Here is a 144,179-nt window from a genome sequence, read left to right as displayed (position 1 = left end):
AAGCTTCGGTGAACACACCTGTACAGACAGCCTTTTGAACTTGCCCAATGATTTCCTTAGGACAAATCTTGCGAATGGAACCCAGGCATCAAAGGATGTTAGGGGGCTTTCCATCCACAGCGCAACCCAGAAAGGTTGTACAATTTGTACCCCCGTCAAGAGGATGAGAGTGACCGTCTGCTCCTTTTTTCAACTCATTTTTTCTAATCTTTGCCAGCTTGGGTAAGCCAAGTGTTTCTTCTCCAGATGATTGAACAGTTTGGCCCTTGGTATTCTTCTGTAATCGACCTCTTTTTGTCCTTAACTCATTTTTCTTTTGGAAGTTCAATTTTGTTAGGCTGATTTAGAAGAAGCCCTTAAATAATAAAAATATTAACTTTATGTCAGTCATATTCGTATATATATATGTGTGTGTGTATACATACGTGTATATATATATATACACAGGCACTTCAGATGATTATTCCTGGCTTGATGGTTGTCTTTTAAATTTGTTCCATTTTTGGAATGCTGTAAAAAATCTTTACAGAACAAACTTATAAAATCTTCACGGATCCCAAGTTTGCTAACCTGCCAAAGAAAGCCTGTTGCGGACTCTTGAATGTAGAGATGGCGATTTTGCTGATAATGATACAAAAACAAATTTGTCAAAGACATGTACGAACATGGTTACGAGTGACAAACACGCGTGCCACTTACATTCTTCAAAAGCAACCATTTTTAACGCTTTTAACTTCTTTCCCTCCTATATGGTATCTCCATATCTCTCAATGTTTCTGAGACCACGTATTTCCTGTATTGATGCTGTGGTTTCTAGATCCACAGCTGATTCTGTCTCAGCTCGTTTTTGGGTTTGTGGAGCATGCCACAACCAGCGAATCCTTGCATTTCTGAAAACATCTCATTCTATCCTCAGATTTCATAGACAGTAGAGCTAGAACCAGCCGGTAAAGAATTCCAGATCAAACATAATTTCCCTTCGGAACTTGGCCCCACTCCATGCTAGCACCCAACAGTGATGCTCAGAAAGATGATGCCTCTTCCACCTCCATTTCGTCAGGTGTGCCGTTGTTCACCATGCTGGTCTGGGGGCGGGGGGGGGGGGGGGGGATGTGCATGAGTGTGTATGCGTGTATTTTATTCTCTGGATTTTGGTTTCTGGAAGCTTTTAAAACCTAGGTGCTATGAAATTATAAAGTGGCGAGGTCATGTATGTCTTATTATGTATGTATTAGTAACTCACTAAATTCCTTGTGTCGGGTATTTATACTCTCATCTTTTCTCCTCCTTCTGGTATGAGTTATAAAATCTTCTGGATTATGTCTCTAGCCCTCTTTTCTCTGAGATATTCTCTATCTTTGTATTTTGGTTAGAACCTTCAAGAAAACTTGGTCTTCCAAATTATTTACAGTTACAGAGAAATTTCCCAATATTTAAAAATGGGAATAATGGGGGGAGCCTGTGGCTCAGTCTGTTAAGCGTCCGACTTCAGCTCAGGTCATGGTCTCGTGGTTTATGAGTTCGAGCCCCGCATTGGGCTCTTTGCTGACAGCTCAGAGCCTAGAGCTTGATTCAGATTCTGTGTCTCCCTCCCTCTCTCTCTCTGTCCCTCTCCCACTTGTGCCGTCTCTCTCTCTCAAAAACAAATAAACATTTAAAAAAATGGGAATAATAGCTTCACGGGGTTGTTAATAGGGATAAATGAGTGAATATATGTATAGATGAAGGACTCTAACCGTAACCATCAGTCAGAGCTATGGAAATGCTAGAAAGGACTTTGTGCAGGAGATTTGCTTCACACATCTGGTAATTCTAGGGTACCTATTCATATTCAAGTGGAAAGCCCTAAAAAGTGTAATTTGTGAGTGCTGTGCACACAAGTAGGGCTTGTGGTCCAGCAGGATCTGTTTTTGCATGTTTGAGAAAATGGCTCTCATTTTGCTGGAGAGTTTCTAATGCAAAGGTTTGGCAGTTTTTCCCCCTGGAGCCCTGCAGTTTCCTAAAGAAAAGCTTTCAGCTATTTTCCCTAAGAGATAAATGCTTGGCCACCCATAATTTGCACATGAAGTGGAGAGAAGACAAGATAATTGGACCAGATTTCCAATTAATGCCCCTGCCTGCCGCCCCCACCTCAACACCATAACCATTTACTCTCACCTCGCCTGACCAGTGTTCTAGACTGGTTCTCTGCACTCTGCTTCCACAGTTACCTCTCACACTGGCTTTGCTCCTTCTTCCAAAAGCATAGCGAGCTCTCCCACTGATCCTCATCCAGTCTCCTCATGGATTTCACCTCCTCCCTCCAGGAACCTCCTCTGTAGTGCAGCTGGCAAGGAAGAGGAAACAGATAATGCCTTCAATCTGGTCTTTAGGCTGGAAGTCGGAGGTTCTTCCTTTATAAAACTATTTTAGAAAAAATTTCTACATAGTACAAGAAGGGAAAATGTAATTAAATGTCATGCTCAAGTTTTTCCTAATTATCCACGTAAATAGTTTGATAATCTACCATTTTCACAAATTATGACACATATTTGTACAAAAATAGCAAGAAAGTGGCACAGTGTGCCAAGCTCCATGTTTGGTGAAGAACAGGGAACACTTTGAATGAAAAGGAAGGGCAAGTGGTCAACACAGTGAGCAGAAACATAGTGTCCTGGGACAATATGGGCTTGGGATAGGATGTGTTGGGTCCAAATCTTGGAACTTCTTCCGGACTCTGTGACTTTGGACAACCTTCCCAACTTCTCTGAGTTGCAGTCCCTCATCTAGAGAAGGGACTGTAATAAACTTCGTGGGGAACTTTGAAAGAGTCAATGAGAAAAACGTATATGACCTGCTCAAGCCATTGAAATATGTAGCACAGTAAAGACAAAGAACCTCTAAACTGAAATTCACATATGCTGTGGATTCATTCCATACCCTAGAGAGTGTATTATATTTCCTCATTAAGGAAAAAAAAGCTATAGTCGCATAATTTCATAGTAAAAGGTAATTTTATAATTCTGGTTTTAAAACCAGATTTAAAAAAAAATCACTTTTCAGGATCCTAGACACTCAATTCGGTTGGCGTGTTTGGCTATCATATTAGATTTTCTAACTATACATAAGAAGTTAAAACCCAGGCTATGTCTGTATCACCTAGAATTAACTTTTCAAACACCATCAAGAATTAGAATAAGTGTAAGAAGAAAAGATAAACAGTTTTCAATTTGAAAAATTAGTCATGTGATGCCAACATCTACACAAGAAGAAAACACATTGATTAAAAGTGCCACACTCATGTTTTTCTTATGTGATGTAAGAATTATTTTAGTCTATTTTCTGAGTGAAATTATTAAATTATTACTTTGTGCAGAGATCTGGAAGGTCTTAGGTCTGAGGAAGTTGTGTCCATAAAATATTAAAATGGACATTTTAATGGCATTAATACTTTTTAATAGTATTAAAATGGCCACCCATGGACACCATATGTCAGTCAAAATAGTCCTATTAAATAACACAAGCCTCAAATGAACCTTATTGCTTGACCTGTCCTACCTACACTGTTGATTTGGGGACACCAAATTAAATGATGGGTATGATTAGTGTTTTAATACGCAGTACTAAAGTTTCTAAATCTCTTTCCATTCTATTTTTACGCTCTCTTTTCTTTTGTTTCCATTTCACCTTTAAAACAGAATGGATCGACTACGTCCTATCTAGACAGCCAGCTCCAGAACCTGTGTGAATGAAAGAACAAAGAGCTGACTCCAGTTTCTAATCTGCATTAGCTGTGTGCCCCTAAGCGAGTTCTTACCAGTGGAAATGCTAGACCCTGGGACTGGTCTGTCCTATTCAGGACTGTATTTCCAGGCCCCCAGGAAAGTTCCTGTGCATAGAGCGCGTCACAAAGACCGATTACGAGAATGAATTCGTAATACCTATATCGTTGGGACTATTGTGGTGATTTAATAAGTGAAGCGTCTGGTAAAGTTCCTGGAACATAAAATGTGCTCAGTAAGAGGCAGCTGGTGCTGATGTTCACGTATTACAATCCCCTTGCCCCGAAGAATGAAAAGAATAGAGTTGGATATCATAGATTAATTGCCTTTACTGTGCTTCCAGCTGAACTAAGCAAACCACATAGTCTCATATGTTGCTCTAAATGTTCACAGTCAAACAGACACGGACTTCTCTGTTCTATCCTGAGATTGTTTTTTAAGAGTTTTATAATTCATGGTGCATAAAATTCCCTCATTTAACGTGCATAATTCAGTCGTTTTTTTGTGTCCTCGTATAGGAGGCCTGCCATCAGTATCATCCGATTTTAGACGATCTCCCCTACACAGCACAGAGAAAAATCTCTTTGCAGGACAAGTCCTATCACCTTGCCCCTCCACTCAAAATTTCCTGGTTTCCTTTAGAATACGGGATAGGGTTTTCACAATTGTCTACAAAGCCGAGCAGGCTGACGTTTATCATCGCCTCTTCTCTGACTTCAACGATCACCGTCCTCTGGGTCATTTCAGTGCAACCACACCTGCTCCCTTATGGGTCCTCGAACGCATCGGACAAATCCCGCCTGAAGGCATTTTCGCTGACTCTTAACTCCGAATATTCTTCCTTCAGATGTTTGAATACCCAACCACCTTATCTCTCTCAAGTCTTCATCCATAGTTTACCTCATCGGTGAGGCCCCCAGGGACCACGCTTGCCAAAATCACACGCTGGCCTCCCTCCACCACGGCATCCCCCGTCTCCATACTCCTGTAGTTTCTGTTTTGTTCCGTAATTCTCATCACTTTCTAAAGTGACACGTATCAGTTATTTGGTATATTATGTTTGCTGGTTTTTGTCTTCCCCTCTGCCACTAGAATATTAGTTCCATGAGTGGTTTGTTCACTGGTATAACCACAGAAGAGTGCTTGGGGGCCTGGTAGGCACTCACTAGGTACTTGATGAAGAATGAAAAGATTGTTCTATAACTTTGATGAAACGTATGGAGGCAGCCCAAGTGTCCATCCACAGATGAATAGATAAAGAAGAGGTGAGGGGCGCCTGGGTGGTTCAGTCGGTTGAGCGTCCGACTTCAGCTCAGGTCACGATCTCGCGGTCTGCGAGTTCGAGCCCCGCGTCAGGCTCTGGGCTGATGGCTCAGAGCCTGGAGCCTGCTTCTGATTCTGTGTCTCCCTCTCTCTCTGCGCCTCCCCCGTTCATGCTCTCTCTCTGTCTCAAAAATAAATAAATGTTAAAAAAAATTTAAAAAAAAAGAGGTGATATAGATAGACTGATAGATAGATAGATATGATGGAATATTATTCAGCCATAAAAAGAATGAAATCTTGCTATTTGCAACAGCATGGATAGATACAGAGAGTATAACACTAAGCCAAATAAGCCAGTCAGAGAAAGACAAACCCCGTATGATTTCACTCATGTGTGGAATTTAAGAAATAAAACAAAGGAACAAAGGGGAAACAAGGGACACAACCCAAACAACAGACTCTTAACTATAGAGAACAAACTGGGGGTTACCAGAAGAGAGGTGAGTGGGGGGATGGGTGAAATCAGTGGAGAGGATTAAAAACACACTTATCTTGATGAGCATTGATAGAATATGGAAGGGCGGAATCACTATATTGTACACCTGAAACTAATATAACACGATACGTTAAGTCCACTGGAATTAAAATTTTTAAAAAATATGGTCAGTTGCAACACAATTCACATGTATAGATATTAATGACTTCCAGTTACTTATCAAGAAGTGGCCATTGAACTGATTCAATGTAACAAGAAACTAGACTGAACAATAAAATAGTCTTAACAGTTATGCAAAAGAGTGTAATTAATGGATCAAGGGATAGAAATCTATGACCACAAAGAGCTATAAGAGAGGGGCACCTAGGCGGTTCCGTTGGTGAAACATCAGACTCTTGATTTAGGCTCAGGTCATGATTTCGAGGTTCAGGAGTCTGAACCCTGCGTTGGGCTCCACGCTGATGGTGCGGAGCCTTCTTGGGATTCTTTCTGCCCCTCTCTCAAAAGTCAGTTAATTAAAAAAAATTTTTTTAAGAAATATTCCGTACAAGAGACATTGCTCGTAGTGATTTCAGCATATTAAAATATCCTGCTATATTCAGAGTCAACTTTTTAAAGAGAGGAACTTATTGGAAACAAAATTTATAAAATTAATTACAGCGTGCAAAGTACATGACCATTGAACCACCAAGGCTCTTGTCAGGATTAGCACATCAGTGGCATCAGGATGCTTTGGAATCTTTGTAATCTCTGGATGAAGCAAATTCTTAGTGTTGCTTAGAGACCAGAAATGGATAGGAAGCTCAAATGAGTTCTCTTAGAGGTGCACGCATGGCAACGTGAGTACGAATTCCAGTGTCACACCTGAAATCAGATCGATTCATGAGGTAAAACACCTGACTCTAAGACCCAAGACACTTGTCCAAGCAAAGGGAGTTCAGGGGCAAAGGTGAAGACCCAAGCAGCAAACAATCAAGCCGCAGAGATTAAAGAGGAATCCAATGCAAGCATTTAGAAATCAGGCATAAAATAATACGCATGTAGGGGCATTAAGTCAATTGAAAGGTTCACAAGAAAGAAGTAAGCAGTCTTGAAAAATAGGAGCAGGGAGGGGTGCCTCAGGTGTTTAAGCCTCTGACTCATTTTGGCTCAGATCATGATCTCCTGGTTTTGTGAGTTCAAGCTCTATGCTAACAGCACAGAGCCTGCTTGAAATTCCCTCTCTCTCTCTCTCCTCTCTCTCTCTCTCTCTTTCTCTGCCCCTCCCCTGCTCACGCTGTCTCTCTCTCAAAATAAATAAATTAACTTAAAAATTTAAAAAAAAAAAAAGGAAAAATAGGAGCAGGGAGTGGAAACCTCTTTTACTGGGGTCTTGGGGTCCAGAAAAGGAATTCAGTCAAAGAACCAGAGAACAATTGAAAAAAGTTTGGATTAGAAATGGCTACCTGGGTCCGATCATTCTCAAGAATGAACCAACAAAAATCTGTCTTTTTGTTTCCCGTGGAGTCCCCTGGACTAGGGGAAACATTGTTTTCACTGTGAGAGGCAGGATTAAATCCTTCAAGTGGTAATTGAGAGAGCCCAGCTGAGAAGTTAAAAACCTGCAAAATACAAACAACACAAAAAAGCATAAGGCCCAGATGGTTTCAGGGGATATCAGCCAAATCTTCAAGGATCCACTAATTCCACTGCTATTTAAACTGAAGAATATGAAAACAAGGAAGAACTTTCAAGTTATTTTTCTAAAAGTAAATGTAACTTTGACGCCTAATTTGTCGCATAGCGCAAAAAAAGGAACCCACAAAGCAATTTCACTGAAGAATATAGATTAAGGATTCCAAATGAAATATTAGCAAATAGCATTCCACAGCATATTACAAAAAAATATAGATCACGGGGAAGCCTGGGTGACTCAGTCGGTTACGCATCGGACTTCGGCTCAGGTCATGATCTCATCATTGGTGAGTTCAAGCCCCGCATCGGGTTCTGTGCTGACAGCTCGGAGCCTGGAGCCTGCTTCATTCAGATCTTGGGTCTCTCTCTCTCTGTCTGCCCCTTGCCCATTCAGACTCTGTCTCTCATTCTGTCTCAAAAACAAATAAACATTAAAAAAATTAAAAATATGTATACGGATCATGACCTGTATTCGTTTCCTGTTCCTGCTCTAACCAATTGCTACAAGTCAGGGGCTTAACACAACACAAATTTATTTTCTTACACGTTAGGATGGCGTCAGTGAGAAATGGGGTTCACTGGACTAAACTCACGTCAGCAGGCCGTGTTCCTTCTGGAGGCTGAAGGGAACAATCTGTTTCCTTGCTTTTCCAGCTCAGGATGCCTGCATTCCTCAGCCCTGGGTCCCTCCCTCTGTCATCACGGCAACACCTGGGCATCATCTCTCATCAGACCTCTGGTTCCATACTTACATCTTTTCTCTCTGCCTCCAATCTTCCAGCCTCCCTCTTATAAAGGTCCCGGCATTTCGCCGGGAAAACTTGGATAGTCCAGAATAATCTCCCCATCACAAGAGCTTTAACCTATTCATGTCTGAAAAGTCCCCGTTGCCACGGAAGGTAAGATATTCAGAGGTTCCGGAACTAAGACTGTGAACATCTTTGGAGACCATGATTCATTCTATCTCATGAACCAAATAGAGATTTTTTTTAAAGGATTTTAAGATTAAATTTTTTGTTTGTTTGTTTGTTTGCTTGTTTGTTTAAGTTAACATATACTGTAATAATGGTTTCAGGGTAGAATATAGTGATTCATCACTTAAATATACCACCCAGTGCTCATCCCAACAAGTGCCTTCCTTAATGCCCATCACCCATTTAGCCCATCCTCCCACCCAACACCCCTTCAGCAAACCCTCAGTTTGTTCTCTGTATTTAAGAGTCTTTCATGGTCTGCCTCGCTCTTTGTTTTTATTTTTCCTTCTCTTCCCCTATGTTCATCTGTTTTCTTAAATTTCACCTATGAGTGAAATCATATATTTATTTTTCTTTGACTTATTTTGCTTAGCACAATACATTCTAGTTCCATCCATGATGTTGCAAATGTCAAGGTTTCATTCTCTTCTTTTTTTTAAATGAAATTGATTGTCAAATTGGTTTCCATACAACACCCAGTGCTCATCCCAAGAGGTGCCCTCCTCAATGCCCATCACCCACTTTCCCCTCCCTCCCACCCCCCATCAACCCTCAGTTTCATTCTTTTCCATCTCCGAGTAATATTCCATTGTATATACACACCACATCTTCTTTTTCCATTCATCAGTTGATGGACATTTGGGCTCTTTCCATAATTTGGCTATTGTTGATAATGCTGTTATAAACATTGGGGTGCACGTGCCCCTTTGAATCAGCATTTTTGAATCTTTTGGATAAATGCCTAGAAGTGCAATTGCTGGGTTATAGGGTAGCCCTACTTTTAATTTTTTGAGGAACCTCCATACTGTTTTCCAGAGTGGCTGCACCAGTTTGCATTCCCACCAACAGCACAAAAGTGTTCCCGTTTCTCTGCATCCTCATCAACATCTATCGTTTCCTGAGTTGTTAATTTTAGCCATTCTGGCAGGTGTGAGGTGGTATCTCATTGTGGTTTGATTTGCATTTCCCTCCTGATGAATGATGTTGAGCATCTTTTCATGTGTCTGTTAGCCACCTGAATGTCTTCTTTGGAAAAGTACCTGTTCATGTCTTTTTCCCATTTCTTCACTGGATTACTTGTTTTTTGTGTGTGGAATTTGATAAGTTCTTTATAGATTTGGGATACTAAACCTTTTTCCGATATGTCATTTGCAAATATCTTCTCCCATTCTGTCAGTTGCCTTTTAGTTTTGTTGACTGTTTCCTTCACTGTGCAGAAGCTTTTTATCTTGATGAGGTCCCAATAGTTCATTTTTGCTTTTGTCTCCCTTGCCTCCAGAGACATGTCTAGTAAGAAGTTGCTGTGATTGAGATCAAAAAGGTTACTGCCTGTGTTCCTTTCTAGGATTTTGATGGTTTCCTGTCTTATGTTTAGGTCATCCATCCATGTTGAGTTTATTTTTGTGTATGTTGTGAGAAAGTGGTCCAGGTTCATTCTTCTGCATGTTGCTGTCCGGTTTTCCCAGCACCACTTGCTGAAGAGACTGTCTTTATTCCATTGGATATTCTTTCCTGCTTTGTCGAAGGTTATTTGGCCATACGTTTGTGGGTCCATTTCTGGGTTCTCTGTTCTGTTCTACTGATCTATGTGTCTGTTTTCGTGCCAGTACCATACTGTCTTGGTGATTCAGCTTTGCAATACAGCTTGAAGTCCGGGATTGTGATGCCTCCAGCTTTGGTCTTCTTTTTCAACCTTACTTTGGTGATTCAGAGTCTTTTCTGGTTCCATACAAGTGAGATTTATTTTAAATAGCAAAGATAGGGGCAACTAGCTGGTTCAGTACATTGACCATCCGACTCTTGATTTCAGCTCAGGTCATGATTCCAGGGTCATAGGATCAAGGCCCCATTGGGCTCTGTGCTGGGTGTGGAACCTGCTTAAAGATTCTCTCTCTTTCCCTCTTCCCCTTTCCCATTTGCTGTGTGTGTGTGTGTGTGTGTGTGTGAAATATAAAAAGAGAGAGAAGGAGATCTCTTTCTCTTAAAGAAAGTTTGCAACAACTTAATATTATAAAAACCCTTAATATTAGTTACCATATTAATAGATGTAGAAAAAAAGATCATATCACATGGTAACCTCCATAGATGCAGACAAAATCTTAAGCAGAATTGAACATCTGTTCATTTTACAATCAGTAAAATATGAATGGATACCTGCTTCCCATAATAAAATACATATACTTCAGACCAAGACCACAGTATGTGGTCCTTTGTGGCTAACTTTTTCCACTCAGCATAGCGTTTTCCATGTCCACCCATATTGTAGTATGTATTAGCATTTCATTTCTTTTCATTACTGAAAAATAATATTCAATATTATAATAATAGCAACATTCCATTGCTTGGAAATTTTGTTTATCCATTCATCAGTTGATGAACATTTGGATTGTTTCCACTTTTGGGGTATTACGAACAACGCTGCCATAATCATTCATGTACAAATCTTTGTGTGGACATATACATTTGATTCTCTCAGGTATGTAACCAGGAGCAGAGTCACTGGGACATGTGGTAATTTGACATTTAACTTTTGAAAAATTATCAAACTCATTTCCACAGGGGCTGTATACCATTTTACATTCCCACCAGTGATACGTAAGTGTTCTAACTTCTCTACATCCTCGTCAACACTTGTTGATTATAGACTCCTTGATGGCTGTTTGCTTCTAGCCGTCCTAGTGAATAGAATGTAGTATCTCATGATTTTTATCTGCATTTCCCTAACAACTAATGATGCTGGGCATCTTTTCATGTGGTTATTGGCCATTTGTATATCTCTCTTTGGGAAAATGCCTATTCATATTTTCTCCCAGTTTTTAATCGGGTTGTCAGACTTTTTATTGTTCAATTAAGCTTTTTAAAAAATTCTACTTTAAGTCCACTTTAATTTGTCTAATTCCTGCTGCTTACGATGCATATGATTATGGGAGAATGATATAAATTCATACTCTGATTGCCCACGCATAAAATGAGATATTATCAATATTACAGAATGCGTGTCAGGGTCAGACACACATGAAGCATTTATCGTGGTGACTGAACCATGCATGACAGGTATTTGGGAAGTGAGACTCAAATCTGAAAGGACTCATTGACAGTAGAAAGAAACACTGTGCAAGTAGGATGGTATTTGGGGATGAGATAGCATTACAGAAATAATTAAGCCACATCTTATCTTTACTATTTTCAGTTGATACAGGAGAGACCTGATTTGATCTGTGCTGCATTAGATCTCGTCCTTGTGAGGTACTTCAGAAGGAAGGGTGTCCGGGGCTGTGTTGTAAATGTGTAATAGTACTCGTGCTTAAAATCCTGTCAAGAAGACTTACGAAATATGTTGAATCTGGACAGCATTAAATATCCGTAGAAGACACATCAAGTCACAGTATAATTACATAAATGCAACAAAAAGTATGATACTGTGAGTGGATAGAAAGATTACAAAAGGAAAAAGATTACAGGATGCATTTATTTATTTTTTTTAATTTTTTTAACGTTTATTTATTTTTGGGACAGAGAGAGACAGAGCATAAATGGGGGAGGGGCAGAGAGAGAGGGAGACACAGAATCGGAAACAGGCTCCAGGCTCTGAGCCATCAGCCCAGAGCCCGACGCGGGGCTCGACCTCATGGACCGCGAGATCGTGACCCGAGCTGAAGTCCGGCGCTTAACCGACTGAGCCACCCAGGCGCCCCACACAGGATGCATTTAAACAGTACCAAGATACTGTTATTTGATATGCATGACTGGTTTGTATATGTTTTTGTCTTCATTTCGTATGGTTTTGTGATCAAAAAGAGTGCCTGGGGAAAATGAGTTAAATGTTTTGCTTCATCAGAATTAAACTATTTTCTGCATTAAAATATTTTTGGCAGGACGCCTGATGGCTCAGTCCATTGAGTGTCTGACTCTGAAGTTTGGCTTAGGGCATGATCCCAGGGTTGTGGGATCAAGCCACGATTGATTCTCTCTCTCTCTCTCTCTCTCTCTCTCTCTCTCTCTCTATATATATATATATATATATATATCTCAAATAAATAAAGAAATAAAGAAATTTCTTCAGACATTTTGTTTACTTCTCGGTGAAACAGGAAAGAATCTTGAAACCAAAATTTCCATCTGTGGCTCAAAGGATTAAATCAATCCCACCAATATACTCCAGTTGTGGATGTTGTAACAATGAACAAGTGTGTGTCAAATGGATCATACCCTATTTGTTGTCCATGGGATATCGATAAATTGATTGACTGATGAAAGCTCCTGTTCCAATTTTCCATTCAATGGCGAGGTTGCTAAGCGAGGCAGATTAAAGTTGCTTCATCCATTGGCATTTGCAGAAACAGTCCATAGAAACGATAAAACTACATGTGCCTTTGTAAATTTCTGTTGGACCAGGTCACATGACTTAGTGAATTAACCTATACCTAAGACATAAAAAGGACCTGAGTATACTCAATGTAGGAGCCCCCCCCCCCAAGAAAAGAGCTGATAGCAGCGTTTGTTAAAATATTATTGGGCTTCAACAAAAATTATAAGGACCAATTTATTACGAGGTCATTATATTTTAACTCTCTTAGCTTTACGTGTGAAACTCAAAGAAGCATTTTACAAGTTATAAGATTGTCCAAATACAAGGCAGGAATTAAAACTGACTTAAATTTAGAGTATGGCCATGACATAATTTTCCCTTACTCTTCTCCCCCAAAAGAATTAGAGGGCACATTTACAACGCAGCCCCGGACACCCTTCCTTCTGAAGTACCTCACAAGGACAAGATTCTAATACAGCACAGATCAAATCAGGTCTCTCCTTTATTAACTGAAAATAGTAAAGATAAGATGTGGCTTAATCAGCTCCTAGACTAGATGCAAATTATATTCTTCCTCTTCTATATCAACGTTATAAAGAGAGAATACTGTTATTCATTTAGCCTCATGTTATCTCTATCGCTGAAAGGAAGAAAACATAATTACACTCATTTTCCAGGTTAAAAAATGAGACACGAAAATAATTAACTGTCTGACCTTGTGTCATAATGTGAATCGATGTGGCAAATCTGAGATATTCTGACACTCAAGCCACAACTCTTTTCCAGACATCGTGCTCTGTTTTCTAAAATGCGGTTTCTGGAGCTAAGTTGTTTCCAACACTTGGATAGGAAAGGGAGAACGAAAAGCTTTTTGTCCTTTTCACTCGACATTTTTCTGACTTACTTCAGAAATATCAGTAGGTTAGAAATTGGACCAACTTCCCCCGGTTCTTGTTTTAGCTCTGTCTCTAACTAGCTGCGGAAGATCGCTCCGTCACATGATTGTTGGTCCTGTCCTCACCTTTCCCATTGATCACGTGATGATTGCTGTGGTGTCCTTAGCCTAACCACCTGTTGGTTCAGGAAAACAGCCGATCATGTATTCGACCATGGTTCGAAAAGTATAAAGTATTAGATCAAGTCTTGTGTGTTAATAACACAGCATCACTTACAAGTATTGTTCATAACCATGCCCTTTTCTGAATGCTCATAGCACTATCTACACCCCTCTTAGGATACTTATCACTTTTCACTTCATGTATTAAAACCATTGCTCTTTGGTATGCAGACCATAGTTTTTGATGACCAGAATCATGAGACTTTTATACCCTTATATCTCTGAAGTGTACCTCTTGCAATTAGTGAAAAGTTTGCCATAGATTGGATTATAACATAATTTGGATTATAATCCAAAAATGGATTGGACCATTTTTGCCATTGATGTAGACCGCGACATTGCCCGCGTGACTGTGATTCATCCAAATCAAGAGCGTGCCCACAGTGACCTACGTGGACAGCAAGGGGATTTAGAGGACACTTTTTCAAGGGCATAGATACAGTCTAACTCTTGTTATCCTCTGTATGGAAATGGTTGCTGCCTCTTCATCGCCCCTTAATAATCAGAGTGAGTTAATGCCAATAGCATAGGGAAAAAATAAGAATTAACTGAGGGTGAAAACTCCCGTTGAAAAGTTTGTATGAGCAGAATCAGACCCATAAACACAGAGAACAAACTGATGGCTGCTGGGGTGGGGGGGGGAGGGATGGGAAAAATGGATGAAGAGGAGTGGAAGATACAGGCTCCCAGTTATGGAATGAATGAGTCGTGGGAATAAAAGGCACAGGGCAGGGAATGCAGCCAATGATATTGTGACAGCGTTGTATGGTGGCAGATGGCCCCTACACTGTGGTCAGCACAGTATAATGTATAGACTTGTTGAATCGCTATGTTGTGCACCTGAAAGTAACACAGCACTCTGTGTCAACTGTACTCAGTTAAAAAGTAAAAACAAGCAAAAATAAGGAAAACGGCTTTTACAGAAGCAGCTTGCTTGTTTGTTAGCTTTTAGTGACTGTATGTAAGTAAATATGTGCTTGAATGGCCACAGTTATGCTTCAATATTCAAGGTGTTTTACATCCGAGGCTCTGTGTCAGCCCATAGTTTTGTATAATGATGTGTATTGCTGTGTTCTTACATTTAGTAAATGAGAATAACACTAACAACGGGTAAGTAAATAAGCCCTTTCAGTGGTCTGTTAATTGTTCTTCTTTGATGTGGGCGTGCGCGCGCGTGTGTGTGTGTGTGTGTGTGTGTGACTGTATCTGTGTGTGTACACATTGGCCTCTATGGGCACACAAAGCACTACTACCACCAGGCTGCTAGTGCTCTGAGTTGTGCTTCTAGAGACAAAGAAGATTTTGTGCCAATATATTCATTCCACTAAGCCCTTTTACAGTTGAGGGACACGCATTTCCCAGACAGCTGACGTAGGTCAGGAGGCAACTTGTCACCACTGAAAAACTGAAAAGTAATTGACCCTAGGATCAAAGTCCTTGACTTCATCTAAGGATGCCCAATCTCTGCGAGCAACGTGATTCATCCAGGAAGCAATGGACCAAGGTAAGCAACCTTGGTCTATCTCACTCTGTCTTCCACTTAATTCAGTTGTACACATTTTTAGAAGTTTAATTACCGTCCCTTTAAAAAAGGCTTGTTCACATCTGCAATCCTTCCTTTCAATTATCAGATTTGGCCTTCAAAAGGAGGGCATTCCAATTTCATGGCCAACACAGGATGCAATTTTACACTTGAAAATAATGGCGAAAGCTATCTATAATGGTACATGGAGACAGCGTTTTAGCCACAGAGGAACCATCACTTTACTGGCTGAAAAGGGACATTTGAGATGTCCTTCAGAGTTTCTAGGAAATTTTGGAACCGGATTTTGCAGATTAATATATTTTACCTAATGATATCTTTGGCCTGATAGACGTGGCAGTTTGTTCATGGATTCACCAGGAATAGATGCTGTTGGAAGGAATAATTAAAATAGCAATCAGCTTCTGTTGACCGGCCCATCACTGTTTCCCTTCCTAAAACTAATCAAGCACGCTATTTGCTTTCACAGGGCTGGTGCTATTGACGGGACAAAAGTTTTGAAGTTCAAGTGACATCCACGTGTATGTACCACCAGCATTCTTTCTTCTAGGCGTCAGTAAGAAGCTTTAACGATAAAATAAATATGAGATGCATTGAAATTGAAGTTTGTGCTTCCAAAACTGCAGTTTAAGATTTTTCAGGCTCAAGTCATTTACAAGTGATCGAATGTGGCCCTTTATTTATAAAACTGCTTCTTAGAGAGTGACTCTCCTTATGCTAAGTGGGGGAAGGTTCCCCAATAAGACCCAGAAGCCTTTGCCCCATAGTCATAAACTCTACCACAGCAGCCATGTCTCATATGTTAAAGATGTGTTGACAGTGAGATAACACCTCACACCTGTTAGAATGACTAGTATCAAAAACACAAAAAATAAATGTTGGCGAAGACATGGAGACAAGGGAAACTTTGTATGCTGTGGTGGGAATGCAAACTTGTGCAGCAAGTTTTGTATTGTATATATACATATACATATATATGTATTGTATTGTATATGCATGTATTGTATATATACATATACATGTATATGTATTGTATTGTATATGCATGTATTGTATATATACATATACATATATATGTATTGTATTGTATATGCATGTATTGTATATATACATATACATATATATGTATTGTATTGTATATGCATGTATTGTATATATACATATACATGTATATGTATTGTATTGTATATGCATGTATTGTATATATACATATACATATATATGTATTGTATTGTATATGCATGTATTGTATATATACATATACATATATATGTATACATATATGTATATGTATACATATATATGGATATATATACACATATATATGGATATATATATATGATCTAGTGATCATAGCAAGTTTTAAATACATATCTTTATGCTCATTAGGTAATGAGATGATTGACTAGAGGTTTTCACTTCCTGTTATCGGCAGAGTCCAAAATGTGTAGATTTTAAAAGGCCACAGACCACATTACGCCTGTTCATTTCCCAGCTATTACATAAACAACATAAAGCAACAAATCTAGGTCAAAAGCACCTAGAGGCACTTTGCAAAGCAGCCACATGTGCACAGAACCATGCGGAGAGCATTACAAAGCTGGTTGAAAGCCAAAACCGAAGCACGATGACCTAATCCCATCTCATCCAACTGTGTGAACAGCTTTGCCACCAATCATCGTATAAAAACAGGCTCAGATGTTAAAGAAAGGTATCTGCTAACTTTCTGGATGACATCTGGCTTTCAGGGCTCGGCTAACAGAGGTGAACCATTCCAGACGCCGACTGTGCACCTAGAATTTTCTAAATAAAGGTAGTGGCATTTACTAGCCTGAATAACTTGAAATCTGGAGGAAAGGCACCTCGATAACACAACGTGCTTTCACAAATAGATTTTGGCAACAGTTGACAACATTCACGGATGAGCCACAGATGACACGAAGACCGGAATGGACTGTCTGCTGAGCCCCAGCAGAAGAGGGATCCCGGTTCACTGTTCTGAGGCTACCTCTTGGTCAAATCTAAAACCCAAGTCAAATTCAACTGTAAAAATACATTCTAACTTATGTGAGGACATTGCTTTCTTCCTTGACAGAATCAGTAACCGATTTTCCAAGTTAAGCATCGGACGGGGAATTCTCATTTACCTGTAGACAGACTGCTCCGTTTTCCCACATATGTATAGGTCACTCACTCACAGACGTACTTATTCCTTGATTCGGTAGATACGTAGTAAGTGACTGATCGTTGCTGGACGCTATTTTTGGGCCCAGAGCCACATAAAAGAAGAGAATGGTTCCTACCCCGTGACGCTGACATTACATTCATGTGCGAAGAGACAGGGAGTACACAGGCAAACGCAGAAGAACGTAACATGTCAGGTGGTAATCAGTGGAGAAAAACGAAGGGGGAGAATATTGAGTGCTGGGTGGGGTGGGTTGCTACTTCACAGAGAGTAGCCAAGGGAGGCCTCCAAGACATGGGAGCAGAAATGGAGCAGACGAGGGCAGGAAGTGAGGGTAAGACGTGCACAGAATCCTCGAGGAAGTGGGTTCCAGGCAGCGTGAACAGCAACCGCAAGGACCCTGAGGCAGGAGCATATTTGATATGTCAGGAAAGCAGCCGAGAGGTGCCCCAGCTGCTCTGAAGTGAGGAGAGTGGGCAAGAACTGACCCGAGTGCGTATGTGGGATCTTACATTTTGTTCGGTTGAATCTTTTCCTTTCCCTTTGCTCCTTTTTCCTCGTCTCCCTCTTCTTGACTGCATCACCACCATCTGCGGGGCAACTCCTATTATTAACCCAGAAGGCATCCTTCTGAGTTTTCTCTTTGATTATGTCATTCTATTCAGACACACAGAGACTGTGTGCTTTCTCATGAAGTAAAATTCTCTACCTATCGCATTTCTCACTTAACCACATCAACCCTGTTTTCAACATGTCCACGTCAGATGATAAAGTTTTATTATTTTCAAACACCATGTAATACTCCACGAATTGAAGAGATTCTGTTTTACAAAACCCTCCTCCTATCCATGGACATGGTTTCTTTTTGGGTTTTGCTACCATAAACAGAAATCCAATAAAAACCTTGAATATGAATTCTTATATACTGATGTCTTTGTTTTGATGGAATATATTCACTAGAATTGAACTGCTGGGGTATGTACGTGTTTATTACTATATATTTGTACCTTTATAGGAGCGTTATCTACAATAGGAAATTATGGAAAGAGTGCAAGTGCCCACTGACTAATGAATGGATAAGGAAGATGCGATGTAGATACACACATAGATACATATTCTCCATGTATGTGCCATAAAAAGAATGAAATCTTGCCATTTATACTGACGTGGTCGAAGCTAGAGTATAATGCTGAGCGACATAATCCAGTCAGAGAAAGACAAATACCACATGATTTCACTCATAGGTGGAATTTAAGAAACAAAACAAACAAGCAAAGGGAGAAAAAAAGAGAAAGAGAGACAAACCAAGAGACAGACGCTTAACGGTACAGAATAAAGTGATGGCTGCCGAGGGGAGGTGAGTGGGGGGATGGGTGAAAGAGGTGATGGGGAGTAAGGAGGGCACTTGTGATGAGCACCGGGTGTCGTACAGAAGTGTTGAATCACGACATTGTACACCTGAAACCAATATTCCACTGTATGTCAACTAACTGGAATTTGCATGAAAACTTTTAAAAAATAATAACAATAAATCAAAAGAAAAAATGAAACAAGTGGTTATAATAATTCACGTTTTGCTAAGAATAGTATGAGGGAACCCTTCTCCTCATAACCTGCCAACAATAAATATTACCTTTACCAAAATGTTGCGCCTGTCTCAATACCCCTCAGGCTTTATTGATGAGTACTGTTCCTTTACGTAAATAGACCTCGATTTGCCTATCTACTAATCTATGGATAGATATCTGTTTCCAGTTTGGGAATATTATAACTAAGGCTGCTGTGAGCATTACCTCAACAAGTCTTCCTGTGCACATGAATGTGTATTGCTCTTGAGAGAATACTTGTTGGAAAAATTGCTGGGTCATAGCACCGATTATGTTTACTTTCCTACAAAAATGTCACAAACGGTTCCTTAAAGTGTTTGGGTCTTTAAAAAGACTCACCAGCAATGTCTGAGATTCCCCCCTACTCCACTGGGTCAACATCAGTCATTTGAATTCAGCCATGCTAGCTGATATGGAATTGTATCTCATCATGGTTTTAATTCACAAGTCCCGGATAACTAATTGCGTTGAGCACATTTGCGTGGGCTTGTTGGACATTCATATATTTTTGTGTGTGCACTATCTTTTCCAATCTTTTGCCTATGTTGAAAAATCGGCTTGCTAATCTTCTTTTTACTTTTAGATTTGTGGGCATTTTTATACATGCCGGACGTGAGATTCTTCTCAGACGTATCTTTTGCAAGTTACACGGTTGTTTTCTTGATGGTGCATTTTTATCAGAAAAAAATTTTGTTTGCCCAGTCTGCCGATATTTTCTTATGGCTAGTGCTTTAGGGATCATGTTTGAGAAATCTACTTACCTAAGAATATCTTCTTGTATTCCATTCCAGAAACCTTCTCTGGCCTTATGTCCAGATTTTAGATTTATTTAGATTGTATATTTGGTTCCATGATACATCCCAAATTAATATTTCCGTGTGGATGGAGCCAAAGTTCATATTTTTTCCAGAAGGATATCCAGTTTTTCTAGTATCATTTGGATTGGCTTTGATGTTTACTGGAAATCAAGGACCTTACATTAGACCTGCTTGCAGCCTTCTTATTCTGTTCCGCTGAACTATGTGCATCCCTATGCCCATATCACACACTCCTGATTATTGTAGCTTCAAGGTAAACTTTGAAATCTTGTACTGAAGGTCCTTCAACTTTTTTCTGTTTTTAGAATTATTTTGGCTGCATTCGATCCTTTGCATTTCCCTTACAAAAAAACGTAAGCATGAGCTTGTCAATTTCTTTACGAATGCCTGCGGTGATTATGTTGAGATTGATTTGAATCTATAAATCGGATGGGGAAGCATGGACATATTAATAATGTCGAACCTTCTAATCATTAATATAGTTGTATATCCATTTGTTTAAACCATTAATTTCTTTTAGCAATGATTTACAATTTTAAGAAAAAAGGTCTCATACTTCTTTAATTAGATTTATTCCTAGTATTTGGTTCTTCTGTTCTTTTGTAAAATGAATTTAAAGTACAATATGCTGGTCTATACAAATTCATTGCTAGTCTGTCTATAAAATGCAACTGCTTTTATCTTTGTGGCCTTTTCCTCTGTGAAGTTTCCAGATTCATTTTATAGTGTTTTCTACATACAAAATCATGTTGTCTTTGTCAAACTTTTGCAACATTTCTCTTACCTTATTACATTGACTAAGACTCTCAGTTGGATAAAAATGAAAAAAGCAGACATCTTGCCATGGTTCCAATCTTGGGGAGAAGTAGTTTAATGTTTCGATATTAAGTAGGAAGTTAGGTGTGAGTTTTTCACAGCTGCCTCACGTAAGATATAAGACGTTCCTTTGCAATTCTGGTTTGCTGAGAGTTTTTCCTCCTGAAGAGATGTTTGATTTTTCAAATATTTTTTCTGCGTCTATTGATATACTCACATGGATGGTAAGCGGTGAATTACATTCTTTGGTTTTCATCAATCTTTGGTTTAAATCAACCTTACATTCCTGAGCTAAATCCCGCTTCTCATAATATATTATCTTTTCTGTATATTGCTGGATTCGATTTGCTAATATTCTATCTACATTCATGAAGGAAATTGTTTTGTAAATTTTTATTGAGCATTTGTCGTGTTTGGGTATTGAGAGCATGCCTCATAAAACAAATCTGGAGGTTTTTTTTCCTTCTCCTTTCTTTTCTTTTTTTTTTTTTTAATTTTTTTTTCAACGTTTATTTATTTTTGGGACAGAGAGAGACAGAGCATGAACGGGGGAGGGGCAGAGAGAGAGGGAGACACAGAATCAGAAACAGGCTCCAGGCTCTGAGCCATCAGCCCAGAGCCTGATGCGGGGCTCGAACTCCCGGACCGCGAGATCGTGACCTGGCTGAAGTCGGACGCTTAACCGACTGCGCCACCCAGGCGCCCCTCTCCTTTATTTTCTGAAACAATGTGTGTGAGAGTAGTATTTCTTTCTCGATAGAACACACCAGTGAAGCTACCTGAGCCTGGAGTTTTCTTTGTGGATAGGGTTTCATTACAAATTTAATTTCTTGTTATATTTTTTTTTCTTTTAAACTTATTGTCAACTTAGCGAACATTCAGCGTAGTTTTGGCTTCAGGAGTAGATTCCCGTGACTCATCACTTACACACATCACCAAATGCTCATCGCAACAAGTGCCCTCCTCAATGCCCATCACCCATTTCCCCCAACCTCCCAACCCCCACCTCCATCAACCCTCAGCTCCTCAGGCTGTTTGCAGAGCAGAAACTGGCTCTCTCCGTAGTTCTCGTTCCCCAGTCCCTGGTCTGGAGAGGTTTTTCTCTTGTCCAAACACAGTATCACACTTCTCTTCCTTTTGTCTCTCCAAAGAAGGGGTCCCCTCCCCTCCGTGCCTATGCCCCTGCTCGCTGCTTTCTCTCTCCCAATTCATATACACGCACCTCTGTCTCACCAAGCTGCCTCCATCCACCTGTCGAGATTTTTCTGTCACTCTGCAGACTGTGTTTCTGGCTGTCCCCAGTGTTCTGACCTCAATGCAGCTGTGTTTGGGGAACGAGGGAAACCCTGTTCCCTCCACTTCTCCACGATCTTAATTCCTTCCCACAAATTTAATGTCTTTCACAAATTTGAACTGTTTCTATTTTCTGTCTCTTCATAAGTCTTTGGGTAAGTCATGTTTTTCAAGGAATTTATCCATTTTATCAAAGCCAATGGACTTGTTGGCAGAAAATTATTCATAACATTTTTAATGATATATTTTTTCATTATTGATATTGGTAACTTGTGTTCCCGGGTGTTTTTTTTCCCTTGTTTAGTCTTGTTAGAAGTTTACCTCTTTCGTTCATCTTTTAACTAACTTGCCTTTGTTATTCTTTTTCTAATGTTTATATTTTACTTCACCGGTTTCAGCTTTTATGTTTGTTTTTTCCTTTTTTCTACATACTTAGAGGATAATTTGTTGTCCTATTACTATAGCTTCTGAATATGGAAATGTAGAAAAGTAATTTCGGACATACCTTCTTTCCTAAAATGAACAACGAAAGCCATATATTTCCTTGAAGCAGTTCTCGACTGGCATCCTACAAGTTTTGATACATTAGAGTTTTTGTTTTGCATTTTCCAAGTTTTTTAAATTTTAATTCCAATATAGAAATATACAGTGTGATATTAGTTTCAGGTGTACAAGATAGGGATTCAACGCTTCTGTCCATCACCCTGTGCTCATCACAACCAGTGCACTCCTTACTCCCTCACCTGGGGATCTAGGTTTTCATTACCATTGCCTTGAAAATATTTCCTTGTTTCCCTTGTAATTTCCTCTTTGATACAAGGATCACTGAGCACCATGTTGTTAAATTCCCAGGTATTTCAGAATCCTCCAGATATGTTTTGGCTACCGATTTCTAACTTAATACTGTTGCGATGCTGTACCGTGTCAATCTTTTGGTATCTCTCTCTATCATGACTTGAGTTGTGGCATAGCCTATGATTTCATGTGCACTTGAAGAGAGACAATGCCTCAGAGTTGCCGGTTTTATGGTTCTATCAGTACCAACTAGGTCATGTTACCAGAATCATTTAAGTTCCCTATTTGCTTAATAATTTTTTTTGAACTTCTCTAAATGATTGAGAGAGGGGCATTAAAATTTAGAATTATGATTCTGGGTCTGTCACTTTCTTCTTCGACTTCTTCCAAATTTTGTTTCGTAGATATTAAAGATCTCTTAGTAGACGCAGGCACATTCAGGATGTTTCTGTCTTCTTAATAAATCCGTCTTTGTGACTTTATGCCATGTCTCATTTTTATTTCTAGTAGTAGCTTCTGTCTTGAAATCTGCTTTGTGTGATATAAAGATAGCTAGACCAGTGTTATTACCCTTAGGTTTTGTGTGGCTAGTGTAAAAAACTGAATTTTTATTTAGTTCCTTTTTATTTAATTAAGATGTAAATATAGGGGCACCTGGATGGCTCAGTTGGTTAAATGCCCACCTCTTGATTTCAGCTCATGAACCATGAGATCAAGCTTCCCCAACAGGCTGTGTGCTGGCAGCACGAAGATTCTCTCTCTCTCTCTCTCTTTCTGTCTCTCTCTACTCCCCCCCCCAACTTGAGCATTCACACACAAGCACTCTCTCTCTCTCATAATAAATAAATATTTAAAATGTAAATATACGGGCGCCTGGGTGGCTCTGTCTGTTGAGTGTCCGACTTTGGCTCAGGTCATGATCTCGTAGTTCACGGGTTCAAGCCCCGCGGCAAGTTCTGTGCTGACAACCCAGAGCCTGGAGCCTACTTTGGAGTCTGTGTTTTCCTCTCTCTCTGCCCCTCCCCCCACTTGCACGCAGTCTCTCTCTCAAAAATAAATAAACATTAAAAAAACTTTCTTTGTGGAAATATAAGTAGCTACATGTGGCTAGTGCCTAGTATAGTGAGCAGCATACATTTAGAGATTAGAACATGCATCTTTACATTACCATACTTAGCTTTGTAAATAACATTACATTACTTCGTGAGGAATGTAAGAAATTTACAAACATATAATTTCATTTATCCCCCTCTTGCCTATAATGCTCTTATTGGACCATATCTTTCTTTTATAAATGCTATAAAACACAGTATATGTTGTCATTATTTCTGCTTTAAGCTGTCAGTAGTCTTTTTCTGATCCCAGCGTGGTTTTGGAAGAATTCTCTTAGTTCTCTTGCCCTGCTCTCTGGCTACAACACCTGAAAGGCTGTGGCGCCTCAACTAGGCACTGCTTCTGGCTTTCCGAGGGTGCTGTGTGGGCAGGGGGAATGCCCCCTGTGCCCCAGGAAAGATGAGTCTCAGCTCTCCTGCCTCATCCCCAGTCCCTTGTTGTGTGACCACAGGCAGCCTGGGAAGACCCAGGGGCAAACTGGCCAGCGGAGGCCGACTCACACTGGGGCAGCAGTTTCTAAAAATTCTAAACTCTCATGCCAGCCTATAGGAAACTATCCAGAGCTTATTAAAAGCTGGCTGTCTCTCTAATTTAAAAAATATTTTAGGGGCGCCTGGGTGGCTCAGTCGGTCGAGCGTCTGACTTTGGCTCAGGTCACGATCTCGCGGTCTGTGAGTTCGAGCCCCGCATCGGGCTCTGTGCTGATGGCTCAGAGCCTGGAGCCTGCTTTGGATTCTGTGTCTCCCTCTCTCTCTGCCCCTCCCCTGCTCATGCTCTGTCTCTCTCTCTCTCTCTCTCTGTCAAAAATAAATAAACAATAAAAAAATTTTTTTAATAAAAAATAAATAAATAAATAAAAATATTTTAAAAATTTGACTTTGGAGCTTCTCCGATCTGTTTTGATTATTGAGATATGAAAGGCATTCTCACACAACTTTCTACATTCTGACCAGTGGCAGAAGCCCCTCCATAGATTTTTGCAATAACTTTATTTTCATGGTTTCTAGTGTAATTACTTTGGTTCTAGGGTTATCCAGAAGTTTCTTCATTAAGTTCTAAGTATTCAAATTCTTTTGTTTTTATTATTTATTCTGAATGTCATGGGCTTGTGATTAGAGAAAGTAACGTATAAAGTGTTTACTTTTTGAATGTTTTTGTAAAGTCCTTTCTGGCATCAAATACATAAATGCTTTTTGGAAGTGTTCCATAGACATACCAAAAAAAAAAAAAAAAAAAGAAGCCCAAGGTGTTTAAATTGCGTTCGTTATTTCTTCAATAGCCTTATTTCCTTGTGCTATAGGATCTGTTCAATTCTGGAAAAGATATATGGAAATATTTTCTGTAGTTGTATTTTTAGCAAGTTCTTATATTTCCATTCTGTTGCCTTGTATGTTTCACCGCTCTGTGCTTTAGCAGATGCAGTTACAATGGTCCTCACTTCTTTACACGCTGCAGCCTTTATCGTATAGCTGCCTTTGCAAGCAAAATAAGACGTGGCTTAAACTCTTAGTCCACTTAGTACTTTTAATCTGAAATTCCGTCTTCTCTGATGATGTGCGCTTTTTGCTGTCATTTACCGATATCTCTTTGCTTCTTTTTTTAAATTTTTTTAAAAGAAATCTGTTTTATCCCCCTGTTCCTTGATGGACCTATGTCTGGGAGTCTAAACGAGTTTAGTAAATACCCGCAGGTGTGTGCACACACACCTGCGTGCACACACATGGGTTTGCTTATGCTTGCGTACGTGTGACCATGCATGGAGGCACACGCATGTGTATTTTTCTTTTCAGGCCTCTCCATCCTCACAATGGAAGCTGTGGACGGATGCCCTTCTTACACACGTTTCTGCCTCTTCCAGCCTTTACGAGTTTGTTGAATAAAGTACGCCGTCCTCTACAACATGCCGGGCTGGAAGGCCATCTGATCCGGAGTATCGACGACTCCCCATCTTCTGCATCACTATGAGTGGGGACATAATTTCAGTGGACAGATGCTGGCCACATGCACGTGACACTTTTTTTCATTTGCAACTTTATCTACATTACCTCGTTTTTACATTCTAAAAGAAACTCTGAAGATGATAGAGTTGACTATTATACTCATCGTATAAATTTAATTCAACGGGTATTTACTGAATGCATATGTGTGCCAGGGACTTTCTAGGCTGGAATGGCCCGCCTTCGTCTCCCCACCGGAGAGTGCTGTGCTGGAAGTTAGAGCCCGATCTTTGCCTTTTGTGAGAAGATCCAAAGCTGGCCAATTGGGAGCTTAAAATAGACACTGAATAAATACTTTCAGTTACCTGTAAGCACAGATTTGTAAAGGGTAAGAGCCCAGTTATGTCCGTGTAAAGACTTGTGGCCATTCAAAAACAAATAACTTTCTGGATAACATTCGTGCCCTTCTGTTATCTCATAACCCTTTGTATAAACTTATATTTAAGTTGTATTTGCTGTCCAACGATTTATCTCCTGCCCTAGTCTCTGAGCTCCAGAGTTCAGGGATCCTGCATACGTAGTCGTCTTTGTACTGTTCTCCATTCTTCCCTCGCCTACCCTCACCATCTGGAAAGAGCAGAGCAGAGACATTAAGAGGTCTGGGCCTGGATAGACTGCCTGGGTTCAAAGCTCTGCTCTGGCACTTACTTTGTGACACCGGAAAAGTTATTTAATCATCCAGCCCTCCTCCTGCTCATCTGCAAGACAGTGATCAAAACGCACCCCCGTAGGTTTGTGGTGCAGGTGACGTGAAATAATATTTGCAAAATGTTTATCACAGAAGAAATTCAAATCAGGATTAGTGTCATTTTCTGACACACAGAGGGCACCCACCAGTTGAGGTATGGTTAATAAGCCAGTTGAAGAGTGTGAAAACACGGGGTGCCTGAAATTTCCCTGGGTGGCCGAGAAGGACCCTTATCACTCCCAATAAGACTGCTCAGTGGACCTTGCTTACCACCATAGGTCATGGCTCAGCAGAGATGTCCTGTAGCTGCTCTCCCCAAGGGACAGCCACTACCCAGGGCTGTTACCACGCAGGAAGGCAGGAGACAGCCCTGTACAGCCATGACCTCCCCGGGATCTCTGATGCCCTGTGTGGTGACAGCTCCACTGAACACATAGGTGAGCACTGAGATGTGGGTCAGGCTGGACTCCAGCGAGAAGGAGGCAGAACCTGATGAGACAGGGAGCTTGCGGAATAAGAAACCATTTCTCCTGTTAGTGAAGAAACCCATGTTCCGCCACAGGAAGAACCAAGAATTCCAGGCTGCAGTGAAAAATGGAGAAGACGAGTTCGCAGAAATCCAAATTGCCAACCCCTCACACCTTAACCCTAACCCTAACCCCTCTCGTGTTTCCCAGACTGCCGTGTTCTAACTAGTGTGGAGTAGACAGAAGCTACAGAGAATTCATAGTCTTAACGTGGTCAATAACAGCTGAAATGACAGTTTCCTGGTAAAGATTGCTCAAATGACAGAGCACAAGCCTGAAGCTTCCAATCTCTTCCCCCTTTGAGTCTTGTGCCCCCTCGGCTGCAGGGCAGGGGTGTGACCACTGAGAAAGAACAGGAAGCCCCCTTGGGAGGTGGTGGCTGGGGCAGGAACAACTCAGCACGGGACCAGGAGCCTGCAGGAGAGGCCAGCTTCACGGTGCCCAGAGGCGTGCACACACTCAAGAAGAAGCCAGTGAAAGAGAGCAGCCTATGATGGCTTTTCCACATACCACCTACACACACACACACACACACACACACACACACCTAACCAACAGCAGGTTCTTTGCAGTGTCGGTTTATCCATCCTTCTCCCTGAAGGGGCAAATAAGTGGGTAATTCAGGACAGCAACAAAATACGTTGACTCTAAAGTCGCCCACTGCACTCCGACACTCACACCCAGGGCAGGAATGAAAGCTTCCTTCTAGGTGGAAATGTGCAGAAAGAGGTGAAGAAGTTCACCCCTAAACACACTGTGCACAAGACCGACATGTGAAGCCCATGAGCAAGTGTCCAAAGGGACCCTTTGGCCAGTGTGCCAGTGCCTGTGCCTGTGCCGGGGGCTGTGTGACGGTGGAGGTCCTTGTTCCCACTGCCAGAGAACCCTTCACACGCCCTGTGCTGCAGCATCCCCCACGGTGGCTAACATCCCACATGGTGGCTACTGCGGTTCAATAATCCCTTTGGACAGAATCTATAACATAAGGAAGGTGTCAAAGAGGTTTTTAGAAAGGCTTTCCACCCTTGTAGGAAAGTAAGGAATAATATAAAATGGACAAGGAGAGATTGCCTCCTGCGGAGCGTCCCAGGGGTCCCATCCAACTTCCTCCTGATACCCTAAGAATCAAAGAGAAGGGTAAGTCCCACTCAGCATGGCGATTTGCTGAACAATTTGGAAGCTGAACAACATGAGAGGAAGAGAGCAGGATTCAAGTTCAAACCATTGCGTGTGGGCGGGGTCCTGAATCTGACTTTGACTTACACCTGTGTAACCTTCTTCCTTATTTTCATGGAGACTCTTTCCCTCCTTCACAGATCTGGATTTATATTCCAGTCAAGTGGGGAAATGTTTCTGAAAGCACATTTTCCCTACAGGTAGTCACATGGGTCTGTGATATGAATGAATGAAAGGCATCAATAGACACAGTGAGGGGATATAAATGTGGAGACTCAGAAAGGTAGGGAGGAGGGTAAACAGAGCAGGAGGGAGTGAGTCATGTGAGCCATGGAGGTTCACATCCCCAGGAACCTCAGAATTCCCTGGAGAGGTAAAGCTATGGATGGTCATGCCCTTGTAGTCCGGGGATCGCACAAAAGGTGAGAAGCTCGCCCGCTTACCTTTGCCCTTTTTGTAGGGGCAGGATAATATACCCATCCACCTCACTTTATTTCCTCTCCCAGCCCGACTGCTCTAGAGACTCTGACAGTCCATGATCTGAAAATAACTTGAATATGTCTGAGTATTTACTGGGAGTCTAGGTGAATTGAAGTTCAATTTTCAGGCTTATCTTCTTCAGTAGGCCTGAATCTTGGGCTATCTGAGACCTATCTCGGTAGTAATGAAGAAGAAATGGAGGAGTATTGATTATCAATCCACAGATCCAGGCTGAATCTTGTTTCTGAGCCCATCTGTCAGTCCTTCAACTCGGTCATTTTCTCTACAACTACCTGCTGAGCCTGGCCCACGTGTAGTCACTGCATTGAGTACTGGTAACCCATGTGGTAGCCACTGGTACTTACTGGTGAGGGAGGGAGAGTCGGCATCTGTAATACATTAGCCCTTTCTGCTAGAAAACTGGACATTGTACAGTGGAGATTCAACTTTGCTCAGAATGTTCAAATGATCTTGCATATACTTGTTGATTTTCATGAAGAATACTTAATTTTTAATATTGAGGAGCCTGGAGAAGAAAGTTTAAAGGCCGGGCCCTGACCAAACTATGAATACATCCCTAGTACTTCTGGATAAAAGTTGAGAAGTCCCAAATTCACATATTGCCAGGACATAATTATCTCATGTCTGCTCTATGCCTGACATGCTTTCTATCTATTGGGAATGCACGGCGTGTACCAAGGGCATAGTACGCAAGAATGCTTGGCACGTGACAGAACAGAGATGCTATGGGTTATTAACACTATTTTGAACCTATTGTGTGCCAAATAAATATTGCACTGCTCAACATTTGAAAGAGCTCAGTTCCCAGCACCAAGAATAACCACCAGCTTCTCTCTCCCGGATGATATTCCAAGATGGGCTGCCGGTCCCACAACGCAAGTTATTAGTCATTCCTATGGAACCCTGAGAGGTCTTCCGCTGATTTCCCCCCAGTGTGAAGCTCCAAGTTTTGATCATAATGCATTACAGTCGCTGAAGCCCAGTTTTTTCAGATGGCAAGAACTGATCTCAACGATAAACAGGGGCCCCTAAATGCTGATGAAAGAACACATGAGGCGAGCACATCCAGAATAGAACTCCTACAATTCGAACCGCAGTCAAATCAATATAAGTCAGCCTAGGACAGATGTTGGAACTTATTAGGAAGCTGTTCTACCCCCTCCAACATAGGGGACATCTGTTGTTCCTTGGCCACCCAGCTTCCATTCGCCCTGCTTCAGGGAAGAGCATCTTTATTTTCCTTCTGGGAGGGCGACCAGCAGTGTTTGTTTGACGCTGGGGGCTTCCTAGAACTCAGATCTGTACAGTGCTAACACCAGGATGGTCCCCTACAAAGCAGGAGGCTTGGTCACCCTAGTCTTGATGCAACACTATTTCCATGCCCTGATTTATACGGGCCAACAGATTTGGCTCTGCTCCTGGTTCAGGAACCTCTAGGACATTTTTCAGCTATCAGGTAATTAAAATATTTTGCCCTACTGGCTTTCATCTGAACAGATGTCGGGTCTGGAGCTGCTGAGGCCATCTTGCTGTGACACGTGGGAAATTTAGAAATGGAGCCAAACCAGAGGAAGCAGAGCCAAAAAATGAAGACACAGAAGCTAAAGACTGGTGATGTAATTTGAACACTCGAATCAATCTGTGCTTAAAACAAGACTACCTCACAGTTATATTGCCCTGCAAGTTTACTCCCGTATAAATCAACATGGTCAATAGGAAATTTCTAGATTTACTCATAGATATTTATTTTTAGTGTCTGGTAAGCATAAGGAAACTGCAAGATATACCCCCAACTCTCAAGGGGTTCACATTTATTTATTCATAAGACAGAAAATAAAATAAGTAGAAACTTAAGGTGGCATATGCTGAGTGGTGCCGTCAGTAAGTACCCCTAGGTTCTGGGAAATCGATTTGATCTGAGAGGATCGGGGAAGATTATTGAACTTTAAGCCCACATGGGCTTTTCTACAGGCAGAAACAGAAAAAGGGACTTCAAATGGAGGTACCTGTCCCTTATCACTGCAGGTAATCATGTGTGCCCTGCTGGATTGTAAGCCCCCGGAGGCAGTAGATGTGCCCATCCCCATCCCCAGAAGAGTGCAGGGGACATCCAAGGTACCTCATGCCTGCTCTTGTCAATAATGACAAGTGAGTGACAACATGCTTTCATGGTGCCTTCTAAGGATACAGAGTGGATAGATGAACATCAGGTCAATCCCTGGAAATATTAATCTAGCATTGGCATATTACATATTACATATTGGCAAGATGCAATGGCAGAGAGTAAGTCCAGACTAAGGAGAGCAAAGCATGCTGGTCTATACACTCTAGGGAGAATGTCCCGTCCCCTATAAAGCCGCTACACCCTGCATAAAACAAGTGTTGTATTGCATTGCTGGGTATATAGGAAGTAAAACAACAACAACAACAACAAATGCTAGGTCAGTCAATGAATTTCATAGATTTGGTCCCCAAAACAGAGGTTGAGGCAATGATTAAAACATAGGTAGCTTATCAGGAAGCACCAACTGTATACCGCTCACCATTCTGCACCAGAGGATCCACAGTTACGAATTCCTGATTCCTCCAGTGGTTACGTCCTCACCCCAATGAAAGCAGAAACAAACTGCAGCAAAGCGAAGAAGAACTTTATTGGTTAGTACAACCAAAGTTGGAAGTGCAACAGTTTTTGGAATGCCAACCCAGGCAAAAGAGGAAACATCAATTTTTCTGAAGACCTTATAGAACACTAAAGCTCGGTCTCAGTAAAGCTCAGCTCACACTGCTTTTATACAGAGCCTTGCTCTCTTAGCAGAAGGTGGCTTGAAGTTCCAGTGTCTCATGTCAACGCCTTCCGATTTCACTTGTAGCACCCTGTAGTCCTACTGAGCATACTGTGGAAATATTACTTGTTTTCTGTGAACTTTCTAATACATCTGTAGAGACTTTTGAAAAACTGAAAACAGCCAGAAGATACGAGGAAAGATTCCCTGTTTGTTTTCATAGCTGATGTTTGGGTGGGCCAAGTAACAGTATGAGAAAAACTTCACAGAGTCTTTTCTGATTATTCACCAGCCCCTCCAACCTGCTTTATCTTTGGTGATAATTTATCATCAGCACCACACAGAAAAAATTAAGTTGAATCTTTGAAAGCAGTCATTTGGGGTTTGGCCACAGCATCAGAGTTTCTGATCCAGAGTATCATGGATTCGATTCCATCTGACGAAGGCCACCACTGGGTAAAACGTCACTGATGAATTTTTGCTAAGTGCAGTGTAATGAACCTTGCAGAATTCGGTATTGTACATAAGAAATCATTGTCTCTTGTGAAAACTTGGTGAAATAAAATGTGCAGAAACCTTGTACTTTTTTCTAGTAGGAATTAGATGTTCCTTGTCATTTTATTTCAATGACACGAGAGTCCTCTACTCGTCTCTGCTTGCCCAAGGTGAAGGGCATGTGAATTCGGCTGAGAGAGTGTCCTGGGTCTGCCATGATTCCACCGTGGACCGATATGATCTCCCACTGTTACCACTATGAGACACCTCTGCATGGACCCTGCCTCTTCCCCAGGATTCTCATGCAAGATTTTTTAATTCAACAGCATTCAAGGCTTTGAGATTATTAACTACCATACAAAAGACAAAACTCATCAGTTTTCTACTTACTTTTATATTTTAACTTTGGTACAATTTACGATAAAGTTACAGAGAACCTAAAAAACCAATGACAATGACTGTGTTGGTTACCAATGGCTTCATACCATCAAAACTAAGTGGCTTAAACCAGAGTGATGATTTCTCTGCACTCTTGTGTGGCTGGCATTGTTTCTGCTGTCTTTCCACAAGTGCAGTGGGGTTTGGATGGTTTGTCCGGGCCTCAGTCAAGTACATCTCTGGAGGACCGGCCACACATTCCACGTGTTCTTTCCTGCTGGGATTCTTTATAGGGTGATCTGAGGCAGCATTTCAAGAGAGTGAGAGAGAAGCTGTCAGGTCTTCTGGAGCATAGGCTCTGGAACTTGTTCCATGTCACTGTTGTCACATTCTAGGGTCCTAACAGGTCACAGAGCCTTCCCCAGGAACTAGACTCTATGTATCGATGGAAAGCATGTGAAGTCACATTGCACAGAGGCACAGAAAGAATGAGGGAGTTATGGCAACCGCCATCACAAACCATCTGCCCTTCTTATCCTCTGGCCACAGGAATTCACCCTTCTCCTGAAGAGTAGACATCTCTTCCTTCCCAAGACCCCTAAACTCTCATCTGATCATGGCCACAGACTCAACATTCATAATCCCTGTCCTGCATTAGGGACAGAGGCAGATGAGAGAATCTCTCGAGTAGCTTCTTGGATGTGGTCCTTCCTAATCTAAGGGCCCAGGGACTTAAGAAAAGTTTCCTACCACAAAAACACAACTTAAAATGGTGATCTGGGGCAGGAAAATCTAAACAGACATCCATGCAAAAGGAAGAAGTTAGGGTACAAAGCCATCACTGCTCTGTCGCAAATCCAAATCCAGGTAGACGTGTCGTCGGGTGTCCCCATTCTGGCAAAGGACGAGGTGCAGATGAGTCTGGTTCCATTCCATGAGGGTGGTTTTCTCAGCCCTAATCCTCTGTTCTTCTCTGCTCTTAGCTCTTCTTTCTAAGGCATCTTTCCTTTCCAACCAGAAATGGACCCTGTTTGTAGCCAAGTAGCTTTCTAGCCTGCTCTCTTCCATAAAACTTGGGGTTCCAGAAATCTCTTTTCATTTGGAACTTTCTACCCCTATATTCCAATCAGGCCAAGACTCATACGACTCCTGAAACTGTGCAGTTCACTCTGAGCCCTAAATTCCACAACCAGAATTCTTTTTAAGACAGACCTCTTTGAATTCGGGGTCTGTGAGATTCTTGTGGGATAATACCTTTAAGATTTTTGTCTTTTAAGAGGTTTTGGCATGACCTTAAATCTTTCCATATCACAAAAGGATAGCCAAAACCTTGATTTGACCTTTACCCTGTGAGGCTACTTCCTCTTTCTAAAAACCTTGTGACAGTTGGAGAGACTGGAAACGTGGTAAATGAGAAACAGCTTTATTTTCCAACCCAGAAAGTACTGTATCTTCTATATTCTCTCAAAATTTTGCTTGGAAGTTGAAAAGTTCTGTTTATAGCATTTCTCTAGTGTTTTGCATGTTATCGTACACAGATAGAAGTCCCCAACTGGCATTTTCAACATTCTTTCAAGAGATCTCCTGAGGCAGAGACACAAGTTCATTGAGGGACATTTCCTGTCTTCCTAGTTAGTACAGGTGACGTATTTGCCAATTATTCCATTACATGACACAGGTCATGTTTTGCCAGCCTTAACGAAAGAATTTTCTCACACGTGTTTCAGCCTCTACCAACGGTTCTAATAGCCTCCTCACCACTTTTCCAGCATTGCCCATTGCCCAGTCCCAAAACCAGTGACACTTGTTTTCAGTTTTTCTTCATAGCATCCCACTTGCGGTACCAATTTCTGTGTAATTATTTATGGCTGTGTAACAAACACTCCCAAACTTAACAACCCAAAACAATCATGATGTGTAATTTCCTGTGGATTTGTTGGCCGGCTGAAAGTTCCTCAGCTGGTCACCCCTGCTTAGGAGGCTGCAGCCAGCAAATGGCCTGGCTCAGCCTAGGTGACCCATCAGAGTATCATTGACATGTTGGGGCTCTCATCGTGCTTGTCTAGAGCTGCCGGGATGGCCAGGCTTCTCTTGTCACAGATTCTTCTTCATTACAGATTTCTTTACATGGTCATCTTTACAGACCATGAAAGAACAAAAGCTACAAGGTCTCCATGTCAGGCACATCACTTTCTGCTGGTCAACACAGGTCACATGACCACCCAAGACTCAAGAGGTGGAGACTCCACCTCCTCATGGGAAGATTATCAAGGTCACATTGAAAAAATACAGGGGCACAAGGAGGAGAGGAGACATTAAAACTGTCTTTCCAAATAATCTACCACGGTAAGGAGAGATATGAAGTGATGCAGTCTGATGCATTTCCCACCAATTACCACTCCTCACTGTCTGTGAGGGGACACACCGGGAGGCTTAGTGCATCCATTCGACACATAAGACTTCCTTGGGCAGGCTGGAGAGAAAAAAACTATGCCTTAGAATGATCCTCGGGGAAGAGGAAAGAGGGGAGAAGGCAAGTTTCTTTTCCTTGCCCCCTTTCATTTCTTGTTTTTCCATGCTCAATGTTTACCCAGTGAAAAATTAATTGTCCCTTTGGATTGAGTCATCTGTCCCCTGTAGGGTCCCCTCTAGATGCCAAATCCCACACCCCATGGGACAGCAGGCTTGTGGTCCTGGGGTACAGACTGATTCTGCAACCAGCATAGACAGAGCATGATCACATCTCAGCCAGAAGGCAGGACAGCACCTTGGTAAAGACAAGGCTGTCAAGAGGATCTGAGGGATGCATACACGTGTTTCCATCATAGAAACATCTTGAACTGAAGGTGAAGGCAAGAGTCTATAAGACAGGCAGGATTCCCATAAAAGCAAATATTCATATAAGTATTAGGGTAGGAGGATACAGCCAGAACAAGATGAAAGAGCTAAATTTGATTGGTCTTAGAAATCAAGGACATCCCTAATTTTTGAGGGAACTGGAAAGGAGCTGGGCATAGCACACCCAATAGAAGAAGTAGTCGTGGGGCACCTAGGTGGCTCAGTTAAGGGTCTGACTCTTGATTTTGGCTCAGGTCATGATCTCACAATTGTGCTCTCACAGACTGGGCTCTGTGCTGGGCGTGCAGCCTGCCTAAGATTCTCTCTCTCCCTCTCCCTCTACCCCTCCCCACCTCAAAAAATAAAAAGAAGAAGAAGAAGGTGTGAATCCTTTCTAACGACAAGCATTCTCAATTTCAAGCCCCAGTTTTTCCACAATGAAAAATAGTTAATTACTAGATCGGAAAAAAATATCACCAGGCACAGAAAAGATCATCCACCCTGACTGTAAGTCAACAGAAATAACAAACAACAGATGTAGATTCCGGAAGCTTCGGCCGTGGAATCACCAGATACAAGTATGTAAAACAACCAGGAATGAAATGTTCTGAAAATATCACAAAGTCGGCAAGGTTCAAGAGACTCTCAAAAATAAACAGACAGGTTTGGGAAACATCTAACTAGAACTTGTAGAATATTAAAGATGATGAAACTTTAAAGATCAGTGAATGGATTAACAGCAATTCGAGTACAGCTCAAGGCAGGATGTGTGGAGCAGCTGTAGTAGTCTGAAACCAATGGGTAATCTGTAGATTAACAATCTATGTACAAGCCCTGTCAGCCAGCAAATGCGTACCCAAGGAAATGATGTTTCAATAATAAAGGTTAATAATGGAATTTTCAGATAAACAAGAGTGAGAAGAAGGAGGTGGAGATGTATCTGAGGTCCCGAGTGGTCCGTAAATTGGGATTTCCTGAAAGAAAGCCGTGGAAGGTGAATCTTATGATTAGCTTGAGTTCACTACACCACTGCTGTGAACTTGGCAAGATGCATAAAACACTGTTTTTATGTCCCACATTAAACAAAGCACGTTTTCCTAGGGTACAGCTAATGCAAATTGTGAACTGACTTGTCCTGTGATGTGTTTTGTCTCTAGATTAAAGTATGAATGGCCAGGTGTCATTTTCAGGGCAATCTCCCCCCCCCCCCACACACACACACACAACCCCACCTCCACTAATGACACCAAATAAATACTCAACATGTTCAAAATTGGGCTGGGCTCCACTAATATCAGACAAAATTGACTGTAAATCAAATATTTTCACAAGAGACAAAAAAGGACATTGTATATTGATAGCAGTTTCAATTCACCAAGAAGATATAACAATTATAAACATGCATGGACCAAACAAGAGAGTCTCAAATTATTTGAAGCAAGTGTTCTCAAAACTGAAGAGAGAAATAAACAACTCTGCAATAGTATTTGAAGACATCAATACATCACTTTCAATAATAGAACATCTAGACAAAAGATCAATAATAGAATAGAGAACTTGAACAACACTATAAACCAACCCAACCTAAAAGACATGTATAGAATACTCCACTCAACAACAGCAGAATAAACATTCTTTCCAAGTGCACATGGAACATTCTGTAGAGTAAACAATACATTAGGTCACAAAAAAGTCTCAATACATTTAAGAGATTAAAATCACATAAACTATCTTTTCTAACCACAGTAGAATAAATCAATAACAGAAGGAAAAGAAAAATATTTATAACATAAATTGGTAGAATAGAATAGAAATATAATAGAAATTAAGCACAGACTACTGAACAGCTGAGGAGTCAAAAAAGAAATCACAAAGAATGTCAAAAATACTTAGAGATTAATGAAAATAAAAACGCAACTTGCCAAAATTCATAAAATGCAGCAAGGCAGTGATCAGAGGGAAATTTCTAGCTGCAATGCCTACATGAAAAAAGAAGAAATATCCCAACTCAATAACCTAACTTTACAGCACAAGGGACTAGAAAAAGATCAAACTAAACACAAAACTAACAGAAGGAAAGAAATAATAGGGCTAAAAACAAATAAACAATAGAGCACAACAGAACCAATGAAACCAAAGGTTGGTTCTTTGAAAAAAAAAATCAACAAAATTGACAAACCTTTAGCTGGACTGATAAAGAGGAAAAAATGCCAATAACTAAAATCAGAAATGAAATTGGAGATAAAACAACTGACCTTAGAAAAATAAGAAATATTTTAAAAGAATCGTGTGAACACCCACTAGGTTGACCATAATCCAAAAGAAGAAGAAGGAAATGGAGAAAAAGGAAATGAAAGTAACAAGTATTGGCAGGAGGTGAATTTGGAGAAATTGCAACCCTTGTACATTGCTGGTAAAAATGTAAAATGGTAAAGCTACTGTGGAAAACAGTTTCGTGGTTCCTCAATAAGCTTATCACAGAATTGCCATCCTACCCAGAAATTCCAGTCCTAGATATATATCCAAAAGAATTGAAAACAAAGACTCAAAGCAGATACGTGTACACCAATGTTCATTACAGTATTCTTCACAATAGCCAAAAGGAGGAAACAATCCAAGTGGCCGTCAACAGATGAATGGATAAACAAAATGTGGGAGATACAGCCAATGGAATATTATTCATCCATTAAAAAGGAATGAAGTTCTGATACACGCTATGACATGGATGAACTTTGAGGACTTTGTGCCGAGTGAAATAAACTAATCACCTAGGATAATTATTATATGATTCTACCACTATAAAATATCTGGAACAAAAATCAAATCCTAGAATGAGCAAATTAATAGAGACAGAAAGCACATTACAGTGTTAACAGTGGGGAGGGGAGAGAACGGGAGAAGTATTGCTTAATGGTTACAGAGTTTCTCTTTGGGATCATAAAAAAGTTGTGGACATAGATAGTAGCAATGATTGCACAACATTATGAATGTGAATAACGCCACTGAATTCTTGACTTCCAAATGGTCAAAATGGTAAATCTTATGTCATATGTAAAAATGTTATGTCATATGTAAAAAATGGTTAGTAATCTCAGTGTCTAACAGTAGATAAATGAATACATAAACTAAGTAACATTCATTCAACTGAACGTTATGCTTCTCCTTATTAATATAATGATTACCACTTAATTAAATATTAAAAGTCATTAAAATCTTGTAGAAGAATATTGACATGGGAAAAGATTAATGCTATGAAATCAGTCAGGGTTTTCCATAGCAATAGAACTACTGGGATGTGTGTATAGAGAGAGAGAGGTTTCTTTTGAGGACTGACTTCTGCAAGCGTGAGGCCTGGCAAGCCCAAAATTTGTAGAACAGGCCAGCAGTCTGGAAACTCAAGCAAAAATTGATGCTGTTGAATTCAGTCTTGAGACTGAAATTTGTAAGACTGGCCGGCAGGCCAGAAACCTCAGCTTCTGTTCTTAACGCCTTCTACTAACTGGATGAGCCCCCCCACCCCCTGACGTCATCAGGTGTAAACTACTTAGTCAACTAATTGTACATGTGAATCACATCACAAAATGCTTTTGCAGAAATATTTAGTGTTTGACCAAAACTGGCCACCGTAGCCTGCCCAAGTTAACATATAAAATTGATCAACACAGATATAGTACAAAGTAAAAAAATAATAAATCAATCTATAGTGTATATGATATGCTCCCATTATAAAAACAATTACCTATATACATCTATTTATATACATTTGTAGAAAAAATACTGCAAATGTATCTGTTTACCACTATGTAGCTTACATTGGTAGCATAGGATTATAAGGCATGTTGTTTTGTCTTTGTGCTTTTCTGTGTTCTTCATTAATGTGCGGGGAATTTGTATCTGTTTCATGATTACCAATAAAAGTTAGTTTTTAAAGCCTAGATAACAGCAGATGAGGATCATTATAATGTCACACTGAGTGGACAAAGTATTCTGATTATGTCCGAGTGGTGGACACAAGAGAGATCATTCTATTTTTTTTCTTGTCCAATTTTACTTAATCAGCATATATTATTTTTCATACTGAAAACATTTGCAGATTTTGCACTAACATGTAAAATGGCTTGTATAAATAGTTGAAAAAAGGCAAGATTCCGGTTGGTACATACTATCAGATTACAGCCACTTAGGATGTTGTAGGAACGTGTTAAGGAAGGAAGCACACATCAAAATACTAATCACAGTCCCAAGAGTTGAATTGTTGGAAAGGATTTTTTCCATTAAAAATTTTCTATAATGTGAATACCACAGGTACCATGAAGTATTGGGGTGGGGGGCGGAAATAGCATCGGGACCCCCCCGAGTGCTTGGCTCCCCAATCTGCAGCTCGTTTTCCTGTCCACAGCAGCCGTCGTTGGAGGACGAGAGCTCAAATGCATGCACCTCTCCCGCCATGCTGGGAAGTCTCAGGAACCCAGTCCACGTGGGAAAGGTGAGGCCGCACCCGCGGGCAGAGAAGTGCTGGGTACATGTTTGCTACTTCGGTTCATCTACATGTTAGTCATCGCCAAGGCTACGACTACACCCGTGTGTCACCAAAATGAGAATTCGGTTAGGAAAATGAAAGAAAGGCAGGTAAAGTGTTTTAGTAGCTCAACCTAGACATTCCTGCCCTGCCCGTGAAAACCGTACCCATCGGTAAACAGTCTCGGTTCCATCATCTCGTTCTGTTGGTGTTGTCTGAGCCCAGCCTGCATCATCTTTTTCTACCCTCCCATATTAACCAGTGAAGATCTTTTCATCTAGCTGGAGTTTTATTTTATTTTTTTTAATATTTATTTATTTTTGAGACAGAGAGAGAGAGAGAGAGACAGAGCATGAACAGGGGAGGGGCAGAGAGAGAGGGAGACACAGAATCTGAAACAGGCTCCAGGTTCCGAGCTGTCAGCACGGAGCCCGACGCGGGGCTCGAACCCACAAACCGTGAGATCATGACCTGAGCCGAAGTCGGACGCTTAACCGACCGAGCTACCCAGGCGCCCCTCATCTAGCTGGAGTTTTAAACCAAGTTATTGGTACGCTTTGTAAATGACTTACAAGTCCCACGGGTGCCCATGCGTGCACGCACACACACTCACACACGCACACCCGATATGCCTATATTTCTCCAGAATTGTCAGCTTAGGGGGTTGTGGGACAAGCCCACTACCTACTTTTGTGCTGCCCACAAAGAGAGAACGGTGGTTTCATTATGAAATTGTAACATCTCAAATGGTGACAGAATCACATCTGATTTTTCATCTTGCCACTTGGCTGACAAATCCTAAAGTAGTCGTTACCTGGCTCTTTACAGAAAAAGTTTGCCAAGCCCTAGATTACCTGATCTTCAACGTTGCACCTTTAAGAGTTTCCGGGATGCTTCAGCGGCCCCTCAGGATGGTGAAAATATGCACCTATTTGTAACTGTCCTTCAATAGATCTGTGGGAACCTATATATAGATTGTTTAATTTAAGTATCTAATGTCCAGGACTTCCCAGAAGTTGGGATACAGAGATTAAAAAAAAAGAAAAGACCAGCATATGGCACTTGATCTTAAATTCTGCCTACTTAAGCTGTCTGGAACAAGTTCTCCATCGACTTTAGTAGAGTTTATTTAATTTCATCTGACTGTATTTGCACTAAATGTTTAAAAACGTGTATTTCTCTGAGCTTTGATTCCATCAGAGCTTTGACTCCTCGGTTGTGTCACTCTAGATTTAAGAACGTGCATGGCTCTTCCTTACAGATAATTTGGTAGGCAGAATTTTCAGCTGGGCTGTCCTCCCCAATAGCTATGGTGCACGGATTTTTTGTTTATACATCTCTACGCTTCACTCATGATTAAAATGAGAGCTACTAGTAGCTGTCACGATAGCTAAACGAAAGCACTTAAACAATACCTGTGTCACTGTTTGTTGTTCTTACAACTTTCTCCTGTTAGCTTCATAGACTCTGCCTATTACAGTTAGTTTAGACTGTGGTAACAATATAAACCCAATTTCAAAGTCTCAGAGAAGAGCAAATGTACTCCTTGTTCACCAAACATTCCTGGCGGGACTCACATCCTGGACTAGGGAATGAATGGACTTCCATTCAGGGACCCAGGCTCCTAACATCTCATGAAGGTCTGTCTCCCGGGGTTTCACTGTCATCTGCAACCAGTCGGCGGAAGGGAAAGCCACAGGGGGCATTCGCGAGAGGTTTATACAACAACCATGGAAGTGGCCCCCATTCTGTGGGACATACGGTCCCGTGGAAAAAAAATGTCATTGCATTGTGGACCTGTAGAGAGATCTCTGCCACATCTCCTTTACACTTCGTACTTTTTTCATTTTAACATGTGTGTGTTTATATCATCAATCTGAAAGCAGGCAGGTTAGGGTATCGCTTGACTCGTCACATCCTCTAAAGTGCATATCCAATGCCAAGTGCATGGATACGTGTTTTCAGGAGAATAATGCTCCTACTCTGAGGGGATTGATGTTAACACTAAAAACACTTTCTTTCTTCTTTCTTTTTCTTTCTTTCTTTCTTTCTTTCTTTCTTTCTTTCTTTCTTTTCCTATTGTTAAGCCTGCAATCATCCAATCCCATCAAAAGGCCAACAGTGAAAGACAGTGTAAATCTAGTTAAACATATATCACTGATATTCACAGGAGAAAAATATCTGGCCGCAATGGCTGATAACTGTAAAACTAAGATGCCAAAGGAAAACTGGCAAATGCTCTTGTCTTTGGGAACTGGCATTTCTGAAGCCACTTTAAGAAGCAAAGTGAAGTTAAACAACATGTGGGGAAGACCCATTTTATTAGCAATTATCCAAAACATACAGAACTTCTGTACGTGAACGCTGTAATAAAACCATGGTCAGTACCAAACTCATTTTCGCTGACAAAAGAAATAAATTAATAAATATGATGCTAAGTCATTCAAATTTTTTTCTCCATGTCACATTTTGTTTTCTTGAAATTGAAACATTTATCTGCATCAGGAGACACAGCAAGCTGAAGTCACCCATCATTTCCTCGAGTTTTGTTTGTGGGAGGAGAGCACAGTCACTATTCTCCTTGGTCTTTGAATGGCTGTCCTGCCGGCCTTCTTCTAGTTTCAGGAGCAAAGACGACGACGGTGACAAGAAATTAACAGTGGATGGGATCACTGCTCCCTACGGGACTGATGAAGAATGCGTTCATGGTGTGAACCACGCGTGCGGTACTGAAGCCACTTCTAGGGGCAGGGACCCCGCCCAGACTCAGATCAGCACCACGGACTCAAAAACAACAATTCAAAAGTCTTCAAGACAAATACAGGAATGGGGGTTGGGGGTCGGGCAAAATACACAAAGGGGAGGAAGAAGTCCAGACCTCCAAGTTACAAAATAAGTAAGGGGAAGGAAAATAGGAAGGTGGTCAACAACTTGTGATAATCGTATGGTGACATGCAAACTACACCTTGTGGTGAACATTTCCCATGGCACATAATTGTGGGATCACTGTTTGTACACCTGAGACTGATGTAACATTCGATATCAACTATACTTCCATTAAAAAAATATTGGGCTTCATAAATAAACTTTTAAAAACTGTTTTTTAATGTTTATTTATTCCTGAGAGACAGAGCATGAGCAGGGGAGGGGCAGAGAGAGAGGGAGACACAGAATCGGAAGCAGGCTCCAGGCTCCGAGCTGTCAGCACAGAGCCCGACGTGGGTCTTGAACCCACAAACGTGAGATCATGACCCGAGCCAAAGTCGGCGCTTAACCGACTGAGCCACCCAGGCGCCCCCAAAAATAAACTTTCTTTTTAAATTTTTTAATGTTTATTTATTTTTGGAAGCGTGAGAGCATGAGCGGGGGAGGGGCAGAGAGAGAGGGAGACACAGAACCAAAACAGGCTCCAGGCTCTGAGCTGTCAGCACAGAGCCTGACGCGGGGCTTGAACCCACAAACGTGAGATGGGCACCCCTATAAATAAATTAAAAAAAAAAAAAATGCAGGGGAGCACCTGGGTGGCTCAGTCGGTTAAGCATCTGACTCAGTTTCAGATCAGGTCATCATTTCACAGTTTTGTGAGTTCGAGCCCCACGTCAGACTCTGAGCTGACAGCACAGAGCCTGCCTGGGATTCTCCCTCTCCCTCTCTTTCGTCCCCTTCCCCACTTGCACTGTCTGTCTCTCTCAAAATAAATAAATAAACTTAAAAAAAAAAATCCTGGGCTTCAAGTTCATCAGATACATAGTGAAACACATCTCATCTGAGTGCTTCCTTGTGGGGCTGGGGACTCTGTGCTTTCGAGGCCCCCCAGGACCATCAGCCGAGCCTCAGCTTTGCAAAATCAGGACCCGCATTTAATAGCTCACCTGGAGGTAACTGACTCAGGCTGGAGAAACAGAAGCAGAAGGCAGCTGAATGAGCACGGGAGAATTAGCTGGAACAGCCCAGGACAGGTACTTATTTTTTCAATGACTTCTAAAGTCTCTTTTCACTCACCTCAACGTTGACGATAAATTATTTTTTAATAACAACTCAATAATAATTCAAAACTAATATTCCAAAAGTTGAAAAATAAAACACAAGGTGTCAATAAAACTCCCAGCCACCCTTCCCACATCAAAAAAAAATTGTGTGATTCCTTCTCAGGATGCTGTATTACGAGGCCAATTCAAAACCAAATGGCTATCAGGTCCAAAGCAGTCACCATAAAAGACAGTTACATGGCTGGTTTATCATCCACTGGTTGGGAGATTGTATATATATTTGTCAAGGTTATGACAGCCTCAATGTCATTTCCGTTTGGAAGACAGAATTCAATTACGAGTTATTTTCCATTTACATTTTTAGATTCTTTTTTTTTTTTCCAACGTTTTTTATTTATTTTGGGGACAGAGAGAGACAGAGCATGAACGGGGGAGGGGCAGAGAGAGAGGGAGACACAGAATCGGAAACAGGCTCCAGGCTCCGAGCCATCAGCCCAGAGCCTGACGCGGGGCTCGAACTCACGGACCGCGAGATCGTGACCTGGCTGAAGTCGGACGCTTAACCGACTGCGCCACCCAGGTGCCCCTAAAATTTTTTTTTTTAATGTTTATTTATTTTTGGGACAGAGAGAGACAGAGCATGAACGGGGGAGGGGCAGAGAGAGAGGGAGACACAGAATCGGAAACAGGCTCCAGGCTCTGAGCCATCAGCCCAGAGCCCGACGCGGGGCTCGAGCTCGCGGACCGCGAGATCGTGACCTGGCTGAAGTCGGACGCTTAACCGACTGCGCCACCCAGGCGCCCCTACATTTTTAGATTCTTAATTCAAGGGAAAGCAAGTGAAGGCCTAAACGTTAGATCATCAGTTGTGCAGCTGTGAAATAAACATCTGTCACCAATATACGAAGATTCAAATTGTATCTCATGGGTTTTGACAGCCATAAAAGCACACCTGTTCCCTTGCACCTCGAATTTTTGGATGGTCTCCATTTGAGGAGGAAAGATAGTCACCCAAATGGTGGGGTTTTGGAGTACCTCCTTCCATGGCCTGAAATCCAAACATCCCGGCCCCCACAACAGAGTCTGAAATTTCAGCTTAGAAACCCATTCTATATCAGGAGCTCCACATAACCAAAACTTATTTGTTGAAAAGAATCGAGGAATCCTGCTGCAAGGGGCACTTTGCGCATCAGGAAAGGGAGACACATGTCACAGCTGGGCCAAGTCACATAACTCACGAGAGACAAAGGCAAGACTCCCATTCCCCTCCTGCTTATTACAGTGTGCCATCCTTTGGGCACTGAGAATTATAACAAAAGCTTTTCAAAGAAGGGTTAGCAGATCATGTGGGAAGGCTGTTATGACACATTATGTCAGCACAATTAAAGCGTTTTTGTTTTGTTTTGCTTTCCTTTGTTAATGAAGTGAAAGGTCGGTAGATGGGAGAAGAAGCAGCAGGTAACTGAAGCCCAGCGCATTAGGAGAACAGAAGCCTTGGAGACACAGGGACATTAAGGCCCTGGAGGACTGGGAAGGGAGGTCCCAATGTTCCTGGATTGTATCCAGTATTTATTTGGTCCCGTTATCTGCTCACATTACTACGATGTGGCAAATACCATAATTTCCTATAGAGCAAAGGTTCGGTCTCTATAACTCGTGGTCTGCACGTTAACTTTTAGATACGATGCGCAGGAAATCTATAATAAAAGCTAAATTTTGGCACAGTAGCAGCTTTGGCCATTGGGAGTATCTAGAAATTTGAGCTTGATTTTTTCTTTAAGTCCGAGCCATAACACAAACCAGCCATGTGGTTTGGGGCACGCTAGTTACTTATTGGAGACAACGTTTTCATAAATAAAATGAGGGCATTAGAGTACATAAAGTTCTAAATTTTTTTCTTCTCTAAAATCCATGGGTTTTATAGGACAGAAAATGAATGGTATTATAAAGACTGCAGGCCAGTATTTGTGTCTAGATAGTTAATTGAACCTATGCATACAGTTTTGCTCCCTCCTGAAAACTCTGTAAAACCACAAACACACAAATTAAGACATGCACACTGAAGGTCAAGAGAACACAGGAAGAGCCGAAGGCAACAGATGCACGCATGATAATTGGCTTGGCAGCTCAAAAGAACTAAACACAAAGCCTCCAGAAGAAAGGGCTGAGATCTAATCCAATTTATACGTCAGAATCCTTAAAACACACAGAATTACAGGAAGGAAAACTAGGGACAAGGCGGGTGAGGAGCCTGGGGTAAAATAAGTAGGAGTGGGTAAGGGCTCTTAGGTAAGCCATTAGCTCCTGGATCACCCTTCCTACTTAGTTCCCTTTGGGTAACAACCCTAACCCTACTCCAACAAAAGTTTGGAGCTTTACTTCCTAGAAGGGGTTAAGCCAAGAATATCTGAAGCGGATGATGCCTCGCCAGTAAAAGGGGTTGGTCCTATCGAGGAAACAAGGAGATTACATGATCACACCTATACTGGAAGCCAAATTTAAAATGTTCAGTTTTGTTCTCTTTTTAGCCCGTTCTTTACCCTCAAGACACGAGAGGTGAAGAATCCTATCTGCAGATCCTTACTGGGAACGAGTTAGCAAATGGTCCCATCCCTGTTACCCTGTAATGAATTCAAAATCAATAAGTCACTGCCATATAGTCAAAGCTTTGGGAGCTTTTTAATTCCCTCTTAATCAGGAGCAGAAAAGCAAAAGTTACCAGATTTGCGAGACAAACTCATTGCATAGAAAGTAGAAATGAAAACAAGGAGACAAAAGCAAACAGATGTAATAGAGATTAGGCAAGGGAAAGGAAAATACCAATAAAAACTATTAATATCATCAGAGCTACAAAATAAGATAACACATTCATGAAACAGAAACAGAATATTATAAGAAGAAATGTTCGGAGAACAATAAAAAGCGTTTTGAGAAGCACTTGGCAAGTCAAAACACAAAATAAAAACACAACAGAAATGTTAAAGGACTCTCCCAGAAAGGAGAGCTAAGAGATGGGAAATTGAAAGAAAATAAAAGGTGAGAAAAACAGAGGACCAGGTCAGGAGCTTCAATATCCAAACAAGAGCCATTCCAGAAAGAGAGAACAGGGACTACACTTTAGAAGAAATCATGAATAAAATAATTCAAGGAAGTTTCCTCTTACTGAAAGCGCTCACCAAATGTCCAGCAAAATAGATCTAGCAAACAATAACAGGAAATGCCATTACAAAATCTCAAAATATTGGAGCCACAGGGAAAATTCTAGAATCTTCCAGCAGTGGTCGGAAGAATAATTTCTATAAAAAGAACGAGGGGTTAAAAGACCTTGGATTTCTCAACAAGAAGCCCGGAAACAAGAAGCAACCCATCAAAACACTGAAGGAAAATAATTTCTAACCTAGAAGCCCACACTATCAATAAAATACGAAGATTGAATAGACACATTTTCAAACCTGCAAGACCTCAAAAAATGTTTCACCGTGAAGACCTTCTCTGAAAAAGCTACTAGAGAATGTGCTTCAGCAAAATGGGAGCAAAATCCAAGGCAAAGAAAGGCACAGGATAAAGGAAACAGGCCCTTCAACACGGGAGAAAATCAAGGCAAACCCCAGGAGGGAGTCCCAGAATGAGAGCTTACGTCACTCGTCGAGTCCACGCAGCTCGATGGGAAGACACTTGTTGAGGGCTGGCCCACCAGAGCACACACCGGCAGATGCTCCTATGCTCCTTCTACCTCAGCAAAAGCTGTGCTCTGATAGCACCAGAGAGGTGGAGGGAGACCACAGGGAACCTGGAAGCAGACCGTGCAAAGCAGCACCCCTCCTCCCCTGGCCCTGGCCCGCGTTTGGTTCCCAGCCGGCACCGGAGCCAGTATCGTGCTCCCCCTGCCGGGGCTTCCAGGACGCACTGACCACCTCACCTGTTGGCTTCCTGGGCAGACCACTCTTGGTCACTCTCAGGGACAAGGAGGTCCTCTGGGGCTCCCACATGCTCTCTGCAATCATTTTTTCCTCCCAGCTGTCACCTGATCCTGGTCAGATGGCTTCTCGCTTACAAAGCTAGGTAAGTAATTTTTACTCAATTTTTTTTTTTTAAAGTGACAAGATATTGCTGAGAGATATGTGCCCAGGTTGTTAAAGCCATTTTTTAAAAAGTAAGGAACTGATTAAAACCAGAGATAGGACAGCAGTTAACTTGCTGGAGGATAAGATGGGAAAGCAATGAACAAGAGCCCAGTGGAGATAGTCCTTAGACGTTGATATCTTTTACAATTTAAATTTTTTTAAAGACTATAGGTTCTATGCATTCTACATATTCCTTTGGGTAGTGAAATTGATGTCTGATAACCAATTAGATATGAATCAAATGGGAGCCAAAACTGAGAATCACTCTGGTGATCATTTCCAGGTGATTTCTTCCAGTACATTCTACAGGAAAAAAATTCCATTAGGATTCCGCACTGAATCAATTTTCTGCTTTGAGGGCATCATTAAGAACGTGGCTTGCTTGGTGTTTTTCCCCTTGAAATGTGTCATATAGTTCATCTATATAATTACTGTAAAGCTAACAACAACAACAACAACAATCCCAGCAAAGGTTTGTACCAGGTAATGGCGTTTGTTGAATATGAAGAGATGAGAGATTGAGTGGAAGATTAAATACTGTGAAGAGAGGACCCAGCCAATTTATGGCCCTTAATTTGTTTATAATGGCCATGCAACTAATCTCCATTTGTAATGTTGATTTCTTTTTTATCAACTAAGAAACATCAGTGAGCTCTTCATTTTCGTCAGATGGTTTAAGTGTCATGAAATGACTGCCAAGATGTTAAGTTTTATATTATCCTCCCCATCAAGAGAATGCTTTTTTAAATAATTCATAACAACATCAATATATAATATACAGTGCCAGTATGTATGCTCGATCTGCAGGAAATCAGGCCAGGCTGGGGGGGCCATGGTTCCATAGCATGCATACCTTACAGCCCACTCGTCATGGCGCCACACCCACACAGACCCACACACACCGCCCTCCTGCCACCTGTCACCCTTGCTCTGGGAAAACAACTGGAGTAGACCCACTAAGAAAAATGGAAAGGACATCTAAATAAGGCAACGGAACTTCGGAGAGAAGGTAAGAGACAAGGGAGAAAAGAGAAGGCAGGAAGTAGGGGGAATTGTACTACGTCTGATGTCACTACATTCGCCTGTTGAAAATTGGTTCTAAGGGGAACTTCCCAGAGTTAATGGAGATGTGGGACGAGAAAGTCCAGGAACACAAGAAGTAGGAGATGACGGGACTCGGGGCCACACCAGACCGGGTTGACAAAAATCAAATCCACTCCACTGACCCCCACCTCAGCTCCTTTCTAATTAGGCCCGCTTTTAGTCAGTAAAACTTTGAATGTAGAGCTTCTTAAATCCATTTTTGAGTAGACATGGGAAAGAGGGAGGGAAGAAGAAGGAAGAAGGGGGGCAGGAAGGAGGCAAGGAGAGAAAAGGAGCAGGCAGGCCCTGTAATCTCCTAGGACGTCAGCCCCTCCCCCCGTGTCCACCGCGGTCAGCGTGTCACAGGCTTCCCCACCTCTGCTGCTCACCTGTCACCATCTCCTCGCTGCTCCTGAAGACCCGAACCCCGAGCTGGAGAATCCACAGGCTGCAATGGTCAGGAGAGACACTTTCTCAGCGGCAACCCCTCTCCGGAAGAGAGGGAAAGGCCACCGAAGAGTCCATGCTTCCCGCACGTGGGGAGTCGGCCTTTAGCAGGAGGGTATAGACATTTCAACAGAGCCCAGCCCACCTGTCTTCCTGACCGAGCCGTGCAGACAGCAGCCTCAACCTGATCATGGCCACCTCCTGTCAAGGGGCACTTCAAAGATGGCTGAGGATGTGTTGTCCATTTTTTAGTGCCTGCTTGGAGACAATCCCTGTCCTTTGGTGTCATGCATAAATGGAAAGGATTTTCAAAGCTAAAGATCCAGGCCCTGAGGAAGCCCCAGGAGGAAGGAACATCTGCCCAGAAGTCTCTGGAGGGTGCCTTTCTGCGTGAAGGAGGGAGAGAGGTGGGGGAAGGAGCCAGCACGAAAGAAGCCGGGAGTTCTGGGACAGGTGCGCAAGGCAGTGAAAACCCAAGCCCCACTGGTGAGAAAAAGCATACTCCTTCACTCTGCAAGCAGTGCCCCTAGCTCTTTTCTTTGCGCTGCAATGTCAGGAGATGTTGGAGACACAGTTGCTTTCTCCAACCCTGTCTGCCTTCCTGCAACTTCTTCCTCACGTGTCTTGGCTCTTGCCAAACAACCCCAAAGATGAAAACAGATCGGCGCTTTCCACAAACAAAATATGTGGTTTCTCAGGAGACTTTCTTACATGCCTTGAACAGGCCGTGCCTTGAACCACCTTATTTTATTTTTCACTGCTTGATATGTACTAGATACAATGACGGTAATATTTTATATTTTATAACCCTTCTTTAACCTTCACACACACACAAAAACCTGGGTGGTAGTCCCTGTATGCAGAGAGTGGGTCTGAATTCAGTGAGTGGTTAATCATCCTCCCTCCTGCCCAAGAGGGGGCGCTGCTGTGGCTGAGTACCTCTTTCCAAGGGAGTCTATAGTGAAGCCTTAGGAAACCATTTATGTTTGTTTCAAAGAATTTCATACCTTCTTGTACCAACACATTTTAAGTTGAAGAGAAAAATAAGACCAGAGGCTCCAGGCAGAGTGGAGAATGACATCAGAAAAAAAGGTCAGCGGTTTTAGAATAGCTAGAGGTCCTGACGATCGGACGATGTAAACTTCTTGGTCGGCTTTGATCGAGTAGACTTGCTTTTTGAATTTAAAACTAATGTGGCGTTCTTGGGAAACAGCTTGGACTTGGGAATTGGTTAGATTTACAAACTGTTATATACTTTCTGTCCTTGTAACCACTTACCTGGATGTAATTTTACCCTAAAGATACATTTGGGGTAAATGTAAATTTATATATTATAAATGGTCTTATATAGACATATATTTTATAAAGTTGTTTCTGTTGCTCTCAGGGTGGCTTGGCTGTGTGTGTTACTTTCAGAAGGGCTTGTCATTAGGCAGGGTTAAGAAGTTTAAGAGGGAGGCAGCATGGCCAGAGAAGAAGCCCTAAATTCCGGAATATGTTCCTTAAATTCAAGGGAATATTTCCCTTGAACCAGTTGCGAAAAGAAGGATTCCTTTCTTCTCTCTCCTCCATTTTGAATATGGGACAGGCTGAGGCTATTTGAACAACACAAAATTTATCAAGAATAAATTGAAGCCTTATAGTTGAAACGGAAATCATGTGGACAATACACAAAATTAGATTATCAGCAGTATATGCGAAAATACTTTGGGAAAAATTAAAGTAATCGAAATACCAAAATAGTAGTTATAAATCATGGCATCTACACACAGAAAAAGGCAGCACACACAAGTTAACATGTTGTCAAGAATGTGTGATGATATGGGAATTGAGGAATCTGTGTTAAAGTAGAAAGTCAGAAAAGCATAGCAGATTTAATACACCTCCCCTCAGTAATAGAGCAAACAGACAAAAATCAGTAAGACGTGAAAGTTTTTTTTCTTCCAAGATTCATTTAAATTCAAGTTAGTTAACATATAGTATAGTATTGGTTTCAGGAGTAGAATTTAGTGATTTATCACTTACTATAAACACCCAGTGCTCATCCCAACCGGTGCCCTCCTTAATGCCCATCGCCCATTTAGCCAATCCCCCACCCACCCTCCCTTCCAGCAACCCTGGTTGTTTACTTAGTATTACGAGTCTCTTATGGTTTGCCTCCCTCTCTCTTTTTCATCTTATTTTTTCTCCCTTCCCCTATGTCTCATCTGTTTTATTTCTAAATTCCACATACGAGTGAAATCATATGGTATTTGTCTTTCTCTGACGACTTTTTTTGCTCGCGTATATATTCTAGTTCCATGGACATCATTGCAAATGGAAAGATTTCATTCTTTTTGATAGCTGAGAAATAGTCCATTGTAATATGTACAACATCTCTTTATCATTCATCAGTCAGAGGATATTTGGGTTCTTTCCATAATTGGGCTATTTATTGATAGTGCTGCTATAACGTTGGGGGTGCATATGCCCCTATGAATCAGCACTCCTGTATCCTTTGGATAATAACCTAGTAGTGCAATTGCTGGGTCATAGGGTAGTTTATTATTAATTGTTTTGAGGAACCTCCATACTGTTTTCCAGAATGGCTGCACCAGTCTGCATTCCCACCAACAGGGTAAGAGGATTCCCTTTCTCCACATCCTCACCAACATCTGTTGTTTCCTGAGTTGTTACTTTTAGCCCTTCTGAGAGTTGTGAAGTGCTATCTCATTGTGGTATTGATTTGTGTTTCCCTGATGGTGAGTGATGTTGAGCAATTTTTTCATGTGTCTGCTAGCCATTTGTATGTCTTCTTTGGAGAAATGCCTATTCATGTCTTATGCCCTTTTCTTTTCTTCTCTTCTTTTTTTTTTTCTGACAGAGAGAGAGGTGATGGAGGGGAAGAGAGAACAGGAAAGAGAGAGAGAATCTCAAGCAGGCTCCACAATGTCAGCACAGAGCCCAACGGGGGCCCAAACTCATGAAACCTGAGATCATGACCTGAGCCAAAACCAAGAGTCAGATACCTAACTGACTGAGCCACGCAGGCACCCCTTTTCTGCCCTTTTCTTAACGGATTATTTATTTTGGGTGTTGAGTTTGATAAGTTCTTATAGATTTTGGATACTAGCCTTTTATCCAATATGTCATTTGCAAATATCTTCTCCATAGCTTGCCTTTTAGGTTTTTTTTTTTTTTATTGTTTCCTAAGCTGTCCAGAAGCTTTTTAGCTTGATGAAGTCCCAATAGTTCAATTTTGCTTTTGTTTCCCTTGCCTCCAGTGACGTGTCTAGTAAGAATTTGCTACAGCAACAAAGAGGTTGCTGCCTGTGTTCCCCTCTAGGATTTTGATGGTTTCCTATCTCAGATTTAGATCTTTCATCCATGTGGAATTTATTTTTGTGTATGGTGTAAGAAAGTGGTCCAGTTTCATTCTTCTGCATGTTGCTGTCCAATTTTCCCAACACCATTTGTCGCAGAGACTATCTTTTCTCCATTGGATATTCTTTCCTGCTTGACCATATAATTCTGGGTTTTCTATTCTGTTCCATTGATTTATGTGTCTGCTTTTGTACCCTACTGTCTTGATGACTGCAACTTTGTACAGCTTAAAATCTGGAATTGTGATGCCTCCAGCTTTGCTTTTCTTTGTCAACATTACTTTGCCTATTTTTATGGTTCCGTACAAAGTTTAGGATTGTTTGTTCTAGGTCTGTGAAGAATGCTGGTGTTATTTTGATTGGGATTACATTGAATGCATAGGTTGCTTTAGGTAGTAGCGACATTTTAACAGTATTTTCTCTTCCAATCCATGAGCATGGAATGTTTTTCCATTTCTTTGTGTCTTCAATTTCTTTCATAAGTAATTTCACTAGTTTTCAAAGTATGGATCTTTTATCCCTTTGGTTATGTTTATTCCTACATATCTTAGGGGTTCTGGTGCAATTGTACGTGGAATAGATTGCTTGATTTCTCTTTCCGGTGCTTCATTATTGGTATATAGAAATGCAACAGATTTCTCTATGTTGAGTTTTATCTTGCGACTTTCCTGAATTCATGTACTAGCTCTAGAAATTTTTGGTAGAGTCTTTTGGGTTTTCTACAATAGAGCAGACTGTCATCCACAAAGAGTGAAAGTTTGACTTCTTCCTGGCCAATTTTTATGCCCTTTATTTCTTTTGGTTTTCTGATCGCTGAGGCTAGGACCTCTAGTACTATGTTGAACAACAGTGGTGAGAGTGGACAGTTGTGCTCCTGACCTTAGGGGAAAAGCTCTCAGTTTTTCCCCATTGTGGATGATATTAGTTGTGGGTCTTTTGTATATGACCTTTACAATGTTGAAGTATGTTCCTTCTATCCCTACTTTCTTGAGGGAGGGTTTTTATCAAGAAAGGATGCTATATCTCGTCACATGCCTTTTCTACATCTATTTGGAGGACCATGTGGTTCTTATCCTTTCTTTTATTAATGTGGTGTATCATATTGATTGATTTGTTGATATTGAATCACCCCTGCATCCTAGGAATAAATCCCACTTCATCATGGTGAGTAATTCTTTTAATGTACCGTTGAATTTGATTTGCTAGTGTCTTGTTGAGAATTTTTGCCTCCAGTTTCATCAGCGATGTTGGTCCGTAATTCTCCTTTTTAGTGGGGTCTTTGTCTGATTTTGGAATCAAGGTAATGCTGGCTTTGTAGGATGGGTTAGGAAGTTTTCCTTCCATTTCTATTTTTTGAAAGAATTTGAGAATAGGTATTAACTCTTCTTTAAATGTTTGGTAGAATTCACCTGGGAAGCCGTCCAGCCCTGGACTCTTCTTTGTTGGGAGATTTTTGATATCTGATTCAATTTATTTGCTGGTTATAGGTCTATTCAAATTTTCTATTTCTTCGTGTTTCAGCTTTGGTAGTTTATGTTTCTAGGAATTTATCCATTTCTCCATGATTGCCCAATTTGTTGGGATATAATTGCTCATAATATTCTCTCCTAATTGTATTTCTGTGGTGTTGGTTGTAATATCTCCTCTTTAATTCATGATTTTATTTATTTTGGTGTTTTCTATTTTCTTTTTGTTAACTCTGTCTAGGGGGTTATCAATTTTGTTAATTCTTTCAGAGAACCAGCTGCTGGTTTCATTGATCTGTTCTACTATTTTTTAATGTTTTTATTTATCTTGAGAGAGAGAGAGAGAGAGAGAGAGAGAGAAAGCAGGAGAGGTACAGAAAGAGGGAGAGAGAATCCCAAGCAGGCTCCACATCATGAAATCACAACCTGAGCCAAAACCAAGAGTTGGACACTTAACTGACTAAGCCACCCAGGCTACCCTGTTGGTTTTTTTTTTATTTATATATCATTTCTTTCTGCTATAATTTTATTATTTCCCTTCTTCTGCTGGGTTTTTGGCTTTATTTGCTGTTATTTTTTCCAGCTCCTTTAAGTGTAAGGTTAAATTGTGTATTTGAGACTTTTCTTGCTTCTTGATAAAGGCCTGTATTACTACATACTTTCCTTTTATGACCACCTTTGCTGCATCTCAAAGGTTTTGGACTGTCATATTTTCATTTTCATTTGCTTCCATGTATTTTTAAATTTCTTCTTTAATTTCCTGGTTAACTCACTCATTTTTTAGTAGGATGTTCTTTAACCTCCATGTATTTGTGGTCTTTCCACTTTTTTTCTTATGGTTGACCTCAAGTGTCGTAGTGTTGTGTTTGATGCACTCGAGATCAATGTGTATTCTGCTGCTTTAGGATGAAGTGTTCTGAATATATCTGCTAAATCCATCTGGTCCAGTGTGTCACTCAAAGCCACTGTTTCCTTGTGGATCCTCTGCTCAGATGATCTGTCCATTGCCTTAAATGTGGTGTTAAAGTCCTCTGCTATTATTATATTATTATCAATGAGTTTTTTTAAGTTTGTTATTAGTTGATTTATATATTTGGCTGCTTTCAAGTTGGGAGCATAAACATTTACAACTGTTAGAGCTTCTTGTTGGATAGCCCCCTTTATTGTGATACAGTGCCCTTCTTCATCTCTTATTACAGTCTTTGGCTTAAAATCTAGTTTGTCTGTTACAAGTATGGCTACTACAGTTTTCTTTTGATGTCCAGTAGCATGATAAATGGTTCTCCATCCCCTCACTTTGAACTGGGAGGTGTCTTTGGGCCTAAAATGAGACACATGTAAGCAGCATATCAATGGGTCTTGTTTTTTAATCCATTCTGATATCCCATGTCCTTTGATTGAAGCATTTAGTCCATTTACATTCAGAGTAATTCTTGAGAGATATGAATTTTGTGCCATTGTATTATCTGTAACGTTGCTGCTCCTGTAGATTGTCACTGTTCCTTTCTAGACTTTGGTGCTTTTGGTCTCTCTTTCTCACTCAAAGGGTCCCCTTTAATATTTCTTGCAGAGCTGGTTTGGAGTTCATGAACTCCTTTAGTTTTGGCTTGTCTTAGAAACTCTTTATATCTCCTTCTATTCTATTCTTGCTGGATAAAGTATTCTTGGATGCAAATTTTTCCCATTCAGTACATTGAATATATCATGCCACTCACTTCTGGTCTGCCAAGTATCTGTGAACAGGTCTGCTGCTAACCTTATGTGTCCAGACTTGTAGGTCAAGGACCTTTTGTCCCTAGTTGCTTTCAGAATTCTCTTTTTATCTTTGTATTTTGCAAGTTTCATTATGGTATGTCTTGGTGTTGACCTGTTTTTGTCGATTTGGAGGGGAGTTCTCTGTGCCTCGTGGACTTCAATGCCTATTTCCTTCCTCAGATTAGGAAAGTTCTCAGCTATAATTTGGTCAAATAAACTCCCTTTCCTCCTCGTCTTCTGGGACTCCAGTGATCTGGATATTATTGCACTTTATGGAATCACTGAGTTCCCAAAGTCTGTGTTTATGATCTAACAGTTGTCTTTCCCTCCTCTTTTCAGCTTCATTGTTTTCCATAATTTTATCTTTTATAGCACCTGCTCTCTCCTCTGCTTCGTCCATCCTCATTGTAATTACATTCATTCATGTCACATCTTAGTTACAACATTTTTTTCTTTAATTTTAGACTGACTCGTTTTTAGGTCTTTGATCTCCGAAGCAAGGATTTCTCTGGCATCTTCTCTGCTTTTTTCAAGCCTATCTAGTATTCTTATGATTCTTTCCAAATTCTTTTTTAAATATATTACTGTTTTAAGTAAATCTGTAGCTACAATTTCCTCTTGATCTTTCTTTTGGGAAGAATTCTCCATCTTGTCATTTTGTCTAGGTTTCTGTCCTTTGCATGTTATGAAAGCTTGTTATGCTTCCTGCTCCTGAGAGTATGCTATATTGTGAAGGTGGTCCAGGCCCACACTGTCCAGGACCTGGTGCTTCAGAAAGAGTTTCTGGGTATGCTGTGTGCACTGTGCTATTGTGTTTTGGCTGCTCTCTCCCACAGGTGACTCCTCTGAAGAGTGCCTCCTTGCTTGCAGTGGGGAAGCGTTTGGACCTTTAATTAGGTGTGCTTTGGTTTGTTTGTTAAGATAAGTCTGATTTAAAAAAAGATAAAGACTTGTCCAAAAAAAAGAGGAGAGAGGAGAGAGATGAGAGAGAGGAAGAGAGAAAAGGAGGAGAAGGAACAAAACACAATAACAAGCAAACGATAACACCCAAAAAGGAGGACAAACACCAAAAAACTGTAAGCCTGGTTCCAACAGGAGAGGAGAGAAGAAAGAAAGAAAGAAAGAAGAAGAAAGAAAGAGGAAAGAGAAAAAAGAAAGGAAAAGAAGAAAGAAAGAAAGAAAGAAAGAAAAAAAAGAGAGACCGAAAGAAAGAAGAAAGAAAGAAAGAAAGAAAGAAAGAAAGAAATCCTATTTCCACTAGAACTGAAGCCAACACCTTGGAGCACTCTATGATCAGTAGAGGCCCACTGCACTGGCTCACAGTCAGACCTGGGTGCAGGGGATGAGGTTTGGTGTAAGTGGCTCCAGCCTCCACTGGAAGCACTGTGTTGCTCACTAGGGTCTGACCATGCTGGAGGACCTGGCATGGCACAGACCCATTCCCTCCTCCAGAGGAGAGCCTCACATCACTGTGTCTGGTGTCTTTTTGTCCCAGAAAAGCAGTCAACGAGCCATGCCAGGGCCTGGAGTTTATAGTGAAGCACAGTGAAAAGCTGTGACCAGGTTATCCACCCTCTGCCCACACCTCTGTCCCTTGCTAATGAACTCAATGGCGCTCAGCGGTGTCTGCCACGTCTTTTGTCCTTGGAGAGGCAATGCATCCCAGGAAGGAGAACGTCTCTCCCATGGGATCTCCATACCACACTGTCTGTTCCCATGCCTCCACCCTCCTTTTTCCCAGGAGCGCCGCTGCCCACCGAGAGTGACTCCAGCAAAAGGCGCAGAACTTCTAAAACCTCAGACTTTGAGCTCCACTATTTGTAAAAACTTGCATTAGTAAGTTCCTCTTGACTCCCCCGTCAGTAGTTTTGGGGGAGTGTTCTTGCATGAATGTGACACACGACTCTCTCTTTTCCTCTCTCTCTCTCTCTCTCCTTTCTGCATGAAAAGGGCTCTCTTCCCCTCCATGGCACCATGGCTTTTCTCTCCCCCAATTCATGTCTCTGCACCTCATACCTGCCACATTCTCTCCCTCTAATTGTGCAGATTTTTCTCTTAATCTTCAGATCAACTTCCTAGGTGTACAAAATGACTGGATGTTTATCTACCTGTATTCGAGGGATGAGACAAGCCAAGAGTCCCCTGTTACTCTGCCATTTTAACTGTCCTAGAACATGGACATTTGTATTTCCACAACGAACACACTGCATCGTGGGCTTAAATAAAACACTACACTCAAAAACCGCAAAACACACATTCTTTTAAAACATATTCAGAACCAATTTCGTTATTCAGACACAAAGGAAATTTTATTTCAATAGGCTAAAAGTTTCCTTAATATAATACCAACTTAATATTCTATGAGTATTTTACAGAGATTTCTGAAGCTTACAAAACATCTTGGCCCACTTAATGGCTTCATTAGTTCTGCTTTCTGGTCAGAGTTGACTGCTATCATGCTACCCGGCCTTTCTCAATAACTGTGTCCTAGCCTCAGTTTCCAGTCTCCTAAGCCTCAAATCTCTCCCAGCCCCATATCTCCCTTCCCATATGCAAAGTGGGGAAAATAACATATATCTTGTTATATATTTGAAAATTAGATGTGGGGCACCTGGGTGGCTCAGTCGGTTGAGAGTCTGACTTCGGCTCAGGTCATGATCTCGCGGTCCGTGAGTTCGAGGCCCGCGTCGGGCCCTGTGCTGACAGCTCAGAGCCTGGAGCCTGTTTCCGATTCTGTGTCTCCCTCTCTCTCTGACCTTCCCCCATTCATGCTCTGTCTCTGTCTCAAAAATGAATAAACATTAAAAAAAATTTTTTTAAAGAAAATTAGATGTGATTTATATAAAAGATCTAGAGCAATGCCTAACACACAGTAGACATTCATAAATTATAGCCGCTGTCTGTGAAGGCCGCATTTGGATATGCACATTCAGAGGGTGTTTGGAGATCACCGCATGGCCCTTCAAATCTCGTTCACATTGTTCTGCCCTTGTATTCTCAGAGAATTGGGGGTGTGGCACAAATGGGTTCTGATCACCAGGCTGTGAACAATGTAGGATGCCACTTACCCAGAGAAAGAACATTTTGTCTTTACACAAAGCAGCATCAACTCACCCAGATGTGGGGCACTGGGCTGCACCCACGGAGTGGGAAGCACTGTTGTCTACTGCACACAATCACTCTCAGCTCTTGCCCCAGGGAGAAACATATTTCCTAATGAGTCTGAAGGTATCACATAGGTTGATGGTGGCCTTAAACAAAGACACTAAAAAGAACGGTCTTTCTTCCTCCAGTACAATGCTGGGCTGGGCTGTGAAGTTTGGAATTAGCGTTGCCAACTTTAATCATAAAGACGATAACTCCTAGAGCGTTTACTTACGATAGCAAACAAGTGGGCTTAGTTTCTTGATCTCCCTCTGCTGTGCATATGCAGAGATAAGGCACAACTTCTAGGTGACAGAGTTAGGATTTGAACCCAAGGCCAAGATTGACCTCTACCCTACACCCTCTGAAGGTAGGGCTATAAAAGCAACACCTTTTACAGGACAAGACAAGGACCCTGAAGATGGAATGAACCCCGTCCTTAATGCTGTTACACAACAACTAAATCAACCTTGCCTGCATTCACTCCGCCTTGGGAGTTCTCAATATGTAGATCATCAATCTGCATATTGTTTGAGCCTCTTTAGGATGGAGTTTGTTATTCCTTGTGACTGAAAGCATAATAAATAGATACAGGTAAGGAAAGGACCAATGGATGGTGTAAGATTATGGACAGGACCCCATCCCCCTAGAGGCCTGGACTAAGGACATATTTATGATAGTATGGTGGGTGGGTAGAGGAAGACAGTGTGAACTTCAGGAAGTCCTAGAAGCTCAACAAATCACCCAAAAGAAAGAGGATCTGAGGAGGAATGATTGACAACATGGGGAAGGAGTTCCATTGGTGAATATTTGATTATCATAGAGATGTTAACTGATGTTTGAAGGTAAAGGTAGAAAGGCACTGTTTAGGTTGTGTTTTGTTTTTTGGGGTTGTTGGTTTTTTTGGGTTTTTTTTTTTTTTTTTTTGTTTTCTTTTTTTTTTTTTGCTTTGTTTTATTTTTACCATTTACCAACTGCAGCTGCCAAGTCTTAAAAAAACACTTAAAAAATAGCACAGCCTTCCCACAACTGACTCCAAGTAATTACAAAATTTTAAAACAACACATTGAAGAGCTAGGAAGCATGTATCCAAAGCCAATGGCACGATTCTTAGATCACCAAGTGCAAACTAATTTCCTTTTAAGGAGAAGCAAAGAGTGTCATGGGTAGAGCATAAGAAAATAGAGGTCTGTTGTGTTTCTCAATGCTGTCTTGAGGCTACACAAAAGGCAACAGTTAGTAAGTAATTTTACAGGAGAGGGAGGTGCACACTTTTTCTTACCCCACCAGCTGAGTGTATAAAAACAGAAAAGGCTTATATTAAATTCATTCTGACAATGTGGAAAGGGCACTGGAGTAGGACTTGATTCTAAGTAATTCAGGATACAAAATGGATAAGCCATAAGGCTTTCCCTCAGGAACCCAGTCTGTGGCATCTAACTTGAGCAACCAGGGCACTGATTCTAGCTCTAGTTTGCTATGGTATCTCGGATCTCTTCTCCCAGGGGGCTGTTTCACCCTTTCTCCCCTAACAAGCTAATAACACAGAGAAAGGCATCTAAATCCCCATGTCTTCCACAGAAAGTGAGGGATTTAGAGAAATGAGCTCTGTCTCATCAATCAGTGTGGAAAATAAGGCCTTCCTCTCTCTACAAGCCTATGATTCTGTGATGACTAACTTCCTCTGGGGCTCTACATGAGAGCTATTAGTCTTCTGGGCTGCTCTCCTATGGGCCATGAAAGAAAGAAAGGTGGTTAATATGGAAATAGTTTTCTATTCTATCCATTCACCATCAGTCAGTGAGTTAGTTGTTGAAATTAACAGATATTTGCGTTTTGTTGAATGCCTACCATGAAACAGAGCCCTATGGATATGAAACAATGAAACAGGACATATTTCTGCCCTGGGGCTTCACATTCGGATGCTTCTGAACCCAGGGTCTGGGTAGTGAACCCAATGTCTACCGCAAAAGATGACTTTACTAAAAACATACACCACTGGCTTTGTGTCTCAGAATCGAAATCAGGTTATAACTTTGCCTAAGGCAGAATTGCTAGGAGTATGTCTGCCCACTTGCTTTGTGTTAAGTATGGCCCACCCCTGCTCTAAACCAGGGGAGACCTAGGGTTCCAGATCCTACTTGAAATCACGCGTAACCACGAGAGGTCATTAGGCCTCAAACAGTAACTCAGAGCAACCAGGCGAGGAAATCCACAAGCTTCATTTGATCCTGAAGGTGGCAAAATATGCCCTCAACTGCACACGCCAGTATCTGAAAGCACACTTGGCCCCGATGGTATAATTCGGGCTGCAGAATGATTGTTCTGGTTTGCTAAGGGACATGTGACTCACAAAGGCAAATAGGCATAGGCTTTTATCAATGGCTTCTTTGTTTTAAAAAGCTAGGATTCACAATATGCATGATTATTTTTTTCTCTTAGTTAGGAACCACTTAACCAGGTGTCTGAAAAGCTCTTATGAATTCAAAATGTAGTTTAGAGCTCCACGCCCCCACCTCCCACTGTCCCCTCTGTCAGCCCAGCAGGAGCCAGCATGGTCACAGCTGTTGGATTATGCTCACCTACCTCTGCTGTCCACAGATGGCAGAAGGCTCAGCAACGTGGCATTCCCATTCAGTGAAGCATGTGGTTCCCCATCACAGTAGGCTTTAAGTGGTTTCTCCTTCCTTCTTCCTTCCTTCCTTCCTCCTTCCTTCCTTCCTTCCTGCTTGTTGTTGTCGATGTAACTTTTTTTCAGGAAAGGACGTTTACTTAGCTATTTAAGAACCGTCCTATAGTGCATAACAGCATACTACTTCCTCTACAGAAAGTAAAGGAGAGACTTCCTGCCTCGCATAGTCAAGAGTCCAGATATTTTGACGAACACGAGTAAATGAAACTGGTTAAGAGTCAGGACCCGCGACCTGACTGTGAGAAAAGGGACACCTGAGCAAGTTATAATCTTCTCTGTGCCTCTTTTACTCCTCTCTGAAATGGGGTCAGTAATAGTACAAATTCACAAGCGGCTGTGCAGATGCAATCAGTTCAGGCTTATAAGTACTTAGAACAGCGTATGGAACATAAAGGTAAGAACGAACTTTATAGACAGCTTACGAGTAAGACCTTAATAAATATTTGTTCCAGTATATGCTGAACGAAACCCCCATTATTTCTCAGGCTCGGCCTTTCCACTGATTTTTTCCTACTCTCCTTAAGTCTCTTCTCCACACGGCAGAGAGCTATTTTCAGCGTAAAAATTGTTCCGTGGCTTAGAAATTAGCGGGGTTTGTAAACCTGAAGGCAGAAGAGATCATCCATTTGTTTCTGTACTCTAGTTGATAAAGTTGTGTCCCGTTGGAGTATAGGTTGACAAATCTGTTGCTGTTATACACATTCACTGGAATGGACCAGTAGAGGTCAGTGGATGGCAGATGTTCAAAACCAGGTCTCTCTCTCTTGGAGTGGAAGCTTACAGATAAGTGGGGGAAGATGTCAGAATGACCCAGGTGGTGACTGATGAATTAGAGGTGGAATCGTCAACGTTGTCTTAGTTCGCTCAAGCTACTATGACAAAATACCATAAACTGACTTATAAATACACAACATTCATGAAAAAGAGTTCATTAAAAAAAAAGTTCATTAAAAAAAATTGTACATGCTATTCCACCACTTGAAACTCACCAACAACCTCTGGTTAATATTCCTACTTCCCCAAATGCTCCTCAGGTCCTAACCGACAGGGTCCCACCTACTCCTAAGTTCCATGTCCTCCATGAGCTGTCTCTGGAGGCCCACGAAAGACTGGTCTTCTCTTACAGCCTTCACACACCTGTCTCTGCCTGCCATACTCTTACCCCCACTTCTGACGAAGAAGTTAAACCAGCTCAGATGTCAGGCTTTCATCAACACGACAATCATGGCGGACTCAACATAAATAACTAGACCCCGGCTACACAGCTCAGTGACACAGCGGGGGCCTTTGGGTCATATCTCTCCTTCCGAGACCTGTACGGTCTTCACATCCCTCAATGTCAAGTTTGCAAACGTTCTGAATAGCATTTTCTTCTCATTTCAACACGGCATTTCTGAAGCCAGATGTGGAGTTACCAGTTGTTAAGAACTACTTCAGGACAGTCTTGCCTTGTCCGCAGTAATCAAGCAAACATATGCTCCAAGACTATCACTCTGCTCCTGGAGGAAGTCAGGCGGGCGACCCTGTCCGTACCACTGCAGCGGAAGAGGCTTCCATGAATTAATCCTCTACCACCAGCCGCCCATGCGGCCCTCCCTGCTGCCGATAGCACTGACTTCCTCAACGTTGTGTCTGCTCAAACGTGGCAGTGGCTTTGCGGAGGTTGTTTATCGCAGAGACTCTCAGCTTATCTATCTTTCTCCTTCTAAAAGCAAAGCCCGCACAATTTCCAATTACTTTCTGGAGAAGAAACTCCCCAGTGAAAAATGAAGCGAATTGTTCAAGGTGATGTTTTGAATGAGGAGGCTCCAGATTTCACTGTCAATACTTCCAGAAAAGTATAAATGACGCATTCTTTCTCCCACTCCCCCCCCCAAAAAAAGCTAAGAAATATCATTAACTCCCCAGTAGATTTGCCTAGGGTTCCTAATAAAAATTTAAAATCTTTTTCTTCCTCAGGCACGCTAGTGAATCTTTGAAGCAACCTGTAACGATCTTAACTGGCTGTGACTCTCTGAATTATTTCTACACGAGAGTGTGCTTCATGATATTTTTCTTGCTGTTCTCTTAATAGAAGTTATTTTCCCCAAAGGGCTTCAGTGCTTCTAGCTTAACTCAAAAAAAAAGTCAGCGAAATTGATCTCTTAAAAACCATTCTTTGCATGGCAGTAAATAAGATATGATAACAATGTTAAGCTCGCTTTTTATAGGTTACGGTGTTTATGAGCAAATGGGTTGAAGTCTGTTTGCAGAATAAACCATCTTTTAAGTGGCCCCCAGATTCGTAAAAAATGTCAGTTCCTTGCTTTTCCACATTTACTAACATTCTGAAATAAGCGTCGTGTAGTTTCTTTATGAAGAAAACCAAGTACATCTGCAAATATCACCCTAGAATTACAGAAAATGGTTTCAAAAGGTTAAGCAATTCACCATCAGTATCAGTAAATACAGCAGCCAGATGAGAGAGGAATACCTAGACAAAGGAAAGAATATTGAATGATGTGGCCTCAAGAAGCTCTTAACGATAAAAGATTGGAAATCACAATTTATGAAAAAAAATTCAATTAACCAGAATCTGAAACTTTTCAATAATTACAGTCTCTGCCATCCTTAGAGAGAACATGGTTTCCAATAGGAATGGTTGAAATAAAAACTGGTTTTTAACTGATCTTGAGTCATCAGTTTCAATCAGCCAGAAATACTATTCCAGTTAATTACCATTCCCACTAGTAGTCATCATGAACTCCTCTCAAATGAGTAACTATAATACCAAAAGTGTCTTCGATGATGACTGCTCTTCTAGACGAGTCTAGAAGACAGTTTTATCAGGTGCAAATGACAGAAACTCCACTTCATACCGGTTAAACAGTACAGATAATTGATTGGTTCACATACTTTAAAAGGCTGGAAACAAATAATGTTGCTTCAGGTTATACGTTATCCAGCAGCTGAAATGATACCACCGAGGGCCCTGGACTTCTCCATTTCTCTGTCATAGCTTCCCATGTCAGGTCTGTCCTCAAGCAGCTCCAGGACTCTCCTGCCGATTGTAAATGGCTGCAAGCAGCTTCGAGCCTCACGCCCACACACCACACCAACCAGAATGAGACTTTACCAGTGGCTGCACTGGCAGATGAGAGAGTTTCCCTGTCCCAGAGGCCAGTGTTACGTTATATCTCTTTGATTCTGACTGAATTATATGCTCATCACTAAGTCAATCAATACGGCCGGTGAGATCGGATGGCCAGCAGGCTTACCCCGATCACAGCCAAGTCTTGGAATTATAGTTGGGCTGGAACATTGAGGCTGTCGGGAGAAAAGGGAAACGAGAATTGATGTCGGTAATACAACCAAGACAGGTCTACTACAACAGCAAAGAAGGACCTCTCCAACCACCAAAAGCATAGAAAGCCCACTGAGGTCAGCTGACGGCAATGAGACTGGAGTTGACGCAAGCCAGCAACCACCTCTGGTTTTACGACTGCTTACGCCAGGCAGATATTTTTTGCCATATTGCGTTAAAGCAGCGTATTGGAGTTAAAGCATCTAGAGGCTTCAAGATTGCAGAGTAGACAGACCGCACAGAAACAGCCAAGAGAAAAACGAAGAAACACTGATCTTCAAAGCCCCCGGGAAAATAACCATGTTCACCGAAGATGTCTGTTCAGGTTTTGGAGACAGACAAATCTGGGTTTGCCTCAAAAATATGCTACTTATTAGCCATGTAGTTACTTTGCCTCCTTGAGGTCAGTTTTTCCCCCTAAATAATAGAAATAAGAAGGCTTTCAATAATACATCATTCATATAGTTACTGTGAATTAAAATAAGATCTTGTAGGCAAAGCACCCAAAGCCTGGCACAGAGTAGGGACCCCCTACATGCTTCTGTGGGGCCTAAGGTTCTTGCCATCACCATGGAGGCATCCCAGTGAATGGAGGGCACCACCTGTCACTTTCCAACCCCCACAAGGTCACAGTAGTGCCCCTGGGGTTGTTAGACAAAACTAGAATCATACCAAAAGGTTTTGTTTTCTTGTTACTTTTTCTGATTCTTGCTTGCTTTATGTACGCCTTTTTATTTTAATGTTTATTTATTTTTGAGAGAGAGAGAGAGAGAGAGAGAACGAGTAGGGGAGGGACAGAGAGAGCGGGAGACACAGAATCCGAAGCAGGCTCCAGGCTCCGAGCTGTCAGCACAGAGCCTGACACGGGGCTCGAACTCACAAAAGGTGAGATCACGACCTGAGCCAAAGTCAGAGGCTTAACCAACTAAGCCACCTAGGCGCCCCTGCTCCGTGTACTCTCCGATGGACAGAAACCTTTCTGTGACTATTCCCGTATCTAAAATAGATACCTTTACCCAAGGGACGATTTCTGTGGCAATAAAGAGGAAGTGAAGAAAAAGAGATGGGGGCAAAAGGAAGGTGGAGGACGTCACCACACTGCCCATTTCCACAAAATGATCACAGCACTCCCAGGCAGTTAGTTCATCTATCCAGTTCCTCCATCATTTATAGTAAAAACCTCATTGTTATGTATTTTCTTTTCAGAGAAGAATAAATGTCCTCTTTCTTCCCAAGCCTTTATTGAACTATCATCCCTCATCAACGAAGATCAAAGCAGAGCATCAATTTGCAAAGCACTTTGAAATTTCAATGAGAAGTAAAATGCATGGGCGAGGTACCAGGAACAATGAGAGGGAAATAGGTAAATAGGCAAGGATAAAATATGGTGGTGGCCTTTCTACAACAAAGGATTCACACCGAGTGCCCCTTGTCCACGCTGAGTGTACCTGGCACAACAGGACCTCGGTTGTCTCCTCGTTTGAAGCGAACACCCCCACTGGGTGACGAATGAAATGTTCCTTTGTCACTTAGACTCTGCGAGGCCGTGCAAAGTGGCAAAGGAGACAACCATATAATCAGTTGAACTAATCAGTGCTACGCACTAAGGGAAAGAACCTAGTCTTGCATGCTCCTCCCCAACCAAGACTGTCCTGCCTTTTTCTAGGTGACAAATGCCTAGTTTGATTGTGAGCTTTCAAACCTCAAGTATAATTCTAATAGGAATGTTTCAGGCCATTTGAAAGAGGAACATCCCTCGATGGGGTTTCTAAGTGCCCTGCAAACTATGCTACAACAGAGTCAACTTCCTATTCTGGCGCTAGACTGAACGAGACCCGATAACTCAATAGTGGGTAGGTCGTAGGTATTTCTGGCACTGACCTCAATATTCTGCTGCTAGAGGATTTTTGAATGTATTACTTTTTTGCACGTTGCTAACAGATTCAAATATGATCTCTAAGAAAAAAATAAAACAACCACGTCTGGTATAGTGTTTATTTTCCCTTCTGGAAGGCCCAAACTTTTATTTCCAAAGCATAAACTCAATTGCACAACATTTCATGATAGATTTTCCAAAGTAGATTGATTATTATCTGCCCAAGGCTTAACCGAAAAGTTATGACCATGGATAAGTAGTGCACACGGGCCTAGAGTCTAGCAAAACTGCCTTCAAGACCGGAAGTTTACTGTGTTCTGATGACAGGTACCTCCATTTCTGTTTCGTGTAAATAAGAAAACACATAACTTTTAAAAGATAGCTAAGCCATGTTTTTTTTTCTCTTATCTAAACTATGCACTCGCTTTAAATGTCTAAGCCTATGTGATATGTTCTGTTCCACATTATAAATAAAATATAAATAAGGTAGTAATTAAGGGTGTTGAAAGATTAATGCTGAAATATTTTTTTGAATCCAGAGTATCTTTTTCATGAGAATAGCTTTCAAGGAATTAATCTTAAGAGTAACAAAGGAGCACCTGGGTGACTCAGTCGGTTGAGTGTCCGACTTCCGCTCAGGTCAGGATCTCCTGGTTTGTGAGTTCCAGCCCCGCATCGGGCTCTGTGCTGACAGCACAGAGCCTGGAGCCTGCTTCACATTCTGTGTCTCCCTCTCTCTCTGCTCCCCTGCTGATGCTCTGTCTCTCTGTGTCTCAAAAATAAATTTTTAAAAAACCTTAAAAAATATGTAAAACGTTGTTCAGGCATGCTCATACATTTTTTAAAAATGCAAATTAAAAATACACTAAGATTTCATATCTCTGTTAGATTGACAAATATCTAAATTTGCAGCACACGCTGTTACCAAGGCTGGGGAAATGGCTCTCGGTCACCTTATGACTGGGAATGCAAAATGGTGCAATATTCATGAAGGAGAATTTGGCAGTATCTGGTAAATCACATACTAATTCACATTGTGGTCCATCAATCACATTTGTGTTGGTCTACACCAATAAACCACTGGCGAAAATGCAGGAAAATGCAAGCGCATGATATTCTTTGCTATACTAACTTTTTTTAACATTCTAAATCAGTTTATGAAAGTATAATTTATAATCAACAAAATGCACCCATTTAACCTGTAAAGTGAATTTTGATAAATGTGCATACCCGTGCAACTGCCACCACAAAGAAAAAAATAAACTATTGCCATTACCCCAAAAGTTTTCTCCTGATTGTTTTTTTTTTAGTTTTTTTAACATTTATTTATTTTTGAGAGAGAGAGGGTGAGGGGGGGGGGAAGGGAAGAAAGAGGGAGACAGAGGGTCCGAAGCAGGCTCAGCACTGTGAGCACAGAGCCCAATGTGGGGCTCAAACTCAGGAACCAGGAGATCATGACCTGAGCCGAAATCCAGAGTAGACCACTTAATTGACTGAGCTACCCAGGGGCCCCCTGATTTTTTATAATCAATCCACTTCAACTTTGACCCCAGGACAACCACTGATCTTTCTGCCATTATAGATTGGTTCATATCTTCTAAGAGCTCAGGTGGATGAAACCACTCAGAATATACTTCCTTGTATCTGGTTCCTTCCATGCAGCATAATGTTGTAGAGATTCATCCACGTTGTTGCATATGCCAAGAATTTCTTCCTTTATATTCCTAAATAGTTTTCTGTTGTATAAATACACCATACGTCCATGCATATCTGAGTGATTACCAGCTTGGAGAGATTACAAATAAGGAAATCTTCTATGAATATTCATATATGTATACATAAACGTGCATTTTATGTCTCTGGTAAATAGCTAGTAGTAGAATTTCTGGATGAAAAAAGTGAATGCTCAGATTTATAGAAAATGCCCGTTTCTCCAGGTCCTTGACAAAGCTTGGTGTTGTCAGTCTTTTAAAATTTTAGCCTTTGAGCCTTTGTTTTGTAATGGTATTGTATTATGGTTTTCATTTTAATTTCCTTAACTAGAAATTATGTTGAGCATCACTTTGTATACTCATCTGTGATTTTATCTTTGGTAAATTATTGTTCAAATAATTGTTTAAATTGGGTTGTTTGTCTTCTGAGGATTGAGTTTTAAGAGTTCTTTATATATTCTGGATCGTGCTTTTGTATCAGATATTTGATTTGCAAATATTTTCCTTCAGTTTTTGCCTTGTCTCCTTGTTTCCTTAATTGTGCCTTTTTCCAACAAAAGTTTTAAATTCTAATGAAATCTAATTTATTATTTATTTCTCTTTTCTTGGTGTAAAAACACATGTCAAACCTAAATCACTAAGATTTTTCCAATGCTTTTCTAAAATTTTTTTAACATTTATTTATTTCTGAGAGAGAGAGAGCGTAAGCAGGGGAGGGGCAGAGAGGGAGACACCAAATCCGAAGCAGGCTCCAGGCTCTGAGCTGTCAGCACAGAGCCCGACCCGGAGCTGGAACTCACAAACCACGAGATCGTGACCTGAGCTGAAGTCGGACGATTAACCGACTGAGCACCCAAGGCCCCGTCCAATGTTTAACCTAGAGTTTTGTAGTTTGTGCTTATATTAGGCATATGACCTATTTAATTAATTTGTGTATAGAATGAACTAGGTGTCTTTTTTTTTTCACATTTGGATGCCCAATGATTATGGAACCATTTATTAAAAAGAGGCAACTTTGTTCAAATCAATTGACTATAAATGCATTGAGGTTATTTTTGTACTCTCTATTCTGCTTCATTGATCTCCATATCCCTATGTTCACCCTTACACCTACACCTGCACAGTCCCATTTCCTTAACTCTGTCGTAAGTTTTGAAATCAGGTAATAGAAAACCTCCATCTTTGTTCTTTTCAAAGTGCTTTGGGTATCTGAGTCTTTTCCATTTCCGTCAATGGTTTGGGAGTAGGCTCCAAATTCTACAAATGCATTCCGAGATTTTCGTAGGGATTGCACTGACTCTTTGGATCAATTTGGAAAGAATTATTATCTTATAAATACGAAATCTTTCAACCCATGACCTGGGAATATCTCATTTATGTAGGTTTTCGTTCACTTTTCTCAGCAACATGTCATATTTAGTGCGTGTACAAGTCTTACACGTCTTTGATTAAACTTATGACTAAGTGTTATAGTCTTTTTGAAGCTATCGCAAATGGAATTGTTTTGTCAGTTTCATTTTCAGAATGAAATTCTGCTGGTATATACAAATGCAATTGATTTTTCATGCTGACCATGCATCCCACAACCTCCGTAAACGCGCTTATTAGATCTCTTAGGGATCTTTTGTTTTGCAAATTCCTTACAATTTTCCACGTATAAGATCATGTTGTCTGCCCATAAAGAGTTTGACTTATTCTTTTCCAACCTAGAAAATCCTTTCTGTTGCCTTATTGCACTGGCTAAAACGTCTGGTACCATGCTAATAAATGTGGTGAAAGCAGATTTCCTTGTCTCACTGCCAGTCTTGGGTGGAAAGCATTTATCCTTCACCATTTAGCACCTACTTGGCTGTGGGATTTTGTATCTACTTTATCAGGTTAAGGAAGCTCTCTGTTGCTAGTTCCTTGAGAGTTTTTATCATGAATAAGTGTTGGATTGTCTAAAGCTTTTCCTGCATCCGTTAACCTGGTCATTAGACACGAATTTTTAATAATAAACTGACTTTTAATTTTAACTTAATATTTCATTGATATTTATTTTGCTTTCAAGTATTGTTTTCAGTTGATTTTTTTGGATGTAAAGCCAATTTGCATTCTTGAAATAAGTGCTAGTTTTGACATAGTATATAATCCTTTTTATGTTGCTGGGTTTGATTTGCCATGAATCAGAATCCACAGTTGTTCACTATATTTATAAAAACTCGGGGGGGGGGTTGTTCTTTTCTTATTTTTTTTTAATGTTTATTTTTTTTTTTTTAATTTTTTTTTTCCAACGTTTTTATTTATTTTTGGACAGAGAGAGACAGAGCATGAAACGGGGGAGGGGCGAGAGAGAGGGAGACACAGAATCGGAAACAGGCTCCAGGCTCCGAGCCATCAGCCCAGAGCCTGACGCGGGGCTCGAACTCACGGACCGCGAGATCGTGACCTGGCTGAAGTCGGAAGCTTAACCGACTGCGCCACCCAGGCGCCCCAATGTTTATTTATTTTTGAGAGGTGAAAACAGAGCACGAGCAGGGGAGGAGCAGAAAGGGAGACACAGAATCTGAAACAGACTCAAGGCTCCTAGCTGTCGGCACAGAACCCGATGCGGGGCTTGAACTCCCGTACCACGAGAGCATGACCTGAGCCAAAGTCAGATGCTCAACCTACTAAGCCACCCAGGCACCCCTAAAAAGTCCAATTTTAGCCAAAAATCGTGAGGCATGCAAAGAAACTGGAACGATGATCATCCTCAGGAAAAGTAGCAGTCAAGAGAAAATTACTCCGAATTGGCCCAGAGGTTTGATTGGCTAAACAAAATCTTCAAAACAGCTGGGTCAATTCCCTGGCAATATCTGTCTTCATCTGATTCGACCTAGTAGCAGCATTTTGATACACACAATCACCCTCTCTTAACATTTTCTTCATCTGACATCAAAGACATGACTATTTCTTGGTTCTCATCTCAGCTTCCTTTATTACTAGATCCCTCCTCGTGTGCCAGATCCTGAGAGCTTCCCGAATTCCTACCTGGTCCGTCCAATCCAGTCACGTGCGGACAACTCCCAATTTTATATCTTCAGTCCTGAGCACTCAGCCTAACAAAATTACCCAAGCATCTCAGGACATAATACGTAGAATCAATTTCTTTATCTTCCTCCAAATGTGTTCAGCCCACATCTTAATCATACCAGCGTCTGCCTCTCCATTCCTGTAATTACCCAAAGCTAAAACCAAAAGAGTCATCTTTGACTCCTATTCTAGAAACGTTCCCAAACCTGATTATTGGCCGTCATCTACTCGGCTGCACTCTGCTCCAAGCCACAGTCACATCTTTCCTTCACCGCTGCGACAGCTTCCTAACTGGCCTCTGGAACTTTATTTCCTGCCCTTGTACAGTCCATTCTGTGGCAGGAAGAATGCGTCTCTTAAAACGTAAAGCATACAGGGGCGCCTGGGTGGCGCAGTCGGTTAAGCGCCCGACTTCAGCCTGGCCACGATCTCGCGGTCCGCGAGTTCGAGCCCCGCGTCGGGCTCTGGGCTGATGGCTCGGAGCCTGGAGCCTGCTTCCGATTCTGCGTCTCCCTCTCTCTCTGCCCCTCCCCCGTTCATGCTCTGTCTCTCCCTGTCCCAAAAAATAAATACAAAACCGTTGAAAAAAAATTAAAAACGTAAAGCATACCACATCACTCCACTGCTTAAAATTATTAGTCAAATAAAAACCAAAGTCTTTAAAACAACCCGGGAGACTCTATATAATCTGTATCAACCCCACCCACATCCTCTCTGACCTCGTTTCCTTCCATGCCTTCCTTGTTTTTTATTCCAGATCCTTTGGGACCTTCTTTCTTTTTCCCAACCAAGCAAACTCCAGATATACTCATGGCTCGTTTCATTCCGGTCACTACCAAAACCTCAACCTATTTTGGAAGAAGATGTATATTCTACTTTTGTCACTCTCTGCTCCTCTGAGATTCCTTCTGTTTGGCCCTTTCTTTTCAAAATAACACAAATCACCTTCTATTAACTTATTTATTTGTTTACTCGCTGATTATCTAGGGCAACAACACACAGGTGCACACACACACACACCCAACGGAGCCCAACAGAACAGTTATTTTATTTACTGACTTTTCCCAAGTAACGAGATAAGATCCTGGTCTAAGGTAGACACACGATAAATATTTGTTGGACGAACGAATGAAGACAATTTCTATGGTAAGCATTAACTGAGTTTCTACTAGATACCCAGAAATGCCCTAAGTATAGTAGAATCTCCTTTTATTTTTCTAACAATCCTAACAATTAAATATAATTATCCTTATTGTATTGATAAGGCTCTGAAAGATTAAGGGCTTTGCTTAAGGTTTCATAGCATGTCAGTGATAGAATTGCATCCAGTCTTCTAGTTTCAAGCTCTTATCTCTATTACACTGGTTCTCAGTAATGTTGGGTACATTGGGTGACTACAGAATGGAATCCATAGAGATAGGACTAAAAGCCAGGCACCAGTGGGAAACATTTTGAGTAGCTCTTAACGTCTAGTTTTGTAATCTTTTGTCAATTACAACAGCCAGTACTCAGACTGGAATATTGAACTTCTCAGGAAATGTTCTTTTCGACATGTAGAGCTGTGAAAAAGTCACTTTTCCAACAGAGAACAATACTGACGATCGGTCTCAACACCTGGGACTTCCACATGGCTTGTTCACATTTATTGGAACACTGTATTTCGGGAATGGCTTGAAGCAAAATTATTGGTGAAAACAAATTATATATCTATAGGCAGTCAAATGATTTGTCCCAATTGCGCGTTTTCTAATTAAGAGACAAATATGCATATAACAAGCTCCAGGTGAGACTTGTCCACTCCCTTAGGTCTTAATTTGGCAGCTAGACTTTCAGAGGTGAACCAAGAGAATATATTGCTCTCAGGCGAGGTATTTTTCCTATACCGTATACAAGTTTTAATCCAGTTCTAAGGAACAGTCTTGCCAAAACTCATCCTCTTGTGACCTTAGCTTAGAGGTTGTTCAAGAGAAGGAACAGTGAGGGGAGAAGAGGAGCTCAAGCAATGTAAGAAATGGTCAGTTTTCCTCATTTCAGGGCCTATTAATGGAAAAGCAAGTCTACATCTGGCCAAGTGTCAGAATAATTTTATGACTTGAATCTAAACCCTTGGCAAAGATTATTCATTTCAGGCTCTTAAAAGAGATCATAAACCACATGTTTTATTTTTGTTATTAGAAGCACTCCTTGTTTCTGAAAGAGCTTGTGGTATATAAGGCATAGTGTTTTTAAAGAAGTTCAGGAAGAAGACATCTGCAGAAGGAAAAAGATCACCAGACATCACACAAAATTGCAAACACAAGAATAGGATTTCTCCCTCTGTTTCAATGTGCAACTGGAGTCCAGGACAAAGCAATCGTGTAAATGAAAAGAAATGTGTGATATTTGCTTAACCAAGAGTGACTGAAATTGAGAAAGCTTAAAGCTTAGAGAAGATTTTATTTAATCTCATTATAATGAAGTGAAGGAAAGAAAGAAAAGATTATGAATAAGCTTTAACCTCTGATTTTTGAGTATATAGTTGAGAATATAGTATATCAGACACTCTGATATACGGTCCAAGTAAAATTTAACTGAATTTGTATTGTCAGCAATCAATTATTAATAGGATTTCCCAGATTGTATTTCATGAGCTCATTTTTCTTTTGCTGAGTAAATTATGCTTTTCAGAGGCCCTATAAATAGCTAATTTATCTTGCGTGACCTAGCGGGGAAAAAAATGGTATACAGGTAAATATGAAAAGCAAATGTAATCCACTAGTTTCAAGACTAGACTAGATCAAAATATTCTGAGACAAAAAAAAAAAGAAGAAGAAGTTATAGAAAGACAAAGAAAGGACTAAATTGTATTGGGAACATAAGTAAACACAAATGTTTGCCCTGATTTTCTTGTTAAAGCATCATTGAACATAATTGAACAGATGAAAAATCTCATCTCATCTGCTGTTGACTTCCTGTCACAGGTTGTATGGAGCTTTTCTCCAGATCCAAAGACAAAGCCCTTTACCAGAAAAACAGAATAATTTTATTTATTTTAATATCTTCTATCTCCACTTTTCTCTCTTCCCTCATTCACAGAGATTCCTGCCACTATGTGTGGGGAAAGTTAATACAAAAATACTTTAAACGAAATTAGAAGGTAAATAACAAACTAAGAAAAATATCTGCCAAATAGATGATGTCAATACACTTAAAGAACTTTTGAAAACAATGAAAAGGACAAAGATCCCATAGAGAAATGGACAAAGGACAAGAAAAAAATAATCCAAAAGGAAAAAACTATTAATTATATTTAATCAGAAGTAAAGTCAAATTTAAATGTGAGGTGCTGGTTTTGCTTTGATGTGAGCAAAGATAATTCCCATTCTCAAGAGAGAAATTGGCAATATAAATTTTTAAAGTTATGTTTTCGGGGCGCCTGGGTGGCGCAGTCGGTTAAGCGTCCGACTTCAGCCAGGTCACGATCTCGCGGTCTGTGAGTTCGAGCCCCGCGTCGGGCTCTGGGCTGATGGCTCAGAGCCTGGAGCCTGTTTCCGATTCTGTGTCTCCCTCTCTCTCTGCCCCTCCCCGTTCATGCTCTGTCTCTCTCTGTCCCAAAAATAAATAACGTTGAAAAAAAAAATTTAAAAAAAATTTAAAAAAAAATAAATAAAAATAAAAAAAATTCAAAGGATGGTATTTGTAATAAAAAATACTATCAATTCTATTTTATCAGAAAAAGAAATCGATTTCCAAACAGTTTAGTAAATAATTCCTTATTAAACTAAACACATGAGTATTTTCTCAAGTTTCTATAATGAATTATCTATTATCTATTCGTAAGAAAAATATGCTTAAAATGAGGCAGAGTTTAGCTATAATATCATATGAACACAGTCATTGTCTCTTCACTTCCCTCCCAACATAAATCCAGACAACTGACTTGCACTTTGTATAAAGTTTATTTGTGTATTTTACCTCCGTACTATTCCCTCCTTACATTTGTAATCTTTGTACACATAAGTATTATAATAAAAACTATAATTATGCTGTAGAGAGAGGGCCGATCGTTTTAATTTATTTTAGCACTCAGAACAGCTTCTGACGTCAGTAAGTAGTAAATTAATTTTTTTGGCTCATAGGACTTGACCTCCCAAACTTTGGCTAAGCCCATTCAAACCCAACCTCCTTGTTACTGTCAGCTTATTCTTTCATAAATATCACTGTAACCAGGTAATCCCTTTGCTTGTAAACTTAAAGAGCTGTTTCCTCCAAACAAAAGCTAACATCGTGCTAAACCACGTTCTGTTTCATGAACTCTTCTCTTATTTCACTACCGCCCACTTTCATTCACAAATTCCCCAATACATCAGACTCATGGGCTCTCTATACACAAATTCATCACATTCGCTTACATTTCTGGGCTCTCTCTCAGGTACCTGGTTGGCCTGTAATAGTCTCTTCCCCACTGGTTGCTGCCCAAACCAGGCTCATTGATCCGGCCTCAGCTTTTCACAATTTCTCCAAATCTTTTTTAATGTTCCCTGTTTATCTCTTCCTTCTGCAAGTTCTTTTGGTACCCAGCGTCTGGATGGCAAAAGTTTGTGTGCACGATCCCTTATGTTACTTGGATTTTGTTTTATGTTTCTTGCTCATGTTCCTCAAACTCAAATATCAACTTTCATCATAGACACCATAGTTCATATTTTGTTTGTATCCCACATAATGCCTGACCCAATGGTGACCACAAAGGAAGTATATATAAATATCCTTTGATTGGTAATGAAATGCAATGAATTTAATATAAAATAAATTTGCTGCCAGTACTTGGAGCCCTGCTTTTTAGCTAAAGCTCCTTATTTTCTTCCCCAAAGTTTATTTATTTATTTTGAGAGAAAGAGAGCACACGAGTGAGGGAGGGGGAAAGGGTTAGAAAGAATCCCAAGCGGGCTCGCGCACCGTAAGCACGGAGCCCCGCATGGGGCTTGAACCCACAAACATGAGATCAGGACCTGAGCCGAAATCAATGCTTAACCGACTGGGCCACCCAGGTGCCCCTAAAACCCCCTAAATAACAAATTCATATCAGCCTAGTTATCAGAATCCTAGGAACTTGGTGTGGTTCCAGGTCACCCAACCTGAGGCAAGAACTCAAATCCAAATCAGAGGATATGTTCTAGCACGAGATTTCTGTATTCCTCGTCATCCCAACACTTGCCATCCTTCTCCGTTATTTCAGTGTTCACATCAGAGACCCACCCATGTCCTGGTCCCTTGGCACTTGACTTCATCACCTCTAACATCTTCCTCCTCTTAGCGGTCCACTCCCAAGGACACCCTCTTCGCTTCATTATGTAGTGAAGGTTTTCCACCTGCAGAATAAGATTTCCGATATTGCTCATGATAACCCTGTCTTCACAGCCTCTTTGTTTAACTAACCTCCTATACTTAACTCTTTGCTCCCATCAGCCTGCCAGCACTACGGCTTTATTTCTCCCCACCCGAAGTGCCCTTCTATTCGCTTTTCTCTTCATCCATCTTACTTCTATTGTCTCATCATGTCACCTTCTTTTTTGGCAACGTTGTTGGCCCTTTACCCTTCAGGGCTTGGCTCTCCCCCACAAATGTCACACACCGCAGGCCAGAACACGGGGACCGAGGGCCTGGTAAGTTACACGCTGACCCTCTGGGACTCTCAGCCTTGCCCCGAGTAGCTGCTTGTTCCCTTCCGGGCTGCCCACACCGGGACGTGCGCTGAGATGACCTGATTGTTGAGTGACGCGGGGAGTTTTGTGGCCGTCAAAGCAGCCTCGACAGCAGATATTGCAGCGGGTTTTCAGGTGCTCAGGGGAACTGCCCACTGCCGCTGACGTTCAACATCTGAAAGGCATCACGGTAAGCCTGAAATGCGGCAAAGTGCTTCCCAACGGAGTTGAGAGACTGGTCTCAGTTGAATTGTGGCCGGACAACCCAAGAGGTTCAACGGGCAATTCGGTTGACCGCTCCTCACTTCCGTTGCAAATGGCCAGCAAATCGTCAGTCTCGGATCAATAGATACACTTTCTCCACGACGGCACTAGATGTCTGGGTTTTGCGGCAGAACCGAAGAGAACACACATACAACTGCACGAACTGACACTTATCCAAGAGTCACAGGTGTCTATGTTCATGAGGATCTTAGCAATGACTGCAGAATCCACTGTGATTCTCTGAGTGGCCTCGTATTTATCGTCAGCATAGACTGTGCCTCTTACCTAAAAGAAAAAAATGGGAGCCGTAGAATGAGAACTAACACTGCTCTGCTCCAGCAGACCGCACCTGTTGTATCGTGAAGCAGAAGTGACCCTCCACCATCAAAGTCCCTCCGCCCCAGGTCTGGATGCTTCCCCTTTGCGTGACACCGTTCCCCCCCCCAGTTACGGTAACTTCCGGTTGTCTGTCAAGTTCTGCCGGCTTTGTCAAGTCAGTGTTTTTAACCATGCTCGCGTGTTTTCCATGCTAAAATGAGAAAGAAAGAAAACTCGCCTTTTTAATGTTTCTATTGAGATAAATTCATATGAAAGCCACCCCTTTAAAACATACGATTCGGGGGGGCGCCTGGGTGGCGCAGTCGGTTAAGCGTCTGACTTCAGCCAGGTCACGATCTCGCGGTCCGTGAGTTCGAGCCCCGCATCAGGCTCTGGGCTGATGGCTCAGAGCCTGGAGCCTGTTTCCGATTCTGTGTCTCCCTCTCTCTCTGCCCCTCCCCCGTTCATGCTCTGTCTCTCTCTGTCCCCCAAAAAATAAATAAACGTTGAAAAAAAAAATGTAAAAAAAAAAAAACATACGATTCGGTAGTTCAGAATATATTTACTGCGTGTCACTAACATTCCAGAAAGTTTCTATCACTAAAACAGAAGGGTGTACAATCTGTTTCTACAGATTTGTCTATTCTGTATATTTCATACACATGGATTTATACAACACCATGACCTTTTGCGTCTGGCTTTCACTTAGCACAATGTTTTCAAGGCCCGTCCGTGCTACAACTGGGATCAATGCTTAATTCTTTTTTATGACTGAGTAATATTCCATTGTGCGGACGTGCCACATTCATTTACCCACTGAGCAGTTGGTGAAAATCTGGGTCGTTCCCTCATTTAGGCTACTGCAAACAATGCTACTATGAACATTAGTGTACAAGTTTCTGCATAAATGTGTTTTCAATTCTCTTTATACATCCAGATATGGGATTAGTGTGGCATAATTATACATTTAACATTTGAGGAACTGTCCCAAAGTGGCAGATGGCACTAGTTTACATTCCTCTCAGAAGTCTATAAGGGTTCCGGTTTCTCAACATCCTCATCAACACTTGTCATTATCTGGCTTTTGATTCCAGCAATTTTAGCAGGTGAGAGATGCATCTTACTGTGGTTTCGATTTCCATTTCCTAATGTCTAAGGATGTTGAGCATCTTTCCATGTCCATACCAATTTTTTGTATAGAATCTGTTTAAATCTTTTGCCCATTTTCTTAAAGTTTATTTTTATTTATTTTGATAGAGAGAGAGAGCAGACACATGCACACAAGCGAGCAGGGGAGGAGCAGAGAGAGAGAGAGAGAGAAAGTCTCAAGCAGGCTTCATGCTGTCAGCCTGATGTGGGTCTCAGTCCCACAGACCATGAGATCATGACCTGAGCTGAAATCAAGAGTCAGAGTTTAACTGATTGAGCCACCCAGGCGCCCCTGCCCATTTTTAAACTGGGTTGACTTCTTATTGTTGAGTTCTAAGAGTTGTTTATATACTCTAGATACAGACCCTTAATTGTTTTTATGATTCACAAACATGTTTTCTCATTCTGTGGGTAGATTTTCAATTTCCTTATTAAGTTTATTTATTTATTTTGAGAGAGACAGAGACAGTGTGAGTGGGGGAGAAGGAAAGAGAGAGGGAGAGAGAGAATCCCAAGCAAGCTCCATATTGCCAGCACAGAGCCCGACATGGGATTTGAACTCACAAAACCACAAGATCAAGCCTTGAGCCAAAACCAAGAGTCAGACGCTCAACCAACTGAGCCACCCAGGCGCCCCAATTTTCAATTTTTTATAGTGTCCCTTATTGCACCAAAGTACTTTTATTTTGATGGGGCCCAACTTTATCAATTTGTTCTTTCGCTCGTTTGTGTTTTTCGTGTCATATTCTAATTCAAGATCACATAGATTTATTCGTGTTTCTTTCCAAGTGTTGTATAATTTTAGCTTTAGATTTAGATTTTGGATCGATTTTGAGTTAATTTCTGCATTTGATATGAGGTAAAGGTCCAACTTCTTTCTTTTGCATGTGGATACCGAGGTGTTTCAGCCCCATTTGTTGAAACGATAGTTCTTTCCCCCATTGAATTGTCTTTGCACCATTGTTAAATACCAATTGACAGTAGGTGTATGGTTCTATTTCCAGACCTTAAATTCTTTTTTATTTCTCTATATGTCTATCTTCATACTGTACCACACTGGTTTCATTATTGTAGCTTTGTAGTATATTTTGAAATCTGGAATATGAATTCTCCAGCTCACTTAACTCCTTTTGAAACTGTTTTGACTTCAAGGGCCCGTATATTTTCAGATAAATGTTAGGACAGCTTTTCCATTTCTGCAAAAAAAAAAAAAAAAAAAAAAAAAAAAGAGGCGATTGAAAATTTGAAAATCTGATAGGAATTGCATTGAACCTTTAGATCAATTTGGGGAGTATTATTCTTAAGAATATTAGCTCCTTCATTTTCAAAGGATAGTTTTGCCAGATCGTATATAGTGAGCTCCAGAGAAATCCAAGATGATCAAGGAAAATAAGAACATAATGTAGCTTGTAATGTACAAGCTTTATTTGGGTGATGTTTGACAGATTAGCCTCAGGGGAAGTGTCTTGTAGCATAAGACCGTACCAAGGCTGCAGCTTAAGGGCCACAGACCAGAATGGAAAAGGATGAGGGAATTCTGGGGGAGAGTGCAATCTCAGAGGGGGATTATATGTCCAGGTGAGGGTACTCAGCAACACGGAGGGAGTCTATGGTTCAGAGAGCTTCTGAGGGTAGCAACAATTTGGGGTCTTCTAGAGCTATCAGGTTTATCTTACATATGGATGGCAAATGTTGGGGATAGTTTCGTGGGGTATGTTATGGAATGGCTAAAAAATGGCTTAAAATCCATTTATTTGGAGCTATAGTCAAAACAATTCGATGCACAAAATTTAAGTTTGGCACCACTGAGATTTGGAGCCAATGGATCCCACTCTGCTATGAAGAAGTAAGCAACATCGGGCCAATATGCAGACGCCACTTGACTCATTTATGTTGCAACATAGAAATTTTGGTTGACAGTTTCATTTTTCTTTCATCACTTTGAATAAGTCATTTCACTGATTTCTGCTCTCCATGATTTCTGATATAAATTAACTTTAATCTTATTGAGGATCCCTTGAACGTAATGAGTTGATTCTCGCGGCCTTTAGGATTTTCTCTTTGTTATTGGCTTTTGACCCATTGATACTGGTGTGTCTAAAAATGGATCTCTTTGGGTGCATCCTACTTGGATTTGTAAGGCTTCTTGACTGTTTACATGAATGTTTTTCTTCAAATTTGGGAAGTTTTCAGCCATTATTTTGTTAAATTCTTTTCTACTTTCTCTCATTCTCCTGGGACTCCCATTATCCACATGTTATTATGCTTGATGGTATTTGATAGGTCCCCAAGACTTCATTCCTCTTTATTCTTTTTTCTTTGTTTTCGACACTGGGTAATCTCAATTGACCTATCTTTAGGTTCACTGATACCTTCTTCTGTTTGAATCTGTTGTCAAGACTTTCTAGTGAATCTTTCATTTCACTTTTATTGTACTTTTTAACTTCGGAATTTCTATTTTGTTCCTTTTAATAGTTTTTATTTCTTTATTGATATTTTTCACTTGGCAAGACATTAATACCCTATTTTTCCTTTACTTCTTTAAACATCGTTTCCTTTGTCTCTGTTTTTCTCTGAACATATTTAAAATAACTGATTTAAAATCTGTGTTCAAAAGTCCAACATCTTGGCTTCCTCCGGACAGTCTATTGTTTTGTTTTGTTTTGTTTTGTTTTTACTATATATGGTCTATACTTGTTTCTTTCCATGTATCTTCATTTTTTGTTTGAAAACTGGATGTTTTGGGGGCGCCTGGGTGGCTCAGCCAGTTTCATATCTGACTCTTGATCTCAGTTCAAGTCATGATCTCATGGTTCATGAGATCAAGCTCCACATCGGGCTCTGCATGAACAGCACAGAACCTGCTTCTGATTTTCTCTCTCCCTTTCTCTGCTCTTGCCCTACTCCTCTCTCTCTCTGTCTCTCTCCCTCTCAAAATAAATAAGTACACATTTTTTTAAAAAAGAGGGGCACCTGGGTGGCTCAGTCAGTTAAGCTTCCTACTTCAGCTCAGGCCAGGATCTCACAGTTTGTGAGTTCGAGCCTCGTGTCAGGCTCTGTGCTGACAGCTCAGAGCCTGGAACCTGCTTCGGATTCTGTGTCTCACTCTGTCTCTCTACCCCTCCCCATTCATGCTCTGCCTCTCTCTGTCTCTCAAAAATAAATAAACGTTAATTTTTTTTTAATTTTTTAAAATAAACATTAAAAATTTTTTAAAGAAAACTGGATGTTTTTAATATTAGATTATGGCTACTTTGGAAGTTATAGTTTCATTCCTCCCAAGAGTCTTGTCACTGCTTTTTACAAAAGTTCTTGTTCTTTGTTTATTTAGCAATTTTTCTGATCTAATGTTGTCAAGTCTTTGCTGAGGGGCTCTCTGCACAAGTTGGGGTACAACTCCAACACTTAGCCAGATGGTTCACAACTCTGTCTGGCTATTCACTTCCACTTCCACAGAGCCTCAAGGTCAGCCAGAATTGAGAGCAAAGGGTGTTCTCAGGAGTTTCCTGAGCATCAGCACAGCCCCTGGGTATATGCATGCGCTTCTGGAGTCTCAGGAATAGGTTAGAACTTTTCAAACCTCTTTTAAAAATCTCATTCGCCAGGCTTTCCTCCTAAGCTCTTTGCTTAGTCTATTGTTTGTCCCGACTGTTATCTATCACTTTAGGCAGCAGCAACGAACTCATTGTCTTACACGTTTTTGAGGAACCTCCCTCGCATAGCATCTTTGGTACAGATAACTGAATTTCTTCCTGAATCGGGTTCTTTCTGCTTCCTCCAGTGCAAGGAACATAGGCTTCCTTTTCAAGGCTACTGCTGAACTGTAGAGCAGGCAATGGGGCATAAGGAAGTGAAGAATCCCACAAAGTTCTCTGCTGTTAGCAAGACTCGGCATTCTTCTTGGATAAGAGTTCCCCAGATCGCTGCAAGGATTTGGTCAAAATACTGATTTTGACGGTTTTTCCAGTTTTGTACTGCTTTTGCTGAGGTTGGCATCCCAGAGTGCCTTCGCCATTTGTCCTTTTCAATCACAATCAAAACTCACCGAAAGACTATTCACACTCGTTGTCCAATTTGCTTATCTCCTGCTTCATCTTCGAGCCTTCACCCTCTGGCTCCCACTCCCACCACCACCGCAGCGAAACCCCTCTTCCTAAAGTCACCAGTGACTGTGAGGTCCAAACTGCAGTTATCTGGCCATTTTCTACTTTTTAACACATGGTCAATTTTATGCTTCTGCGATGCCTCTCCAAAGACTCGGCTCTTGGTTCAATGTCCGGCACATATTAGGCACTCAATACTGTGTGTGTTGAATGAGTGAATGAATGAGATATTTCACCTTTCTTTTTCGCCACTCTCACTCTGATATAGATGCCTCCTCCTTCAACTGGTCCTTTCTTGCCCTGGATGTGCCTCAAGTTCCAGTGATAGGCGATCTTCCTTCCTCATACCTACACCCCACTGCTAGGTAATGGCATTGATTTGCAAGCTCCAGCTGTCCCCCGTACGCAAACTCAATGCATCGAAACATGATTCACCATTTTCTCCAGTAAACTTGCTTCGCGTCGTGTCCCCCACCACCAGTGGATATCACACCTGCTCATCAGGGGTCTTAGCCAGAAACCTAGAAGGTACCTTTTACTCCCATCAGCCTTCTCGGTACTAACGTTTCTACCAATAACACTGATGGAAATGCTATTAAAGTCATCAATTGGTTGAGAAGATATATACATGCACGGGCTATCTACTTTACTTTGCAGCTAAAGCATAAGCTGTCTTCCTAGGAAGCTCCATAAACGCAAAACAAAGCTTATGAGAAGCATATTCTGAAGCAGCAAGTTTCCACTGGAGCTGACTAAAAGAAGAAAAGTAAGGTACGTTCAGATTGGAGACCTTTCAGACATCAACTGACTGGGCACAAAAGTGTCCTGTAAGGATGTCGGATTGGAGGTTAATCTCACTTTAAGAGGAAAGAGGCATTTTGACCTTCCTTACTGAAGAAAAATAGTTAGTTGGTCTCTGCAGGAACTTCTCTAACCAGAGGATATGGAACCTCGGCTACACGTGTTATCTTTGCAAGATATTGGATAGAGCCTGAACAGAGGGTAGAGGATGAAGACTAGTGAGACCAGAGAATGACCTAGCAACTCAGCTTCTTGGCAAAAAGAACATCCCAGATAAGAAATTTCTATAAAATTCTATATTAAGGAAAGAAATGTACAATAGCAAAGTTGTGTTTATAACTCTCACTAAAACATAGCATATTGACGTCACATTTCTTGAAGCCGTATTTCTGCACCAGTTTTTCCATTCTATGTAATCCGTGTGACAAACTTGTGTTATTTAAAATGGCAAAACAGGGGCGCCTGGGTGGCTCAGTCGGTTAAGCGGCCGACTTCGGCTCAGGTCACGATCTCGCGGTCCGTGAGTTCGAGCCCCGCATCGGGCTCTGTGCTGACAGCTCAGAGCCTGGAGCCTGTTTCAGATTCTGTGTCTCCCTCTGTCTCTGACCCTCCCCCGTTCATGCTCTGTCTCTCTCTGTCTCAAAAATAAATAAACGTTAAAAAATAAATAAATAAAATAAAATGGTGAAACAATCATACGCTCTATCTTGATGACTGTCGGTTTGTTCTATAATACATTGATTTTTTTTTTTTCAACGAAAATTCAAAGGTGCTCTAGCAGTTGCCTAGGAGACAAGAAAAATACAGGATATGATTTGGGCATATTGGTGAATCTAACTCCAAGCATGCTAACATTTCATACCCAAATGATTAGATAAGATATACTGCTACCCTTTCGCTAAGTGTTTTTCACATTTAGGATCAGCTTTTTATTAAGATTTTGTAAGCTTCTGCTCATCTTACTTGGATTGTTTAAAAAACAAGTAAGGAGGGCACTTATCGCGATGAGCACTGGATGTTGTATGGAAGTGTGGAGTCACTGTATTATACATCTGAAACTTAACATTACACTGTATGTTAACTAACTGGAATTTAGATAAAAACTTAAAAAGAACAACAATGACAACAAGCGTTAGTGGTACCTTAATAAACTAATTAACAAAAAAAGCAAGAAAATACCATATAAAACAAAATGATAATGTCTTCACTGAGATTAAATAAGGTTTTATTAGAAATCCACTTTGCACACTTTAATTTCAACAATCATCCCGCTAGGTTCAACACTTTTTTAAATGTGTTTTGTTATTTATTTTCGAGAAGAGAGAGACAGAGACAGAACATGAGCTGGTGACAATCAGAGAGAAAGGGAGACACAGAATCCAAAGCAGGCTCCAGGCTCTGAGCTGTCAGGACAGAGCCTGATGCGGGGCTCGAACTCACGAACCGTGAGATCGTGACCTGAGCTGAAGTTGGAAGTTTAACCGACTGAGCCACCCAGGCATCCCTCAACAATTTTTCTTGAATCATCTTTTCTAGGGCTAACTCAGTTAGTAACTAAATATAATCACCATGTAATGATCAAAGATGAATCTCAAAGAATTTCTTCCTTTACATCTAAATGACAGATTGACAAGTATTGGAATGGAGTAATAATGGTAGGGGTTAAAGTATCCTAAATCCTCAAGTCTCCGCCTCTCTTTTATAGACACTTGTAATAGGATTTAGGGCTCCCAAATAATGCAGGATAATCTCCCCCTCTCAAGTCTTAATTTAATCACATCTGCAAAGCAAAATCACATCTTTTTGGCCATATAAGGTAACATTCACAGGTTCGGGAATTTGAACGAAGATATCCTTTGGGGGGACCATTATTCAGTCTGCCATAGAAACTTACGACGTTCTTTGTACCTAATCCATATAAACTTTTGGATGGATTTGAGACAGCCTGATTTAATAGCTGAATGATCCACTCATTTATTTGTTCAACTGGTATCTAGCCAGTACCAACCCTGTGTGAGACATTACACTGAGCTTGGGAACACGTCTGTGGAACAATCATGGTCCCAGCTTGTGGGACGTGAAATTGAAGTCAAGCACTTTCAATGTCATGGCAGTCACACACAGCAGAGCAGTGGTGAGGATTTTCTTTATAATTGGGAAGTGAGGTAAGGTGACATATTCTTGGAAATACCAGGGCTTTGAACTGCAGTTATTGGAAATGTCCAGATGAAGGACTGGAAATGCCCAAGCAAGACAGGTAGGCAAAAAGAGTCTAGCAATGTCCACAACACGTCCACGTGCCTGCATGTAGATTTCTTCTCCACATACGACTACACATCTCCCTACAGTACCATGCAGGGACAAAGCCCAGGGCTAATAGATAGAAAAACCTGTGCCAGGGTGTTCGAGATCACTCTGCACTTTATAAGCATTGGGTCTTCAGCTTCTTTTAGACCACTTGTCCTGCATTTTAATAGGTTTTACCATTATCTAGGTGTAGTTAGGCCAACACAGCAGGAGGCAATTGCCATAGAAAAGACGGCTAATTATATTCACAGATTCCAAGAGAGGAAACACATACCACGCCAGGAGTCATGCAGGGAACCCCGAGGGCTGGTCCTCAAGCAGAGGGAGAAACCCTGTACCAGAGCCTTTACTGAAGTTACCACAGGAAGAAGCAGGCAAGGCAGGCTTAGAGTTGTCTAGTTTGAATAATTTCATTAGGCTTTGGGGTATAGGGGCTGTCCTAATTGTTTGATATCCAGCCCTGGGGTGATTCGGGCAGGTGTATCATGGCCTGGAGTGTGAGAGCCCAATAAGAGAGGTTGTTGGGGATGTAGACTCTGGATTGGTGAGGTTTGTATTTGAAAAATGTGCCTCCTAGGGGCGCCTGGGTGGCACAGTCGGTTAAGCGTCCGACTTCAGCCAGGTCACGACCTCGCGGTCCGTGAGTTCGAGCCCCGCGTCAGGCTCTGGGCTGATGGCTCGGAGCCTGGAGCCTGTTTCCGATTCTGTGTCTCCCTCTCTCTCTGCCCCTCCCCCATTCATGCTCTGTCTCTCTCTGTCCCAAAAATAAATAAAAAACGTTGAAAAAAAAGAAAAGAAAAATGTGCCTCCTGGTGTAGAACTCTTCCCAAGGTGGGGGAGGGGCAGAGAAGGAAACCAGAGGCAAAGTGTCTCAGGCATATTATTGGTTTGTCCTGAACAAGGCATGCCTGGTGTATGTGTGTAGGGCGGCTGTTAAAGCATCAAGTTTACAGAAGCTAGAAACAAGATCAATATACCTGCCCGCCAATTCAGGAAACCATGATGTATCTTCCTGTGTCCTCTCTATCACGTCATCTGCTTCTATTCAGTGAGCTACTATCTTTTAAAAGCTACCTTAGGGGCACCTGGGTGGCTGAGTCAGTTAAGTGTCCGACTCTTGGTTTCGGCTCAAGTCATGATCTCACGGTTTGTAAGTTTGAGCCCCTCATCGGGCTCCGTGCTGACAGTGTGAAGCCTGCTTGAGATTCTCTCTCTCTCCCTCTCTCTCTGTCCCTCCCTGCTTACTCTCTCTGTCTCTCTCTATCTCAAAAATAAATAAACTTTTTTTTTTAAAGAAAGCTATCTTAGAAATAATATTCAATGATCTGATAGGGGCTACCATTTAATTGTTTTAAAAACACTTGAATCCCCAAAGTAATGGCATCTTACTTGGCTGTTGTTTTTAATGATTATTTGGTGAACGATATCTGAAGCCCCCTTCATTCCAGAGTTCTTTGGATCTTATTGGCTGTGTTTGAATCAAGTTGACACAATGACAATATGAGCAACTCATCCTTCTCTTCTTCTAATTTGTCCTTTGAGTAAAAGTGCTGCTTTTTAAGATGGGGACATAATTCAAAATAGGAACCTCTCCCTGATCTGAGGAGGTAAATAAGAAAGTGCTCTGTAGCCCCAGATAATGTCATGGAGAGTGGTTTTTTTTTTTTAACATCATTTGAAGTCTTGCTGATATGAAATGTCTCATAAACAGCACGATATGAAAACTGACATCTGTTAACCCTTGTGAATCTGAACTTGCAGAGCTCTGCCTTCATAACTCAGCTCGTGGGTGTTTGGAAAGGGTGAAAGGCACGTGAGGACATCCTCCTCTTTAACAGATATAGAAAGTTATTTCCCATTCCAACAACAATAAAATATCAACCCTGCTTTCTGAAGTGATCCAGCGACAGCATGACTCCAGTTAGTTCAATAAGGTACTTATCAAGTTTTGGAGTACTAGCTCCCCAACCCCAGCTAATTATCACCCCACTTGTATGCATTCTCCCATAACCAAGCAGTGTTGGAGCTAGGAAGGTGTTTGGTTATAATTCAGCACGGACTTAGCTCTTTGCCTTAGAGGAGAATGCCAAAATCTAGAAATAGGAATTGACTGAGACAATGTCATATAGCTAGTTAAAGTTCAGGACTCGGAAAAACATAGGAACGGCAGTCGCTTCCTTTCTCTACAGACTTGAACTTACCCCTGACATATACCGAATCTTCTACTTTCTACTTTTGCTCTGATCTGTAGCTCTTAATTCATCATCCAGATGTAGATGCCTTATTTATAGTAAAAGGTATGCTATTTTAGACTATATATTTGTAAGAAGCAAGAAAATTTTCAATATAACCCAATTTGCGCAGCGCCTAATATTCTTTTCCTTAACTCGTGTATGTAATACTATTTTACTGCATCAATTATATCATGCTGGCGCTTGAGTGCAAGTCCATTTTAGCAGGAACAACAAATTGTGAGAACTTCAGAAGAATCGGGAAACTGTACTTGATCTCCAATTCCAGACTGTATCTTTGGTAAGGGCTCAGTTTAGTATTAAAGGCCAGTATTAGGCCTTTCACCAAAATGATAATGATCTATGGATTCGGTGTGATGAAGAATTGTAAGGCAGCTTTCACTAAAACAGCTGCACGGGGCACAGAGCTACCCTGGGATTCTGGGAGCTGGCCCAGCTCTTCCGCACTGGGATCGGAGGGCCACACTCGCAGAGTGGTGTTGACCAATGGAGTAGGAGCGGAGCGGCCCAGACAGAGGGGAGAAGCCTGAGATCACAGCACAGGAAGGCCTGGATCAGAGTCTGAAGTGCTAAACTGCTCTACTCTTGACTGTGAACTTGGGCAAGCCAGCTGTCTCTCTGAGCCGGTTTCATAGGCCAAGTTAGGATGTTAGAATCGGATGGATGAAATAACCTACAGTGCTATTGCAGAAACGGACTCTTGGTTTTGCTCTTTGTCCCCTGAGTGAACAAGCATATATTAGAGACTCCACTACAACAAGAGGAAAGATGAGCCAGGAGGTGCAGACCACCCAGAGACTTCCACCGCGAGGAAGAATCTGACGGAGCACTGCATGTACCTGAACAGCCCCTTGGTCACCCGGCGGGGGGCTCCGGGGAACCGGGAGCTGTACCTCCATTTGGAGCATTCTGTGCTACCTGCTGCTGTATCCAGTCATTTCCCTGAGTTTCCTTCACCGTTAAAGAACATCTACATCCTCCACCTGTCCTTGGCCATTTTTAGGGCGCATCGCCGTTCTGTGGCAATAATAACCACGCAGTACCTCCTATCTCCGGCTCTCTGGGGAGTCTGAGTCCACTGGGGAAAGAAGACAGTAGATTCAACATGGGACCCAGTAAGTAGCAAGCTGTATATGTTTCATGCATAAAGGAAATCAAATAACTTCTTTATGGGGACAAAAATTCACTCAACACTGGAGAGGCATTTCAAATCTTCAGGCGAGTTCACCCTGGATTAATTTGTGGTGCAGAATCTCCCGTGGGGACTGTAGAACACCTGGTAGGGATGCTCAAGAGGTGAAGCATTGAATGGTGGAGGATGGGTAGGACAGGGAAGACAGAAGATGTTTAGAGATCTTCCAAATCTTTGAGTCGGTGTGTGGGTGGCGGGGGGGGGGGTGTCCTATGGAAAGGAAAGGAAAGAAAATGGAAGGAAGGAAGGAAGGAAGGAAGGAAACCAACCAGGAAAGAATCAAATTTTAAAAAATGAGCCAACAGCCAGCAAGGAGAAAGCACTTTGCCAACAGTCCACCGAACAAATTGCACTTAGTTGCTTGTCGTCACCTTTTAGAAACAAGGGTGGCAACAGGCAATTCCGGTCGCAGGTTGGAACGGCCAAGGAGGCTCCCACCAAAGGAACTGAGGGTGGTCCCCCACTTGACCGCCAGCAACCTCTTATGTCTTTGCCAATGGAATTGTCAAGGTCGGGGCTCGGTGACCTTTCCCATTAAAAAAAAAAAATGAGCGCACCATGTTTTTTGTCAAGCCGGCATCTGTTTCCATGGAAACCTGAAAGACTCTGGAGTCAGCAGCAGAAAACCCTGGGCCTGGATCGGCTTTGCCGTTGGCAACGTCACAGGGCCTCGGCACGTCTGGACCACTGGGCCGGGGTTGTCGTTAGAGAGAAACAGCCAGTGACTTCTCCACTTGCCTCTGGAAGTCATGCTCGGCTCCTGTGTTCAGGCTAAATGGCCAGCACGCAACATTCCGACATCCTTCCTTGTTGACCTACACAGCAACGTGCAGGGGAAGAGGGAAGAAGGCAGCCGGCACAGCCCACGATGGGATGGGAGTGGAATCGGGTCTACGCAGCCACGCAGAAGCCCGGGCTGCGGTCCCTTCACCCACGGCAGCACCGGGAAGCCGTTCGGCAGAGCGCTCGGAGGCGCGTCCGGGCTCGTCCGTTCTGCAAGTAGCCCCACTGTGTGTCGGGGCCCATGCTGCGCCTGGAGATCACAGCGGTGACCCGAACGAGCTCGGCTTCTTCCGGGTAAACGGGACGCAGCATTCATGAAGGAGCTGCAGAAACGCGCTTGGAGTTGCGAGCCGCGGGCCGGGGATCACAGACGGAAGCGTGGGTGTAGAGCAGGTGGGCGCCGTGACGCGGAGCACAGAGGGGAGAACGCCCAAGGGGAGGGACCATCAGGGTGGCATCGCTGCACAGCCACACACCCGCCTGTGTGAGCTGCGGGCCGGGGTGGTGACCTACGCCCCCGTCCGGCAGGCACCCACAAGCAGGAAGGACTGTGACGCGCAGAGCAACGCTGGTCTAGCGGGAGGGTCACCCTGACGCCTCGAAGCCGGCCCCACTCAGAGGCCTGGTCCTCAGGCCCGGTTCCGACCTCGCAGCAGGCGTCAAAATCGGCCCCCGTGAACTGCAAGAGAAACCACGCCTAGGTGTTCTTAAGGATCGAGTGCAGATGTACATGTAGGTGACAGCTTTCGGACAACCCAAAAAGACGCGATCTTTAGAAAGGAAAGAGACACAAACTGCGTGCAAATGCTAGAGATTCTTTGGCTGACACTCACACCTCTGGGTAAGACGCGGCCACCCAGCCCTCCGGATGCCAGCGCCAGCCTTGGGCCCCGCAGCGCGACCCGCTTTCCACCCCCAGGCCCTGCTGCTCCTGGCTCTGGCACAGGTGATTGGCTCATTTGAAACGTGGTCTGTTCCCGCAGATGGACTCCCCCTGCTGGCGTCTTTCCCTGCAGCGTCTCCCTCCCTTCTCTGTGCACAGTACTCAGCTCCTGTCTCTCGGGTGACATGCAGGGCACGCTTGGTCCCTGCTGTTTGTCATGGGCTGCATTGTGTCTCCCCAAAACGCATGTGTCAACATCCCAGCCCCAGTCCGCTGGAACGTGACCTCACTTGGAAATAACGGCTGTTGCAGGTGTAATTAGCTAAGACAACTTCATCGAGATGGGGCCTAATCCAGTCACTGGTGCCCTCATAAAAAGGGAACGCGTGAACACAGACACACACACACAGGGAGAATACCGTGTGAAGGTGAAGGCAGAGATCAGGGTGGTACATCTACAAGATAAGGAACGCCCAGGGTGACCAGAAACCGCTAGAAACTAGGCAAGAGGCAGAGCACAGGTTTTCCCTCACAACCCGAGAAAGAACCAACCTCGATCTCAGACTCCTGGCCTCCAGGACTGTGAGATGATAAGTGTCTGTTGTCTAAGCCCCGCAATCTGTCCGCGTCTTTACAGCGGCCTGAGGGGACCAATCCACTGCTCAGAAACACCCTGGAGTGTCACAGGGACCTTAAGGGCTCTTTTGTTTCCGAACTCACCCCTGCTGGGGGGGGGAGGAATAAACCCTAATGGGTTTTTTCAGTCTTTTAGAGTCTGTCCGTGGGATAATTTTTCTTCTGAACATTGGGGAAAATATCTGTGCATGACAAACGGGCTACGTGCGTGGTCACAATTTTTGTAGGGAGGCGACCCTGCTTGCAGCAGGCAGTGCATTTGCAGCCCCGCGGCATGGGTGAGGCAGCTCAGCACAGGAGCAAAGGCACACGGGCCCAGATGCGACGCTCGTGGCTGGCAGTGACGTTGGTTCTGGCCTGAGAGCTCACTGGGCCGTCGCGGGAGCATCTCTGTGAGGATCTCCACGGGATTTCTCCACACGCTGTGGGCTCCATTCTGAGAGGGAACATTCCTGGAAACTCAAGCAGACGCTGCATGGCCTCTTATGACCTGATCTCCGGAGCCTCCCAACGTCATGCCCACTGCACGCTGATAGTCAAGTGCCTGGGAGGAGCCCCCCTCGAGGGAGAAGAACCAGATCCTGCCCCTCCCATGAAGAGCGGAATCGGCTTCCAAGGTGTTCGTGGCGGTCACCCCAGAGACCGTCCACCTCTTCCCCTCCCTTGACTGGGGACATTCCCATCTCACAGGGAAATTGCAAGAAATAAACAAGGTAATGTACAGGAAGCTCACTACCTAGTGTCATTTCAGGCAACATCTCTTTTCTCTTCCTGTTTCCGCAGCTCTCAGCATTGCTCAGTCCCTCCTTATCCCCAGGTTAATTACTTCTCCTCTTCCTTGCTCTCAACTCTCTTCCAGGAAGAGCCTACCCACATCCATAGGTTAAGCACCCACTCCATCCCCATAGTGGCTCCCTCAGACTATATCTCCCTCCCCCACCCCTTCTCAAGTCCCACCTCATGTTTCCAGTGGCAAGGTGTCCGGGGCATTCCTCACGCAGATCCACACTTCCCACCAGGTGCCCACCGCACTTGCCCTGCTTGTGACTCTTGACTCAAGCCCTCTTCCGTACTGCCTCCCCAACACTGCCTTCCCCCAGAGCCTCACTGTCTCTCGCCTGGTCTGCCAGGCCCTTCCCTACTGGGCTCCCCATCCTCCGTTCCTCCCAACCCATCTTCCCAACTTCTTCCAGAAGGATCTTTCAAGTGCAAAATTTGATGACTGTTAACACCTCTGCTTGAAAGCTTTCGGTGGCTAGCCATTGCCTGGAAGGTAAAGTCCACATCCAAGCTTGACGTGGAAGCAACCAACCAATAAGGAATTGCTCATGTCGTCTCAACCTGTCTACCTATGTCTCTGGGCTCACCTTGACCCTGCCCCTTTTAAGGTTTCAGTTTCAAGGAATTACCAGTGGCCCAGAGCCCCCCGGGGCTTCAGGTCCACGCAAGGTGCCCCTATGCTAATCCTACTGGGTCCATGCAAGGTGCCCCTATGCTAATCCTACTGCATTAACTACATATCAGTCTCCACCATCAAATTCTTAATTTCTTGTTGACGGGGAGGGGGCACTACGTTACTCACACTGGTACCCCCAAGACCTATAATAGTATCCGCTGCACATAGCAGTCACTCTATGAATAGGAGTTAAAGTGAGGGGGGTAGAAATGAATTCGTTGTTTCTGGGCTCTGAAAAAGAAGGAAGGTGCTAGCTCAGAAAGGAGTCTTGAGCAGGAAAGGTAACATCGGTGTCTCAGTAAACTTTAACTTAGCTTTCCATTAAAATCCCAACACTTGATTTTTCCTATGCAAGGCAGCTACTAATTTTACCATAATATTTTGAAAATATTCAAGGTGCCACCGTCCCAAATTCTGTACCTTCTGTCCTCTGATTAACGTACAATAAACGTCCCTCAATGTGCCATTTACTTCCCGAGCATAGTTACTGAGGTGCTTTGAGAACAGTACCCACTTTTCCAGTCTGCTAAGACAGTATTTAGCAGTTTAATATGGTTTCGTGTTTCTCAACACCTGAGAAACATACTACTGTCGTCAAGACACTGACATTCTTTGGGATTAGCCTGTGAGCTGAGATAACCTGGTTTATTATGTACAATCAACCAAAACCAGCTTGGTCTTTAAAACGTTCATCACGGGCTGAATTTGTTCGGTTAGACCTGACCTCAAGCTTACTTTCATCTAGACTGTGCAGAACCAACGTATTGACCAACTGGGCATTCCGTTAAGCCTGACTCACTCAGGTGACAGCCTTCAGATTTGGAACTGTCCGTAGCAGATTAGGATGAATTGAGCAGAGCTTAGTAATAGGACGAGCTAGAATGTGAAATCAAACCCGAGGTGCTTCTGAGGGAAGACAGGAGCACAAATCTTCCAAATGAATATTCCAGCACAGCGGGCACAGTCACATAATTCTCAGAGTCTGGTTTGCCAGAGAAAGTCAGCGAGTGGGACTGGTGGCTCATCAATCTTAACCTGGCTCTAATAGCTAAATGGATCTTGAGGGATGTCACATTCAGACCCGAGAAACAAGCACAGTCACAGAATGGTTCTCAAAAGACCTGCCAACACCTCCAATTGGATTTAAAAATAAAAATTGGAAAAGAAAAGGGAAAAGAAACCGAAGTCGGAAGAACTGATCTAGACTCAGGTTTGAAAACGGCCCATCTTTTACAAAGCTTGATGATTTAAACTGCTTTGGGAAACGGTCGAAGCAGTAAGTGGGCGATAAGACAGCCCCGCGTGCTGGGAATAAGCAGAAACCGGGGCGACCACAGAGGTGCTCAAGGGAAGGGTTGCCTGTGGCCCACAGCTCAGTGGGGTCACCGGACAGGGGGAGGCTAGGGCTCAGAGGCCATCAAGAGCAAAGCATTCAGACTCAGCAAGCCAAAACCCTGTTCAGGCAAGTATGGGGGTTAAGCCAAGGGATAGGGATGCAGGGAGAGGTTGCTGGTGTTGGAGGCCAGTACAGCGGTAGACAGAAAAGGGTGCCGGTTTCTGGGATTGGGGATTTCTTCTTTCCTAGCAGGGTAGGGGAGCAGGCCAGGGTCACCTCAGGAGGAAGCAGCCAGAGCCAGGCAGAGCTCAGGAGTACTGGGAGGGACCGGGAATTTGGGGATTGTGACTCGCCCACCCCGGAGCACTAAAAGCCCCTCGGATACCCAAGCCGGTTTGGTGATTTCAATCAGCTAGCACCTTTCTGCCAGTGACCCCCCCAAATTACTTCCTCAGCCCTGACTACTTCCTTGAGTTTCAGGCTCACATACCCATTGCCAACTTGACATCCCCACGGAGACTTCTCGCCCTCACGATAAAGCATGATGACACAGTGAAAAAGAACACGCAGTCCTCCTCCCCGCCCACAAACCGTTCCCACCCCAGTCTTCCTGGTGCATAACCCGCGTCACCGTCACCATGGCAACGACGGGGCTGGGTGTCACGCTGGGCCCCTCCCTTGCTCACCGCCCCACTCTATCCATCAGCTGCACACACATGCTGCGCCAGAACCAACCCTCGTCCTCCGGGGTCCCCTGCAGTCACCCTGGCCCAGGCCACCTCCACTGCCGCCATATCCGTTCTGCCAAGAACACCGGAAGGGATCTTCCACAAACGCAAGCCAGACTATGTTCCTCCCTTGCCGCACCCCACCTATAACTTTCCTTTGCCCAGAGAATCACATCCCCCAGGCCTGTCTCACAACCCAAGGTCCACAGGCTGAACGAATGCAGTGCCCTCTTTCCGGAATGTTCTCTGTCAGCCAAAGGTTTTCTTTCTCTCTGTTTGAGTGCCGTCAGCGCAGAGCTCTACGACACAGGGCTCAATCCCAAGATCCATGAGATTCTGACCTGAGCTGAAATCAAGAGTTGGAGGCTGAACCAGCCGAGCCACCCAAGCGCTCCCAGGCCAAAGGTTTTCAAAACAGGTCCCCAACCAGCAGCAAGAGCACATGCCGGGAGCTTGTCGGCAATGCAGCGTGCTCTTCCAGGGCCCTACCCCAGACTTACTGAGTCAGAAGCCCTACAGCGGGCCCCGCAACCTTGGGCAACGCCTCCCTGTCAGCACGGGCTGCCTCTCATCCTCAGGTTTCATTCAAGTGCTCCCTCCTCAAAGAGGCCTGACCCTCCTGTCCTCACGTGGCCCCCCCTCCTGCTCTCTCTCTCCTCCATACCGTATTGTTATGCCAAGCCCTGGAATTACTCTAAACCTATTTTATCTGGGTTTTGTGTTCGTTTCTTTTCTTCTTTCCATTTTAACGCCAGTTGGGAGACAGTCCCTACTCCCCACTTTCGAGTGTAGGCTCAGTCAAAGCCCAGGCTTTGTCCCTTGTTCGCCGTCACCCCCCACACACCTAGAAGGACTCGGTAAGAGCCCACGGGATACCGGAGATCTGGTTCTAAATGCAATATGCACGGGGCGCCTGGGTGGCTCAGTCGGTTGAACGTCGGACTTCTGCTCAGGTCATGATCTCACAGTTTCTGGCTTCCAGCCCCGCATCTGGCTCTGTGCTGACAGCTCAGAGCCTGGAGTCTGCTTCGGATTCTGCGTGTCCCCGCCCCTGCCCCGCTCATGCTCTCTGTCTCTCAAAAGTGAATAAACATTAAAAAATAATAATAATAAAAGAAAAGGAAAACAAATGCAGTACGCACACGACTCACCTGGGGGTCCCGTTGAAAGGCACACTCTGCTTCATGAGGGTGGGCGGGACCTGAGAGAGCCAACCTGTGCTCCCCTAGCGCAGGGCTCTCGAACTCAGGCGTGCATCTGATTCACCTGGAGGTGACAACACTGACCTCAGATGGCTAAGCTCGGCGGGGGGCCCCCGGCATGTTGCACCACTAACGGGACCCCCCACCGGTGAGGTCGGGTCGACATTGCTGGCCCTGGGACCACAGGTAGAGCATCAAAGCTCCAGCCTAAGCCACCCCGGAGGAGGTGAGCAGTTCTGGACCTCACCAGCCGGGAGAGCTGACGTCCCCGCAGCCTCCCGGGCTCAGCCCTTATGGAGCAAAGAAAAAGCAGCGCCCCTGGGGGGGACCCCCAGGAAGCTGGAGACTGCGAGGAGGGGTGGCCCGTGATGGGGAGTGACACCCACATGCTGGGCACACGCGCACACCCATCATCAGCCCGGTGTGGCTGGTCCGTGAGGCAGGGCATGTGGGCGTCCCATGGAACCCCACCAGAATTCCACAGAAGAGTCGAGTGGGGCTCTGTTGGAAGGAGCTTTCCTATCAAGTTGAGGTGTTTGGTTAAGAAGTAAAGGGGAGGCCCCGAAGCATCTGAGGTGACTCTGGGTTTGGAAAGATCACTTCAGGGAGAGAGAGGCCACAGACCGTAAGGAGTAACAGATGCAAACTTTCAGACGAATCTTTATAAAAGAACTGTTTGATCCTAATACAACGGTTTGGGAAGTTTAGATTTTTATTCATCGCATTTGTTTAAAGCCATATGGGCATGCATTCCATTCTAATCTGATAAAGAAAGAGAAAGAAAGAAAGAAAGAAAGAAAGAAAGAAAGAAGAAAGAAAGAAGAAAGGAGAGAGAGAGAGAAAGAAAGAAAGAAGAAAGGAGAGAAAGAAAGAGAAAAAGAAAGAAGAAAGGAGAGAAAGAAAGAAAGAAAGAAAGAAAGAAAGAAGAGAAAGGAAGGAAGGAAGGAAGGAAGGAAGGAAGGAAGGAAGGGAGGGAGAGAGGAAGGGAGGAACTCAACTCAATATGTGTTTCATTTCAGCTAGAAAATGTCATTATGAAAATAGCAGTGTCCTGTCAGAGTCCGTGGGCAAATCACAGACATGCAAACGGTCTCGTCTCAGAAGATTGACTTTGTTTATTTAAGGTTTTCACCGCTCACAAGGGCTCACCGAGAGCAGGCGGCGGGAAACGGGAGACAGAAAATTTCCAGGGCTTGGGTTTTTTTTTTTTTTTTTTGACTCTGTGAAATGTAGAAATTACATTTTAGAGTGAAATTGAAATCATACAATAAATGTCATCCAAACTCCACGAAGGCCTGAACAACGGAAAAGTACAGGGAAAGAGACGATGGGGAGAGAGAGAAATAATGGTTGTGCACCGTCTGAAACCACAGACGCTTCTTTCCTGATAAATAAAACCATAAAAGGCCTTATGTAATTTTAAAAATGTTTTCATTAATTCTGGGAGTCCTCCAAATCTTACCTCTATCCACTAGCATGGTTAGAACTTTTCTACGTGGGCTCAGTTCATTTTCTTTCTGGGTTAAGGCCAGGACCAGGCTGACAGCCCCGTTCTCTGCGGCTCTGGGTGCCCCTCCCTCGGTAGGAGAATGTCTGTCATCAAATAGGCGTGGAGGGTGACGTTTACCTCACTGAACTGTTTTGGCATTTTCATAGGCCATGTATTTATGTATCACTTTGCAAAGTGTGCAAACAAATATAACTCCAGGTTATTTTTTGATGATAGCGTAGCACTTAACAAGTTTTGTCAAAATAATTTTTTTGACATTTATGTATTTTTGAGAGACAGAGAGAGACAGAGCACAAGTTGGGTAGGGACAGAGAGAGTCCGAAGCAGGCTCCAGGCTCTGAGCCATCAGCACAGAGCCCGAGGCGGGGCTCAAACCCACAAACCGCGAGATCATGACCTGAGCCGAAGTCGGACGCTCAACCGACTGAGCCACCCGGGGAACCCTTAATGTTTATTTGTGATAGGGGGTGGGGGGGAAGGGCAGAGAGAGAGAGGGAGACAAAGAATCTGAAGCAGGCTCCAGGCACAGAGCCCGACGTGGGGCTCGAACTCCCAGACTGTGAGATTGTGACCTGAGCCGAAGTCAGACACTCAACCGACTGAGCCACCCAGACGCGCCTCACTTAACAAGTTTTATATTATTTGCTGGCCCAGGACTGCGAGCTTACAAAGGGCAGAGGCGGTAAGTTTCAGTTCTGTATCCCCCGCCCTTCGCGTATTGCCGGGCACATAGTAGGCACTCAGCAAATACTTGATGAATGGATAAACGCATTGTTCCGACAGGGCCTCAGATTCATCACTGCAAACGTAACCTAGAAATCATTGTACAGACCTGTCAGCAGCTGCTCAGGGGATTCTCTAGGAGTCATGTTTCACACTATCAATTAATCTGTTTTAATGTTTATAAATGTTTCATAAAATGTCCAGGTGTATATGTGACAAATACCCAGGCGGTTAACGTATAGGCTTTTAAAAGGTGTTACTGTCAGGGTGCCTGGGTGGCTCAGTCGGTCGAGCGTCGGACTTCGGCTCAGGTCATGATCACTTGGTTTGTGAGTTCGAGCCCAGCATCGGTCTCTGTGCTGACAGCTCAGAGCCTGGAGCCTGCTTCCGATTCTGTGTCTCCCTCTCTCTCTGCCCCTCTCCCACTCATGCTCTCTTTCTCTCTCTCTCTCTCTGTCAAAAATAAATAAACATTTAAAAAATTTTTTAAATAAATAAAAGGTGTTACTGTCTTCTAGCTGGTGATAAAGGAAATTTCCAACTTTAAGGATGATGGATCCTATTCCTGGGCTCGCAGGGAAGCCATAGTTTAAATTCTGCCAAAGTCAAAACAACTTCACCAAACTTCAAAGCATGGGTCTGTTTCTGCCCCAAGCACACCTTGGACACTTGCTTTATTACCGAATAGCATAAAAGAAACATTTCAAACATAAAGATGAGAGTAAAACCTCCCTAAATTCCTGTAAGATTGAAGTCATGCAGCCTTGCACATACTAAAAACAGAAGATAAAGTCTGTAACTTTCTGGAATGTCTTTTGTCATGACAACTTGTAACTTTATGTAAAAAATAAAATATATCGGGGCACCTGGGTGGCTCAGTCGGTTGGCCATCTGACTCTTGATTTGGGCTCAAGTCATGATCCCAGGGTCGTGGGATGAGCCGGGTCAGGCTCCCCACCGAGCATGGAGCCTGCCTGGGATTTTGTCTGTCTCCGTCCCATGTCCCACCTCTGCCCTCCCCGCTCTCCTCTCTCTCTCTCTCTCTCAACACAAATAAATAAACATTTTTTTAAAAAAACCTAAGACTTTTGAAATGAGCATTCTTATTATCCCAAAGTTTCTTTTGAATACTTTTTTTGTGACTGTCTCATGTGTCAACTGATTCAACCTCTTCCTGGGATCTTCATAAAAATCAAGTTTGATTCTCCCTTTCTTTTTCTACAGACCGAATGAATATTAAAACTTAAAGCAAGATCATCATTAAGCTAGATATATTTTGATCGATGAGATCTTACCAATCTACCCCTTTCCAACGTCTCAGTAACCGCAGATCATATATAATGTTTTCTAAGCATATACGGAAGAGATAGGGGGTGGAAATGTACGTATATATGTATGTATGTATGTATATCAGATCTGCCCTTCTCAATGCACTGCCATTCATTGTTATTCATTACAAGCCTAAGTTTTCATGCAAATTAAAACAGAAATTCCAAAGGTTAGCTGTTCTCCACTCGGATAAACAGAAAGGATAGAATTCTAGATTATAGGCATATGTGAAAGCCTTTTCTAATAAGCCAGACACTGTGATAACAAAAATCTAACCCTCAGAGGCTCTCCCAGCGATAATGATAGAAAAGCACTTCAAAATACAAAGCACTCTGCAAATGTACACGGCAGGAAAGCCTAACTCTCCTGGGCGGTTCCCTGGAGTGCTTTTCTTGCTGCTTTTACCTGGCTGCCTTCTTGTCCTTTTAACATCAGCTTAAATACTAAGCCCAGAGAGTTCGACCCTGACCTCCAGTCTAAGCGGGATGCGCCTCGGGTAATTCTCTGCGTTGTGTGGGTCACTTATGAGACTTTCCTTGTTCAGCGGTCACTAGCTGCTGCCATGCTCCCCCCCAAAACATCAGAGGGACCCCTCGATTCCCAGACCCCGAAAGAACACCTACAACTCTGAAAGGGCTTCCCGTCAATATTTGTCGGATGACTGGTTACACCTACGAAAGCGCTGATGTTGAAGGAGAGGTTTCTTTATCTCAGGATTCCCTGGCTTCACTGATCATTCACTTAATATTACTGAGTACGTAACCCCCAGGAATGATTCTAAGCCCTAAAGATGCACTCGGAAACAAAACGGGAAACCAAACTCCGGTCTCTCATAGAGTTCATATCTTGGCCCAGGGAGACAGACAATCAACCCACACAATGAGTAAATAAAATACGTTGGACAGCAAGCCTTCTGGAAGAACAGGAGAAGAAGTAAGGGAGGCGGGATGCCAAGAGGAAGAATGAATGTCCATTTTCAATGCTGGAAGCTTATTTGGTGTCTTGCTTCCGGTTTAGCAAAGAATCTCCAAAATTATCTCCTTTGCCTCTCACGGTATTCCCATATTTATAGTTACAAGGTTTAGAAGAAGAGTACCGAGTACCAGAAAGTCTCCGGTACGTTCTCCTCTTTGCCTTTGACCAGTATATGAATTCGGTGGAAAAACCTTTCTGGGCCTCAGTTTCTTCACTAGAAGAACGACAGGGTTAAACTAGACTCTAAAATTCTTTTCAGCCCCAGACATATTTTAATAACAATGTGGAACTTTTCTTGAGCGTGTAATCCCGGAGATCAATCAGTGGAGAAACAACACCCTTTACTTTGTGTTGAGAAAATGGCCACTTAAAGAACCCTCTCCAGATGATTGAGATAAGATTCATGGATGCCTCTCTTGTTTACCTATGACAAGACCAGACGCAGACAGACCTTCCAGAGTCCCATTTTTGCCTCACAAATGATTAGCAGTATATTTGTCCTCCCTGGTCAATCGGAACAGAATGCTTGTTATTAAGACTATAGTTAGGCTCCTCTCTTACCCCCACGTCCTTGAACCGGGGCTAATCCTCAGCCTGAGCCAGCAGACAGACCTTCGTAAGGAAAGGCTGTTGTCCAAAGACCTCTGATCTCCTGTCCAATCAAGCCACCCTTTGATCCCACTTCCTTGTGACTGGTCTTTCCAGACTTGTCTACTTCTCCTTATAAAAGAAAAGCCCTTTTTGCCTAACCCTTGACACTCTAGTCGACCTCCTGTTCAGAGGGCGCCCCACCCTTGCAAGAGTTACCTTTCCCCACCTTGCCGTAACGCGTTCAAGTAAAGTCTCCCCGAAACTCTGATTTTTTATTTGACAATAACTTGGGCAAAACCAAGCTAACTTGTGACTACTCACAACCCATTACATTCAAAAGAAACAGTAGGCTGCCATCTAAAAAGACCTGAGAAGAAATTTAAATGTAGGCTGAAGCCTCTTAAAGAGACATTGTATCAGCCTGTTCAGGCCAACTTACACAGCAGTAACAAATAGCCCCTGGACCTAAGTGTGTATAACAAATGTTCAGTGTTGGCCCTTGCTACATGCCCATCCTAGGTTGATTTTGTTTGGCTGCAGTCACCTTCACCCCACAGCCTGAACCCATGTGGCCAGCCCCACACGGTCAGGAAACACTCTGCCCAAGCACATGGCACCTCCCACAGCTTCCCTTAGAGGTGAGCCATGGCCCTTCTGCTCATAGCTCATTGCCCCGAATAGTCACTGGGTGTCAACAAGACAGGGCTCCCCCAAGCAGGGCACTGCAGGGAGGGGACTGAACTCTGGGGGAACCGGTGTCCCATCTGCTACAAACATCAATGGGGTGTTCACATTGCAAGACACAGCAGGGTAACCTAACACTCATCCTTCCAAGCGCTCTTCCAAAATCTCGCACTCCAGACCTCTCATCTGCCTACCACCCCGACCCCACAAACGTTCCATTTTCTACTGTTTTCTTAGGAAAATCGCCTCCCGCCCTTTATGAAGTCAGTCATTTGTACTACCTGGGCATCTCCACCTTTACTCCATCAGCTGAATCTAGACTCGGTTCTGAAAAGCGTCCTGGGAGCCACGCAAGAAAACTGTGCAGCTTCCAAGCACGTGGAAAGGAGGGGACAGCAGTGAGTGCTGTGCCGTGTGCACACTCAGCTCACACGAGTTCAACCACACGGCCCGCGGAGAAGGGGCAAATTTAAACAGCGTAGAGAAGAGGCTGCCGGTTTCACCCAACGAATCCCAGCCCAGTCCAGGAGAGCCTCAAGTGGGAGAGGGGAGAAGTCAACATGCAGTTGGGGTCCTCTGTGGGAGCGTCATTGCTCGGAGCCCCTCACGGCATCAGCGTCCTGACTGTGATTCTGCTATTTGAAGACCCTTCATTCCTGCCATCGTCCTCTTTAAAGAAGAGACCACTCCACCAGACGCTCAACTGGAGGAAGGGTAGAGAACCCGAGAGACCGCATCAGTCCCCAACATGGCCCTTCCTAAGGGGTGTTCCAAGGGCAACCTCGTCCACGTGACATTCCGGCTGACCTTATGTGTGGATGTTACAACCTAACCCCCAAGTGAGAAGATACGATGACACCAATAAATGGACATTTCTGTGTGTCTTTCACTACAATACCCAAACCAACCAGATGGGATCTTTGGGTTTGGGGAGGGGGCTGTAACTGAATTCGGAGGGTCCCTTTGCATCGAGGTCGGCATGGGAGAGGCCTGTGAGAGAGGCCATTACCTTCCAAAGCAGCAGAAGCCAGCGCCATCGGAGGGTTGTGTCTGCTACGTAGGGGGAACACGGCGTATGTATTAAAAGCTATAGCTAAAAACGAGCCAGAGTGGCTTTAAATACCCGGCTCAAATCAAAAGTCGCAGGAGCTAATGATCTGAGTCACAGGTGTTAGTCTGCTGTCAGGCAGCTCTTACCGCAGCCACCGCATGGCGATGTGCCCCTTGATGCGGAGTGGTGGCATCTGTCTGTGTACGGATGGCTCATGATTCTCCCAGCAACCCAGATAGGACAGCCATCATAGCAGGGTCACACCAGGATCACACAGGCATTGCTGAAAACCTGCCAATGAGCACGTGCATTGAATTTTACAGTTCACGGATTATCTCGTGCTCCATTAAACCCCACGCAGGTAGGAATTTTCATCTATTTTGCTCAGGATTCTATCGCCGGTGCCTCGAACAGAATCTAACGTAAGAGTTCGATATGTGTTGAATGAATTCCCACCATAGTCCTTGGAGACAGTGTCCCTATTTTTAACGTTTGGCGTATGGAGCGTTTAGACTGGATACAGCTTGTCCAAGGTGACTGTGGCAGACAGAGACCAAGTTTGAAAAGTCATTAGTGTGTCATTTGGGGTCATGTGGAATTTGAGACACCTGAGACACCTCCAGCTGGGGATGACAGCCTCCCGTGTGTCCAAAAAGGATTTTTCTCTCCCATCAATTCCTAAAGTACATTTTGATGCTATCTCCTTCCCCATTTCAAGCAATTAATTCAGACCGCTTTGTTGCACAGTGATCTTCGTATGGATCTTTTATTCTTCTAACTAGTTTGTACATTGGGTGCTGGGAGTAATGGTTTAAAATCTTTTGTAACCCTTCTAGGACCTACCTAACATAAAGGCTGTCATAGGTGGCCGATGCTTAATCCAGCCAATTATGCAGGATTCCTCTAGCAATAACTGTCGATACGCTTTCCAATCATTTCCTTTTCTTCCTGAGCACACAGAAAATATATTGCCTAATCTCCTTTGAACTTAGATGTGACCCTGTGACTCAGTTCTGGATAGAATGTGGGCAAAAGAGAGACTCATGCTCTCCATACTCCCTCATAAAACTGCTGCTTAGTCCCCTACATTCTCTCTTCCCTTGTCTTCCCAAGCCAGCTTTCGGGAAATCAAGGATGAACTTCAAGGTCATAGAGGATGGCAAAGCCAAAACGAACACAGCCTCACCATACATATGCCTGACCCTCCCTGAACTCTGACATGAACAAAAAATATATCTTTCCCTGGTGAGACAGTGAGATCCGGGGATTGTTTGTTACTGCAGCTATCCTGTCCTGACTAATACATATACTGGACTAATAAGTATCAGATCTGGGGGCTTATTTTGCCATTCCTGGGCAGGTGCCTTTTCCCACCATTTCTCATGACAGCTTAGAATTTAAATGAGGACACCTCTAATTGCACATGCAGTTGGAGCAGGAAGCACTTGACGCTAGGCACTGGACTTGGCAGAGACACATGCAGCTTTTCTTAACAATGGCCTTTAAAAAAATTTTTTTTCAACGTTTATTTATTTTTGGGACAGAGAGAGACAGAGCACGAACGGGGGAGGGGCAGAGAGAGAGGGAGACACAGAATCGGAAACAGGCTCCAGGCTCCGAGCCATCAGCCCAGAGCCCGACGCGGGGCTCGAACTCCCGGACCGCAAGATCGTGACCTGGCTGAAGTTGGACGCTTAACCGACTGCGCCACCCAGGCGCCCAACAATGGCCTTTTTAATCACATTAGATGGTAAACACCTTGATGCAGAAATTACTCCTTGATTCTCCATGTATCCTAGCTCTAGCAGAATGAAGTCAACACGTGTGTGTTGGATTAACTGACATACACATATGTTTACTCTGTCCCAATTCCAAACTATTTGGAATAATTCAAAGTTGAGGCATTTGGGTGAAATTAGATAGATAGATAGATAGATATAGATACAGATATAGATGATATAGATCTTCTTTCAAGCAGCAACAACTCTTACACTTCAAGAAACAAAAGCTTCATCCACATGTTGGAAACCAGACAGCCCTTCCATTTTCCAAGGGTTTTTATTTACCTCAGTCAGTAGAGGACCCCAACGCCCTTTCTGTTTGCAGGTTATTATTCTCTGTTTGGCACAGAGGCTCTCACCATGGTGTGAGAGTGCCATTTCTGATCTGCACTCCCCTGGACAAATCCAAGAATAATTTGTCCGCGAGGCACTGAGAGCCTATCTGGGAAGGTCAGTATCATTTAACGGGCTTTCAACACCCACTACAGTCAAGACTGCCATTAAGGCAGGCGTCGGGATTACCACTTGTTATCTGCTAGCTACCGTGTTTCTATCCTGAAAACATTCAAGATAAGGCTGGTTGGGTTAAAACGTCAAGTCATTCCTGTGAAGCAAAGGAAACATCCAGAGTCGCCCACAGTCCACTCCATCCCCCCACAACTTACTGCTCCATTTTCCCAGCCGAGAGCACCTCCTTCCAGAGACAGTCGTCAACTCGGAGCATCTCAGAGGAGTGGTTCCCTACTTTCGACGAAAACTTGTTTGCATAATTGTCACACTGTTGTCCATGGGAACAGAAGATCCACGAGAGCAGGCACTTTCTCTCCTTATCTCCAGCATGTAGAACAGTACGTAGTAGGCACTCCATATATACATCTTGAGTGAATCTATTGATACCTGAATGAGTTTGCTTCATCAACCTTCAACACTCCGACTCTGTTTCGAAACGGCCCAACTATAACAACTTCTGCCCTTTTGATTTTACTCCACGATGTTGTGATTCTGCAACAAATTAAGCAACTGTCTGTCCAGATCCATGATTTAAATAGACCACTGGAATCCACCTCTCTATTTCAACACACTTCCAAGCTTTGAAATTGTCATCGCCAAAAGATGTCGAAGATTCCAGGGAGTGGGAAAACAAAAGTCAGCCAATCTTTATTATTTACAGCATATGGGATTGTTTGTAAAACTCCACACACTATAAACTGATCTCTGAGGAACCCAACTCATCTTAATGGAGCTAGAAGGGGATGGCTACCCCATACCCCCCCCAACACTGATATTTGATCGGAACAGGAGCACGCACGCTGGGTTAAGCTGGTACTTTCATGGCTTTTCAGGCTGCTATTTTAATTCTGCCCACACCCAGGAGAGGCTTCCTATGAGTGACAAAGGATCTTCTATCACAGATTTTAAAATAAAATTCTAATGTGATATTCTAAGACTGATCTCAGAAACTAAAGTAGCAAATAGTTTTAGGGGAAGCGGCAGTTCCATTAAGCTCATTGTTCTTTTGTTCCTGGTTTTAGCAGCACGTTGAGCCTAAAGGTGTCATGAGAAGCCGTTCAACACCCTCCAGATCCACACGTCCTTACAGGAGCACACGTGGCTCTCAGAAGGGCCTGTCCGTGCTCTGGGAGCTCCCCAGGAAGGGACTGATTACACAGATCATGTTCCCAGTTCAGTGAATGAAGCTGACCCTGCCGTTCTCACTCATCAACCCCCGTGTGCGTTCAAGGAGGCAGAGAAGAGGGGGTAGGGAGAAAAAAGCGTTCCCACCCGGGTTGTGAGGCGTCTCATGAATTCTGCTGATTCTCAACAGTCCCAGCACGGTCCATCCAAATGCCCACACCTTTTTCTCAACAATTCCTCATCTAAGATTCTAGACTTACATAAGCACGTGTGTGGAAGATGGACGTTAAGTATTAATTGAAAAGGAAGATAAATGGAGACAACCTGAATGTCAGTTGTCATGGGGATGGTGAAATAGATGATGGTGTGCCCACACAGCTACATGTCAGGCAGTCGTTAATGTCTGAGCTTTTCATTTTTTTTAAATCAACGCTGACGATCTTATGGGAGAAAATTTCTGGTATGTGTGTCCGGAGAGACAGAATTTCATTGGGATTGCCTCCAGGGAGTGAAAAACTGGGGACGAAATTAAAAGCAAGAACTTTTTACTTTAAAATACACCTACATCGAATGTTTTACACATGCATATATCATTTACCATTAGATTAAAATAAAAATGTTTAACTACATAGGTGGTAAAAGTTGAAAATCCCTGGGAGTGCCTGGGTGGCTCAGTCAGTTAAGCATCCAACTTTGGCTCAGGTCACGATCCCGCAGTTTGTGGGTTCGAGCCCCACGCTGGGCTCTGTGCTGACAGCTCGGAGCCTGGAGCCTGCTTCGGATTCTGTGTGTGTCTTTCTCTTTCTCTGTTCCTCCCCTGTTCACACTCTGTCTCTCTCTCTCAAAAATAAATATTAAAAAAATTTTAATTTAAAAATAGCTAAAACCCCTGTGTATGTCATATAAATACTAGAGAGAGAGAGAGAGAGAGAGAGAGAGAGAGATTAGTTCCTAGACATTTCTAAGATAAACCTACTGAAAGCTGGCAGCACAGGATTGGGTTGTCATGATGAGCACAGCATGAAAATTGTCTTTTTAGGATGAAAAAGAAAACTAGTTGCAACTCATCTGGGGTAACACGAGTCAATACGCTCTGCTAGAAGCCTGCTCCAATGTCATGGTGGCCCATAGTTTATCTCCCATCTTTTCTGGGCTAATTTGCTAAAAAGGTACAAGCCATCAGATGCCTTTGATCAGCAGAGAAATGTGGCCCACCCTGGATTTCAAGAAGTGCCTCAAACAAAGTTTCAGCCTCAGCCAACTCGGCCCCTCCCTCCGAGCTTGAGGCCGAGATCTGAGGTTTCTGGACAAACTAACAAACACGTAAGAAGGTAAACAGTCTCCAGTCACAAAAGTCGGCCCTTCTTTCAAAGCCAAGGCTGGGCTGGGAGCCGTGAAGGCTGGAGCCTCAGGCCGAGCTCTCAACACAGCGACAGAAGCTTGCTCTTACCAAGTCCGGCCGCCTTCCGCGGAGACCCCCACCTCAGCAGACCAAGACAACATCTCTTGCTTTTATAGCCTCTTCTCCTTTCAGAAATGAGAGCAGCCGCAGAATCTTAGCACAACTTCAGAAAATAGTGAAGATGTAAAGAGAGAAGCACTTGCAAAACTCCAGCCGACAGGTAAGAGCTGTTGTTATTGGATATATACCCTGCTGTATATTTCCTATGTGCGTGTAAATGCACACGTGGGCATGGAGAGATGTACGTCCATCAAAGAATCTCTGAAACTAGTCTGCGATTTGTTAGCCTGTCTTCTGCTAAGTTATGTCCCAGGCATCATTCGTGTCTATTGGCCTATAAATATAATTAACACCATCATTTTTAATAGCCTCATACTATTTACTCAGGTAGACAAATGATACTTTATTGAACCAATTCTCCATTGATTGGCATTTAGGATATTTCCTATTTGTCTCTGTGATCTACTCTACCATAGTAGACATTCTTGCACACGTACTTTTTTTTTTCACATTTGCCTGCCAATAATTTGTTTTAATTACATTCATAACAGTGGAAAATACTCCTAGGTATATTTTTTGTTGGGTTTTTTTTTTATTTTTTTAATGGTTATTTATTTTTGAGAGAGACTGACAGAGCATGAGTGGGAGAGGGGTAGAGAGAGAGGGAAACAGAACCTGAAGCAGGCTCCAGGCTCTGAGCTGTCAGCACAGAGCCCGACGCGGGGCTCGAACTCATGAACTTCGAGACCATAACCTGAGCCAAAGTTGGGTGCGTAACCCGCCGGGCCCCTCACGTAGGTACATTTTCAATTTTAGTACGTACCAAACTGCCCTTCAGGAAAGAGGTACCTGTTTGTACGCCCACCGGTTTTATTTATTTGTATTCTTTTAGCCACTTTTTCGTACAAATTTGACCATTTGATATGATAGTGTGTTCCAATAGTAAAAATCATAAAACGTATTTTGTGGTCCTATACACAGTGATTAGTAAATGTTCAAGTTTTCCAGTCAGTCTTGATGTGGCCTCGCGTGTATTTTCCCACTTTGATCCCCCGGGCTCTTTCCCCTCTTCTCCCACTTCCTCAGATTTCTTCTGCAACCCTTGTGGTCTGTCTTTCATCAAACTTTATTTTTCAGGGGCGCCTGGGTGGCTCAGTCGGTTGAGCTTTGGCTCAGGTCGTGATCTCCCCGGGAGTTCAAGCCCCGCGTCGGGGCTCCGTGCCGACGGCTCGGAGCCTGGAGCCCGCTCCCGATTCTGTGTCTCCCTCTCTCTTTGCCCCTCCCCCGCTCATGCTCTGTCACTCTCTGTCTCAAAAATAAATTAAAAAATTGAAAAAAAAATTTTAAACGCTTTCTTTTCTACGTTTTAATTATAATCATAAAAGCATCTCTAATTAATTCACACGTCTCCATCAAAGATAAAACTAAGGGAGCTTTCTGAGTACCTGGGTGGCTCAGTTGGGTAAGGGTCTGACTCTTGATTTCTGCTCAGGTCCTGATCTTACGGTTCGTGAGCCCATGCTGACAGTGTGGAGCCTGTTTGGGATTCTCTCTCTCCCTCTCTCTCTACCCTCCCGCACCCGTGCTTTCTCTCACTGGCTCTGTCTCTCTCTCTCTGTCTCTCAAGAATATATAAACAGACTTAAAAAGAAAATAATGGAACTTCCACAAATTGTTCACTCTCCAGGAGGAAGAAAAACATGTACAGTGAAAGAATGAAGGGTGAACGTGGCCGGCTCAGACGACAAAGCGTTCGGTGTATGACATCTCAGAAAAACATTGGCTTTGTCGCAAAGGCAATAAACCTGAAAACGTTTGGAAGTTTCGAAATTTAGAATGGGGATGAGTTAGAGAATCATGGTTTCCGCGTAGATACCATAGTGGTTTCCAGAAAGAGAAACCAGAAAAAAAAAAATGGGATTGATCACATGACTTCTATTTTATATTGTGGGGAAGACCTCACGCTGTGGCTCAAACAAGCTTTGTGACAGGACTCCAAGAGACCCAACGAGAAGTCACATCGAGGCTCTGGAGAAACAGTAAAGAAGGAAAAAAGTTTCATCTTCTTCTGCACAATGCCCCTGCCCTACCTCATTAGCAGCACCCCCCATGCTCTCTGTTCTCCCTGATAGATCAACTTCTGCTACGGAGAAAGGATCTGAAACTCACCTCAATGAGGTATACATGACTGATAACAGCTTAAACTAATCTTGCTGAAGTTACTTGCACTTTCACTGAGTGCAGTAGCTAAAAAGCACATGTAAGAGGCCAGCAGGAGACTAGGGCATGACAGATGGCTTACAACAGCAGCACACATAAAGTGGCGAGCTCCATATAGCAAGCTGTGGTCCACACGTAGTACACTTGAAAGTCACGCAATCAACAACCAAAACCACTTATTGGGCCCGTGACACACGCCAGTAACTCTAAAAATCACTCTGTTGGTCTTTCTAGAATGTTGGTACTAACTGTTTTCATTAGTCAGTGTCGACATATGGTCCTATCAGCTCAGTGCTCTGGGCTCCTTGGGTATCCCGCAGCCCTTGCACGCTGGCGTAGATCATAGCCCGTCACCCACTCCCAAAAGTTAGGCTGCCTGAAAAGTGGCCCCTCAATTCCTTTCCTAAGATTTACAACAGACACTAGGCAGAGAAGTAGCAAAAGGTGCCCCAGGAAGAAGCAAAGGCACAGAGGAGGGAGAGAGCACAGCACTGTGTATCTGCTCAGGTCCTCTGTGATGCGGGTGGCAGGACGGGAATAGCCAAGCATGGCAGGTGTTTGGGGAGATGCCCTTGAAGGTAGGGAAAGCTGTTAGGCAGCATACTGGTCTGGCCCCTGGGAAAGAGGAGTAAAAGAAGGAAAGAGCATAATGAGGAGAAACACAGACCGTAGCAGAGTTCCGAGAAAGTCTATAGTCAGGGCTGAGGAGAAGTCCCTGAACAAAGGAGCCCCCCACAAGCAGAAACGGACCAGCTCCCAAATCCCCGTGAGGCTCCATCATTACTGGGAGCGGCCCAAGGAAGCAAAGGTACAGAAGCAAGACGCTCTCGGCCAACCAGGCAGGTTCCTGCAGCCCATCTCCACAGGTGCCACCCCACGTGTAAGTGCCAGGAAGGACTTTTATGTCATGGGAGCGTTGTCCTAGAGAGGGATAGAGGGAGATGAGGTGACTGAAAGAGGTCGGCCAAGTATGAAGAGTCTTGCCTGTCGCACTAAGGGTCGTGCACTATCGTCAGGGTCTGTGAGAAAATAGGGTTCTGTGTGCAGATTCATTTCAGAAACCCAGATAACCCAAAAGACAAAGGCAATCTGAAACCAGATACCCTAAAATAACAAATAAGGCCCACGTTCTGTTCAACAGACAGATTTGCCTTCGCTTCTGGAACACAATTTTGAAGATTCCCTTCTTGGAGATACACAATGCGGTGAACGTATGAAAGGCTCTGGATAACCTTACAGTAAAGAAACCTGTTTAACTTTGCCCCACACAGTATTTTCCAAGCCTCTCTAACAAGACAACTGCCGGGATGAGGGTCCCCTGGAATGCATTTTGGCAATGTTGTCCTGTAGACCACGCGATCCCAGCTAGGTTCCAGATTAAGGACACACCTGAAGCTTGGCCTCTCTGACGCAAAGGTCTAGATGTAAGGGGAAAGTCAGAGATGGCTGCAAAGCCCCAGCATTAAAAGTAAGAGGTGAAACATGTGAGCGGGTACTTGTTTTAGTGTTCTTGGGCTGCGGTGACAAAGCGTCACAAATCGGGCGGCCGACGGGTGGCCTAGAACAACAGAATTATACTTCCCACAGTTCTGGAGGATGAAAGTCTGAGCAGGCGTTGGTTTTTTCCCAAGGGCTCTGAGCGAAGGACCGTTCCGGGTCCCTCTCCTTGCCTTACGCATGGCTGTCTTTTCCCTGTGTCCCCCCACGGTCTTTCCTGTGTCTGTATCCTAACCTCCCTTTCTCGCAAGGACTCCAGGCAGATGGGATTGGAGCCCACCCTAACAGCCTCATTTCCCCTTAATTAACTCTATAAGGACATTTCCTCCAGGTACAGCTATTAGTTAAGTCTGGGGGGGAGTCGAAAGAAAATAACGCAGGTTCTCAGCTGCCGGGGGTAGTTGGAGTCCAACCTTCGCATTGTTCAAGGGTCAACTGTATGGGAGTTAGGATTTCCACGTGTAGATTTTGAAGGGACACAATCCAGCCCATGACAGTGTGGCAGACGTCGTCACAGCTCAGGAACATCGGGTTCTGCTCTCTCCTGGACCTCTCTCACACGGCAGCCCCCTGCGGTTTGGAAAACGTGACTTGTTCCGACCACCGGGATGTAAGGAGGAGTGTGTCATGTGAAGGCTGGGCCCTGAGATGCCCAGCTCAACCCGTCCCAGAGAAAATCCGGCAGCCGCGTGCCGAGGAGGTGGCCTCACAGGATGAGGGGAATCTCCCTCGACCAGAGTGGCTCAGTGACAACGGGGAATAAACACTGCGCCAACGCGCACTAGATGCGTTACAGAAGGGAGATGTAGATCTTGTCTGTATTGAACTGATGGAAGTTTGGGATTAACTTTAGGCCTCGGCACGGTGTAGGCTAGTCTTACTAAACGGCGGGGATGGAGAAAGGTTCACTGAGGAAACCTGGCTGAGGAGGTGATTTTGTGAACAATTTAATTCATGTGTTGGGAAAAAAAAAAAAGAGGATGTGAAACCTGTGATATTTTGGAATATGTTGACTGAGTGGCAATGTCAGCACAGAGGCTAAAGATGACACAGCTCGGGAAGGGATTCTGCTCTGGCCTCGTCGTGTGTAAGGGCTCCTGGTGGTCATGCCTAGTCCACAAGTAAATCTTCAGGTCTGGAATTTGAGAGTGAGGTCTAAACCAGAAGCAACAACATCGGTAGCCATCTACCTTTGAGGTAAGTGGATGGGAGTTGACTGGACCACCCAGAAGAGGTTGTGGAGTGAGGACGATAGAGCCAATGGCACCTGGGAAGGTGGGCAACTCCAGCTCTGCCCGGGGGGATGCAGGAAGACAGCACAGGGGTGGGTCTGAAGGAGGCCATCGCATGACTGTCACCTTCTTGGGAGAATCTGAGTGGCGGGTAGAAATGAGGTTTTTTTCACTGCTGTATTCTTGGTGCCAAGTACAGAGGTTGCACATAGTAGGTCCTCTAAAAATACACATCCGCTTGTTTAGTGTATGAACCAGAAGAAAGTAGAATTTTGGAAGGCATGTCAGGAGACATTTGGGAACCATGGGACAGTCGTCTGTGTCAGGCCCTGCACACAGTCAGGTAGGACGAGGCTGGGAAGAGGTCTTTACCACCAGCAGATGTGGGACATCGTCACCAGCAACCTTTGAGAAACCAGTTTCAAAATTTCATTCAAGACAAAGACCATGTTGGGGCGCCTGGGTGGCGCAGTCGGTTGGGCGTCCGACTTCAGCCAGGTCACGATCTCGCGGTCCGTGAGTTCGAGCCCCGCGTCGGGCTCTGGGCTGATGGCTCGGAGCCTGGAGCCTGTTTCCGATTCTGTGTCTCCCTCTCTCTCTGCCCCTCCCCCGTTCATGCTCTGTCTCTCTCTGTCCCAAAAATAAATAAACGTTGAAAAAAAAAAAAAAAAAAAAAGACAAAGACCATGCTTAACTGGTGGCAACAAAAAGGTTCAGAAGTGCAGACTGGCCCTGGGGCGCCTGGGTGGCGCAGTCGGTTAAGCGTCCGACTTCAGCCAGGTCACGATCTCACGGTCCGTGAGTTCGAGCCCCGCGTCGGGCTCTGGGCTGATGGCTCAGAGCCTGGAGCCTGTTTCCGATTCTGTGTCTCCCTCTCTCTCTGCCCCTCCCCCGTTCATGCTCTGTCTCTCTCTGTCCCAAAAAATAAAAATAAACGTTGAAAAAAAAAAAATTAAAAAAATAAAAAATAAATTAAAAAAAAAAAAGAAGTGCAGACTGGCCTTGTTGGCTATTCTTTAAAGAAGTTTTGCTGTATAAAGAAAGGAGACAAATCAAATTTAAGAACCCATGCTTTGGGGGGCAGGGTGCCTGGGTGGTTCCGTCGGTTAAGCATCCAACTCCTTATTTCAGTTCAGGTCATGACCTCACAGTTGGTGAGTTCGAGCCCTGCATCAGGCTCTGCACTGATAGTGTGGAGTCTGCTTGGGATTCTCTCTCCATCTCTCACTCTGTCCCTCCCCCAGTTGCTCTCTCTCTTTCTCTCAAAATATAAATCAAACTTAAAAAAAAAAAATAAAGAACCCACGCTTTTGGATGGAGGGACCTAAAGCATGTCTATTGACAACAGAAAAGGAACCTATGTAGAAGGACCAGGTACAGAACAGAATGGGGAAGCGATTCATGTGACAAGCGTAGAGGACGCAGGAGGAGTGTCCCAAAGAACAAGTTGACCTGGTAGACTTAAAAGTAACGTAGACAATTCTTTGAGAGAACAGTCGAGAAATACGTATGCCTGAAGGTCAAAGGTACCACAGAAAGGGAGCTCATGTCTGGTGATTTTGCAAGAAAATAGGAGGTGACATTAAGTGAAGAAAGAGGACAGGGAATGTGACTTAGTTGCCATGACGAATAAAATCAGAGGCCAACTTAGGACTGAAAAGTGTGTATTTCACAACAGCACTTAGAACTGCTGAGATTTTTTAAAATGTTGCTGTGTGTTCTGAGGGATTTGCTAAAATCCTTTGAAACTGATTCAGATATTTTTTAATGCTTTCAGCTATAGAATCACACTTAAATAAATGCACCATATACTTTCTTCACAAAGCCATATTTTCGGGCGGTCAACATTACAAACCTACAAAAGGATCAACCAAAGGATTTAGGAGGTGTTATCTCGTCCCGGAAGTTCTTTATCATAGAATTTTCCCCCAAAAAAGTGCAAAATATGTCCACACAGAGATCAGTCATCTTGTTCTCTCGACTTGGCTTAAACTTTGCCTTCCATTCTCACTGCATAATCTCATTCAATACTGTGATCCTAGATACATCTCTGCCTCTTTCTCCTCCTGTGTACTTCTGGGCCACCCCTCTGCAGGAAGGGGCAGAGAAGAAGGAAAAACAGATTTCTCACTCCCATCCTCTCTCTCCACATCCTGATACCTGTTGATTCATCGAGGCATGTATCAGGGGTCACCTGCCCAATGATGCCTCCCCTGAGCACCAATTCAGAAATGGCCGGACCTGCCTTTCCCTTGGGTGATTTGAACATCTGCCTCTAACCCCAATTTGTAAATCCTTTGAGGATGGAAAACACATCTTAGTCCATCTCTGAAATACCAAGAGCTTACAAAGCACGGTGCGTTCATTATACGCTCACGAATATTGGCACAAATGAATGCGCCGATGATCTTGTAACTTTGGCTTTTGACCTACTACTGCAAACACTGCAGGCAACAGATGAAGACATCAACCAATAAGATGAAAGCTAAGCTCCTCTGATCTCACACTTCTGCTCCTTCTTCTGTATAAAGACTTCCCCCAAAGCTCATCATTCCCACATGGTTGTTGGCATCGCTTGTGCATAGTTGAGTCTCGGACTCACACACCTTTACCTAGCTTCTTGGTGTCCCCCCAGGCCTTCACTACACCCCGGGCCCACCAGCACCTGACTCTGGGGATATACCAAAAGGACTCATTTTCCTCCTCTAAGCTTCTTTCTTTTATGCCAGTGGTACTACCCATCCATTTCCTTGTTGTGCACAGGCCCTGTGTCAGGTCTGCTCCCAGTCTTACGGCAGTGTCGGCAATGTTCTAATCATTACCAGGCGACCACGGAAGCCCTTGAACTTAACTGTCAAGATTTTCAAGCAGAGAAGTGGAAGGAGAAAGGATGGAAAACACATATGCACTAAATCATTTTGAAAGTGAAGTCTGGTGTCCTAGAGCAGAAAGAGTCTGGGGCAGACTGTCAGGTCAGCTCTACCCTAATTAACTGTGTGACCACTACCAGTTGTTGGAGGTTGAATTGTGTATTGCAAAGAGATACGTTCAAGTCCTAACCCCAGTACCTGTGCATGTGTCGTTATTTGGATACAGAGTCTGTGCAAGTGGAATCAAGTTAAGGTGAAGTCATCCCAGAGTAGGGTGGACCCAGATCCAATATGGCTGGTGTCTTTACAAGAAGAGATTAAGACACATAGATACACAGAGGGAAAACAACCATGTGATGACAGAGGCAGAGAATGGAGTGGTACAGCCAGAAACCAAGGAATGACAAGGATTGCCAGCAACCGCCACACGTTAGGAGGAGAGGAAGACCTTGACTGACACTTTGATTTTACCTCTAGCCTCCAAGACTGTGAGCAAATTAATTTCTCTGGTCTGAAGTCCCCCAGCTGTGTGCTTTGTTACAGCAGCCTGAGAAAACGAACACGTCATCCTGCTTATCATAAAGCCCAGGATTTATAGAGTTGACAGCCTGCTTTCATGTAGCCTCATCTGATCCTGTTGATGCCCAGACAGGGTGGGAATTATTATTATTATTATTATTATTATTACCCAGAGAGGGAGGATAATGAGATTCATGAAGGTTACAGCTCTCCTCCAACATCACGTGAATGGTAAGAGGAGCAGGTGCATCAGAACCCAGGTGCTCCAATTCCCATCTGCCTCTGTGAAGCAGTCCAGTTCTATTTCCCCACCGGAAGTCAAGTGGACTCAGTGAAGTGCTCAGGCCCCACTCCAGAATCAGAAATGTTAGGGGAGCCCAGCAGTCCATGCACCATCGAGCCCAATAAGAGACACCGAATTACGCTTGGGGCTGAGAACCACCATGCTAGGGGGACCCAGAGCAACAAGCCGCACCTGTAGGCCTGAGAAGACCCCCTCCCCCGTGAAAAAACAAAACTCAGATGGGATTCTGAAAGCATAAGTGGAAGGTCAAACATCAAAGAAATGGACGAAGAACATTTAGGTAAAGGAAACCTCGCGGCAAATGGCGAGAGCACGGTGCATTCCGGGAATTCCAACGGCTCAGTAGAACTTCAGAGCCAAAGCAGACCATGAGCAAAAATGGGGGCAGGATTCGGAGGTGCGTGGAGACCCCACCTCACCTTGTGGCCCCGTTTTGTCCATTGCTTTTAAATGCATCCTTCAGAAGGTTCATAGGAACTCTCCGACTGGGGGGAAGCTTCTTCTGCTTCATAATTAGAAAAATAGGTGTTTGAGTTAGAAACATTCCTATCATGAGGATATAATGGGATGATGGACATATGGGAAAAATTTACCAGGAAACGAATTTGGACCGGGAATCACAGTGTATTAATTCGCAATTTAATAGTTGCACTATTCTCTACTCAGACTGTGAGATAATAGGAAATGTACAATACTGGTCTCTGCCCCCAGTTTCTGTGCACATTATGGAATTTATAAGTTCCGTTAAACCCTTGTAATTTGTAAGTGATAAGAACACTAGGAGCATCTTTGGCGCTAATATTTGGTCTTTGACCTCAGTTCCTAACACAGAGTTCCCAAATCCCTTGGCATTTCCTAGGCGATAAGAGTGTCTTTTGTTCCAATGACTCTGGGTGGGCCCCTGGATGGGAGGTGGTCACCAGAAAGATCAAGCCGTGGTTAAAACCCAGGAACGTTCAGTCGCAGCTCCCATTCTCCAGAGAAGGAAGAAGAGCTGGAAATGCGATTAATGATCCACCAAGTCTATGAGATGAAGCTTCCATAAAAATCACAAAAGTGTGGGGTTCGAAAGTCTCTGGGTTGGTGAGCATGTGGGAGTGCTAGGACAGTGGTGCCCTGGAGGGCACTGAAGCTCCGCACCCCTTCCTGCATCCTTTGCCAACATAGCTCTTATAACCTGGGTGTTCATCTGTAGCCTTTACCGCATCCTTTAATAAACTAGCAAATGTAAGTAAGGGTTTCCCTGAGTTTTGTGAGCTGTTTGAGCAAATGATCAAATCCAAAGGGTAGGAGGTCATTGGAAGCCACCTCTAATTTGTAGCCAAGTCAGACAGAAGTTGTGGGTAACTGGCTTTGGCTATTTGCAAATGACATCTGAAGGGGGGACCGTCTCATGGGACTGAGACGGTGTGATCTATGGGATCTGCTACGATCTCCAAGCAGATAGTGTAAGAATTGATAGGACACTCAGGTGATGTTTGCAAGGAGCTGCTTGTTGTGGGGAAAGCCCCACATATCTGGTGTCAGAAGTATGAGGGTGGTAATGTGACAGTAAGAGAGTCACCCGGGAGGAAGACTCACGTTTTTCCTATACCAGATGTGACACACCTACATACTGACTACAAAGAACTATGGAAAACACGAATTAAATATCTCACTAAAGGTTTGCTTTGAGATCAGAACTGATTTCTGTCTAATGAACTACTCTGAGGAGTAGACTGATACTAAATGCATAAGCTACGGTCTTGAAAGGCATGGTTTTATTCACAGATAATCTGAAGTCTTGCAAGTAAGCGATGATGCTATGAGTTCTGACTTATTTTTCCAGGATGTAAGAAAACATATCGGGTGGCTCAGTGGGTTGACCATCTGACCCTTGATTTCAGCTCTCCCTCTTCCTCTGCGCCTCCCCTGCTCATGTGTGTGCACGCATACAAGTTCTCCCTCTCTCAAAATAATAATAATAATAATAATAATAATACATATGTCATCTAAGAACCCAAATTTTCAGCTCTTCTTTGGGATGAATGAATGTTTGTGTCCCCCAAAATTCATAAATTGAAGATCTAATCCCCAATGTGATGGTACTCGGGGCGGAGTCTTTAGGAGGTAAGTTTAGATGAGGTCCTGAGGGTAGAAAGCTAATGAGTGGAATTAGTGCCCTTATAAGAGGAGACTGAGAAAAATGATCTCTCTCTGCCATGTGAGGATAAAACCTTTTTTCAAACCAGGAAGTGGGTCCTCACCAGTCCCCAAATTGACCAGTACCTTAATCCTAGGCTTTCCAGCTTCAGACAGTGAGAAATAAATGTTTAATGTGGAAGCCACCCAGGCTATGGTATTTGTTTAGCAGTTAAAGCTAGCTAAGACAAACTCTTTATTTTTTAAGTTTATTTATTTTGAGGGGGAGAGAAAAAGAGAGAGCGTGTGAGTCCAGGAGGGGCAGAGGGAGAGGGAGAGAAAAACAATCTCAAGCAGGCTCCGCACTGACAATGCAGGGTTTGAACTCACAAACCATAAGATCATGACCTGAGAAGAAATCAAGAGTCAGACCCTTCACTGACTGAACCACTCGGCACACCCCCCTTCAAAAAATAATTGCATGAATTGATTTACTACCTTGTAATGTTACTTGGATTTCTTCTCTCAAGCGTGCTGACAACAAAGTATCAGATTTCCTAAAATTCTAAAATTGCACCAAACCCTGTCAACTATCTTCATGGTCTCAGATTAGAGATTAGAGAAAAGGGCAGCTTCATCACCTACTCTGTGCCCCTTGGACCAAGGAGGATCTGCTGGAGAGAGAATTAGAAAGTGACCGAGTTGATGGGATTTTAGGAATTCTGACTTACTATCGAGAGACTTGAACGAAGAAATCCAGACGTTATCAAAATAGAGCACAATTTTCAATGCAAGAAGTTTTGTGTATACACTGTTATATTATAACACCATTATATTCTAAAGTACAGTTCATAAAAAAGGACTAAATTTGGCCAGCATGTCGAATACTGGGACTTACCCGTCCATGTCATTTTCCTTCTTTCTCTCTCGAAAATGATGTTTCAGGGCTAGGCCTAGCTGAGCGTCACTATTTCTGGAAGGGTAACTGACATTGCCTCATTACTCTTCGTCATTCTCAAGCCAAAATATTTCAAAGATCTCAGCAGGTGTAATCAATCTTCACATCTATTCTTCAGCATTGGTGAGTGCCATGTAAGCCACTGAAATGTCACCGGCTACCTATTTAATTAAAACTGTAAGCATCTTGGTGGAATTATTTTAATACTTTCTTTAGCTTAGAAGTCCTTTTGGAGGGTGGATGCCGAAATGGCTTCTTAGGTCTGCCATTCCACGGTACCTCAGACAAGGTGGATTAAACAACAAAAATTTATTCGCTCACAATTCTGGAGGCTAGAAGTCAGAGGTCAAGATGTCAGCCGAGTGGGTTTCTTCTGAGGCCAATCTCCCCGGCTTGAAGATGGCTGCCTTCTCCCTGTGTCTTTGCACGATCTTTATCTGTACATATCTGCGGCCTCGTTCCTTTTCTTAAAAGGACACAAGTCGTGATGGATTGGGGTCCATCCTAATGATTTTAACTTAACTACCTCTTCAAAGACCCTAGCTTCAAGTATAATCACATTCTGAGGGGGCTTAGGACTTCAACGTGGACTTGGGGGATGCGAGATACAGTTCAGCCATCGTAACACATGCGGTATGGTGAATGAGCAATGGGACTAAAACTCAAAGCTCTGGGTTCCGATTTCAGCTCAGACACCCGTGATAGTAGCTTGGACAGGTCCCTCAGCCTCCCAGGGTTTTGGCTTCCTTGTATGCCTTATGTTGGTGCTCCTCCCGAGGTCATCATGACTTCCTCCAGAGGAGACGTGAGGGGGCAAACCATTTTATAAGGCATGTTTCTAGGGCTTGCCCCCGGCCTCCTGGCCTTGAGAATCTGGCTGGTTAGCACTCTCCGAAACAGCTGTATTAGTTGGGCTCAAAGAGACCAGGAGATGCCCTGGGGCACTGGAGGGAGAGCTGAGCACATCTGCCTTATGGTCAGGCTCCATTTGGAGTCAAAATGGCCACAAGCAGGACATCCGTATGCTAAAGTCAGAACAAAGGAGTATTTGCAGGATCCTGCTGGAATGTTCCTCACCTCTGATTGCTTGATGCACTCTTAGTCATTACATGGACACTTCTGCTAAGGGAAAAAAATTACATCCTCTAGCTACAACAAGTCCAGGGAATAGTGCCAGAAAATGGTGGCAAATTCTGTATCCAGCCCCCTTTCCTATTTTATAGGAAATTTAAGTTAATTAAAATTAAATAAAACGGAGGGGCACCTGGGTGGCTCAGCCGGTTGAGCGTCGACTTCGGCTCTGGTCGTGATCTTGTGGTTCGTGGGTTCAAGCCCCACGTCGGGATCTGTGCTGACAGCTCAGAGCCTGGAGCTTGCTTCGGATTCTGTGTCTCCCTCTCTCTGCCCCGCCCATGCTCATGTTCTGTCTCTCTCTGTCTCAAAAATAAATAAACATTAAAAATTTTTGTTTAATTAAATACAATGTAAAAGTCAGTTCTTCAGTCACATTAGCCACATATCAAGTACTTAATGACCCTACGTAGCTAGTGGCTACCATATTGGACAGTGTAGATACAGAACATTTCTATCATATCGGAAGATTCTGTTGGTTCTATATTTTACTTCCTCAAGACACATGATTATCACTCATGTATTAGGTTATTGTACAGATAATATTAACATTATAATAATATAACACGACATCAATAATAACAATAATAATAGTCTGCACTTCTATAGTACTTGGAAGCACTTCATATATGTAATTCATTTAATTATTACAACGGGCTTAATTCGTGTAATGCATTAAAGGATGGATGGATAGCAGATGGCTTCAAGCAGTCTCAGAGAGGTGAGGTAAAAGACAGAAATAGGAAAAATGGAGGGGCATCTGGGCGGGTCAGTCAGTTAAACATCCGACTTTGGCTCAGGTCATGATCTCACAGTTCCGGAGTTCAAGCCCCACGTCGGGCTCTGTGCCGACAGCTCAAAGCCTGGAGCCTGCTTTGGATTCTGTGTCTCCCTCTCTCTCTCAGCCCCTTCGCGGTTCACACTCTGTCTCTCAAAAATAAATAGACATTTAAAAAAAAGAAATATGAAAATGGAACCCAAGTAATGATATTCTAATCTGATATTTGCTACTAGGAAACATGAATTTGGTTTTGTTTTATGTTTCTTTAAATGTATAAGATGAGTGTCTTTTAGATAATTCACTTTATCAAAAGCACAGAAAAAAGAAAAGTAGTCTTAGATGATGAAGCAACACAGATTTATGTGGCAGCAAGGAAACATTTATACTTACAAAACACATTAAGGGTAACGCAACATAATTAGCGGGGTTAATAGTACTGAAGGTGATTTCTATGGTAACTCAGTACATCAATTCTGTGCACATTATTCATTCCAGAGATTGGTTTTCAAGCTACAGACTCATAGCTTGTAAAAATTAAAATATCCATTAAGTAACACAATTACCTCTGCTCTTTAATCGGTGGCTAGGTTTCCATGAAGGATTGATGTTCAGTTTATTCCTATTGATGATTTGTCTGTTGACCCTCCTAAGAGCTTCAGATCGCACTCGTGACAAGCCCCTTTCCAAAAGGAATATACATTTCATAATAATAATAATTACGGATATTATGTTTTCTCTGATCAGTCTGCAGGAAATGAACTGCTCACCTTTGGAATCAATAGCCATTTAATGCATCAGAAAAGCAATTAGCGAAATTGCAACCTAATATCCTACAACCTACTCATCCACCTCTAAAAGGTAGATAATTTATTCCCTATTGACTAGTGAAATGAGCCCTAAGGTTAGTGCTAAGTATTATTTACAGAGAGAAGTTCTTCAGTTTCCCAGCAGTCAAATACAACCCGTACCCTGTAGTACCAAAGGTAATATTTCAAATTAAAGGAGACCCCGCCTTCCCAAAGTGCCTCATCCCCTTCCCAACACAACCACTTTTAGAACAACTTGGGCTCGAATTGTTCGCACTTTTTGACCTTGAACAAGTCATCTCGCTTCTCTGAGCCTCTGTTCTTATCAATAAAATAATCTTACAAGGCTATTGTGTGTTAACAGAATAATATGAGCCAAGGCCAACATATACAGGTTATCAATGTATATTACCTTGGCTAATAAAGCCAAATGGGATTACATTTGTGATTACAGACAGATGTTCCTTCACAGAAGCTACGCCATTCTACTGTTGAGTTTCGCTGATGTGGTTTCCTGGGTTCTAATTTCTATGCAAAGCACAAAAATGAAGCCTTCTGGCATCAAGTGGTTCTAGAAGGACCAACTGAAGCTCCTCATTTTGTATTGAGTCTACTTCCACCCACACAGTTCCCCTCCAGGGGCACATAAATACTACTACGCCAGCTGAGAAAAGTAGACGATGAAATGAGTCCGGAAAGGACAGAACAGAGTCCGTTCTGCTCTACCTCCTTGCAGAGTTTAACATTTGGGTCACTCTCCTTAGTGTGCTCTTCTCCCTTAGCCTGGCACAGTGTTATCTGCCTCTTCCTATCTTTCTGCCCGAAGCTATTCTGTTTAGGTAGTCTTTAATATCCAGTCCGGGTGCTCTGTTCTTACCACATTTGATAAGAAACTATGCTGTGTGTGTCTTCATCCATTCTGAAAATATTTATCAAGCAGCTACTTTGGGCCAGACTGTGAGCAGATGTGGGTCCTGCCCTCCAGAAGCTCCCAATCGGAAGGAAAACCATTCTGGGTGAGCAGATAAACAACGAATACAGAGCGTGCCAGGACCACCTCTAACCAAGGGCTTCCTCCATCCACAAAGGGAATTAAACTGGATAAAGCTGATCACGGACCACCTTCATAACTCATCCCGTTTGCTCTCAGCCAGCTCCGCTACTCTGTTCTGTGCTCCATGACGCTCCCCCCCTTTCGCCCACAACTTGTTGCAGGAGGTTGAAGAGGCCTCTCTCAGCTTTAATTATCAGCCTGCGGCCACCCTGCCCTGCTATGCCTTCAGAGCCTGTGCTTCCGCCCATCAGAGTCCAGAGCCCTCCTCTCGACCTTCCCCACAGCCCCTCACCCTCTTCCCCCCTCCTCTAGGTCAGAGGTTCTCAAAGCGTGGTCCACAAATGCTCAGGAGACCCTTCCAGGAGTGTGCAAGTTCAAAACTGTTCTCATAATAATGCTTAGACATCTCCCATTGCGTGGACAGTAGTACTGTCCCATCGATGGGTAAAAGTTTACCCATCAATGGGTAAAAGCTGCCGTGCTTTGCAGGAATCAAGGCGTGGCACCGAGCTGTGCCAGTGTTCATGCAATTCATCACCATGGTTTCCTTTAAAAAGCCAGTTTGGGGGCACCTTGGTGGCTCAATCAGTGAAGCGTCCCACTCGGGCTCAGGCCATGATCTCATAGTTCATGAGTTCAAGCCCCGCATGAGGCTCTTTGCTGTCAGCACAGAGCCTGCTCGGGATCCTCTGTCCCCCTCTCTCTCTGCCCCTCCCCTGCTCATGGCGCTCCCTCTCTCTCTCTCTCTCTCTCTCACTCTCTCTCTCTCTCAAAAATAAATAAACCTTTAAAAATAAAATAGAATTTTAGAAGTTCCGAATACTTAAAGATTTTTTTCATCATGAAGTCAGTAGCAATACTAACAAATATAAGTTCTGACATCGTATATGAAACGGAAGATCTGCAGAACACGAAGAACCAATATTTTCCGAATTACCAGTGCCTGACGGTACGAGAGCAGAGTGGGGTAAAGTTCCATCCAAGGCAAGAGCTCGCCGGGTGCATCTGAGTGCCCAGAGTACCCCAGGTTTGCCCACCAGGTTTCAGCCTTTATCCTGCAACTAACCCTTCAGAAACGGGGCTAATTAGCTTGGTGATCATTTCACAGCGTGTACATATACTAAATCTTCATGTCGTACACTTTAAATACCTACACTTTTAATGTGTCAATTATACCTCAGTAAAGCTGGAGGGGGTGGGGACTACGACTTTCTGAATTTGGTACATCAAAGAATATCCGCGATTATCCGAAAAGGCTATTAACCTAGCCTTCCCTGGCCCAACCAACCACACGTGTGAGACTGAGTCTTCTTCACGTATCGTAGCAGATTAAATGCAAAAACAGGCATGATAACTCAGCTACCTTTCCATTAAGGCAGACGCTAAAGAAATTAGTGAAAGAGTCACACAATACTACCCTTCTCACTGAATTTTCTTCATTTGGGAAGTTATAGTTTTCTGGGTCCTATAAATATTATTGTCATTTTTAAGTGAATTTAATAAATATGTATTTTAAACTTTCTCAGGTTTAATTACTGACATGGAAAATACAAATAGAGATAACTCACATAAATAAAAGCTCTTTCGGCCTCCACAATTTTTAGGAACATGAATGCAGGCTCATCCTACCCGTGAGAGGTGGACACAAGCTTTGGGGAACCCAAAAGGCACTGAAGTCTCACAGGGATCGGGGAAGGCTTCATAAAGGAGGACTTTTAGGAGCTGTCATTTGGAGACTATCTAGGAAAAAGTTCTTTGTGTCCTCCTTAGATGGTAAGCTCTCTAAAGGGGTACAATGCAAGTGGAGTAATGCAGTGGAGGAATTCTAAACCAGGAATCAGAAAACAGAGGTTATTGCTGTTTCGTAATATAGAGCTATTGATTGATCATCCATGCGGCTCAGCCTCCTGACTTATAAAAGGCAGATATTATATTAGGACCACCTCTAAGGTCCCTTTTACATACATGTTATACTAGTCTGTTTTTGATGATGAAGCTCTGTTTTCAATCTACGGAAACTTACAAGGAATTCCCAAAAATATTTGAAAAACAGTCCATTATATTGAGAGCCACTAAAAGTCATATTTTCAGAGATTTTTTAGTGATAGAAACAATGTTTATAATATGATATTAATGGAAAATTATATACAAAGTTGTATGCATACTATGATCATAAATTTACTAGAAGAAATATGTGTATATATATCTTTACAAATAGTTATCTCATGGCGACAGGATTACTGAATATTGATATCTTCTTCTTTGTACTTTCTATTTTCTGAGCATAATCAGGAAGGTTTTTTTTTATATCTTAGAATTGCTTATTTCTTATAATAGCACTGTAAAAAAGAAGAAGCTATCATTTTTAATCTATAAGTGAGCATGCATGAAGCAAACCAAAAAAAAAAAATGCCCATTTTTCTAGAAGTTAGAAATAAAAGTCCAGCTCTCTTACCATTAAAATCACTAAGGTATATCACCTTTTTCTGATTGCTTTATTCTCTGAACCCTAGACATCAGGATTGACACATCCTTGCTTGATCAAGTTCTGGAAACGTGGCCCAGCTTGTAGCAAATCTTGGTAATGGTCCCACACTATCCATTCTCCCTTCCTGGGTACAAAGCCGTCAAAACAGGGACTACATTTCCCAGCCTTACTTGCAGGTGGGTGTGGCCATGTGACTCATGCTTAACAAATGGAAGCCTTGTGCTGCTTCTGCCTCATTTCAGGAAGCTGTTTATGTCCCCTTCCTCTTTCCCACTTTTGACTGACTAGAAAATGGCAACCAACTAATGCCAAGAAACCTACTTGCACCCTGAGATGATATCTATCTGTTGAGAAAGCAGAGCCAACTGAGGAGCCCGGCCACCAAGATAACCTCATGAAGCAACCCCACTTAATTTGCCCAGGGCTTTCTGGCCAGGTCTGGACTGTTATGTAAAAGAGAAATAGACTTGTAGCCTGGCAAAGCAACTCCCTTATGTGTCTTTTTGTGCCAAAACTAATGTATAGTTGGAGACTGTTTATTGATAGCTACATATTGCCTCTGCCATATTCACAAGTTCGACTCAGACTGTCGAGGGCTAATTCATCATCAAGAAGCAAAATCAATGAGCAGTATAACCCTATCTCAAAGCCATGAGAGGCTGCAGTTCAAAGTTCTCCAACTTCGTAGTTCAAAGTTGGGAGTGTCGTCAAGGAACTGAGCCTACTAACTCTACCATAAATACACATTTCTTTTTTTCCCACAGATACTTCTAGACTTCTTTGGGGCGTCTTTTTGCCAGATTGTTTTCCAAACGCTTCAGGGAATGTGAAATGTGAGATATTATTAGTAGTCCTTAGAGTGTATTATGATGAAGATACCCATAACTTTTTTTATCCATTTCTAAAACTCCAAATCTGGGGCTTTAATTTAAGGAAGTACTTAATTTTTAAAACGGAAAAAGTGTTGGGAAACCTGGGTGGCTCAGTCAGTTAAGCATCTGGCTCTTAATTTCGGCTCAGGTCATGATTTCAGGGTCATGGGACTGAGCCCGCCTCCAACTCGGCACTGACAGCAAGGATCCTGCTTGAGACTCCCCCCTGCCTGACTCTCTCTCTCTGCTCACGCTCTTTCTCTCTCTCTCTCTAAAAAACTAAAAACTAAAAAATAAAATGGAAACAGCATTATACAGAAACTATACATTATTTTAGTATTTTTAACAAAGCAAAGTACAAACATTTAAATCTCCAGAAATTGATGATGGTTAAGTAAATCATGGTACCGCCTCTCTATGGTGTTTTATAAACATGTCAGGAATTAAATGATTAACATTAAAGGAAAATAAAATGATACACCTAACACAAGGTAAGTCAGGAAAACTGAATAAAAATTTTATTTTTACTATGACTTTAACTATGAAAAATAACACATACCCATTAGGACAAGAAGTAAAGAAACAGAAAACTGAGGGATTATGGATTATACGGCATCTGGATGATGTTGTTTTCTCTTTTTTAGTTGTGTGCTCCTGTTGCTTTAGGACTACGTGAGCAATAAATAATTGTCCATTTCAATTTTTTTTTACATTTCTCTTCCAAAGTTATGAGAACATATGCTCACTGAAGAGTACGATGCCTTTTCGCGGCACATCACCGCTCTTCCCAATGTCCCCAGCCTGCGTAGCCAAGATACAGCCAAACAGGAGTGCTTCCATGGTTTTCTCCATGTTCAACCGATGCATACCTAGAGTCATATTGTAGGGACGCTATGTTGTTGAAAGTGATTTTTAGAAAGCAAGAAAGCGAGAGAGAAAGAGAGAAAGAGAAAGAGAGAAAGAGAGAAAGAAAGAAAGAAAGAAAGAAAGGAAGAAAGGAAGAAGGAAGGAAGGAAGGAAGGAGAAAGGAAAGAAAGAAAGGTGTATGGTATTAGATGGATTACCTGCTACACGTGCATCATGTAATAGCACATCCTTGATATCTCTTTAAATCGGTCTTTTCTTTTAATGACTGTAAAGAAATACATTTAGCATTTTAAAACAGACATAAAACAGAAGGCGTTGCCTTCCAATTACTCTTTGTGCCCCTCACCCCACCACCAGCATTTTGAGTGAAATGTCACAAAGGTACGTACACAGCTCTCTTGACCTGCCTGTGAACTTGGCAGAAATCACATCACTAGCTTCAATGCAGTCTGAGGGTCCGTGTAACCAAGGAGAACTATTCGGCCCGCGTATTGCAGGACTAAGGCCAGCTTTTTCCTCGGCAGACCCAGGAGAGGCTCCAACAACAGTGTCCTCCCACACCAACATCTGCTCTGTGCTCTAACAGTTCGGCAGTGACGCAGGATCTTTGCTATTGCTTCCATCTCTAGAATATCTGCAGCACCTGATAAGAGTTGGGGAGAGCTTTCAGGGCATCGGTAACTCATTTTTCTTTTCTTCTTCCTGTTCGAAGTACAGGGCTTTGGGGACTCTGAGATGACGGTCCTTCAATCAAAATCAAATAATTCACAAATTCAACTTTGCCAGCGGGTGATATGAGGTAACTGAAGAAAAATTGTAAGATTTGGCTGATGGCTTAAACAATTGAATTAAAAACTGAATTAAACTTGGCTATCTCAAATTCTGAACTTGCTTTATGAAATGATTCAGAAGATCTCTCAGAGATTTCATTTACTGAGTACTTTTGTCTTCCCACATCACCTCGTCCAGCAGAATTTATCAAGTCTTCACCCACGCCTTATGCAAACACACAGATATCCTTGCGATTATTTCCTTTGTCAGTAAAATATCTCATTTGATTATAAGCCACTTCTTTTTTTTCAACATCATTTACTCTTCGGAATTAATAGGATCTGAGTTAATTGAACGGTTGGATGTGAAGACAAAAGCCCAGAACACTGGAAAGTAGAATAACCATCTTTCTTACGATTGCACAGTTCATAAACTCAAAGGCTTAATATATCATATGAAGTCACTCTCCCGAGACCAATATGAATACAGAAAAGGCAAGAGAAATGAGGTACGCATACACCTTCCATTTGTGTAGCTCAGAGGAGCAGAAAAGGTTTTGATTAAAGGCTTTAAACTGGGCACGAAAGACAATACTTTGTAGAGTCACTGATCGAGAGGAAAACTGGCAGAGCCCACAAAAGATTATAGCGCGTCCACACAGTACAAAATCATATGGAGAACTGCCTGGTTCATTTGAGTCATGGAGAACTCCACCGGGGAGAAATCTAAGGTTTTCTTTAATCCACTTGGAAACTTCCTCATCAATTGTTTTGATATCAGAGGCAACCATTATATCTTGGTCCCAAATCTCACTGCCTAATTAATGACCTTCTCTTTGTCCGTGAAGATCAACTAATGTGTTTCACTTAAACAGGCGGAGAAGTGGAGAATGGCCGAGCAGCCCTGCAAGACTGTTAAAGTTCATTCAGTTGTGCATTAGGGAGAGACACAAGGCCGGTCCCCACTCCGTGCACCGATCGTGTCCTAAGCTGTTCTCGCGAGGCCTTGCTCTCCGACTGGGGACAGGTTTCCCCACTCACATCACGCTGCCCGGTGACTTCCCAGCAGCAGCAATCCCTACTCACTTGAGAAACTGAGGATCTGTGGAAATACACCATTTTCCTACAATGTCAGAGAGTTCACAGACTCCCTGGAACCCATTCCTGGGTCTTTGGTAAGAATCACGGCCAGTTTCCAGTGTCACTGGATGGAATGCAAACCCAAACCCTTGACCTTCATTTATAAAACTACCCTGCTCAGGAAGCACCCCATGTACCACAATGTTCAGATAAAGTGCACAAGGAGGGACCTGGAGAAGAAGCAAAGGTAGAAATCAAACGTCGTCGGAGGTCATTTTAGACAAACTCATCCGCTCAACAGATGAGGAAACAGAGAGCCAGGAAGTCCAGTGAACTGCGCGGGGTCACAAGTGAGGGATGGGGTAGGTAAAGACTGAGGCCCAGGCCTCTGCACCTCTCTCGAGAGACTTCCTCCTGCCACGTGCACAGGAAAAACCATGGGATGATGCTGGCGTGTAGGAAACCAATAAAGAGCACTTTTTTTTTTCTCCTTTGCGGGTCGTAATCCATTGAGAAATGAGGCAACTGGGCAACCAGTAGGTCGAGTTTATAATGACCTTTTTATTGTTGTTAAGTCATTTTTTTTTTCAACGTTTATTTATTTTTGGGACAGAGAGAGACAGAGCATGAACGGGGGAGGGGCAGAGAGAGAGGGAGACACAGAATCGGAAGCAGGCTCCAGGCTCCGAGCCATCAGCCCAGAGCCCGACGCGGGGCTCGAACTCACGGAGCGCGAGATCGTGACCTGGCTGAAGTCGGACGCTTAACCGACTGCGCCACCCAGGCGCCCCATTGTTAAGTCATTTTCAAGATACGGTTCTATACGTGTGTCAAAGGATCCTGCTCACAGCCCACCCCACCCGAGAGGCTACAAAGCGCGCATGCGGACCCAGGATTGCGGGAAGAGAGAAGGAAATGAATCCCTGGTGCTTTCCTGTTATTAATGGATTAGCGGTACCCAGTCGAGGTGGAGGGTCAGCTGCCAATCGGGTAACTCGTGGCATGACCGGGGAAGGGAGGAAAGGGGACGAGGTAGCAGACCGAGAGTGTTCCTCGAGTAGAGGCCCCTCCACCTGGAAACACACACAGCTGGACACAGAGTGCATGCGTAGAGCTCTAATTCACAGGGCTGACGTGCCCTTTATCTTGCCAATACCCAATGGCCACATCCCAGTGAGGCCTACCTCGTCCCACCCGGCTCCACGTGCTGGGCTGCCTAACGTATGTCTGTGTGGAACCTACCAGATGTAAGCAGGGACAGCATGGGCACGAACCATTTCCAGGGTCAACAGAGTAGGGTTCCCTCCCGAGAGAAACCCTGGGCTTCTAAACCTCAGCAACACTGCTCCCCTGCAGGTCCTAGGGCTCTCCTCATGCCAGAGGTCCATTCTTTGCCGGAGGCCTGGCTCTCACTCAGGCAGGTGCTCCTGTCTGCCCCACCCCCACCCCCGCTGCAGGGGTGGTATTCGCTGCCCCAAGGGGAGACAGTCTGAACACCGAGGGCCACTCACGGTCCAACAGAAGACAGACGCTCACCTACAGTTGAGGTCTTAGCCTATTGTGCCTCTGCCATAAAAGTGTGTGTGTGTGTGTGTGTGTGTGTGTGTGAGAGAGAGAGAGGGATGTTATCAATAAGAAGGTCTAGTCAAGATAAATAAGATAGGGGGCGCCTGGGTGGCGCAGTCGGTTAAGCGTCCGACTTCAGCCAGGTCACGATCTCGCGGTCCGTGAGTTCGAGCCCCGCATCAGGCTCTGGGCTGATGGCTCAGAGCCTGGAGCCTGTTTCCGATTCTGTGTCTCCCTCTCTCTCTGCCCCTCCCCCGTTCATGCTCTGTCTCTCTCTGTCCCAAAAATAAAAATAAAAAAAAAAAAAACGTTGAAAAAAAAAAAAGATAAATAAGATAGTTTTATATTAGATAATCTTTTGTTTGGCAAATAACTGTATCATAAAAATAAATAATTTGGAAAGGCAGCCTCTGGTTGGTTTCTACATTGTTCTATTTAAGCCAGTGGAGTGAATACACTGAGGATTAGCACTGAGTTGTGTATTAACTACGTCTTCTTGTTTTCTGTATTCATGATGCTCGAACATCTGGGGCCTTGCTGACTACACCACCATGGGTCCCACCCTCAAGTCCACCCTTCCACCGCTGACGTTGTCATGTCCTTCAACTCTGTGGAACCGTCTTTCCACCGCTACTACCTCCCACCCCCCATGTTTTCTTCACAGTGTGCCTCGGATCCCAACTCATCCATGCGATTTTTCTTTTCTTTTTTCAATTTCTTTTCAATGTTTATTTATTTTGGTGAGAGACAGGGCATCACCTGTGCGATTTTTCAATAAGCATCTATTGAACGTGCAAGGCGTACCAGACCCTGATCTGGAGGGCCAGTGTGCAGAGGTGGGCAAGAAAACGTATGCCTGAGGATTCAAGGGGAGCCACAGGACTGCCATAGAGGGTGAGGAGGAGTAGAGACACCAAGTAGTCAAGGGTTTATACGAAAGGAGCATCAAGGGCACGAACCTACATAGCACTGGAAGGAGAGCAGGGAGTCATGGAAATATGGATCATCGAAGGCTAGTCCCAATGTCCAGACTTCATCACATGTCCTCACTGAGGACTCGCAAATAGGCACCCCCAGACTGGACCTGTTAGAAGCAGGACTCACAGGAAAAGCACAAGACTTGTTTGTGGACTTCATGGTCATGGTAAGGGGGCCATCACACAAGCCCACCAAGGGAATCTGGACTCTGGCAACTTGGACATACTGTGTACAATGAGGACCTGTTAGGACTCTTTCAAGTGCACAAGGGAAGAGAAAACTAAGCCACAAGCCTAGGACAATAGAGATGCAAAACCTTTCTCCCCCCAGGGGCAATGTCAATGATCTCACGCTATACAATAGCCAATGACCTCTGCCAGCATTAAAAACTTTACCAGTTTTCTGCCTCATTTATCAGTCTCATCCCAGAAGTGGACTCCTGCTTCATTGGCTCTATACACACCATTTGCCTGCATTCTCCGTGGGAGCAGCTTCCTATCCTACCAGAACCCTCACGTGTGTCTCCCTGTCATGGCACGTATTGAAATGTAAGTGAATGATGTTTCCCTTTCATTTTGAACATTGTGCTGATGCCTCCCTCCTGGCTCTGCGTCTCCACTGAGAAGACTGTTTGGCTCAGTTTACTTTGTGTGTGTGTGTGTGTGTGTGTATACATATACATATATACATGTATATATACACATGCATATATATACATACATATATACATACATACATGTGTATATATGTACATATATGTATACCTACATATATACCTACGTATATACACATATACATATACATACATATATATGTAGATATATACATATACATATGTGTATACATATGTGTATACATCTACATATATATGTATATATCTACATATATATATACCTACACATATATACCTACATATATATATACATATACATATATATACACATATATACATATACATACATATATATATATATATGTATGTTATTTATCACTGTGTAGGGCTCCCTAGTGTGGATGGAATTCTTTGTTTATCCATTCGAGGGACATTTCCTTTGCTTCCAGTGGTTTGGCTATTACACACTACCCTGCAGTGAACATGTGTGCCAGTGTTTTGTGGGATTTTAAGTTTAAATTCTCTGGGATAAATAAATGTCCAGGAACCTGACCGCTAGCTTGTAGGGTTTATGTTCAGCTAGCAAACTGTCTTACCAGAGTGGCTGTGCTATTTACATTCCCACCAGCAATGCATGAGAGAGCTGCCTCTTTCCAACATTTTATCTTTTCACTGTTTCAGTTCAACCGGCTCTTCTAACAGGCGGGGAGTGATTACTCAGTCAGTTGTCATTACCTCATGGCTAGTGATGTAGAACATTTTCTCATGTGCCTATGCCACCTGTATGTTATCTTTGCTGAAATGTTTCTTCATGTCTTTTGTCCATTTCCTATTTGGAAAATGTTTTCCTTATTATTTGTTGTTACTTTTTGTTGCATTCTGAATTTTTTTATACTGTGCAGATACAAGTTCTTTGTCACATGTGTGGTTTGCAAACATGTTCACCTAGTGTAGACCTTGTATTTTTATCCTATTAACAGGATTTTTTTTAATGTTTATTTATTTTTTTTTTTTTGAGAGAGACAGAGTGCAAGTAGGTGAGGGGCGGAGAGAGAGGGAGACACAGAATCTGAAGCAGGCTCCAGGCTCTGAGCTGTCAGCACAGGGACTGATGCAGGGCTCGAACTCATGAACAAGGAGATCTTGACCTCAGTTAAAGTCGGGCACTTAGCAACCGAGCCACTCAGTCGCCCCTACATTATTTTTAATATAATTTATATTATATTATAATAATTATAATGATTATGTTTATTATTTATATAATTAATATAATTATAATCATTGTATTTATTATTCATATAATTATGATAATTATAATTATTTATATAATTAATATAATTATATGTTATATTAAGTTAGCTAACAAACAGGCTCTTTAGAAGAGCAAAATGTTTTAATCTTGATAAAGTCCAATTCACCATGTATTTTAGTTTCTCAATCTTGCTTTATTGCAATGTGTAAAAATGCACTAAGTTTAAGCCAATGGCTAAATATCCATAATGCACTTTCTTACAGTTGTCTAGGGTAGAAATCCAACAAGGGCACCCGTGTGGTCATGTTCTGGGGAGACTCATCTTCTTGGCTTGCAGATGGCCACCTTCTGGCTCTGTGCTCACATGACCTCTCTCTGTATGTGTGCATCTTTCTGGCATCTCTCCTTGTAAGCATGCTAACTTCATCATGACCTAACATAACCTCATTATCTTCCAAGGCCCCACATGCAAGCTTATGGGGATAGAACTGGAAAATTGTGAATGGGGTGGGAGCATAGTGTAGTCCATGGCATGTTTCTTGGTGGGTTTCTTGAGGTTTCAACTCTTTGGTATTTACTCATTTTCTTAGATCATTAGGTTCACATCTTTTGTCAAATTTGGGAGATCAGCCATGTTTTCCCGAAACAATTTTTTGATTTTTCTCTTGAAATATATTTTTAGTCCCCACTTTTTTATATTGGCTCTTTCTGAGATTCCTGTGACATAAATATTAGGTTTTATTCTTTGTGTTGTGTGTGTGTGTGTGTGTTTTAAAAATTGTAGTCATTATACTTTTCAGTTGTAGTTGTTGATTATGTACTTCTTTACACCTTTCTTCCTTTCCTGAGACTTATTCTCATTTGTTTCAAACACATTTGTAATTGCTCACTAAAGCAATTTTTTAACGATGTCTCCTTTCAAATCCATTGGGAATCCTAACTCCTAGGTCATCATTGGCTTTGGGGGTCTGTGAATCGTGTGACATATTCAAGATGACATTTCTCTGGGGTTTATTTGGCAAGTGTTCTTAATTATTCATCTTTCATATTTGGGGTGTGTCACAAGACTCTGGATGTTCTTAAATCTGGCGTGTTAGCAAGTGGTGGGTCAATAAGACTGTGACTAGCAAATGCAGCCCCAGTTCTGTGCCCAAACCAGAAGGAGCACAGCGAGTCCTGGCCAGGCACAGCTGGGAAGATACAGGGCAACCTGTGTGGAAAGTCACATCATCGTGGCTTTCTTCTCTCCAGGCAACGATGAGTGCAAAGGGTAGCTAAAACACATCGTTTGCCAAATGTATTTCCAAAGATGGAAGGATAAGTACTTGTAAAGACCAAAAGTCTGGTTGAGAGTGGGAATTATTGAGGAAAAGTGTGTTCTGTGTGTTGAGGGCATTTGAGAAGTTTAGTTTATTCTAGTGGAAGTAGGTAATGATGGGTTTTAATGGGATGGTTGTCATTGATGTTGGGCTTGCTCAAAGCTTACATCAAATTGGCTCCTCTTACTGGTGTCTTTAGCCTAAATATCATCCCCCCCAAGACCTGCCAAAGGGAGCCAGGTCAGATAGGGGAGTGAGCCCTGAACTGGTGTGCTGACTTGTGTGAGACATGACACATCCACTCTAGCCACACTTCCCGAATGCCTGCTTGGGAAGGACCTTTGCCTCATGCCCACCACCACAGTGGAGTCACAGAGGAATGTGCTGGTGGTCAGCGCATCTGGCAACCTCAAGGCCAGTCCCTCCCTCTCTCTGCATAAACTTAGGACAGGAGTGGGGTCCTCTGACATTCACCTTGGCACTCCACAGGAGATGTGGAACACTCACTATTAATTACAGGACCCGGGGTCTCATGTTCTTCCTTCAGGCATACACCCAAGACCATTTCCATCCCTAGTCTAGCCTTTTCTGGGGAGCATGCCCCATGTGCTTGTTTCTTGACAGGTTAGTTCTTCCTCTCTTTAGGCAAAACCAGCATCTTCACTTACACTGGAGAACACAGCGACACAGAATGGCTGGAGTGAGTTGACTTTTCAGATCACCCCAATCAGACAGGATGAGGGGAATATCCTTGTACCTCCCAATGTATGGATCAGTCATTTCAACCCAAATATGTCCCTACCAGAACACTTTCCCCAATATTCCATCAGTCTGGTCCCAAAGATGGGGGAACCCGTTCATTATGGGCTAAGTAAAACATATCTTTGGGAAGTTTTTTTGTTTTTGTTTTTTGTGTTTTTCCGAAATTAACCCTGACCCTTTCCTGCAAGGAATGGTTTTCCTGAAATGGAAGTGATGTCTATAACCACTTCTCAAAGTCAGACACTTCAGCTCCACATGGGAATCCTGAAGATGAGTTCAGCTTGTTCGTGCTGCACGCCCCCCCGTGTGGGAGCAGTGGGAGGCCCGGACTGCAAGGTGGAGGACTGGAGGGGCTGAGACAGGTACAGTTGAGCGATGCCCCTGATAGACTCACCAGAAACAGGGTTGTGAAGGTGTCACAGGACAGTGAGGCTGAAGGTGGGCCATGGGTGCACTTGTAGAAACCTTTGTAGACATCTGCTTTCTGCTCTGAAAATGGAGAATGCACTGGGAAGTTCTACAAATCCATAGAGATGTTCGCACCAACTCCCCTTCAGCAAATGGCTCACAAACTGTGAGATCATGACCTGAAGCCGAAGTCAGACACTTAACCGACAGAGCCACCCAGGTGCCCCTAAAACGTAAACATCATTAATCACAATCCACTATGATTTATTTTAGGAATGCATGGGTGGATCACAATTCACAGGTAAAACAATTTTATAAATCATATTTAAAAAGATGAAGGGTAAAAACCATACGATCATCTCTACAGATGCGGCAAAGCATTTGACAAGATACATCATCTGTTCATTTCAACAACTCAACAAAGTGGGTTTAGAAAGTATATACCTCAACATGAAAACGGCCATATATGAAAATAAAACATGCTAACATACTCAATGGTGACAAAGTGAAAACCTTTCCTCTACGATCAGGAAGGAAGTACAAATATCTACTTTTACCACCTTTGTTCAACATAATACAAAAAGTGGTAAACATAACAATAGGACAAGAAAAAAGAAAGAAAAGTCATCCAACATGGTAAGGGAGAATGAAAACTTACTCTTTGCAGATGACATGACACTATATAAAAAACCTTAATGAATCCACCAGGAAACCATTGGAATTGAAAATTAATTCAATAAAGTTATAGAATACACAATTATTATGCAGGAATCTGTTCATTTCTATACGCATGATGATGTAGCAGAAAGATAAAAAAAATCCCATCTACAATTGCACCAAAAAGAAATTATAGCTGAAGACTTCCATAATCTGAGACATCCAAATCCAAAAGATATAGAGAAGCCCCATCAAATTCAACAAAACAAGCCAAAATCAAATACATATTGTAATAAAATTTGTAAAATATAGAGATAATAAAAACATCCTGAAAGTATAAGAAAAAAGAAGTCCAACCTATGAGGAAAGACAAATGATGTAACAGCAGCCTTCCCCCACAGAAACCAGGCCAGCAGAAGGGAGTGGCATGATATATTCAACACACTGAATGGGAAAAATATGTAGCTGAGAATACTCTATACATGAAGGCTGTCATTCAGAATGGAAGAGATAAATAGTTTCCCTGACAAACAAAACTATATTGGTTCATGAGCATTAAACCAGACCTTCAAGAAATAGTAAAAGGGAATTCTTTGAGTGAGAAAGACAAAAACAACAAAGACTAGAAGGAAAAAGAGAAAATCTCCATAAGCAATGACAAAACAAACATGGCAGTAAATTAATAACTGTCAATAGTCACTCTGAATGTAGACTCCATGCTCCAATCAAGAGACATAGGATGTCAGAATGCATAAGAAAAACACCACCCATCAATATGCTGCCTTTAAGAGAATCATTTTATACCTAAAGACATCTGCACATTGGAAGTGAAGGGATGAAGAGATATCTATCATGAAAATGGATGTCAAAAGAATGCCAGAGGAACAATACTTATATTAGAGAAACTAGATTTTAAACCAAAGGCTAACAAGAGATGAATAAGGTCGCTCTATCATAATAAAGAGGTCCAATTAACAAAAAGATCTACCAATTGTAAATATTTATGCCCAAATTGGAACACTCAAATACACAGAACAATAACAAATACAAAGGAACTCATTAATAGTATTTTACAATTACAGCTGTGGACAAATAATCTAAGCAGAAATCAACAAGGTAATAATGGCTATGAAAGACACACCTGGACCAGATGGATGTAGCTGATATATTCAGAACTATCCATATTAAAGAAGCAGACTACACATTCTTTTCAACTGCACATGGGACATTCTCCAGGGAGGATCACATACTAGGTCACAAATAAGGTCTCAATAAGTACAAAAAGATTTAGATAATATCATGATTATTTTCTAACCACCATGCTATGAAACTGGAAGTCAGCCACAATTTTTTTTTTGAAAAACCACAAATACGTGAATGTTAAACAACATACTGCTAAAGAATAAATGGGCCAGATAAGAAATTTAAAAACATAATGAAAAATATATGGAAACAAATAAGAATGAGAACACAGCAGTCTAAAACCTTTGGGGGGCATCTGGGTGGCTCAGTCGGTTGAGCGTCCGACTTCGGCTCAGATCATGATCTCACAGTTCATGGGTGTGAGCCCCTCATCAGGCTCTGTGCTGACCTCTTGCTCAGAGCCTGGAGGCTGCTTCAGATTCTATGTCTCCCTCTCACTCTGCCCCTCCCCCACTCACTCCTCTGTCTCTCTCAAAAGTAAATACACATTAAAATTTTTTTAAAAAAGAATGAATGGTGAGTGATTTTAGCATCTTTCCATGTGTCTGTTAGCTATCTCTCTATCTTCTTCAGAAAATGGCTATTCCTGCCTTGTGACCATTTTTAAGTTGATTATTTGTTTTTTTTGGTGTTCGTTTTTATAAGTTTTTTTAATCCATTTTGGATACGAACCCTTTATCAGGTATGATGTTGGCAATGACTTCTCCCATTCTGAAGGTTGCCTTCTAGTTTTGTTGATAATTTAGCTCACCGTGCAGAAACACTTTATCTAGATGAATTCCCAATACTTTTTTTTTCTTTTATTTCCCTACCACAAGAGGCATGTCTATTAAGAAGTTGCTTCCAGAGGGGAAGATGGAGGTGTAGGAGGACACTGGCCTCACCGCGTCCTACTGATCACTTAGATTCCACCGATATCTGACTAAATAACCCAGAAAACTGCTAAAAGACTAGCAGAATGGACTCTTCGGAGCCAAGTATAGACAAGAGGCCCACGGAAGAGGGTAGGAAGGGCAGAGAGGTGGTGCGCACTACACGGATTGGTGGTAGGGGGCCAGGGCAGCCCGCCCTGCAAGGCAGAGCCCCCGAATTCTGGCTTGCAAAAGCGGAGGGGCTGGACTCTGTGAGTTCTGACAGCCAGTGGGACTTAACATCTGGAATGTTAAAAGTCAACAGCTCTGCTCTCAGAGAGCAGGGAGGGTGAGAGGACTCCAGGAGGGAGAGTTGTTGAGCCCAGGAAGACAGAGCTCAGCTCAGCAGGGAACAAAGCCACTGGCAAGTGCAATTTCCCTCTCCCATCCCCCAGCTGAGATTCCAAAGGGAACCAGTTTCCATCACCGAACTTGCTTGCACCCCCCAAATGCCCAGTGTTGTGCTTCTGTGGATCCATCTCTCTGACTGGCCTGCCTCCCTCATGGCGCTGTAGGGCCCCTCCTGCAGGGGACCACCAATGGCAAAGCTAGCTAAGCCTGCCCTTCCAGCCCCTGTGCACCTTGCAGATCCACCCCTTCTAATACCCCCTTGGCCAGTTCCCATCGAAGCAGCAGCACAAGCCTGGCAGTGTGGAAGTAGCCCAGACAAGGGCCACACCACCCCAGTGAGTCCTGCCCCTGGGAGAGGGGAACATAAGGTACACACCAGTCTGACTGTGGCCCCAGCTTTGGGCTGGGGGCAGACATCGTGTCTGACTGCAGCCCCACCCACTAACACAAGTTACTCCAGACAGCACAGGGGAAGTGGCTGCAGTTTGGAGTTACCTCAGGGACTACCCAAAATGATGAAACGGAAGAATTCTCCTCAAAAGAAACTCCAGGAAGTAGCGACAGCTAATGAATTAATCAAAAACAATTTAAGCAATATAACAGAAAAACAATTTAGAATAATAGTCATAAAATTAATCACGGAGCTTGAAAAAAGCAGAGAGGACAGCAGAGAATCTAATGCTACAGAGATCAAGGGACAAAGAAATAGTCATAAGGAGCTAAACAATGCTATAAATGAAGTGCAAAATAAAATGGAGGTGGCCATAGCACGGATTGAAGAGGCAGAGGGACAATAGGTGAATTAGAAGGTATAATTATGGAAAAAGAGGAAGCTGAGAAAAAGACAGATAAAAAAAAATCCAGGAGTGTGAGGGGAGAATTAGAGCACTAAGTGATGCAATCAAATGGAACAATATCCGTATCATAAGAATTCCAGAAGAAGAAGAAGAAGAGAGAGTTCTCATAGCTGAGAACTTCCCTGATCTGGAGAAGGAAAAAGGCATTGAAATCCAAGAGGCACAGAGAACTCCCTTCAGAGGTAACTTGAATCGATCTTCTGCACGATATATCACAGAGAAACTGGCAAAACACAAGGATAAAGAGAAAATTCTGAAAGCAGCTAGGGATAAACAGGCTCTAACTTACAAAGATAGACCTATAAGCGTAGTGGCACACCTATCTACTGAAACTTAGCAGGCCAGAAAGGAATGGCAGGAAATCTTCAATGTGATGAAGAGAAAAAATATGCAGCCAAGAGTCCCTTATCCCTCAAGTCTGTCATTCAGAATAGAAGGAAAGATAAAAGTTTTACCAAACCAACAAAAACTGAAAGAATTCATCAACAATAAACCAGCCCTACAAGACATCCTAAGGGGATTCTGTGAGTGAAATGTTGCAAGGAACGCAAAGTACCAGAGACATCACTGCAAGCATAAAACCTACAGACATCACAATGACTCTAAACCCATATCTTTCTATAATAACACTAAATGTAAATGGACTAAATGCTCCAACCAAAAGACATAGGATATCAGAATGGATTAAAAAAACAACAACAACAACAAAAACAAGAGCCATATATTTGCGGTCTACATGAGACTCATTTTAGACCTGAGGACACCTTCAGACTGAAAGTGAGGGGATGGAGAACTATCTATCATGCTACTGGAAGTCAAAAGAAAGCTGGAGTAGCCATACTTGTATTAGACAAACTAGACTTTAAATTAAAGGCTGTAACAAGAGATGAAGAACGGCATTATATAATAATTACAGGGTCTATCCATCAGGAAGAGGTAACAGTTATAAATGTCTATGCACCAAATACAGGAGCCCCCAAATATATAAAACAATCAATCACAAACTAAGCAACCTTATTGATAAGAATGTGGTAATTGCAGGGGACTTTAATACTCCACTTACAACATTGGATAGATCATCTAGACACAGGATCAATAAAGAAACAAGGGCCCTGAATGATACATTGGATCAGATGGACTTGACAGATACATTTAGAACTCTGCATCCCAAAGCAACAGAAGATACTTTCTTCTCAAGTGCACATGGAACATTCTCCAAGATAGTTCACATACTGGGTCACAAAACAGCCCTTAATAAGTCTAAAAGAATTGAGATCATACCATGCACACTTTCAGACCACAATGCTATGAAACTTGAAATCAACCACAGGAAAAAGTCTGGAAAACCTCCAAAAGCATGGAGGTTAAAGAACACCCTACTAGGGGCGCCTGGGTGGCGCAGTCGGTTAAGCGTCCGACTTCAGCCAGGTCACGATCTCGCGGTCCATGAGTTCGAGCCCCGCGTCAGGCTCTGGGCTGATGGCTCAGAGCCTGGAGCCTGTTTCCGATTCTGTGTCTCCCTCTCTCTCTGACCCTCCCCCGTTCATGCTCTGTCTCTCTCTGTCCCAAAAATAAATAAACGCTGAAAAAAAAAAATTTTTTTTAAAAAAAAGAACACCCTACTAAAGAATGAATGGGTCAACCAGCCAATTAGAGAAAAAATTAAAAAATACATGGAAACAAATGAAAATGAAAATACAACAATCCAAGTGCTTTGGGATGCAGCGAAGTCAGTCCTGAGAGGAAAATACATTGTAATCCAGGCCTACCTCAAGAAACAAGAAAAATCCCAAATACAAAATCTAACAGCACACCTAAAGGAAATAGAAGCAGAACAGCAAAGGCAGCCTAAACCCAGCAGAAGAAGAGAAATAAGAAAGATCAGAGCAGAAATAAACAATATAGAATTTAAAAAAACTGTAGAGCAGATCAATGAAACCAAGAGTCAGTTTTTTAAAAAAAATAAACAAAATTGATAAACCTCTAGCCAGGCTTCTCAAAAAGAAAAGGGAGATGACCCAAATAGATAAAATCATGAATGAAAATGTAATTATTACAACCAATCCCTCAGAGATACAAACAATTCTCAGGGAATACTATGAAAAATTATATGCCAACAAACTGGACAACCTGGAAGAAATGGACAAATTCCTAAACACCCACACACTTCCAAAACTCAAACAGGAAGAAATAGAAAACTAGAACAGACCCATAACCAGTGAAGAAATTGAATCAGTTATCAAAAATCTCCCAACAAATAAGAGTCCAGGACCAGATGGCTTCCCAGGGGAATTCTACCAGACATTTAAAGCAGAGGTAATACCCATCCTTCTCAAGCTGTTGCAAAAAGTAGAAATGGAAGGAAAGCTTCCAGACTCATTCTATGAAGCCAGCATTACTTTGATTCCTAAACCAGACAGAGACCCAGCAATAAAAGAGAACTACAGGCCAATATCCCTGATGAATATGGATGCAAAAATTCTCAATAAGATACTAGCAAATCGAATTCAACAGCATATAAAAAGAATTATTCACCATGATCAAGTGGGGTTCATTCCTGGGCTGCAGGGCTGGTTCAACATTCACAAATCAATCAACGTGATACATCACATTAATAAAAAAAAGAAAAGGACCACATGATTCTGTCAATTGATACAGAAAGAGCATTTGACAAAATTCAGTATTCTTTCTGAATAAAAATCCTTGAGACAGTCAGGATAGAAGGAACATATTTAAACATCATAAAAGCCATTTATGAAAATCCCACAGCCAATATCATCTTCAATGGGGAAAAACTGAGAGGTTTCCCCTGAAATAAGAAACACAACAGGGATGTACACTCTCACCACTGTTGTTTAACAGAGTGCTAGAAGAGTGCAATCAGACAACAAAATGAAATCAAAGGCATCAAAATTAGCAAAGATTAAGTCAAGCTTTCACTTTTCACAGATGACATGATATTATACATGGAAAACCCGAAAGACTCCACCAAAAGTCTGCTAGAACAGATACATGAATTCAGCAAAGTTGCACGATACAAAATCAATGTACAGAAATCAGTTGCATTCTTATACACTAATAATGAAGCAACAGAAAGACAAATAAAGAAACTGATCCCATTCACAATTACACCAAGAATCATAAAATACCTAGAAATATACTTAACCGAAGATGTAAAAGACCTGTA

Source organism: Lynx canadensis, chromosome F2 (genome assembly GCF_007474595.2).
Source record: "Lynx canadensis isolate LIC74 chromosome F2, mLynCan4.pri.v2, whole genome shotgun sequence".
Classification (NCBI taxonomy): domain Eukaryota; kingdom Metazoa; phylum Chordata; class Mammalia; order Carnivora; family Felidae; genus Lynx; species Lynx canadensis.
This window is presented reverse-complemented; position numbering follows the sequence as displayed.